The 143275-nt window shown below is 36.9% G+C and overlaps 10 protein-coding genes, 1 long non-coding RNA gene and 1 pseudogene across 14 annotated transcripts; 7 read left to right on the top strand and 5 right to left on the bottom strand.

Annotated features, from left to right (window-relative positions):
• The first annotated feature begins 19129 nt into the window (after nucleotides 1-19129).
• Nucleotides 19130-20558, top strand: LOC146169885 (uncharacterized). The gene is made up of 3 exons (XR_014494801.1): nucleotides 19130-19305; nucleotides 19875-19921; nucleotides 20503-20558. It is a non-coding gene; the product is annotated as an uncharacterized LOC146169885 (long non-coding RNA).
• Nucleotides 20559-25770: 5212 nt separating this feature from the next.
• Nucleotides 25771-31551, top strand: LOC146169884 (uncharacterized). The gene is made up of 6 exons (XM_083387778.1): nucleotides 25771-26200; nucleotides 26617-26907; nucleotides 28663-28826; nucleotides 29275-29443; nucleotides 30423-30525; nucleotides 31359-31551. Exons 1-6 carry the CDS (start codon nucleotides 25771-25773, stop codon nucleotides 31549-31551), a joined length of 1350 nt encoding a protein of 449 aa, XP_083243904.1.
• Nucleotides 31552-34371: 2820 nt separating this feature from the next.
• On the bottom strand, nucleotides 34372-35154 carry LOC146169883 (putative hydroxypyruvate isomerase). Its single transcript, XM_083387767.1, has one exon. It carries the CDS (start codon nucleotides 35152-35154, stop codon nucleotides 34372-34374), a length of 783 nt encoding a protein of 260 aa, XP_083243893.1.
• A 1638-nt stretch (nucleotides 35155-36792) lies between these two features.
• LOC146169882 (putative hydroxypyruvate isomerase pseudogene) lies at nucleotides 36793-38086 on the top strand (annotated as a pseudogene).
• A 148-nt stretch (nucleotides 38087-38234) lies between these two features.
• LOC146169881 (uncharacterized) lies at nucleotides 38235-39423 on the top strand. 2 transcript variants are annotated; one of them, XM_083390808.1, is made up of 4 exons: nucleotides 38235-38330; nucleotides 38519-38612; nucleotides 38701-38828; nucleotides 39194-39423. In XM_083390808.1, exons 1-4 carry the CDS (start codon nucleotides 38280-38282, stop codon nucleotides 39290-39292), a joined length of 372 nt encoding a protein of 123 aa, XP_083246934.1. In that variant the 5' UTR covers nucleotides 38235-38279; the 3' UTR covers nucleotides 39293-39423. The 2 variants fall into 2 exon arrangements, with proteins under 2 accessions (XP_083246934.1, XP_083246932.1); XM_083390806.1 differs by having other exon boundaries at nucleotides 38519-38636.
• A 2704-nt stretch (nucleotides 39424-42127) lies between these two features.
• Nucleotides 42128-47303, top strand: LOC146169880 (RAB6A-GEF complex partner protein 2-like). Its single transcript, XM_083389335.1, has 8 exons — nucleotides 42128-42306; nucleotides 42979-43094; nucleotides 43749-43871; nucleotides 44338-44487; nucleotides 44923-45054; nucleotides 45564-45691; nucleotides 46463-46640; nucleotides 46984-47303. The coding sequence occupies exons 1-8, from the start codon at nucleotides 42197-42199 to the stop codon at nucleotides 47205-47207; spliced, it is 1161 nt and encodes a 386-aa protein (XP_083245461.1). The 5' UTR covers nucleotides 42128-42196; the 3' UTR covers nucleotides 47208-47303.
• A 2644-nt stretch (nucleotides 47304-49947) lies between these two features.
• On the bottom strand, nucleotides 49948-52650 carry LOC146169879 (prostate-associated microseminoprotein-like). Its single transcript, XM_083390438.1, has 3 exons — nucleotides 52462-52650; nucleotides 51257-51368; nucleotides 49948-50752 (listed from the first exon to the last, which is right to left on the bottom strand). The coding sequence occupies exons 1-3, from the start codon at nucleotides 52604-52606 to the stop codon at nucleotides 50560-50562; spliced, it is 450 nt and encodes a 149-aa protein (XP_083246564.1). The 5' UTR covers nucleotides 52607-52650; the 3' UTR covers nucleotides 49948-50559.
• A 13397-nt stretch (nucleotides 52651-66047) lies between these two features.
• LOC146169878 (uncharacterized) lies at nucleotides 66048-69700 on the bottom strand. Of its 2 annotated transcripts, none has more exons than XM_083389051.1 (5): nucleotides 69307-69700; nucleotides 68354-68563; nucleotides 67622-67771; nucleotides 66983-67153; nucleotides 66048-66351 (listed from the first exon to the last, which is right to left on the bottom strand). In XM_083389051.1, the coding sequence occupies exons 1-5, from the start codon at nucleotides 69404-69406 to the stop codon at nucleotides 66062-66064; spliced, it is 921 nt and encodes a 306-aa protein (XP_083245177.1). In that variant the 5' UTR covers nucleotides 69407-69700; the 3' UTR covers nucleotides 66048-66061. The 2 variants fall into 2 exon arrangements, with proteins under 2 accessions (XP_083245177.1, XP_083245178.1); XM_083389052.1 differs by having other exon boundaries at nucleotides 68354-68542.
• A 1784-nt stretch (nucleotides 69701-71484) lies between these two features.
• On the bottom strand, nucleotides 71485-79129 carry LOC146169877 (aladin-like). Of its 2 annotated transcripts, none has more exons than XM_083388890.1 (12): nucleotides 78867-79129; nucleotides 78621-78748; nucleotides 78199-78260; nucleotides 78003-78097; nucleotides 77594-77640; nucleotides 77434-77532; nucleotides 76202-76469; nucleotides 75405-75593; nucleotides 74499-74683; nucleotides 73102-73236; nucleotides 72349-72433; nucleotides 71485-71763 (listed from the first exon to the last, which is right to left on the bottom strand). In XM_083388890.1, exons 1-12 carry the CDS (start codon nucleotides 78957-78959, stop codon nucleotides 71584-71586), a joined length of 1566 nt encoding a protein of 521 aa, XP_083245016.1. In that variant the 5' UTR covers nucleotides 78960-79129; the 3' UTR covers nucleotides 71485-71583. The 2 variants fall into 2 exon arrangements, with proteins under 2 accessions (XP_083245016.1, XP_083245017.1); XM_083388891.1 differs by having other exon boundaries at nucleotides 78621-78724.
• Nucleotides 79130-79263: 134 nt separating this feature from the next.
• Nucleotides 79264-88850, top strand: LOC146169876 (T-complex protein 1 subunit gamma-like). Its single transcript, XM_083391154.1, has 14 exons — nucleotides 79264-79418; nucleotides 79532-79593; nucleotides 79653-79703; nucleotides 80255-80414; nucleotides 81583-81700; nucleotides 83362-83554; nucleotides 83958-84107; nucleotides 84527-84659; nucleotides 85307-85524; nucleotides 86122-86271; nucleotides 86629-86769; nucleotides 87667-87798; nucleotides 88086-88209; nucleotides 88722-88850. Exons 1-13 carry the CDS (start codon nucleotides 79394-79396, stop codon nucleotides 88185-88187), a joined length of 1635 nt encoding a protein of 544 aa, XP_083247280.1. The 5' UTR covers nucleotides 79264-79393; the 3' UTR covers nucleotides 88188-88209; nucleotides 88722-88850.
• A 997-nt stretch (nucleotides 88851-89847) lies between these two features.
• Nucleotides 89848-111819, bottom strand: LOC146169874 (retinal dehydrogenase 2-like). The gene is made up of 11 exons (XM_083391614.1): nucleotides 111579-111819; nucleotides 102337-102441; nucleotides 101027-101167; nucleotides 99962-100150; nucleotides 98828-99067; nucleotides 98417-98519; nucleotides 97171-97355; nucleotides 92446-92610; nucleotides 91628-91785; nucleotides 91049-91123; nucleotides 89848-90463 (listed from the first exon to the last, which is right to left on the bottom strand). The coding sequence occupies exons 1-11, from the start codon at nucleotides 111705-111707 to the stop codon at nucleotides 90346-90348; spliced, it is 1608 nt and encodes a 535-aa protein (XP_083247740.1). The 5' UTR covers nucleotides 111708-111819; the 3' UTR covers nucleotides 89848-90345.
• LOC146169875 (glutathione peroxidase 7-like) lies at nucleotides 93125-97007 on the top strand. Its single transcript, XM_083391625.1, has 3 exons — nucleotides 93125-93310; nucleotides 93936-94206; nucleotides 96243-97007. Exons 1-3 carry the CDS (start codon nucleotides 93155-93157, stop codon nucleotides 96401-96403), a joined length of 588 nt encoding a protein of 195 aa, XP_083247751.1. The 5' UTR covers nucleotides 93125-93154; the 3' UTR covers nucleotides 96404-97007.
• Nucleotides 111820-143275: the final 31456 nt, after the last annotated feature.

Here is a 143275-nt window from a genome sequence, read left to right as displayed (position 1 = left end):
CCCTCATTAACTTCGTCGCAATGTTTTATCCCCGCAGCGACCTTTGTAGTTAATCATGAAGCTCACTGTAGCATTTGCACTCTTCTTTTGTCTCCTCCTCCTCATCAATCCTGAGGAGGGAGAAGCCAAGAGAAGAAAAGGCCGCCGCCGGAGGAGAAAAAAGGCCAAGAGCAGCGGGGGAGGGGAGCCACATGAGGAGCCCGCGGAACCATCCGAACATGACGAAGGGTAAATGTTTCTGGACCTAAGGCCACTCAGTGTTGTTTACGTTTTGATTGAGTCATTTACTAAAGTTATGGTGGACCCGATCAATTTTGAAGGCAATGAATAAGCCTATATTTAGTTCATTATTCGTAGTAAGAACAACAAAGCCCATATAGAAGCATTTTGAACGTTTCGAATATATCTCTATTCATTTTCAACAGAGATGTTACAAAGAGACACACACATATGTGTTTCAATAACAACTGTGATCTAGCCCCTCGGAAGCTGTTTTTTTACCAACAATTACGATGTTCGAAACGTTCAAAATGCTACCTATATTTCTATATGGGCTTTGATATTTCTTACTATACGTTTAAATCCTATGGAGGTTGGCATGTACTCTCGAAACACACAATTTCTAATGTAACCTGTAGCGAACTATCAGAGCCACTAAATAAAAATAATATAATTTTTTTAGAAACGATGTCTTTAGAGTGCTCGAGCAGGAAGACTTCGGTGAGATATTGATTATGTTTTTCTCTTTACTACCTCCTATTAAGCAATAACAATGTATTATTGGTTATTATTCATCTTACGTTTTAAACAAAACTAAGATATAATTAAAATAACAACAGTTAAAAACATATTTTACAGATATGATGGATTAACTGAATGTATGGTGAAAACAGCATCAGATCCGGCCCCTTGAGCCGCTGTCAAACAGAATAAAATACACTGGCTTATTTGAAGTTGTGTTCTTATTATTGACTAACAGGCAGAAGCAGAAATAAAACTATTTTTTAAATATCACAAAAATATTAACAAAAGACACAATATGGATTTACAAAACAATTGCTCGTTTTCGCTATGAGCTGAACCTGTCAATAAATGGAAATAATGAAAACGCAATTACTTAGTTGGGGTTAATATTTCTTTCCTTGGTTTATTTTGCCCCCGTTTTAATTTTTCCTACCTTCTTAAAATCAAGTTGTTTCATACACTGGCATTCAGGAAAGCAAACCATTTCCGTTGATCACATCTCACTCAAGGATTTTAAGAGGAAAGACAATTTACGATCTTTTGCAGTTTCTTAAAGATTTATAAACATCATAAGATTTTGAAAGGTTAAATTGTAGCTTAAAATTGAAGAAAATTATCTGTTAATCAAAATTTTGAAAAATAAGGTCTGTCGTAGTATGTTTTTCAACTTGCTCGAAACATTACGACTGTATGTTAAAAAAGTAGTGGTATTTACAAAACTGTGACCAAATACCTTTCGCTTTGGTCGAAAACAAGTGCCAGAAAAAAATCCGTGCTACACATTTTGAAAAGTTTAAAAAGTAAACAATTGTCAAAAAACAATCGTCAAAAATGCCGTTTTAGTGTGAGAAATTTTTTTTAGCTTTTTATATTTTTAATTTTTTTCGAAGCAATATAAACATCTAAAAGTTATGCGATACCAAAAAAAGTATTTCAGCAAAACAATTTGTGGACAGATCATCAATGACCCTCCGTCCAGCAATCGGTATATAATATAGAAATCAAATATGAACCATATCAAAGTTATAACAATGTTCACAAGAAAACGTTATAAAATAAAACCCATTTTTCATTAAATTCATATATAAGTCATACAATAATATAAAATTTAAATTTAAATTCGCTAATTTTTAGAAATAACAAAAAAAACCTTGCCCCACTCGATTATTTTAGCTTTAGCGAAATCGACTGCCCACCAATGTATAATTATCCAACCAAACCTAATATGATGTATGTGGCTAGGGATAATAATTATTTTGGAGTATTCGATTATTTCCATCTAACCGAAATATAAAAACTTCAGCTGAGAATAAAAGGTTGACAACCAAAGAAAACTTAACTTATTTATGCTTAATTAATTTGGGCTATTAACTTTGAATCGGGATATTTTCTGTTGAAACTAGGCCGGTCCTGAAACGCGTCAAACTTGGGACTTCCTTAGTCGACGCAGTTTTGTTAGACATCTGGAAGACAATAAGTTAGTAGTTGGATTTTCTGGGAGATTACTTCGCCAGAATCTCCATGTTTCTTTTGTAAATGTAGTTACTTCTACAAGTTCTTATGTAAGGTTGAAAGCAGTTGGTAAGTTTACTTGCTCAAGGCTGCGCAGTCGAACTCGGAATCGGGACTCGGGTAAGACCACGTTTGACTGCCCAAGTCCTGCGTCCGACGTACGCACGAATTAGCAAGGTCGAAAATTAAAAATTGTAAAGGTAAAATAACATATGGATAAATATATTCCAAACGTGTTTTGTGAGTAGCCTATAGATGATTTATATCGCACACCTTTGAGCGATTGCTGTACAGTGTACATCCACACTGTTGTTTCAGCTATGTAAATGGGTGAAATACATGCTGTAAATTTGGAGCCGGACTCGGGACTCGATGCAATTGTAAAATTGGACAGAGTCGGACTCCGGACTCATGAGTCAGACTGGAGCTGTTTGGTCGATTTAAACTGCTAGCAAAATGTGTTTTTAGTTTTTTGGGGGAAATGTTGCACCACTGTTTTAATCAATCTTCGCCTTACCACGGATCCGCTAAGGTTAATCACGAAGTAATATTTGAATCAGCAAGGAGGCCGTGGGGCTTGCTAGAAATAATTTATGTTCGGTACAGCAGATAAGATAAAGGTTTTAGCGGCGGCCCAAAGATAAAAAATAAATTATTTAGCTATTAAAAGTCACGTCGTCTTCTTAACTTTGGTTTATTTATTGAAAAGGTTGACGTCGGACACTCTTAATTTTTGAGCATCACACGAGTTCCTTGAGCATACCTTTGTATATTATAGTTATGTCGATTGCCGATTAATTTAGTCACCTGAATCAGAATTAAAAAAATGCGGGTCAATTTAGTTGCCATGGGCGAAACTCCCTAAACCTACAATGCATAGTTCAGCTGTGCTACTGGTGCACCGAAAGAAAGGTCTAAACATCAGAAGTCATTGATGGTGTCCTGGGAATCGAACTGCTGTGGAAGGCACTTTAGGGTCGCCAATTCGAAAGTTGTTCAATACAAGTTAAAGAAAGGTTAATAATACAAGGATTTTTTAATTTACTAATTAGAAAGCACAAAAAGCTTTAGAAAGTTAAATATTAGGACACTTTTCATTTTTTTCAATTGAAGAGCGCAATGAGTATGAGAAAGTTAATCAGTTAAGAGTTGCCTATTTGGAATTTATTGAATCCAAGTAACCTCTGCGAACTTTACGAATCAATACGCTTTAAGACCATATAGATATTGAGAGGCAAAACTCTCTTGTTAATCTAAGGAGCGCTTTCCAGTAGGGGTTATTTTGGTTTCAAAGGGGTTTAACCGGACCCTTCACCCCCGCGACACCCGCCGTGACGTATCGGTCACCCACAATGGTTGGCATCTCCTATTGTTTTGTCACAGCGTGCCCTCGGCAGAGAACATCCTGTAGAAATGCGAGAACAAAAGTTAAGTTTTTAACCCGTGCGTATAAATTGAGTTGCCGTCGAACAGGGAATTATGTTTTCGGTCTGACTCGAAAACTTAAGAAGAGGAGGTTTTTGATTAGTGTTTGTCGATTCTCGATTTATTTTGGGGGATCTTGCTTATTCTGTTGTGTTTTTGAATACCTACCGCGCTTATAGAAGTGAAATAGATATTCATACTTTAACATCTAAATTAACTAATTTTTTGGTTAGTTCAAATCTTAAGTAACCAATTGTATGACTGGCCTTTACGCGGAAATCGTTGAAAAAGTTACCAGGTCTTTTAAAAGAAGTTTACGCCATATTATATTTTTTTTTTCATAGCATCGTAAGCAATGCGCTGGTGAAACGCCTTTAAACCACAAGTAGATTGTTCATGTGTTTCTGTAATAAAGGTTTTCAATATTTAACAAAAGGACATGTTTTTAATAAATGTTTTTTCTGCCCAATAGAAGTTTTTTTTTAATTTTATTCTTTAGAAATCGTAAGGCGTCGAAACAGGTTGTGTCTATTTTTTTCAGTTCAGTAATAAACCATCAAGATGAGACAAGCGATTGCCCTCGCCCTGTTCTGCTGCCTTTTCCTGGCCACCTTGCATCAAACAGATGCCTCATCCCATCCCATTGCACATCTTTTTGCAAAGGCTTTTACAAGTGGTTTTAAACGTGGTTTGGCCACTAAGGGTGCTCATCCCGTTGCTAAGGGTGCCGCCGGACCTAAAGCCACGTAAGTTGTTCCGATTTTTCGGGAATAAAATTAGAGTGTCGCATACGATACAAGAGATCGGGCAGGGGTTAGAACAAGGGTGGGCAAATTACGGCCCGCCGACCAAAGCCGGACGGCCAGTATATGTCATCCGCCACTTCCTTTACGAAATTGGAATAAGGTTATTTCTCATATTTGTTTTGGCTATTTCAACTGAGTACACCGTCAGAACGGTGTTTAAATTCAAACACCAAAATGGTCTAAGCACGTTTAAAATGATTTTTCAAGAACAATGAACGATTGTTTACAAATTAAACCCTTAAATAATTTGTTAATTATGTTCAATTCGATGCATTGGTGCCAAGTTAAAGCTGAAGCCCTTTAGGTTGCTGTGATGAGGTGTTGTTAAGAGGGGTTTGGAAGCACTGACTGGTTATTTTATGAACGATTTCGTCAATCAATTTTGTCTAATATGGCTGTTCGCGAGGTTCGTAAATGCAGCAGTTGATAAAATAAAAAGAGCACTTGCTCTTCTAATATAGAAGAAGCCAGTAGGCTAACTTTGATGAGGGATGCAAACGACATCGGGAAAATGCAATTTTATTGTTGTTACTTATCTATATTCCGTTGGAGGTATTTACTACCTGGACGCAATGAAGTAACGTTTTGTCGTATGTGGCGAAGTAGCTAAATACTGTAGAAAACATATGCCCAGTATATCCATTGACTTGGACTGCTGTACACTTATGCCAAATTATAAATAAACTGATATTTTTAGTGGGGATGAGATTGACATGGACCTCGCCAGAGCTGGTAAGAACTAAACTTCTCTCGTGTATTTTATTTAAATTTTTAACCAAAAACAAAGCATGTTAAATTGCGCGAATTACTGTATGTACTTATATTTTACAAAAGAATAAAAATATAAGGCCAGTTAGTTGTCACCATGTTTAAGTATCACCATGTTTGCTATATTTTTATTATTTTTAGACCTCAACGATGTTGATTTGAGAGACATCATGGATATGCTAAGGAACCAAGCCTAGGTGCAATTAGATGTTGTGAACGGGGTGATCAAAACAGCTATCGAAACCGTTTACAACGATCATGAATAAACATAAAACCTTAAAATATTCTGCTGTTTTGTCTTGTGTTTTTTAGTAGGGGAGTAAAGCTTTTTGATGTAGAGAGGGTAGACAGAATATTCCGCCTATAGGACATCAAATGGACTTTAAAAACAAAAGTAGGGATGTCTATTTTATCCCAATACCGATACCACCAAGGCAAGTATTTTGACGTTATGAATAATCCAGGTGTAATTTTATGAATTTTCCATGACACTTAAAACTTTATTAGAACCTAAGTTACCTTCTCCGGAAATCAAATTTCAAAAAAAATTTTTACTGACTTAACCCCCAGAATTATAAGCACACAATATTTGTTTCCAAACTTACACCAAAGTGAAAAGGTAGATCAACCATACGCTCGAAACCCATAAAATGCCATTGTAAAAACTTTATTGGCTTTTTGTTATTGTATTATTAGTCTTGGCAGCTGTTTCGAAACAATGTTAAGCAAAAAGTACAAAGCGCCAATGCAGGTTTCATTTTTCGAATATGCTATCCAAAGCCCCGTGTTCTATGATTAGCTATTGTAAAGGCGTACAATTTTTGACCGGTCGCAGGAATTTTAGGAGGTCTCAAAATGTTGCGGATGGTTTAGGGCAGGGATGTCCAACCTTTTCGCAGAATGGGCCGCATTGCCACTTTGAAAACTCCAAAAGGTAACAAAACCTCTCAAATTAAAGGGGTGGCGTCATACGTTACGTCATATCGTGACGTCATAAAACAACTTAACTTATAAACACCCGCTCTTCGAGAGTGAACTCGTGTGCAAATATGCAAGCAATCTCGATCTTAGCCTAGTTATTTTTTTATTATGGCGAAGCGCGAAAATTTGTTTTTAGAACGGTCCGCAAAAACGCACATTTAGAAAAACACACATCTAAAATAGCAATGATGGGTGCACAAAGTGTTCGATGGATGTCGAAATGCGACATTAGACTCGAATATAGTCTCAGAAAAACATAAGATTAGGCCTACATCAAATACTGCGCGTTCTTCACGTTTTGATGGGGGTCGAAAAATTGTTTTTAATAAAGGTACTGAAAGTGAGAATAAGTGTGGGCCGCAAGTAAATAACAGGCGAGCCGCAGATTGGACATCCCTGGTCTAGGGAAATCCCCGTCAACTACGCCGCTAACTCATTAGTTTTGTTTCATATTTTCCTCTTTGTAAACACAAATTTAGCCCAAGATCCTATTACACAAATATGAATTGACATGCATCTGTTAACTCAACGCCAGAAAATATTTCTTATAAAACGCCACAAAAAATCATATGGCTTTTTAATGAAACGCAAAGAAGAAATATACAACAAAAAAGCTTATCTATAGAAAAAGATAACAAAAAATATTAGCCTACTCAATAGGCCCAATCATAGTATACCTTAGGGGCATATATCCTTAATCTGCGCGTATCGCATCGATAGACTTGATGCGTCGAAATTTTTTTATTGTTTTAGTAACTTTTTATGTCATATATTGTTTTTATGAAGGCGATGTAAATTTATTCGTTCTTTTTTGGCTTTAAGATTTGTCAAGGTATCAGATCAGTACATAGTGCACCGAAGCACCTTGTTTTTTTACCTTCCGTATGTAAAAAGCGTTCAAAAATCCTAAAGCTAAATTGTAACGGTCGTGGCTGCACGTAAGCGACCTATGTGGCCTGGCCTACATCAACCGTTGCATGGGTGTGTTTCGTTGGAACGCGTCCCCGTCCTCTTGTGTCAGCAGTCAGCACTGCCTATAATTGTCACACAGTGTACAAGTCTTTGAACGGTGACGCTTCTCTGTTAAACAGTACAAAAAATCAACATACCGAATCGCAATTATTACGTCATAGACGGCTATGGCGAACGAGCATTAAGAATCTTACATGAACGTAAAAGCAGATATTCATAATTTGGCACAATCGCAAAAATTTTAAACTTTTAAAATTACTGAAATATTTATCGTCGATAGCCAATCTGTCACTAATTTAGATTATACAATAGTTTTTTTTATAATAATCCAAAAAAACATCTAAATCTAGATTAAAATAATCTAGAATGGCAACAATGGGAAAAACAGTAACATTGTTACGTCATCAACATAGAAATTAAATAACGTTTCTCGCTGTGACAATAAATCGATATGTTTTAGGTTAAAAAGTTCAACTCCTTAGCCACCCTCTGCCCCATTGCTTAACTTCGAGCTAACAATAGTTCCAACACATTAATATCAGTTCTACTTAGGATTCCACAATGTCGTTCGAGTCAATGGAAGGGTAATAGCTTTGTGAAGGGTCAGGTTGCTTTTTGTGGTTAGTTGGGGATTGAAAGACTGCGTGGGGTTACTCAAAGCTTGCTTCCGCTTTGTAAGTCGGTTGGCCTTATGGCAACTTATTTGAGTCATTTACTAAAGTTTCATTCGAAGTATGGATATCAAAGCCCATATTCAACCATTTTAAACGTTTCCAATCAATCTATTCATTTTCAACAGAGATGTTCGAATCGTTTAAAATGCTACCTATACTTCTGTATGGGTTTTGATTTTCTTACTACGTTAAACACAACCTGTGAACATTATGCTCTAAAGTTGCTAATATTTTACAAAAACAGGGTATCTTGTTTGTTTTGTTTTTTATATTTAGACAATAACTTAACCGAACATGCCATCGTATGTAGGTTGCCATATACTCTCGAAACACACCATCTCTAAAATCTATAGCGAACTATTAGAGCCACGAAATAAAAATGATGTAATATTTTTTAGAAACGATGTCTTCGGAACACTCGGGCAGGAAGACTTCGGTGAGATATTGTTCTTTTTTTGCTCTTTACTAGCTCATATAGCTATACCGATATATTATTACATTATAATTGTCTTACGCTTTAAACAAAATTAAGATATAGTTAACACAACAATGGTTAAAAATATATTTTACAGATATGATGGATTATCTGGATCCATGGTGAAAACAGCATCAGGACTGTACCCTTGAGCCATTTTCAAACACAATAAAATACACTGGCTTATTTAAAGTTGTGTTCTTATTATTGACTAACAGACAGGCTTATATCATTTTGATACAAGGCGTCGTCCGAATTTTACGAGTTTCACTTAATAGACAGATATGATTAGATTTTCCAGTGTAGCCAGGATGTTTAAAGAGCCCTGGTAATAAATCTTTTACAAAGCAACAATTCACAAATATAGGCATGAAATTAAGTATTAGAATGGGAAGTAGCATTTTAAATTTCTAAATAAGTTAAAAATGGATCTATTAGTATTAAAACAAAATCATTTCTGACTTGTCGGTAAAATATATTATATTGCTTGAGCAGAAATAACACGATTTGTGGACACAATATCGATTAACAAAACAATTCCTCTTTTTTGCTATGAGCTGAACCTGGCAATAAATGGAATTAATGAAAACGCAATTACTTCGTCGGGTTTAATATTTCTTTCCTTGGTTTACTTTTTCCCCCGAATTAATTTTTTTTTTGACCTTATTGAAATTAAGTTGCTCCATATTCTGAGATTCAGGATACCAAAGCATTTTCGTTGATCACATCTCACTCAAGGTTTATAAGAGTAAAGATAACTTTTGATCTTTTCCAGTTCCTTAAAGATTTATAAAAATCATAAGATTTTGAGATATTGAATTGTCCTAAGTATAACATTATTAGAAAATGATCTGTTAATTAAATATTGGAAAAATAAGGTCTGTCGTAGTATGATTTTCAACTTGCGCGAAACATTACGATTTTATGTGAAAAAGGTAGTGGTCTTTACAAAACTGTGACCAAATACCTTTCGCATTTTGGTAAAAAACAAGTGCCAGAAAAAAATCCGTGCTCAACATTTTGAAAAGTTTAAAAAGTCATAAACAATCGTCAAAAATGCCGTTTCAGTGTGAGAAATTTTTTTAAGCTTTTTGTATTTTTAATTTTTTTTTAAGCAATATAAATATCTAAACGTTATGCGATACCAAAAAAAGTATTTCAGCAAAAAATTTGTGCACAGATCATCCATGACACCCTCCGTCCATTAGTCGGTATATAATATAGAAATCAAATATGAACCATATCAAAGTTATAACAATGTTCACAAGAAAACGTTATAAAATAAAACCCATTTTTCGTTAAATTGATATATATAAGTCATACAATAATATAAAATTTAAATTTAAATTTGCTATTTTTTTAGAAATAACAAAAAAACCTTGCCCCACTCGTGGCTAGGGATAATAATTATATTGAAGTATCCGATTATTTCCATCTTACCGAAATATAAAAACTTCAGCCGAGAATAAAATGTTGACCACTGAAGAAAACTTAACTTATTTATGCTTAATCAATTTTGGGCTTAACTTTGAATCGGGATATTTTCTGTTGAAAATAGGCGGATCCTGAAACGCGAAGTCAAACTTTGGACTTCCTTAGTCGACGCAGTTTTGTTTGGCATCTGGAAGACAATAAGTTAGTAGCACGAAAAAACTTAGACTAAAAATTTAGTCAATTCAGACTTATAGGGGGCGTGACAAATGGGGAGCACAGATAAAAAATATACATTGTTTGATATATTGGCGTTTTTATGTTGGTCGCGTTGACCCAAAATTTAAGCTTTAAGTTTTCGTTGTGTTACAGCACTGTTTCTTAATCGGATGATTGGTTCATCCCAGGGTGAAAAAAAATTTGCATGGGTGAACCAACCAAAAGGGTGAACCGTCAGAAATAGATGATAGCTTGCGAGCAGGGCGGGTATTCTGGGTGGGATGTTATATATAGACGAGATAGTGTTATCATATCATGAGACCAGGGTGAATAAAATCTGGAGATAGATTCTATAGGGGTGAACAAAACTAAAAAAGTTTAAGAAGCACTGTGTTTCAGTATGTCGCAGACTAGGTCGGGACACAATCCCAAAGTAGCTGCTAAAGATAGGAATGACTTTACTTTCTCGAGCAAGACGTTTATTGGACAGAACGATAATCAGTACGGCAAATGACCATGCACACCAAGTGCTCGCATTAGGCTACAGCTTGTCTCTAACCAACGAGATTGCAAACTGCGCTCAAAATGCATCCGATTCTCTCGGTATCCACCCGACGAATCATACCAAAACGACACAACGCAATAGCAAACGAAATCGACACAAAGATATCACGCAGCGCTGAGAAAAGGAAGGCTACGAAACTCACACAAAGTTTTATCCCTGAGGGGAAACCGTGGCTTTGGTGTATAGGAGGTCTGATAAATTTGAGAGATTACTTTGACTGAGCATTGCGTTCAAGGAAAAAAACAGCAGTAGTTACACAGGTTAGCATATATTATTACAAAATTTGCTATATGACTGCTATGCGTATTGCGTAACCTATACCGCCCCGAACGGCGATTCCCGCGGCCTAACACATTAGTTATGCTTCAAAGGGTTACAATAATTAAATTTGTGACGCAGTACAATGACCATATTGCAAAGACAATGTAAATAGAAAGAAACCCAACGTGAATCGGTATATGTCAGAGTTTCCAACGGTCGGTAATTCGTTCATATTTTAAAGACTGAATACATTAAGACCGAAGCGCAAAACATATATAAATATTCCGCTACGCTTGTTAAACTTTTATTGGAGAGCGTGCCACAGTACATATGAGGACACTATTTGTCTGTAAAGACGCCAAAAATTCGCATGGAACATACTACAATGACAGAAGAGAGATTCACGTGAAGCGTGCGCGAAAACAATTTTAGTGTCCGAAAAACAGTCTAACAATCGAACTTGGTGGGGTCATAACTAGATACGTCCCTAGAAAAAGTGTTTACGATACAACTTAACATGTAGAAACTCGCCCTTTTTTCGCTTAGCCTATGTATTGTAAGAAATATAAGCCGCGGCCGGGATTAAAGTGCTTGGCGCTGGCCGTCTGTTGCCAAGGTCTGCTTTAACCACTACTTAAAACTCTGCAAAAATATACAGAATAAAAAACATATGAAATATAAATCTTGTATATTTATGGGCTCGGGACATTGATAGAAAACCTGCATTATACTTTTAAAATAAGGAAGCATTTTAAGGTTGCCTTAAATAAGCCTTGTTAAATTATACGAACTCTAACTCTAACTCTAACTCAAAAATGTGCGCACATTGTGAAAAAAGTGCGCACATTTTTGAAGGCAGTTTAAATGTGCGCACATTTTTTGCACATTGTGCAAAATAACGCCACGTCCCCTGTTACTTGGAGGCGTGCTACTTTTTATTAAATCAGTTAAAATAACGCGTCAAATGCATATCTCATCAAAGCAAGTATTTTTGTGATATACCATAATCCAGGTGTAATTTTATGAACTTTCCATAATACTTTGAAGTTTTTCAAAATCTATGTTACCCGCAAATCAATTTTCTAAACTAATTTTTTAACTATAACTAAACTACCAAGATTATAAGCACACTGCAATTGTTTCTAAACTTACACAAAAGTGGAAAGGTAGATTAACCATACGCTTGAAACCCATAAAATATCATTGTAAATACAATATTGTTTTTTTTTAGTGATAGTATTAGTCTTGGCAGCTGTTTCGAAAATATATTAGGCAAATAGTACAAAGCACCAATTTCAGGTTTCATTTATCAAATCTACTATTAAAAGCCTTCTGTTCTATAATGAGGTATTTCAAAGGGGTACAATTTTGACGACTTTGACCGGTTCGAGGAATTTAGGACGTCTTAAAAGGTTGCGGAGCACTGGTGTAGGGGAATCCCCCTAAACTACCCCGCTAGCTCATCAGTGTTGTTTAATATTTTTATCGTTGTTAACACTAATTTGGCCTGAAAGTCGTGTTATGCAAATAAGAATTGACATGCATCTGTTACCCCAAAGTGAGATTATTTCGTATAAAACGCCACATAAAAATACACTGTACGGCTTTTTAATACCACGCAAAAAAAGAATTATACAAGAAATAAGCTTATCTATAGCAGAATATAAGAGACTACTCAAATAGGCCCAATCACAGTATACCTTGAGAACATTTATCCTTAATCTGCGCGCATCGTATGGATAGACTTGCGTCGAAAACGTTTTTGTTGTTTTAGTAAGTTTCAATATCTTGCTTTTTTTGTCATATTTTTATAATTTGCTTTTTATGCCATATATGTCTTTATAAAAACCATGTGAATTTACTCGACCTTTTTGGCGTTGAGATTCATTTTTAAGGTATCATTTCTGTGCATAGTGCACCTAAGTACCTTGTTTATTTGCCTTTAGTATGGAAAAAGCGTTCAAAAAGCTTAAAACTAAATAGATATATTTTAGGTTAAAAAGTTCTCAGCCGATTGCTGTCCAATTGCTTAACTTTGAGCTAACAATAGTTCCAACATATTCTTTCCGTGCCACTTAGGATTCCACAACGTCGTTAAAGTCATTAGAAGGGGAATAGCTATATGTAAAGGGCCAGATTATTTGTGTGGTTAGTTGTGGATTGTGAGACTGCGTGGTTACTCGAAGTGTGCTTCCGCTTAAGTCGGTTGACCTTACGGCAGCCTTTTTTCTTTGGCTAAAACTAAAATGTCTGAAAAAGTTAACCCTTGAGAAACAATTACACTCATTGTCACAATAAATCAATAGCGGTCTTTCCGCCATTTCACAAGCATAATAAAGAAAATAAAGCGTTTGTTTAAGATTGCTATAAAAACTCGTTCGATTAGTATCAAATCGTGTCATACAGTCTACTAGATTCATGAAGGCATATAGGTTGCTATTGATTGGAATATAGTTTAAATAGTTGTAGTTAATTAATTATGTTACAAGCGATTATAGATATATTACCGCTAGTAATAGTAGTCAGAGTTTTTTTCTATTAGGTCAACCATAAATAAACAAAATATCGTTAAATAATATTTCGTTGGAAACCAGTGCAGAAATACAGAAGCATCACTTTGCTATAAAATGGTTGGTCGTAAAAAGCCGTTTGGAGAAATCAGGAGCATACTAGATGTAGCTTTACAATAAAACCTGTGGTCGGTTAACCACTTAAAAGCAACACATTACGGTATATTTGCAAAAATAAGTTAGAAGTGTAGCTTAATAAGTCTGCTACAGCAAAAACAAGCTTTTTAATGCGTTCGGTTGGCTTTATCTTAATGCTTTCCGTCCTGTGCAGCAAATCAAGATGGAGCCTGTTAGCCATTGCCTTAATTAAACACTTTAAAGTTCTTTTACAGGGCAATAACGGTCTGATATTTACAATAAGGGCTGCGGAGTCGGACTTGGAACTCGGGACTCGAATAACACGAGTTCGGTATGCGACGTGCGCATGCGCAGTACTAACTTTTAAAAGTCATAAGGGTCATACTAAGGTGGCATAACATGGGGTGAAATATATTTTTACGCATGTGTTGTGTGCTGATAATAATATGACACCCTTATGAGTGGATTGCTGAATATCCGCCTTAATTCAAATTGCGTGAATTAGTGAAACACGGGCTGTAGAGTCTGAGATTTGAGACTCGACAAAATCGCACATTTAGCCGGAGTCTAACTAGGGTTCCTATTTTTGACTGGAGTCAGACCCGAGTTATTTATAACCGACTATACAATGCACCTCAATAACTTCGTCGCAATGCTTTTTCCCCGCAGCGACCTTTGTAGTTAATCATGAAGCTCACTGTAGCATTTGCACTCTTCTTCTGTGTCCTACTCCTCATCAATCCTGAGGAGGGAGAAGCGAAGAGCAGAAGACGCCGACGCCGAAGGAGAAGAAGGGCCAAGAGCAGTGGGGGAGGGGAGGAACATGCGGAACCGGCAGAACCAGCGGAACCATCGGAACCTGGCGAAGGGTAGGTGTTCCTGGGCCTGAGTTTGCTAACGTTATGGCGGCCCCGGTCGATTATTAAGACAAAGAAAATATTAAGTTCTTTATTCGTAGTAAGTGAATCAAAGCCCATATATGAGCATTTTGAACGTTTAGAATATATCTATATTTATTTTTTAGCCCATCGGAAGCTGCTTTTTGACCGACGACTACGTTGTTCGAAACGTTTGAAATGATACTTATACTTTTTTATGGGCTTTGATATTCTTACTACGTTTAACCACAACCTCCAAACGTTGTGCTACACAGTTGTTAACACTTTGCAATAAGGGGTATCTAGTTTTTAGTTTTTTTTTTATTTGGACATTATCTTAATCGACTGCCATCGTATGACGTCAGCGTGTATTCTTGAAACACACAATTCTTTGCAAACTAGCAAATTATTACAGCAACAGAATAAAAATAATAAGTTTTTTTTAGAAACGATGTCTTCAGAGTGCTCGAGCAGGAAGATTTTGGTGAGATATTGTTTATTTTTTTTCTCTTTACTAGCTCATATAGCTATACCGATGTATGATTGAAATATGCTTATCTTACGTTTGAAATAAAATTAAAAATAGTTAAAACCATATTTTACAGATATGATGGATTAGCTGGACCCATGGTGAAAGCAACATCGGAACTGGCCCCTTGGCCGTTTTCAAACAGAATAAAATACATTGGCTTATTTAAAGTTGTGTTCTTATTATTTACTAACATGCAGATTTATGTTGTTCTGTTTTAAGGCGTTGTCCGACTTTTACGAGTTTAGCATGATACACAGATATAATGACATCCTCCAGTAGCCAGTATTTTGAAGAGCCCTGATAATCCTTTTACAAAGAAACAATTCACAAATATAGGTATGAAATAAAATTTTACAATGAGAAGCAGCAGCTTAAGTGTATAAATAGATTAAAAATGTATTTACTATTAAAACAAAATCATTTCTGACTTGTCGGTAAAATGTGTTATAATATTGCCTAAGCAGAAATAAAACGATTTTTTGACACAATCGAATAAAACGATTTTTTGACACAATCGATTAACAAAAAAATGATTCTTTTTGCTATGAGCTGAACCCACCAATAAATAGAATCAACAAAAACGCAATTACTTTGTCGGGTTTAATATTTCTTTCCTTGGTTTAGTTTTGCCCCCGAATTTTTTTTACGACCTTCTTTATAAAATCAAGTTGTTACATATCCCGGCATTCAGAAAAACAAACCATTTCCGTTGATCAAATCTCACTCAAGATTTTTAGGAGTAAAGATAATATTTGATCTTTTGCGATCCCTTAAAGATTTATAAACATCATAAGATTTTGAGAAACTAAATTGTAGCAAAGTATAACATAGTTTTTATTAGAAAATTATCTGTTACTCAAAAATTTGAAAAATAAGCTCCGTTGAAGTAGTTTAACCAACTTGCGCTAAACAATACAATTTTATGTAAAAAATGCAGTGGTCTTTACAAAACTGTGAATCAATACCTTTCGCTCTCTGGTAGAAAAGAATTGCCAGAAAACACTTCGTTCTCCACATTTTGAAAAGTCATAAAAATTCGTCAAAAAACGGTTTTATGAGAACAAACGTTTTAGCTTTTCATATAAGACTCCCTTGTTTTAATTTTATGCGATACCAAAATATAAAGGTATTTCAGCAAAACAACTTGCACAAATCATTCATGACCCTCCGTCCAGAAAGCGGTATATAATATAGAAATCAAATATCAACCAATTCAAAGTTATAACAATGTTCACAAGAAAACGTTATAAAATAAAACCCATTTTTCATTAAATTGATATATAAGTCATACAATAATATAAAATTGACATTGAAATTTTTTTAGAAATAACAAAAAAACCTTGCCCAGCACGATTATTTTACCCTTAGCAAAATCGACTGCCCGCCCATGTATAATTATCCAACCAAACCTAATATGATGTTCGTGGCTAGGGATAATAATTATATTGAAGTATCCGATTATTCCATCTTACCGAAATATAAAAACTTCATCCGCGAATAAAAGGTTGACAACCAAAGAAAACTTAACCTATTTATGCTTAATCAATTTTGGGCTATTAACTTTGAATCGTGATATTTTCTGTTGAAAATAGACGGGTCTTGAATAGCGAAGTCAAGCTTTGTACTTTCTTAGTCGACTCAGTTATGTCAGATATCTAAGGGGCAATAAGTGACTGGTTTGTTTTGGGGGAGATTACCTCAATTATCCATGTTTTTTTTGTAAATGCAGTTACTTTAACAAGTTCTTTTGTGAGGTGAAAAGTGGTTGATAAGTTTACTCACTCAGGGCTGCGGAGTCGAAATCCGAAATGGAGACTCGGGTAAGACCACGTTTGACTGCCCGAGTCCCTAGTCCGACCTGCGCATGAATTAGCAAGTTTGAAACCTATAAGGCCGCATTTTGTAAATTTTAAAGTCACCTTAGCATATGGATAAATATTTTCCAACCGTGTATTGTGAGTAGATGAACTATATATCACCCCTTTGAGTGATTGCCGTACAGTCTCATTTACACGGTTTGAGTTAAGCAAATAAGTGAAATACATGCTGTAGAGTCGGAGCCGGACTCGGGACTTGATGGCTTTGGAAAACTGGACAGAGCTGGACTCCTGAGTCGGACTGGAGTTTTTTTTAGACTCGGATTGTTTTAAACCGGCTCCGCAGCCCTGATATAAGTTGCTACAAAATGTTTTTTTTTTGGGGGGGGGGCATTTTGACACTTATACTGTGCTTGGTTAATCTTTGCCAAACCACGCTTTCACTTTAGTTAATAACAAAGTGATATTTGAATCGACAAGGAGCTGTTAGGCCGTGGAGCTTTCTAGAAATAACTTCTGTTCCGTACAGCAGATTATAGATAAAGGTTATAGCGGCCGTCCGAAGATAAAAAAATAAATTATTTACCTACATTCACCAAGTTACGTAGTCATCCTAATTTTAGTATATTTATTGAAAAGGTTTACATTGGCTATTTTATTCTGTGAGCATCACACGAGTTTCTTAGACATACCTTCGCGGTTTATAGTTCTGTCGATTGTAGATTAATCCAGTCACCCTAATCAGAACTGGTAAAATACAGGTCAATTTAGGTGCGTTGATAGGGCAAACCTCCCTTCACAAACATTGCATAGTTCAGCTGTGCTACTGATGCGCTGAACGTACGGTTTAGGCATCAGAAGCCATTGTTTGTTTCCTGGGAATCGAACTGCTGTTTTGTCCGGAAATTAACCTATGGAGGGCACAATTGGGTCACCAATTGGAAAGTTATTCAATACGAGCTTAACAAAGGTCAATATATGGATTTTTATAATTTACTAATTGGAAATATCAATAGTTTTAAAAATGAAAATTTTAGGGCATTTTTCTTTTTTTTTTATTTGAAGCACAATGAGTATGAGAAAGTTTATCAATTAAGAGTTGCCTATTTGGAATTTATTGAAGAATCCAAGCAACCTCTGCGAACTTTACGAATCAATACGCTTTTAGACCATATAGATATTGAGAGGCAAAACTCTCTTGTTAATCTAAGGAGCGCTTTCCTGTAGGGGTTATTTTGGTTCCAAAGGGGTTCGACCGGACCCTTCAACCCCGCGACACTCGGCGTGACGTATCGGTCACCCCTAATGGGTTGAATTGCCTATTGTTTCGTCACAGAGCGCTATCGGCAGAGCACATCCGGTAAAAATGCGACAACAAAAGGAAAGTTTTCAACCCGCGCGTATAAAGTGAGCTGCAGTCGAACAGGGAATTATGTTTTCGATCTCCTTCGAAAACTGCAGATAAGGAGGTTTTTGAGCAGTGGTTGTTGATTCTCGATTTTTATTGTTTTTTTTTGCTTATTCCGCTGTGTTTTATATATTGATATTTTTGGCATCTAAATAAACGGCGCTCTTTTACTTATGTACGTAAAAATTAATAAAAAAACTTTCTTCAAATGCCGCATATTGTTTGGGTTAGGGTGCGGGTTAGCGTTTGGTTAAGGGGGAGTCAATTATTATTAATAATAAACATAATATTACTTGACCCACCCTCACCCAAACGCTAACCCGCACCCTAACCCAAACAATATGCGTTGTGGTATGCGGTATTATTTTGTTTTGTTTTTTGCATAACTTTTCACGTACATAAGTAAAAGAGCGCCAAATAAACTAACTTCTTTCTTAGTCCAAACTTAAATTAGATTTTAGGAAGCAAAATTTATAGGTAATCAATTGTATTACTGGCCTTTACGCCGAAATCGTTGAAAAAATTTACTAAGTATCTAAAAAAACAAATTTAGGTTGTTTTTGTAAAATTAGCATCGTATAATCAATACGCTACTAAAAAAACGCCTTTAAGCCAAAAGCAGATTCTTAATGTGTGTAATTTGTAAATATCTTCGATAATTTTAACCCTTTATGTTAAAAAACACCTGTATGTGTGTGAGTGCGTTGAGCGGTGCTGCAAATTATTTTTTTACATATAGGTTGATAAGGTTACGCTCTATACCTTATCACTTCAAGGTTTGCAAATCTGTGGTGAGTTGGTCAGACGATTCAGACCTCAATAGTGGCCTTGTTGAAATAAATGTTTGCCTATTTTTCATTCTCAAGCATAATCTTAAACCTCTCTATATTTTGTATAGGGTTTTCAATATTTAGCAATACCACGTAAAAGTTTTTTTTAGTTCTGAGTATTAATTTTATTCTTTAAAAACACAAGGAGTCAAAAACAGTTGTGTCTATTTGTTTTCAGTTCAGTAATAAACTATCAAGATGCGACCAGCGATTGCCCTCGCCCTGTTCTGCTGCCTTTTCCTGGCCACCTTTCATCAAACAGATGCCTTATTCCATCCCGTTGCACGTGGTGTGGCACGTGGTGTGGCACGTGGTGTGGCACGTGGTGTGGCTCGTCACGTTGCTCGACGTCCCTTCTAGTAAGTTGTTCTGCTTTTAAGGATAAAATTAGAGCGTCGCGTACGATAGAAGAAATCAGGTAGGGGTTAAAGCAGGGGTAGGCAACTTACGGCCCGCCGGCCAAAGCCGGAAAGCCAGAATATGTCATCCGCCATTTCCTTTAGGAAATTGGTAAGAGGTCATTTCTCATATCTGTTTGACTGTTTTAACTCAATATACTTTCGTGGGAGAGGGCGTTTCGCAAGGTTCGTAAATTCAGCACTTGATAAGATAAAAAGAACTTTCTCTTCTATCTTTAAAACTTTTTTGTTCGGCCTGTAGGCTAACTTTGATGAGGGATATAAACGACATCCAGAAAACACAATTATGGTGTTGTTACTTTTCTAAATTTCATTGGGGGGACTAACGTTTTTGGATGGATGTCTATGTAAAAAACTGTCAGAAAACCAACATTGTGCATATACTGCCGGGCATTAGTAATGTCAAAAGAGTATATATTTGTATACTATATACGCCCTGTATAACTATTAACTTGGACTGCTGTAGGCTACTCTTTTGTCTATATATAAATAAACCTATTTTTTTTTAGTGGGGATGAGATTGCTTCAATGACCGCGATGGACCTCGCCAGAGCTGGTAAGAACTGAACTTTGTGTACTTCATTTAAATGTTTAGCTAAAAATCAAAACATATTAAATTGCGCGAATTATTCTACTTATATCTTACAACAAAGTAATAAGAAATAAGGTCAGCGTTCTCGCCCTGTTAAATGAAAACAGATATTTCCCAAACGTTTAAAATGTTAAATACTTCTATATATAGGCTTTCTTATTCTTACAACGCCTAAATAAATAAAACCTTCCAACATTATTTCCCAGAGAAACAAGGTTATATTTATTCTTTAGGTCTGTAGGCTTTTCTTAAACCAAAACCAAATAAATCCAGTCATAAAAAACAATAATCTAAAAATAGGTCCTTTATAAAGAAATATAATACAAAATAGCTTAAAAAATAGTTTAACATCTTGCCTCTATACAATTATAAAGGTAGAAACGTTAAAAAACTAAACAATTAACAGAAGACCTAAACTTTAATAATATTATGCCTGATAGTAACCATGTTTAAAATATTTACAATTCTGAATCAGAAACCTATTTAAACACAAACAGGATCACCTGTTAAAAACCTAAAGTTTACTATATTTTTATTATTTTTAGACCTCAACGATGTTGATTTGAGAGACATCATGGATATGCTAAGGAACCAAGCCTAGGTGCAATTAGAAGTTGTGGACGGGATGATCAAAACAGCTGTCGAAACCGTTTACAACGATCATGAATAAACATAAAACCTTAAAATATTCTGCTGTTTTTTGTTTTTGTTTTTCGTAAGAAAGTAAGGTTTGGGGATGTAGAGATCAAAAATGGACTTTTTTCTGAAGATCACAAATGGACTTTTAAAATCAAAATGGAGTTTAAAAACAAAATTAGGGATGTCCAGTTTTTTGCAATACCGATACCCTATATTTTGGAAAAAATAGATCGAGATCCGATCCGTTGAAAATATGTCATATTATAGTCAGTGGAGCAACATTGTTAATATTTATGGTTCCAAGGTATTTTTTTCGGGTAACTAGGCGTAAATTTACTTTAGGGTGCTTTTAGCTTACGTCACTTGAATTACGTCAAAGTTTGTAATACGTGGAAGGAACAAGTGGTTAGTGGGTTGTGTAAGTGTATAATGAGGCGCACCTATATGTGTGTAAACATGTTAGCGTGCATATATAACATCCAGTAACACATCTACATATGATTGACATCGCAGTTAGTTTAGTGAAGCGTACTCCAGTTGTTATTTTCCTATATTTACTTTTCAGTGCAGAATAGCTGCACTTAATCGCAAATCGTGGCTGAAATTTCGAATCGCCACCGATACTGCCATAGTTTTGGACGACTTCCGATATTACCACTTGACATCAAGTATCGGCTACGATACGATAGGTGATCCCTAATTTAAAGGTAGTTCAAATGTAAGAGAGAGAGAGAAATGTCTAATTCATGTCATAAAAAAACAAAAAAGGTAAATTCAACAATATTTTAACTTTATATTAACATATTTCCATTAATTTGCCAGAAAATCTGGTTAAAACCTTTTTTTTTTTAAACTTATTACTTATGATAAAACATAAAATGCCTAAATGAATATCATGCAAGATTTTTAGATTTTGTGTCAAATTACGCATTTTGTCAATATTTGAAGTAAAAGTGAAACAATTCTCCAGTTTTGCGATGATGAAAACAAACCATTTTTTCATTGCACTTGTCCGCAGAAACGATGCCATTGTTTATATTTGTGAGCAAAGTGGTGTGGCTAGTGGCACGATTGAGTCAGACATTACACAACAAGGCAAACCAGAACTTCCTTTTTGGCTCAAATCGTCAAATCACGATCCAGGCGCTTCAAAGCATTTCTACGTTAAATTGTAAACTTCCACTTTTCGCCAAGTCATTTGATAGTGATCGCCGTAGAGTTATGACTGGTCGGAGTTAGGTTTATTCAGCAGTGTAACGAAAGCTGAGGTTTAATAATGAAATGTAATACTGCCTTAAGTATTACTCGAGTTAATCTTGATGGATAGCAGTCTTTGTCTTGTTTAAAAACTGTGTGGCACTTTTGACAAATTGTATTTAATGTTGACATGCTTTGGCACAACCATGCTTAATCAGTTCAGAGAAAGAATTAAAACAAACTTGCTTGTTTTCGCTGTTTTTGTTCCTACTCTGGCCTAATGAAGCACGGTTGTGTTTGTCAAAATGGCATTATAGAAAAAACTAGGCATGATATGCAGCTTCTTCAGACGCTTAACTTAACAAAGGTTTAGCGATTTATTAGTCAGTATATCGTTTTAAGAAAACAAAGTTTTATACGTTCTAGAAATGGCCCCGATGGAGTATTGTTGATTGCGGATACTTTCTGAGTTTTTCCAGGTTTAACTAAACCTGTGAAAAACAAGATGACAGCCAATACCAATGATTTTAGGTTTTATAAATTTTTAAGCCATATTCAGAGTATAGTAGAAGTTTTAGGTCATTCAAATTGCGGATATTATAAGATAGAAACGATAAAGTTGCAATTATTAATGTCTACATGGATTATCTTACAATACTTAAAAAGTTGCCATTTTTTTTTTAATTTATAAACGGTCAGTCTAAATCAGTGATTCTCAACCGCGGCTCTCAGAGCGGCATGCGGCTCTCAACTGTACATTTTGCGGCTCTCACTAACGGAGTGAAAAAATAGTTAGCAGTAGCAGAATTGCAACAAAGGAAGTAAGAGAAACCAAAAGTGAATGAATTTGATCAGCAAGGATCCCGAGTACGAAGTACTAATGTTCCTGGGCTACTTCCGTCCGGCTCTTTAAAATAATTTTGTGGTTTGTGACGTCATAATATATTTAGTCTTGATCGACAAGCTATGGCAATAAGAAATACTTGCTTCAACAGTGCTAATTAGTTAGCCTAGGCTAGCGTAATGTATTTTTGTTGTTTTCATGATGCTTTCTTAATGTTTTTTAATTATATGCCTACTGTTGTTTTTTATGCGGCTCCTTGCAAACTTTATAGGTTTGAAATGCGGCTCTGGCTCTAAAAAAGGTTGAGAATCACTGGTCTAAATGAAGACCTGATTTTAAAAAGTACTTAAGTCACAAAACATTACTTTTTAGATAATCAACTTTAAATATTTGTAAAGCTGGTAATAATCTTGTTTTTAACAAGATTGATTCGATATATCATTCGATTGGTGATTCATACTTACAAAAGAAAACTTACTAATGCTGACCTAGAAATAATTTTGTCAATGGGCTTAAGTATTTACTGATATTGCTTTTTCACTCAAGTTAAGGCATTAGGTGGCATACAGTGGTAATATAGATTATTACAGTAAATTTTCAGACAATTTTTGCACGGAGGCGTACACTAACAACAATACAACTCCTTTCTCACGACATTTCAATTTTTTTTACAAAATGTGAGTAAATTAGCTTTTCATGTCTTCAAAATCTAAACGTTAGTGGTTAAATATTTCTAACACTGTAAAAAGTCATAAACTTATAATAGTTTCAGGTCGTTCTGTTTCCGTAATTAAATTAAATTCGTCAACAATTATAGATCGTATATCTTTCGCATATACGCTTATAATACCTTTTGCGGTAAATGCCAGCAATACAGTAACGAATAAGTGAGGTTATTTAAAGTGCGGCGTAAGGCAACGGTGTTGACTTGAGTCATAAACAACCCACGAGAAAATTAAGGAATAACATCAAGTCATCAGGGTTCGACAACGAAAGAAACGGGTTCAATCTTTAGATCTCTATAGTTACAAAATAAGATATGCGCGTGTGGTTATTTACTAGCGGTTTAATTATAACGCACACAGCTCTTGGTAAAGGGTAAACGCGTCCCTAAACTGGCTTCCGGGGCATAAGCAGCTGCTGAACGCTTGGTATTAATAAAGAAACGCCTGGTATTAATAAAAATATTTATGTCTCGACCCCTTTACGATGCGTTGGGTCGATGTGGGGACAATACCGAGATAAGATTGTGAAGTCCGTGATTCAAGAAAGGCAATTTCGTTCCTATTTGCTTATGACCGCCGATGTATTGTTGTAAAGCTTTCTTTAGCGAATTTTCCCCACTCTCTTATTGAATTTCCTAATATAATAAGCTCATTTAAAGTGGTTATGTAACTGGTGAAAATCAGTCATTCCTGCAATCCGTTCAATTGTAAAACCATAGTTTTGTTATATCCCTTGGTCTATTCTAAGACCCCCCCAAAAAAACCTTTACCGTAATAGCTAATGGATTTAAAACAATAAAACTGAACCAACTTTGCCGAAACTTTTTTACCCTTAAACCAAAGTTTTAATTTTGGTTTCTCTTTGGCCAAGTTAAAATTGTGGTGGAAAGCTAAAAACAATTTCAAAACGTGTTTTTGTGTAAGTAATGAGTTTGGGATTTTTTAAATACGTCGACACACTCTTTAAAAAAATCCATGAACTATTAAAGTGGCCACTGGTTTTCACTGTCTTCACAATGTGACCAGCAAGTTAAACAAATGTGGTAGAATGTGCGAACCAATTTTACGGTGGGCAGTCGAAAATTTACTGTGCGCAGTCGAATAAACTGGCCAAAAATTTGCCGATTTTTTAAACATTTTTTTTGCAAAGCTGTATGGTTTGTCATTTTTTTATATGCCGCGAAAAATGCAGGGTAAAAAAGATCAGTTAAATTTTCAGTCGGCTTCACTATATTTGACTAAAAAAAATTGTCTCATATCCGTATCAACAACCTAGCCATTACAATGCTATCTCGGTGCAATCATTCCTTTGTGATTGCCCTCACGTCATCCAGAGTCGATCTGAAAGGACTGATTTGAGAGTGCATTGACTCATTCCCTGTTTGTTTACGCTTGTTTCCTGGCAATTTCTATGCCGTCCCAGACTTGGTGCGTTTGACTAAAATATCTGCCGTCCCTGTGTTATATGTGCTTAGTTGCCCGCTCGGTATTATTGGCGCAGATTATTTGTTCACGCTGGACATTGTCAACGCTGGCAATAATAAAGACAAGCGCTTATTTTCTATGAGTGGGAATAAAGATATCGTTAAAAAACTATTAGTAAAGAGTAAAAGGAATAAATGGATTATTTTAATATATTTATTTTATTAAAATAACCACTAAATGTCTGACTTTTGATTAAGACACCATAAGTCTAAAAGAATATTGGATTATTTAGCAGTAGTTTATCATGTATTTGGTCAGTGTTGTTGTCTAAAATGTAGTGTAAAGAGGAAGCCTATAGTAACGTAACACCAAATGCAGTCATTCTTCGGGAAGTTTAGCATCAATAAAAATTTTAAGCTAATTGTAATTGTTGGCAATAGTCTTAATAAGTTCTCATTTTCAACCTCTTTAAAGTTTTTAACTTCTTTAAAATTGGAAAGAGGCAATTTTTTTTCAATATTTTTCCTAAAATATGCAATATCTAATTTTTTTATTGTTCTATATAATGTAGCGTAAGCAAGTAATATTACAAATAAAGATGCAATTAGCTTTATTATTGGTGAAGTTGCAGCAAATGATAATAACAAGCTTTTTTAAATGTTTGCAATGGTCTCCATAAGCTTGACGCATATTTTACGTTTTTTAATTTGTGCAATTGGGAATAGAGACAGGGCGTTGATAATAATGCCAGAAAATCACGAAAAACTTAATCACACTGTAAATGGACGATAAAGTACAACGTTAAATACTTTTTAGTTCAGATACAATGTTGCAACATATAGATTTAATTGTTTTCCATTAATGGTTGCGCAGTGCTTATTATCATGGTTTTCTTGACGCAAAATCGCATGAACCTGTTTTGCATCCTTCAGATTGAAGCAATTTTAAAATCGAGCACGTTGTTTTTCTAAACTAAAACTGACATGATACTGAATCACACCGTCGCCAACCATTCGACGCCAGTAGTAGCAAAACTTCCGAGTGAATCGTGGATAGTAGTCCTTCCGCCGTTCCGCCTTCAATCGATTCTTACAAACGCAAGCAGCACTTTGGAGAACGGATCAGCATCCATGGGAGCTTCTTCAACCACTGAGACAAACTACAGCGTCGAGCTCAACGGTTTCCAAGCTTTTTGTGCTGTAGATGCTGCTTACAAGTGCAGCTCCAGCCCTGTAAAGGACTGTGATGCTTGTAACCCGGCCTTGATCTACTTGTTCTTGTCGCTGGTCGCGCTTTTTGGCGCCGCTATCGTTTTCGGGAACCTGATCATTGCTTGGTCCGTGTTTAGGAAGAAGTCGATTTCGAAGTTTGACATCGTCAAAGTGTCGCTCGCTTTTGCAGATTTGCTCACAGGTTTGTAAAATCATAAAAATGTTGCCGAATATTGAGGAAAGCTTGGCTTAATGTTAACGTAAAGCAGTCATACGAATATGCCCTTTAGTTTGCTTTGTTGTGTGGGCACTTTTAACTTAAAATATACACTTGATTCCTAACACTTTAACACTGCTTTAAATTTGGCGTTTTTGAGGCTTGTGTTTTAATGGCACTTAGGTGCGGGACTAAATGTGGATTTTTACGTCGTTTGAGGATTTGTTGGAAAGCATCATATAAAATTAAAAGTTAACTCCTCTTTCACATTGTAAACACATTTCCCTAAAAGTGCCGGTATATAACTAACTGAAGAAAAGCCAATTTACTCTCAATCCTGTATCCTGCTTTAAATCTTTATCCCTGTTATCCTCATCCTAATCAAATCTTTCTCTTCTCAGGAGTAACAATGTTCGCTGTCGTTATCCCGAACATCTCTTGGACGCTGGGAGCGAATCCGGACGAGATTCTCCAGCGGATGATCCTATCCGTCGGATCCAGGGAGGCGCAGTCGGCCGGCATCTTCTTCGTTCTCGGAATGTCCTCTTCACTTTTTCATCTTCTTCTCCTGAGTGCACAGAGACTCTACGCAGTTCGCTTCCCGATGCGCTACAAACTCCAGAGCAAGCTCACAATAGTGATGGGAGTGGCCGTTGCCTGGGCTCTCGGAGTGTTCGCGGCCGCCGTGCCAGGTTTGGACCTTTTCTTTTTTAATTTGGTTTTTAGTTTTTTACTTTTGGATTTTAAATTTTTAAATTTAAATTTTTTTTTTAATTTTTCCTTTAATTTATAATTTTTATTTTATGTTTTTTTAATCTTTTGTTTTGTCAGTTTACCACATGCATAATAAACTTTGAGGGTTTTTAAGGGGGTTTTATGTTCCTGTTCGAATATTTTAAATAATAGACGTTTTTTTTATTAAATTGCGTACTTGACTAGCGACGCTATCATAATGTTTTTTGTAAACATTTTGGTAACGCCGGTGCTCTAAAAATTGTTTTAATTAGCGTGGACAAGGGTCAGCAAGATTCTTAATATGATGTCACAGAACAAAAATAACACTGAAAGTTCCATTCTATTCAAATAAAAGCAGTGTCAAATATTAGCACTACTGAACTCGCGAATCGGTCTAAATCTAAGAGCGGTGCAGCATTAATAATCAGAAGTATATATAAAATTCCCAGTGTTTTTTCCGGCCTGTGGTGTAAAAGAATTACTCAAAAAATTAGGATAATTCGTTTAGGTCGTTCTTTATATCATTTCCCATTAGATTTTAGCAGCACAAAGCGTTGTTACATAACCACGGCTTGTTCTCCAAGTAATGTCACGACCAACGTCCAATCGACTTGTTGAAAGACCACAAACGTCAGTTTCGTATAATAGCATCAATCCGTCTGCCTTTTTTCTGTAGTCATCACTTGATTGCTAAATCACATCCGTCCTCTTCTATAAATAGAAATAAAAGGAGTATTTTTAAAATCAATTGAAAACGAGTTAAGTCAGTCGAGAAGCAACCCAAGCCAAAGTCAGTTCTGTTTTTTTATTTGTTACTATTTTTAAAGAGTATATTTTTTTTTTTAAAGTTGAGTTCCTGTCCAGGTCATTTCCATAACATGTAACCTCAAGTTACCTTATTGATATTCAAAACAAATATAAAGCTGCTAATATTGACAAACACATTCCATACTGGTGTTTTGCACCACAAAACAAAACCAAATAAATAACTTTTATATTCAATAATTGACGTAAGTAACCCGATTTTACTGAAATGTATTTAAATGCCTAAATCAGTGCTCTTCAACGGTGTGCACGGTGCACCCTAGGGTGCACCAAAATATGCTTGGGTGCACCATTACTAAAAGGTATACAAGGGTGCATCACAAACGTTTAATGAATCATTAATATTTGACGTTGAAGCTGTTGTATGACATGCAAAAGTACTCGCAAGCAGCATGCAGCCATAATCCAACTCTTCCCGACAGTGTGTAAAACTTCGGCAGCTCCGCTCGGTTTAATTGACATGATGGTATTGATATGCATAATGAATTTTCATATCGCTTCTTACCTCAGTTTACCTTTTAAGTATGGGGTGCACGAGTTTGTCATAACAACTTTAAGGGTTCACCAAACCAAAAACGGTTGAAGAGCACTGGCCTAAATTACAACCGTGTCATTTAACCAACTAGCTTAAGTTAAAGGCAAGGAATTTATCCGATTGATTTAAGTACAGAGTGATGGCAAACAAATCGTATGTCAAGTCGAATCAATCATCCAGAATGGAATAATTTTGATCTCAAATGGAATAATTTTGACTGAAATATTTCGAGTGGAGTCAAGTTATGAAAACCACAGTTCGTTAAGTGCAAAGTAAAGTAATTTAAAAATTAACTGCACCTAATGTATGTAAAAGCACTATCTATAAATAACCTCGTTTATTTTGTTCACAGCTATGTTTCCCGACGTTTTCGTGTACACTTACAACCACGTGCTTTACCTCTACTATCCGACCCTCACTTTTCTCAACACGCCTCTACAGACCGACCAGAACACCTCCTACGTTCCGGTGATTGTGCTCATGGTGTTTTCCTACGCTCTGCCCTACGTCATGATGGTAGGAATTTTTTGTGAAGAAAATTGAGTGTTTTTTTCACAATGAACCTTTTTATGTTTTAATGATTAAATCACTGCTGTAAATCTTGTACTGGAGAAGTAGTGTTAAAATTTCTGGAGAGCAGGAAACGATTCAGTAAACAAAATAAAAAAAAATGTTCTGTTGCAACTTGTCAATAGAATAAAATGCAAATACAACAATTTTGAGTCTTTATGGCAGTAAACAAAATGTTTGTCCAACAAAGTAGCATCCAGTTAAAAATGTGTGGTTTCAAAACAATTTTACTACATAGTTCATGTATTTTCTAAATCAAATTATAAAATAAATGCAGTCAATAGGTAAATTACAATTAACAGCAATACAAGCATTCATTAAATATCGCTGGTAATAATAATTACAGCACAAGCGCGAAACTTCTTCTAACACGACTCCATTTTGTGTCTCCCAGATGTCGATGGTGTTTGCCACGCTGGTGTACATCCGCGTGTTCGTGATGCGATCACGTGAGCTTATGTCACTCGACTCACATCACAAGAGCAAGATGCAAGCTCTCAGGAGGGAAGCTTCTGTCTTCACAACCGTGTCCATCATGATCGTCGGTTTCACGATCACTCTGCGTAAGATTGTAGTTCTACTGTTTGAGTATAGTTTCAGTTATCGTGCGGTAGCATACAGTTGCGTGATTTGTGTACATAGCGCAGTATATACGTAATAATAATGTAATGATGAACAACCAGTAAAAATATTTCTAACATGCAAAAAGGTTAAAAGCATTTATGATTAAGGTCTATACGTTCTCTTACGTACTACCGATATCGTGGAACATATTTTCAATTAGTTAAGCCCACCGCAAAAGCATATATTTCCCTGTCTGTAGCCTTTCCATACGACAATGACAGTTCCCAAACGGGAATGAGGTAAAAAAGGCTATTGACTGAAACAAGTCGAAATTAGGCTGTATTAGCATTCAGGTTCTCAAGGTTCCCCAGATACAGTATAGTGTGCGTCATATTACCTTCATATATGTGCGTATGTGCGTTCTAACTATATTTTGTCGCATAACATCACAAACGTCTAATTACATAAAACATTATATTAAATATAATAAAAAAAATATATATACGGAATAATGAACCACAGTATTGATTGAGTGTGTGGGCGTCTTGACATCACAACGCACAAATTTCCCTTAGTCGCTGGTAAATGCGTGCGATTCGTTGTCTTTGATTGGACATATTTTTGGAAAATGACCTGTTGGGTGAGTAAGGGGGCTGTTGCTTTCTAAGCAAGTTAAATAAAACGCGTTTTGATATTCGCGTGGAAATTACGTCTGAGAAAAATTACGTGTTATACTTGGTTTGTTCGCATTAAGTTCGCAAATTTCTTTTTCCGCAACTTTCGCTTACGTAATTTAGAAAACTAGATAACAAAGGCACACTGCTTAAATTATCTTCAATATTTAACAATCATTATCCTTGAAAACAATACTTTTTATGGTTTGATGTAGGCCTACGATAGCAATTCTAATAATCATTCAACTGGTATTGTTCCCAGACGTTGAATACAGTTTGAATAATTTTATCTACTTTTTTGCAGTTCCTCTGCTGATAGTGACCATCCTTTACTACAGCGGTTCAATCAACAAATCCAACTACTCCATTCCTTACCTAGTGGCTTTTTACCTCAGCATGTCTTCGGGGTACGCTTTTGGCTTATTATCGTTTTTAGAAAAAATAATTTATAACGTTTGTGTTTATTTAGAAAATAGAAAGAACAAAAAAAAAAACGTATTACCATTGAAAAATTTGACTTTTATCTAACTTGTCAAAGAAAACGACACTGATGTTAAACAGGCTATTATTTATCGATGTGATGGTTCTATACAAGTAACATAAATGGCGCTGATTTTCATTTAGTTTTGTGATCATTATAATAAAAAAAGAAAAACATTTTTAGTTGAAACAAGCAACTGTTTTTAACAGTAAACGTTAAAGCTACCTTTTTCAAAGTATAAAAATACAGCAAATCAATACCGTTACAATTTGAAATCTCTATTAGTAATTAAACATTGGCGTACTATACTTTTTTTTCTAATAAGCGGTCAAACATAGCATCCCATATCGTTGTCAACATTACATTAAAAAACTTTAAAGTTATTTTTTCTGAATAACTATATTAAATTAGTAATTAGCAGTTCCAGGTTGTTTATACAACACAAAAATACCTCATATCATTAAGTGATCTGTGACTGTTTTTATTGAATGAGTGCGTTTTGCAAAAAAATACAAACACCGCAGAAAAGTGTCTTTTGCAAAAAGAGGATGTTTCCTATTTTAGTTTCTTTTAGATTTAATCGTTTCAATACTTGCAGCGAAAAAGTCAACGTTTATAGTGATGCGAAACTGAAAACTGTTTTTCTAAAATGGAAAATCTATCCGTAGTGTCGAAGCAGCCTAACTGGCACACTGTGCAACGAAATGTTCAACGATATTATCGGACGCAAAGTTTAACGGTGAGCTCTTCTTTTCACAGCCTTGTGAACGTGCTGGTGTACAGCGTGCGAGACGACGCGTACAAAAGCGCCCTGCGTCGTCTCTTTTGTTGTGAAGATGAGGACATTTACAGGAGCAGGAGCACCACCAGAAGAATGACCAACTTCAGCAGCCTCAGCTCCATCAACATCAGTCCTCGGAGCAACAAGAGGCTCCCAGTCGGACACACCTAACCTTGCATAACTGAAGGGTGTAATCTTTTAACATGTTTATTACCTTTTATTTTGGCGATTTGTTGATAGTAGGGATGTAGTTATCTAGCCTTGCAAGCCAAGGGACTCTCCCATTTTTTAACCTTTATTTTTTGCAAATAATTTGTTATTGTTTTTGGGATGTCCGTTAATATCCGCTCGAAGCTGATGCACGATGCCAAAGGGTGATATCGGTACTCGTTCGATTCCGACCTAATACCAAATTGACATTGGTGTTCCGACCATGATTTTTCGACCCGTTACAATGATTTGTACTTTAAAACGTAAATCAATTGCGCACTAGTAGCTTGCTAAAATTGGAGGTTGGCCTAATAACCTAATTAAAATTAAACATTTGTGTTTTAACACATTACTGACTGATTTTTGTTAGAAGCGGTGCGCTTTTTGCACTTATTAACCTTCAGAACTGATATCGTCGGCGTAATGTTTTCCGTTCTAGGTCTGTATTGTCTTGTTGAAAAAGATACCAAGTTTTAATTTATCCTGCTTTTTTAATTGTTTTTTATACATTTCGTAATGTATAAAACGGATTTACAGTCCGTTTTATACTTTTGCTATAGGCTACTTTTGTGTTGCTTTTTTATATTTTTTATACTATTTTTATATTTTATTTAACAGTTTGCTATAAAAACGTATTTTCTCAGTGTAAATAAATGCCAACAAAAATCCAGCATTTGTCGTATGTAGATAACCTACTGCACCCAAATAAAACTTTTTTTTTTTCTTTCATAATAAACCTTGAAATTTAAACATTATGTAAGTGTGACAGTGGCAAACTTGTATTTAGTCTGTCTCACGTGCTTGCAAGTTTATTAAAATAGAGCACCGCGCCTTATATGGAAATATGAGGCGCTAACTGAGATTGTGACTTTGCGCGGTTTGGGTTTTTAATTACCACATCGCCGCAACGTTCTATAAATAGCCACACGGATGGACAACTTTGCACGAACCCATGACTGTGCAGTTGCTTTACGTTAAAATGACTACAAGAAAGGAAAGTCACCATTTTACGGGGCTAACCACATGTGTGTGCTGCTGGGTGTCTTTTTTTGCACGAACGAATTTTTGACGCACACTTCAGCCTGTACGTCATACAAGCAATGATCTGACTTTCTATTAAGAATTTTTAAAACTTGTTTAAAACTATAGCGAACGACAAGGCATAGCAATTTGGGAAAGTACGCCTTTTAAAACCTACTTACTTTTTAAATTCAATAATAATGCGACAATTCTTAATAAAGTCACGTTTTTTACGTTTTTTGTTTATAATTTTAGCTCGCAACCAACTGGCGCAAACAGTTTTTTGTTAACAGCCATGTTTGTGTGTGTTAATTTTTTGCATGAAAGTACTTTTAGAAATCCGATTTGACTGTGCTACAAAACCAAAACAAGACTTAATTCAATCCGCTAATTTAAATGGTTTTAGTCACGCATGGCGGATGTTTAGGCCAAAAACAAAACACCAATATGCAAAATAGGCGGTAGAGCTATGTTATGACTGAAAAACAAAAATAGGAATTATGCCTATTTGCTTTCGGTCAGCATTTGTCATCCGGTATAGTGGATTTCAATTATAGGCTTGCAATATGCATAATTAATAAATGTCGCAATGAAATTGTAATTTTTACATGTGATTATTTTACAAGCTACTTCAGTAAAGCTGATGTAATTTCTAATTTTTCTCTGTCTAAGACGGAAAGTCTAAAGTATATTTGCATATTCTCTACTATAGGTTATTTATCTTTTAAGTTCGTTAAATTGTATTGATTCAATGTTAATTTTTAGCTGAAATAATTCTAGTTTTGCGAGCAAATGTCTTATGTAAACAATTTCTGAATCAAACCATTCCAATGAAACATTCACACATATGTGTGTTAATAACTGAGATCTAGCCCCTCGAAGCTGCTTTTTGACCAACGACTACGGCTTACGTATAATTAGAACACCGAAAGCCATCGCAGAATCACTGAATCTGTTGATAAACGATGCAAGCAGAGCAGACTAGAAAAACAACTAGCCTGCAATGGAAGTCGTTGGTCAAAGAGCAGCTTCGAAGGGCTAGATCTCAGTTATTAACACACATATGTGTGAATGTTTCATTGAATAAATGTTATGGTACTGTGGATCCCCTTCTATGAGGTTGCTTGTAGTAACAGATTGAGCAAGCATTGGCGCATGGTTGTTTCTCGACTCGTTCCCTTCCGAGCCTGCACAGCTCAGTTGGTAGAGCGACGGTCCCGGCTTGACCGGAGGTCGTGAGTTCAAACCTCACTGCAGGCTAGTTGTTTTTCTAGTCTGCTCTGCTTGCATCGTAGATCAACAGATTCAGTGAGTCTGCGATGGCTTTCGGTGTTCTTCTCAAACCATTCCAATCACAAATTTGATCCCAAATTCGTATTATTAAAATAAACAACTCCACATCATCAAGGTTAAATTTCCTGATTAGAATTGCATTAAACTATTTTATTTAAGTTACACCGTCGACAGAGAATTTGTTTGTAAGATGTATTACAAAAGCATAAACGATGGTGAATTTGAATACTTGCTCGATAACATGAACTCACATTTGCATTTGTGTGGAATTAAATCTGAGGGGCCATTTTTACAAAGAGCACTGTATGTTAATGCAGCTTTGTTTAAGAGCTGCCAGAAACGTTACTGTGCATTGCACAATGTAATCGGTAAACCACATTAAACCTTTAGCGATTGTTTAGAATTTTTACTGACAAACGATGAAACTTAACAATTGTTGCACCAGTTTTAAAAGTAGCTATCAAAATGTTACTTTGCCATGTAATCGGTAAACCACTTCAAGCCTTCACTGGTTGTAGTTGCAGGATTGTACTCACAGCCAAGCCAGCCTTCATATCCTAGTTTTTCGAGCAAGTTAAAAATGTAGGAATACTCGATTTCGCCGCTGGTAAACGGTTCGTTACGATTCGGCACCTGACTGATCTGAATGTGGCCGATTTTCGTGAAGCAACTTTTGACGATTGCAGTTAGATTACCTTCCATCATCTGTAAATGGAAAAAGTCAAGCTCATAGAGTATGTTTGGGCGATTAACAAGTTCTAACACTTCCATTGCTTGTTCGCTGGTGTTGAGAAAATAGCTCTGACGTTTAGTTTTGTTTTGTATCGGCTCAATCAATCCTATCATGCCGTTCTGCTGTAAAACGCCGGCCGCGTATCGTAGGTTTTCAACGTAAGCAATCATAGACTTTTCTCTCGACCTACTTGGGTCAGACAATCCAGCAGCAACATGTAATCGCTTACATCCTAGTGCTGTTGCGTATTTAACTCCCAGCTCAAATTCGTCGCGAAAACCCTTCTGATCCTGGTAATTCGCTGCACTTCCTTTGGTTGTCTGGTTACCGGTGTTAATCAGAACCATCTCCACGCCCGAGTTGTTTTTTGCCTTTACTAGTTCGTCCAATGCTTGGTCGTACGGAAAACCAACCTCGACGCCTTTGAATCCGGCATCGGCCGCTAGTTTGCATCGATCTAGGAAATCGACTTCTTTAAACATCCAAGAGATGTTTGCGCAAAACTTTAACTTGCCCATATTTGTTAGAATTTCTGTTTTACTTTTAACCTGCGAATACTTGGGAAATCAATTTCTTTACAATACGGTAATCATGCGTTGATGCGTATCCAGTGCAGTGTGTAAACATCTGAAGATATATATTTTTTCAAATCGTACCGGTATTAATTTAATACATTGCCCAACAAAACAATCTTTTCTTAATTAGTAAATTGTTTTCAGCAAAATGAACAAGATCAGAAAGTAAAAATAATGAAATATTATTTCTGAACCTTCCTGTTTTTCCGCAGCTCTATAAAATTGCAGGTGTAGAATTACTACACTAAGGTACCGACTTTACAGCTGATGATTCTTTAAGCTGGACTTGCTGTTACACTGCCATGTATAACTCAAGGCAAACACGTCTAGCACCGTGCAATGTGCAAGTTTGAACACAGAGACTTCCTGTTTGCGTTAACTGACAAACTGGCGACAATTACAAAACCATGAACGAACGGCGTCAATAAAGCAACTCACGCAATTTGTATGAGAGGAGAAGGTGCTCTTATGTTTTGACCCCGTTTGTGGTCAATACAAAAAACATGTAGCTCATGTGCGTAAATTGTTGAAACTGGATACGTTTTTATAAGATATAGAATAAACGGGATTAAAGTTAATTTTGGCTAAAACAATTAAGACTATTTTAACCGAGCAGTGCTGTCGCGACAACAATAGAGAAACCGACTTAAAATGTACCGTTTGATCTTCCTGAAGTACAGCGCTAAAAAGGCCATACACATTTTTTTCACAATACGACCGAAAACGATTTTCTCTTTAAGAGCTTGGCATAAAAAACGTAAAAACGTCAAATTCAATACAAGCAATTGTCCAGGCGGCGCGTTTTCGTTACGTACGTGCACGCCGTAGGGTTAACAACAGATAAATAAATAATAATACCCATAAAAGGGTCGTTTCCTAAAACTTGAGTTAAAACCAGAGGCGTAGCTAGGGGGGTGCGGTGGGGTACATATGTCCCCGGGCGCCAAGGTACAGGGGCGCCAAAATGAGGCTTTCAAAAGCCAAAATAAGGCTGATTTTCTTTAAATACTATGTTGTATTAAAATTTGAATCGTTTATTCGTTTAAAGTAAGGTATATTATTTTATTGTAATAGAAAATGTGATTAAACATGAAGGAGGGGCGCCAATTTTATAGTTTGCCCCCGGGCGCAAAATACCCTGGCTACGCCTCTGGTTAAAACTTCTAATTTTTAGATGAAAATCGCTATCATAAACATTTGTTTGATGCCTGTCAATCTATCCCACCGTTTTGATTAGTCAATAAAACTCGATCCCGCTAGAAAGAAAATTTTGCAATATTGCATTTTGCAGAATTTTACTGCCGTTTTAAAAAAATCGTTATAATATTTGCTAGATGTTATAATATAGGATTTGTGGCATTTTTTTCTGTTTTACTGATATACACTAATCACAGATATTTTTTATTGTTTTTAGATCACTTGCAATATAAACAAACTTTATACCCAACAAAAATATTTAACTATATTACACACATGACTAGCTCCAGTTACGCATGGTTTACTCCATTGCAACAAATTGCAACTTGACCGTGAATAATTTTGCATTTGCACCTGCAAGACTGACCAGTAAAGACGTTCGTTAAAAAATGGGTAAGTTAAAATTCTGCGCCAACCTCTCTTGGATGTTCAAAGAAGCAGATTTCCTAGATAGATACAAACTCGCAGCCGATGCTGGATTCAAAGGCGTCGAGGTTGCTTTTCCGTACGATCAAGCAGTGGACGATATAGTGAAGGCAAAAAACGATTCGGGCGTAGAGCAGATTTTACTCAATACCGGTAACCAGACCACGATGGGTAGTGCCTCAAATTTCGAGGACCAAAAGGGATTTCGCGACGAATTTGAGCTTGGAGTTAAATACGCAACAGCACTGGGTTGCAAGCGATTGCACGTAACGGCTGGATTTTCTGACACCAGTAGGTCTAGAGAAAAGTCTATGGTCGCTTACGTTGAAAACCTACGATACGCGTCGGGAGTTTTACAGGAGAACGGCATGATAGGAGTAATTGAGCCGATACAAAACAAAACGTGGCCTAAAAGCTATTTCCTTAACACCAGCGTACAAGCAATGGAAGTCCTAGACTTGGTCAACCGTCCAAACATATTCTACCAGCTTGACTTTTTCCATTTGCAGCTGATGGAGGGAAACCTTACCGCCAATATTAAAAATTGTTTCCCGAAAATTGGCCACATTCAGATCAGTCAGGTGCCGCACCGTAATGAGCCGTTTACCAGCGGCGAAATCGAGTATTCCTACATCTTTAACTTGCTCGAAGAACTGGGATATGAAGGATGGCTTGGATGTGAGTACAATCCTGCAACTACAACCAGTGAAGGCTTGAAGTGGTTCACCGATTACATGGCAAAGTAACAGATCTGGCATTGTTTTATAACTAATGTAGCTAATTTTTTAATATCAACTGTTTTTGGTGCAATTTTCATAAATCTTCTGTGAATAGTTTTTGAATTTGCTTCACTCATTATAATGAAATAAAACGTTTAAAATAATGCAGAATCCAGTATTATTATTGTAATTTTATTTGTGCAAATTCTTCAATTAATCTAAACTTGTATTACAAGCCAAGGTGACATTTCAAGCAGCTGTTAAACTAATGCAGCATGTTTTGCATATAATTTCCGGTGTTTTGATTTGTATGTGAAGGGTCAATTGGTTTAATGTTTTTATTTAAAGTGATTTCTATTATAATGTTTTAACTTATGCAGCAACATTTGTTAAATTTTCTCAACATTTATTGCCTTTTTCTACTTCTACTGCATCTTTTAACATTTCAATGTGTGTTGTGTATTTTTTTTAATTGGTCAAGTGGTTTTCTGATTACATAAAAAATGCGGTTGTTGTAATGTGTTTTCAACTTATGCAGGAACTTTTTAATTTTCTTATTATTCTTTGTGCAATTGTTTCATTGTTCTGTGAATAATTTTTGGGTGGTTCATGAAACCAACATTCCATTGTTTAATATTTTAATTTATTATAAACATCATTTTACTGTAACTCCATTGCAGTTATAGGAATACATGTGTTTAAATATATGGAATGATGTTTGTGTAAATGAACCATCAAAGACTTGCTTTGTTAAGGTTGATGTCATCAAAACACCCGGTATGATTATAGCGTTAAATATTTAACTAATATTTTTTTAAACTAAAATTGTTTTAATTCTGTATCATCAAAATAACATGACTAAAACTATGTTTAAGCAAGGGTGGTCATTTCAAACAAAATTGTTTACTTTTTTTAATATAACACTTAAAAATGGCTATTATGAATCTAAAATGTTTATAATACAGAAGGAAATACTTCCAGATTACAAGTTGTTGTTTGACAAGTTAATAAAAGAACAGAAAGACTCCACACATCTTATTCCAGTTAATGCCAAGCCAGGTGCGAACAAAAACAAGATAGTAGGTAAGTTTTACATTAATCTGTTCTAATTTGTGCAACAACAGCTTTCATTGTGCTTATTTTATAGATATTTCAGAAGAGGGTTTGGTTATATCAATTGCAGCTCAGCCACAAAAAGGAGCAGCCAACACTGAATTGTGTCGATTCATTGCTTCTGTGTTGAAAACCCCCAAGCAGAACATTTCACTTGAGGCTGTGAGTTTGTTTAAACAATTTTTAAAATTTCAGTCTTTTTTTAGTTAAATGTTATTTTATTATTCAAAATGGTATGCGTATGGTAACTTTAAGATAAGTAGGTTATTGTAACTCGTTGAAAGAAGGGGAAATTCCATGCTAAAACAGTGCAAAAAATATCTGTATTTTGTAAAATAAAAATCCTATTTAGTTATAACAAACCTAATATTTTTACTAGGCAAAACTAAAATATGACTAAATTCTACTGGTAACGAACATAAAACCCAATACAGAGTAGATAACATATTATGATTGTTTCGAATAATTCTTTATTAGTTTTTTTCAACATGGTCTAATTAAATTCTTGGTATTAACTGGATTTTCAGGGAGGCAAATCTAAAAGAAAAGTCGTCAAAGTGTCAGCTGGTGCTAACCTGTCTTGCAGTGAGCTGGCTGAACGCTTTCTGGCTCAACTGGCGCAGTAGTCAAGATGAACAGTTACAGGAGATTTGTGACCATTTGCACAATGTGGCCAAAATTTGAGGTGCGATCCAAATACATGCCTACCTTGACGAGCCATATACAAGCAATTGGGAAGGAAAAGTTTAAATATGAAGACTCTAGTCAAATCGAGGACCCGGCAAAATGCGACAAGATTCTGTCGAGCCTTGAAAGGTTGTGCTCCGATCACTACAAAAACAAGTATCCAAGAACAGTGGAAGCCACCTATACTGGCCTGCCTCTCGACTTTTTGACTAAGGCAATTGACATAGTTGCTAAAGAAAACGCTCCTAATGATTGAAAGACGTTTAACTTCCATTTTGACACATTCTAAATATTTATTTATGGAAAAAAGTTGTCCTGTGTTTTTCTTCAAAATTATGTTGGGTTTTCTTTAAACAAATGTTAATAATACAACTTTAATAAGGATTTCAAAAAAACATAAAAAGTTCAGTCGTGTTTTAATATTATTTGTAAGTAGGGGATATCTTTAAAGGCACGGGCATATTAAATGATTGTTGTACAGTTTAAATTAAATTTTCAATTCTATATGACATTTGAGACACTTCTTTGAAATTTTCAGTTATAGAGGGTCACAAATTTTTAGAAGTTCACCACTCGTGAAAAGGCTGGAAGCCAGTAAACGCAGCTTTGTTTGATTTCGAACAGTATACCTGTCATGATTTAGATATAGAATACTGTAGATTCCGCATAATGTCGACACCGAGGTGAAAATGGAAAAGTTTCGTAACGCAACGACAAACTTTCTTACAAAAAGTGACGTCGCAAAGTTACACAAATGTACAACAGAAATCTGAGTGAAAATACTTTTAAGGAGATGGTGTAGGGGTCGTATTAGTATTTGTTGTCATTTAATGACCTGGCCCAATCGCAGACCTGCCACCACAAACATTACTCGTAAAGTAACACGAATATGTTATTTGCATTCTGTAACACGCCTCTGCTAAACGGTGGCCAGGCGTGTGTACAAAAGCCTAACGAGACGGGATTTTAACTTAGTCAGTTGAATCGTAACTGGAACTGAACTGGACAACCCACCCAACTAAAATAATGTAATGGACAGACTTTATTATGTTTGAGTGGACCTTAAGCTATTCCTGTAAGTTGATTGCCGTTCTGATGTTATTCAATAAACACAGATACGTTTAATACCTTGCGGTGGCTAAGTTGTTAAAACACGCAACCTTCAATTCAACTCAACAAATATTGCCGGTTTCAATCTTGACGGAAACCAGCAATGGCCTGTTGAAAATGGTCATGGTTATTTTTTTACCGGTACGGCGAACGTGCAGAAATCGTCGTTCCGGCAGCAATTATTTTACCGGAACGCCGATCAAGACCGTTTCGACCGACTTTCACGACTGCAGGAATCTAGCTCGCCTACAATACTGAGACCAGTGAGACCCCAAACATTTCAGTCTACGACCGAACTATATAACTTTCCCCAAACCTTTCGTACAATTACCATACATGTAATAAGACGTGTTTAAAATAGATTTAGTCTACTCGCGACCCCTGAAAAATCGAATTCCGTGACCCCCAGGCCCCAGTTTAAAAATGGATCTCTGTCCAACGAGATATAAAAAGTTTCTATTCCGTTGCTCTGTCAGACCATAGAATACTAATTACTATTAGTATTCTATGGTCAGACGTCACTTATAACTACTCATGTGTGACTGATGCAAGTGACAATTTAGGTTCGTTTGCTGCAATTTGATTAGTTACTTGATATGCTATTCAAGTTTGACATAAATTGGATACGTTGTCACTAAAATTAACAAAACGAGCAATATCAATAAAGTAAAGTGACAATTTGTGTATAATTGAAGCAATTAACAACGTATCACGAACACCCCGACCTTTGAATCCCTGATTGCATTCCACTACCTACCGTGACATTAGTTTGCGTTATATGTCGCCGGAATTATCGTTTTTTGCGTATATATTAGCCTATTTTGGTATAGGATTTCAAGCGATAAAAAGATTGGTGTAAAATTTGCCAAAATTGTGGAATGCAGTCAGGTTTGAATCCAGTTCTTCTGCAATTCATTTCATAGCACTTTTGACCAAAATTTCATGTTCATCGCCGCATTGGGCGCTGGTCTAGAATCTTACCACATTTATTTTAACATCAACAAAACGAGTTGTCAAATTTTATATTGCAAGGAAGGCAAGCATTATGTAAGAATAAATATAATAATTATACTTGACATGACTCACCCATACGCTAACTCTCACCCTTACCCAAATAATGCTAGCAATAAAAACCTCCGGGCGAAATGTGGTAGGATTCTAGAGTCAGCACCCGAAATTGTCAGGTGCTGCAATCAATGTTTTACCTACACCCAAGTTTGGAAATTGCACCATTTTTTTAATTTTTTATAGTGATACTAATGAGCCATGTTGTAATGATTTAGTTATTGACTTAGCACTGTTTTTTGACTTATGTGATGGGGGCAAAATACCTTGTTTTTTTACTAGTTATTACGATCAAACTTTAAGATTTATTTGTATGAAAACGTCATCCTAGTTTGACACTAACATAAACCTAAAAGCGTAATTTAAATTATTATCATATTTCAGGTATATAAAAATCAGTATCTGGTATTTGCGAGCGAAAACATAAGGAAACGATTATATCGGTATTGTTCCAATTAGTGATATCATCTGTTTCTTGTAAAATTCCAAAAAGGATGTATTCAATTTGTGGTCATAGAACTTGCAAAGTAACTTCAGATAAATTTATTTAGAAACTATTTTTAATTCAAATTGCTTTTTGTATTCACTTTTCAGAATAGTCATTTAAAAGAAAATATTATTTCTGTTAGTAAATTTTTTCAAGTTGTTTGGATTTCTGCCAATAAAAGATGGTTATTGAAGTCACTGCAAAACTCGGACGAGGAACGGTTTACTTCGCCGGGGAAACAATCAAATGCAAAATACGTTTCTCCAATATTTCAGAGCAAAATGGAGAGAAGTAAATCAATTTTTTTAACTTGAACATGAAATTAAAACATTTATTTGGTTTCATTGCTCGTTTTAAACATTGTATTACTGCAATCTTTGTCACAATTTTACACCAAAATTTTTGCCAACGGAGGAATTTTATAGCTAGGAATGGAAGAATTTATCTTAAAATATACCTCACAAATCTCAAGGCTAAAAAAATAACTTGTAACCAGCGTTGGAAAGCCGGAGCTCTGGAGCAAAGCATTTTGCTAGAGCACGAAACATTTTTTTACATTTGGGGAGCCGAAACTGTAGCCATTTTTTTGTTCTATTTTTTTTATTTTTGTGCAGAATTTGAGCCAATTGTAATATTTTTCTGGAGCCGGAGTTCAAGCTGGATCCGGAGTCATTTTTAAATTTGGTGATTTTATTGGCTCTAGTTTGAAAAGATTTTTAATTTGCTTAAATGACAACCACTAAACAGTTTAATGGCTCCGGGGCCAAAGCAGAAGCATTTAGTGGCTCTACAGGTAGAACCAGGGCCAATGCTGTTTTACTGTGGCTTTCAATTTTGTAACTTAGCTTTACATTTGAAGTTCATAATATGCCTTTCCTGGACTATTTTTCATATTACTGCATAGGACAACAGCTTGAACAACATGACATGAATAAAAGTTATATGATATTTGTTTTGTTGTAGTTCAGTGGAAACAATAGCGTGGGCTGGAGCACAGATTCACTGCTTTTGTAGCGTCAACGATTCCAGAGTCATTCTTCCTGTAGCCTTGTTAAAAAGCAAAGGAAACAAGTCTGGATGTAGGTGTTTCATAAACTCCCTAAATTCTAAACAGATGTTGAAAGTGGTAAAATTCATGGATTTTTTTTTTATAATCATATTTGCAATTTTTAGGTTTCACATTAACCCCAAGAAATGTTGGGTTTGGGTGGTATGAGTAAACCTATGTTAATTTCAGTTTCCCTAAGTTTGTATTTTTTTTAATCTTTGAGTCTGAATGTAAGTGCCACATTGTTTATTTAATAACCCCTCAATACTAAACATAAATTGGATATAAAGCTGCATAAGTATAGTCTTCAAAAGGTCTGTCTGTGCTTTAACTACTTGACTTGATCTTAAAGTGAAAAAACTGTACAAAAGGTTTGCAAAATTTGTGTTTTCAAAGTGGGCAGATTTGTGGAACCAGGGGTTTTATGTTAGATTTCCTGCTGTTCAAATATACACCCACAGCGTTTTACCATACCTAATGTTGTGTGGTTATGTCTGTATTAAACTTCACTGGTGTCCACTCATGTGCGACCAACATCAGCGAGGGTTAAAAGTTGACGGGCAATTGTTAACGTTCCCTTAGGTTTATATTTTTTAAAGAGTTAAGTTAACCCCTGTCCGTTGCCTATTAAAGATTTGAACCTGCTTGTTTCGCACAGTATGCAATCTTTTGTTGTCTTGTTCAGCTGGTTCTGGTCATGTCACCTCTTTCACCCCACACAAAGACGAACAGGGTCACTGTGTGCTTCAAACCTCCGTCAAGATCATGTTCTGCGATTTAAAACTCGAGCCTGGCCAAAGTTGCAGCTGTAGGTTTTAACTTATGAAATCTGACTCACTTTTTGTTTTTAAAAACCAAAAAATATATGCTTATTATAGAGTTTAAAAAAAACTTTTAAGGTTTTTAGGTGTTACGCGGTTTGTTTTTTATCTGAAAATATACTGTTAAAAATATTCTTTAAATGAATGAAGTTTTTTCTGAATTATTCAAATATATATTTTTTTTTGTTCTAAGTCTTAACTAAAAAACTGCACTTACCCGATGCCAAACCATAAAATATTTTTCATTGAAAACAATAATGATTTGAGCTGCAGTCCAAAATATGACTCTTAAGATAGACTTATATATCAATCTATTGCACATTTCTAAGTGGTTTAGTAAATCTATTTAAAATAATTTATATATTCCTTTGAAAGGTGTGATTTTTATATATATGAGCATTGCTTGTTAAAAGAATAAGGCAAATTTCCAAAGACTTTATATAAATTTTTCAGATAGTTTCAGTGAAGTGATACCAAGCGATACCCCACCAACTTACAGAGGCTCATCTTGTAAATATTCCTACAAACTCACTATAGGAACGCAGCGCGTTGGAGCACCCATCAAACTACTAAGGATCCCATTTAGAGTTCTAGTTGTCTATGGTAAGTCAATAAAAACAAAAATGTAGTATGTTAGATAGGTTGGGTTGTCATATTTTCTATAACTCTTTTGAATTACACTAATCTGTTGTCCTTATGCTTCTTTGTGCCTATGCTAAGGTGTTTTAACTTTATAAACTGCATATTATTTCGTTCAGGCCTAAAAAATTAAATAAATAAAACAGGTTTAGTGAAGTTTTACCAGTTGTATATCTTATACTTGGGCTGCAAACACCACCTTTTTGTACCAGTGGTTTCGTTTTGTGCACCAGTCCAAAAGGTATTATGGGCTGTATTAATTTGGCAATGGCCTCAGTTTTCCTTCACTGCTTTAAAACAGAATAAATCAAATACTTTGTATCTGTAGGAACAACCCTAATTCCTCTACAAATTGTTGGCGTCAGTTTGTAGATAAAAGTTTATAAAGTTTTTTTTAAGGATTGACGGAGTACCAAATAAATGAGGAACAAATTCCGAGCAACCCCTTCTTGGAGAATACAACACCCAAAGCAAATCTTCTCGATATTGCGTCAGAAGTTCTTAGCACCATCACATCAAGACGATCAAGCAGTAGGTTTAGTTTTAAATATGAAGTGTTTTTGTAATAATACAAGGTTGTTAGGCAATTTGACGTACTACCGACCTCTGATTTAAGACCCACCTATACATTATAACTTGGCTTTTTAAGTTGTTTAGTAAGACTTTTATCGGGGTCACCTCACACAACATGACCTTCGACTTTTTAAGGGTTTTTATTTATGTTACCAACTTGTGTAATGTAACTTGCTTTTGTCGACACTTTTTTAGCAATATACCTATATTTTGATTCATAAAAAATAGCCTGAAAAATTTTGGTGTCACTAAGAGAAAACAAAAGGTTTAAAGTTTGTCTCTCGAATATATGAGTTAAAACCTGACAAAACAAACAAAAAAACGATAATATACCACTGATTTGATTTTAAGTGTTGATGTTATATTTTTATTTAATTTTTTTTAGAATTTTACCACCTAAATATGCACAAGTTATTTTTTATGTTAGTAGTGGAAGTTTCATTTGGTTGTTTTTCGCTATTTTATAGAAAACTACAAGATTGCAAACAGTCGCGGTTTAATGGGAATATTTTGCCTGATGAAGAGCTCGGCCAAGATTGGAGAGGACATCGTCGGGATTTTTAATTTCACCGAAGGAACTGTCCCCTGTCTTCAGGTATGGATGCCGTACTTTCAGGCAATGGAAATATGTCAAACCTGGCCAAATCAACTTTGTAGCATGAGTTCATGATGCGGGGAGATGGGAATTAATTGTAAATAACATAACATCCGATTTGGTTTTAATAAACCAGTAAACACATTGTGCCTTTTCTTGAGTAGCCATCACATAAAACTTAAATCCAAACACAAAATTTTAGTTTAAAGTAAGACACAAATTAAAATAAAACAAACCTGGTTAAGTCATCTTATGAACTGACCCAATTAATAACCCATACATCTTAGAACCATTTAGCCTCTACAGTTAAAATATTGACGGCTGCTTTTAAACTAAATTTTAAAGGAACTTCAAACTGTACGACAGCTTATTTGGGCTCACTAGAGTTTTGTTATTATATTTCCGCTGTTTCATGATATAATAAGAAAATAATAAAATCCTTACAATTATCCGACCTTCTGTAAAAAGAAGTTTGGTGACTCATTGTTAAAATGGTCATTATATCTAAAAATCGAGTTAGCTCCACCAGGCAACAAATCAACAGTTAGAAAACGCTCTTCTGGTGTTAACGAAGTACTAACCGACATTTCGGCAGAAAATACCAGCTGACTTCATCAGGGTAAATAATTTAATATGAGCTAGCCAACGTATTCTTATTTTAATTATTATCCCTGATAAAGTCAGCTGGTATCTGATGCCGAAACGCCGCCTTATACTTCGTTCACACGAGAAAAGCGATTTCTATCTATTGGTCCTTATATATTATTCCAGTACTCGGTTTGCCTTCAAAGCGAAGAAACGCTTGCCGAGGAATGCCAGCGTAACCCGGGTCAGGGCAACTCTGTGCTTTCTTACGGCAAGCACATAGAGTTCTGTCTCTTCGCCGATCGTACCCACGTAATCCTGCCTATTCCACTGCACGTCGCACCTGGTTTCCTAACCGATCTTGGTAAGGCTTCTAATAACTCCTCTTTTTTTATAGTTTTTCTCGATTTTACTACTCCACTGTTTATCTCTATTTAATAATCAATTTTTCTGCATTTTTAATTTTTTGTGATATTTTTTTTAAATGTATTTATCCCTTTTATGCGCAGTGTGCCTTAAGTGGCGTCTCCACTTCTATCAATAACATAATTTTTTATGCAATTTGACCCAATTAACATTAACATTACCCTTGGACAGCTTAAATGAATTTCTCAACTACAAACGTTGTGCACCTTTTCCAAATTGCCTAATTACCAACGGTTTAGGCTAAAGTTAACATTGATTTATTAACCCCTCTTTTTGCGCAGTGTGCCTCAAATGGCGGCTACACTTCGAGTTCGTGACGGCAACCGGGCCACTTCGAGGCCTGGACCTTGAGACTGGCCAGTCGGGCGACCGCATGTGGCAAGGACCGGGTCAGGTTCGCACCGAGTCCATGACCTGGGATGTCCCGATCCAAATCCTTCCCAACATGCCAACACAAGCGGAGAACATAGCGTCGTCGCATAACCTATCAGTGCTGCATTTCTGACGATGCATTTCTGATGTGTAGCCATTTTCAAAGTGGAAATGTTCTATCATGAAGTTTACCTGCGGCTTCCAAGGGTAATAGACAAACAACATGCCCCACACCTGCCGAGAACATCACATCGTCTCATAACCTATCAGTGCTGCATTTCTGACGATGGATTTGTGATGTGCAGTCGGTTTCAAGGTGGAAATGATCAGTTATGAAGTTTGCCTGGCCCAACGGTAGTAGGCAAACACAAGCGGAAATGTGCATGTCCGTGCTGCATTTCTGAGGATGCTTTTCCGATGTGTGCTGTGTGGTCATTTTCAAGGTGGAAATGTTCAACTATGAAGTTTGCCTGGCTCCAAGGGTATTCGACAAACAACACTCCCCACGCAAGCTGAGAACATCGCATCGTCGCATAATCTGTCAGTGCTGCATTTCTGACGATGAATTTGTGATGTGTAGTGATTTTCAGGGTGGAAATGTTCTATTGAAGTTTACCTGGCTCCAAGGGTTTTAGAGAAGCATAATAGAAAAATATCATTTTCGCGCTGAATTCCTGAAGGATGCATTTTTTTAGGCTGCTGTAGGAATGGGTTATTAACATGACAATGGAGTGTTGGTTGGTTCTCGACTTGATCCTCTCTTAACCTTGTGTAGCTAAGTTGGTAGAGCGACGGTCCCGGTAATGAGTTCACTTACCTCAGACTAGTTTAACGAACAAGGTGCAGCACACAATGGTGCTATGATCGTTTATCGACTTACTTCACCACCACGGCTACGAAGTCTGGGTTGGACTCGGGAGCAGGACTCGACAATGTCGGTTTGTTTTGCTGGAATCGGCCTCAGCACTCGATTCAGACTACGTAAAACTACCAGAGTCCGACGTGCGCATGCGCGGTAGCAAGTTGCTAAACTAAAAAGGCCGCAAACTGTAAAATCGTAAAGGTGGAATAGCATGTGGTAGAATATATGCCAACAACGTGTTGTGGAAGGTTAAATTGTATGATAACCCTATGGCCATATTATGTTTACTGTGTATACAATACACACCTTGTTTTAGTCACGTAAATTAGTTAAGTATAGGCTGTAGAGTTGGTGTCGGACTCCGGGCTCGGCACATTTGTCCAGAGTCGGACTCTGGTTTGTTTTTTGCCCTAAGTGTGACTCGGGAGCCTGTGGAGCACAGTTGGTAGAGCGAAGGTCCCGGTTTAATTAATCTATTTAACCTAGCCTGGACTTGCTGCATGAAAATCCTTAAAAAAATCGCGGATGTTAGTGTAAATTTTATATTTAAATACATTACGCGCGATTTTTGAATTATTACGTATATAACCAGAATTTTGCTCTGGGTATGATGTATTATCGCATTGTGGTCATGTTACAAAAGTGCAATATATATTTACCGAAAAATAAATGACAAAATATATTTCAAGCGAGATCGACTAGAGTATATTGGAAAGGCACCTCTACTAAATACAGGATCGCTAGCATTAAATCAAGGATTGGTGCAATAGGTAGTTGTGGCTGAACCAGTAGTAAAAGTTCGACGGAGTGGTACGCAGCGTCGTTCAAATATAATCATTTTGTCACGTACGCTGTATCAGCAAAAAGGATCTTTTTTGTTATCAGGCGATTTCGCCATATCCTTAAATTAGGCCTACCGTATGTCCTTTCTTCTCAAGAAAATGGTCCTTCTAGGACGCTCAAAAATGCCCAAATGTCCTCTTTTTTTCGCATTTCGAGTTAGTTACTTAGGCTTTCAACAAGACTTTTAGGCGAGACGTTATATTTATTTCCAAAAACTTACTGTAGCCAGGAAACATGCTGAATTACTGATTTTAAAAAGGTTTTTACAAATTGCCCTCCTAGCCCTACCTTCTTATGTGTTAATGCAAACATTGCGCCAGAAAAATTGCAACACAACCTCACATGTAAAAAGGCCCATTAATAAAGCAAAGGTGTCAGTTTTGTAGGCCTATACTACTATCAGTGTCACTGTATGTCCAGCAATATTTCCAGCATTTCATAACCGAAAAAACGTTTAACGAACTGTTAAAGATCGCATAATTTTACTTTAGCATTATGGTCAATAATGCAAATACTGAATGCATTTTTTCTTTGATGCAGCCACAATGTTGAAAAGAAAGAACCTATTAGTTGGATCAGTTTTCGAGCATCTATCATTTCAATGATATTTCGTTTAAACAATTTCACGATCTCGTAAAAATGATAATTCCTTATTGGAACGCAAAGTATTCATGAGCTGAATCTGTAATATAACATTTGATTTGTTGTTTTTGTGTCTAACTTTTGCATGCCACTAAATGCAAAACATCATCAAACTCAAACGTAACAATCCTGCTTTCCTTTAACTTTCCTGCAAAACATGTCCTCTTTTTGGGTGCTGTAAATATGGTAGCCCTAATACATTCAAACTAGGTTTTGAGTTGCATATTATTGCACTATACATATAGAGCGATAACCTAACCTACGGTTTACTGAAGGTTATCTGTTTTAGATTTCTCGGTATGACGTAATTTTGTGACTTCAACTTTTTGCTTTTATTCCTGGATTGAAACCGTTATATGATGGAATGAGTTATTGCTGAAACGTCTGTAAATTGCGAAATGTCGCTTTTATCAAATATTATGGCTTTTATATTTTTATTGAAACCGTTATATTTTAGAATTTAGATGAACTGTTTGGGAAAGTCTATTTTATTTGGTTAAGCTGTCATATAGTTTGTCAATTTGCACAAATACAGTTTTATTAAGATGAAGCGACGATGGCAAAAACGCTTTGCAAAAATCTGCAGCTCATTAGACTTTAAAAACGATTGAGATTTCAGGTAAGCATAATATAAAAGCATACTGACTGGCAAACTACACGGTCACATAAAAAAATGTTGATTCTATTGAACAACCATCGTAAAATTCACACAGATAAAGCACGCGTCATATAGTAATAAATTGATGCCTTTAAAAATGTCCGATAATTTTGTTGCTAATACCCGATACATGGTGATAGTATCTTTAATCGTCCGATATATGGGTGAAACAATACATCATTGGTTAGTTTTTAACTTAAAAACGCTTTTGATGGACATAGTATTTTACCAAACGTTTGGCGAAAATTTTGGCGAAATTTAACGAATAAAAATGCATTTGCACTTTCAATTTTATCACAAGCTCGTTTGTCCGTAAGAATGACCTCAATTCTTATCTAATTTTAGAATCGGACATCTCGAGTTGTCTTTGTTTCGCATAATACAGCAACCTCGCGCGAACAGGTGGGGGAGTTCCCCTCACTTTCGCAGTCGCGTTTTATTCACAATAAATACACACACTTAGTGTTTCTCAAGTCGACACTACATCGGTATAATCATCACTCTGCGGCGATGCGAGTTCAGCGCCTTCAAGTGGTGATTTCTGTGCTTGTGTGATGTCCGCCGGTGGGTGCAAGAGAGCCTAGGGTTGGACTTAAGTCGGAGTTCGACCTTGCAGTGTCTCAGGTCGACCATGGGAAAACAGTGGTCCGGCCAGTCAGTTGGCTTTGTGAGCCTGGAATCACAAGGACACTTTGTTACTCTTGGCAGGATTACTTTAAAGTTTAAATTAAAAACTAAAAACTTCATTGGTATACGCTGAGATTCAGCCAGCCAGTCTATCGATGTAGCACATGAAAATATAACATTAACTTGTGATTTAAACCAACTGTTAATTTGATGGATCTAAAGGTGAATTGTGCTAAATATTACACAAAACCAAAAGATGCGAAAAGTTGGAGCACTTTACGTTTCGAATATTTATTTTTCTTTATTCATTTTAAACAAAACGAGTAGCTTATTTTGGAATTTTGATTTATTTGTATCGGACCTATCAAGGTTTCACTAAAAAATACATTTACTCTAATTGTTCGCAGGTCACTTCAAACATTACAATACACAAAGTCCTTCTGATAGGAATAAAGTTTAGCTTCTGTAAAGTCACCTAGGTATTTCCAATGTTACATAGGCAAGTAACTTTACGTATATAGCGTTGATATATTACCTAACAACGACTTACATGCTGCAGCAAAGAACGCCAAGATCATCAAAGCACGTGCAAAGTTTGCAATCTTGCGTCATCCAGGGCTCAATCAGGAGAGACAGGTCTTTCTTCTTGGGGTCACATTTGGCTGAAAGCAAAATAACCCAATTAATAAACCACGACTAATTTTCGTAAATGAACTATGGATTCCAAACTGTATATATTTTGGTTTCTGACTTTTGTTTATAAAATCCGTTTATGAATAGGCTTACGATAAAGATATTAAAATATTTTTCCCTAACTTTTTTTAGGATTTTCAGCTTTTATCTAAAGGTTTTCGACCTTCATGAAAAAAAAATAACTCCTAAAAAGGTAATTAATTAAAATTGCGAGGGGCAAGCCAAAGTTACGTCATTTCGTAAAAAATTCTATTAGAAGAAGTCTATATAAAAAATAAGCGTAAATAAATGATAAAATCTCATTATTCCGCAACCTTTCGATATGACTAATAATAAATAGGAGTATGGAACTTTTTTCATCAAGTCAGTGGTTTTCGACTTCCAGCCAAGAACTTCTCCCAACGCCCACTCAACTTTCCATTAAGGAATTTAATTATCTTAAGTGGGCCATTGCGACGTGAAGCTGCCATTAAAAATAAGAACCATCTTATTGCGTTGTATCTTATGTGGTATCTCATCGGTTAAATTCCAACGGATCAATCTGAATTCCTTTTTAGACAATCTGAATTCCTTTTGAGTCATTCTATTCTTTGACTTTTACGCCCACTAAAATAACTCCCGTTTTATCAAAGCGAATTGCTGACAACCAATGAACAGACTTCCTGGATAAAAGCGTGACTCATTTAAAGCTTATTCAGACTCCAAAATGTAAAACTTACAAAGTCTAATAGGAAGAAAAATATGAGAAAAGCTTTTCCTTATTGTCTACCTACGCGGTCTTTCTAATGTAATTTGAAGACAGTTATGCTCATTTTCGGTTTAAAATGAAAATACATAACAAACAATTAAGTTCCGGTCAGGCCCTTGTTATAAAAACGAAACGTCTAAAAATACTCAAGTCAAGTGAAGTATTTTTTCCAAAACGACTTTTTTATTTTAGAGTAACGTTACGAAGTCGATTTCAATCTTTTTTCTTCTTTTATCGCTGCTTAGTCTGATCTGAACAGTTGGCCTGCTTGCGTATGCCGCCTATAGAACGTAAATAAAAACACTTTAAGTTACCTTTCATATCCAGAGAGCATCCTTCGTACTGTGGAGTGGCGATCAATTGTTCCAACTTTTCCCCTTCGTCTCCGCTCTGCGCTCTGGCGACCTCCGACGACCAAAGCACCAACAAAATGGCGACCGCGCAAAATTGGTAAAGCATTGTTTGTTTTTTCGTGTTAAAGAAAATTTATTAAAAGTTCTGTAATTTCTGCAAACGAAAAAAAATGTAATGTTGTTTTATTTATATTTTAGACACGTTTTGTGCGACAACACTTTTGATTTGTTTTATGTTCTTTAAATTTTAAAACAAGCATAAAGACAATACTAAAAAATGTAAACGCGTTTTCACTTTTTGGTCACATTTGTCAAAAATAAAATGGATTTTTATATATTTTTTAAACTAATACTTTATGCAGCTGGTGATCTGCTACGCGGTTTCAATTAAAGTCCAAAAATGCAACAAGGACATCCCAATGTGTTTAAAGTGCGGTATTAAAGCGCCATCAAATTGTCGCCTTAAAAGTTCAAACCGAAATAATACCACACCTGCCCACTTCGGGACTTGTCATTTCGACTTGGTTCACCAAAATTAATTGACCAACTGGCCTAAATCTTTTATCAGGTCAATTAGGCTTATTAAAATATTTCGCTTCGATTTGGCAAATGTAGTAGATTGATTTACGCTGTTGGACAACAGTTTTATTCGAAACGCTCACCCAATAGTTCTGTTTGGGTTTTGATGTTTCTTTTTGCGATGAAAACAATGAAAACCTAAATTACGTTGGCCTATTTGGTTAAAAATGTTATACTTTAAATAACGCGCTACAAGACACTCGGTTCTATTGCCGCTTTTAACATTCTCAAAAGATATCGAGTAACTGTTTTTGACACGTTCATAAAAAGCCTCCTGGATTGCACAAAATTATATAGTATTTGCTTGCAAAGCCAACACATTTTCAACCTCGTATTTCCTAAACTATAAGTTCCTTAGACACTAAAATTGAACCATTTTGTAGCCACAGACTGCTTTTCTTTTTTTTCGTTTTTTGCTCACTATATACGAATTTGTACAAAGCAATTTAAATTACTTCACATGTTTCATATTTTGATCTCGCGAAAACACAGTATTTACCGTTTGCGCCGAATTTTTCAAAGCAAGGGCTCTCCTATACCCCAACAAAAAGCCACATAATACCACAATATCATTAAAATTTCAAAACTTTCGAAAGTTTCGTGAAGGGGTAAAAGTTATTGCGCTCCATATAAACGTAGGGAACATTTTAAACGTTTAGAATATTTCTTTATTTATAGTCAACTGACTTTATTTGAAATGCGCATAACCTGAGGTTTGACATCACTACTTGAATGTCGTGGAACAGTTGATTGGAAACCACTGGACTAACACCATGAGTTATCTGGTTCTATAAGTACAACTATTTAATTTTTCAATTTTGAGCTTGATGACGCCCGTATCGGATTAAAAAACAGTATTAGAAACTACGTTTGCTTTCCATCGGGGGTAGCCAACACGTCGATCGCGTCGAATATGTGTTACGTCATTACAGTATAGCTGTCGCACACAAGCGGAATATTATAATGACCAGTTGTTGTCTGGACAAGCCTAATAATAAAACGTTTTTTAAAGTGACAAATTAACCTCCATCACTGGTTTGAAAGGCTTAAAATGTTTAATAGGTGTTCTTATGACTTTTATCGAAACAGCAATCGAGAGTCTCTAAAATATTTCAGTCGATCGCAACCGTTGGCTATACGTGCTGTGCATGATCCCCACTAAACTGTACAACGCCATTTCCACCAACTCTCTTACACTAAACGGCCGACTAAAATCTTGTCAATGCAGAAGTTCTGACCCGGCCCTATATACTCGCCAGCTCTTATATAAACCCTACCGCAGTGAGTCGGCGATAATCCCGTGTTCCAGCTCCGCGAAAAAATGGCGACCATCACGGGCCCTTCGGGGGTGACTGGGGTGGGGGTTAGGGGGCCGAGCGGAAGCCGCGGCATTCTGGGTCTGGGGTCGGCGGGGCACGGAATGCGCGGAATGCGAAACTCGCGCGCCACAACAAATCGACGCTGTTCGTCGCGCAACAGGCAAAGCGGTTATATTGCGACTGTATAGGAACTACTCTGTTTCCAGTTTTCTTCGGCGCGCCTGCATTTCACAATCGAAGCTTTTGTGGCCGAGCTATCGTAAAATTGAAAATATCGGCGTCGTTCTTTGCGCAACAGGCGAGCCATTATATTTTATGAACATGGAACCTGTTCAACCCGTTTTGACTCCCATCTAAACCCCACCCCCAAGAGCGCTTGAAATTCCACCCCGAGTGACACAATTGACGCTATTGTTGAGAACTGAGGGCATTTTTCGTAATAGGGTAATCAGGTGGCACCGTATAAAGACAAATTGTATTGGATTCTCGACAAGCTTTCGTACAACAATTCTTTTATATAGTACAACCTGATTACCCAATTTAGAATTAGGCAAATACGGCCATTTACAAAGATTATTTTTCTTACCAAGACTTTTGCTCACACCAACAGTTTATAGGCCTTTTAAGGTTCAAAAGTTATGGTTGAATAGTTTGAAATTTAACAGATTAGAAAGTGTCCTGTTTCGTTCGCAATTATTACAAAAACCGTGTCCCTTTCCATACCTCCTTTTTGCTCTCATGCGTCACGCGTTTTCTAAATTCTGGGTTGTGTCGTAACAATTGTCGTCTTTGTGGCCATTGCAGAAGTTGTTTACAGCTAAAGTTACATATTTTGGAGGTTGAAAAGCACGTTTTTCAGGAAAAATGGAAAAATAATGACACCCCCACGCCCACCCCCAAAAAATCTTCTTTTCAAAACATTCAAGTGTCAAACTCTTCCGAACCTTTTAAACCACTGGAAATAGACGCTGTTGGTCGGCAACAAGCAAGCGATTATATTGGCGACAAGACACAGTCCCCGGCGTTTTACTCCCTTCTATAACTCTCCTTTTCCTTCATTCGTGTCTCGCGTGCTTGAAATTCCTGGCTGTGCCGTACGACTGCCGTATTGTGGCAGAGCTAACATTTTCGTTTTAAACAACAAAACGCAATTGTTCACGAAATAAAGCAAATGATTTTTGTTCGTTTCTCGCCTAAAATGCATTTTTGTTGAATGTTGAAAGTGCCATACCATCGTCCGATTTTAAGACTAAAATTACGGTTTGATCAAGGTCAGACAATGTGTAAAACTGGTATTTTTAGTGGCCTTGGTATATTTAAAAATGTGACAAAATCTGTTTGACTCTTTCAAAATCAAACATGCTCTTTTCATGGAACATCTGTTCCAAAACTCTCACTAGCTCTGATTATCCATACCAAATTAAACCCGCGACGCAGCACCTCGAAAAAACCCATCAAATTATTTATGCTGACTGTTAGACTTCGTTTTTCCAGATAAATGCATTCGCCTGTTCGTACTTTTTTCCGCGCATCACATATGGCGGAACTGGAATTGTTGTGCCTCTGGTTTTTGCCACGCCTTGACTTAAATCCGGTTCACTTGAGGCAAAACTCGTCAAAATGCGCCGATGATTTTATACGGACGGCAGTTGTGTTTTTATCCCTTCCGAGAAATGTATAAAGAACTTTTCGCTTTCGCAATTTCCAAACCGCAGAGTCAATTGCAGACGCGCAACAATTTCGAAGTTATATTCACTTAGTGGCAAAATAGAGGCGCCCTTATCTCGTATAAATGCCAGCATATTTCGACATACGGGCGCGCTCATACGGGCAAGCCGACTGTCAAAAGGAAACCGTTGTTATTTGGACGACTAGGCATGCCTGACATTTAAATTGCCGCCCTGGCAAGTGGCAAAAATAACCAACGGTGACGTAGTGGTTTGCGAAATAGCTTTCTCTGTAATAACATTTTTGCCAATTTTTTTCCTGAATTTTTCGAACTGCGACAATATTGCAATTCTGCGCACGTGACCCTCTGCACTTGCGCCATACACACTCCCACGCTTCTTCTGTTATACGAAGCAATAAATCAATCAAGCGAGTTCATGTGTTTGAAACTAAAATGAAGGACACAAATAACTAAAACACATTCAAGTATACATTTCAGCAAAAACAATTGCAATCTTCATGGCGACAAAATTTTTATATTGCACAAACAAAAAAATTGTTTCTTTTTTTATAAAGACGCCAATAATTGACACAGCGGTTACATCCTAAAACAACACATATTACAAAGGGGGGTTGGTTGAAACTGTAATAAAAATATGATTCATAAAAAGCAAATATTGGTAAAAAATTGTATTTTACGATACATTGGCCTCGCCTCAACTTTGGGTTAAATATACCTTAATTATGCGATTAGGGACACCGCTTTCATTTCGAAATATATATATAACATATATATATACACGTTTTAAGATCTTTTTATAGTTTCTGAACCCAAATTGCTATAGCTTTGAGTATTCTGCCCATCGCACCCGGTTGTTGTTATTTCTGGATGCGCCAAACCCAATCCGAACCCGCAAGGCCCCTGGATAAACCCCCACGATGCGTATAAGGGGGTTTGACATATAAGCTACCCCAGTTTGGCGCTGACACGCGCGCAATAAGACACAAAACAAGGGCGTGGTTCTAGCTCTTCCGTACCAAGATCGCGTGTTCGAAGCTTCGCCCGTCGCTAATGAGAAGTCCTTACGTAGCTTCCGAAAGGCAAGAAGCTTCCGAGTGCTTAAGCCTATTTATAGAGGTTTGGAATTCGCTTGCTCGGGCCGCGGTTTCGAATGACATCGAGTGCCCCCTACACCCTTTGGGGCCACTTCCTGCTATCAAATGGGTGCGTCAGGTGAGGGGCAAGCCCCGGGCCGCCAAAAGGACGCCCTTAAAAATGCGCTTTTTTATTTTTTTTTATTTTTTTTTAATTTTTTTAGCTACTTCACTTTTGCCCTTTTATTAACCTATAGCATAAGCATATTTAGAACATGTCTTTTGTTGGCCAGTTCCGCTTCCTAAACCACCAATGTCTCTAATTCATCTATTTCATGCAACTTTTTAAATACCTTGTAAAAAAAAAAATTTTTGAGTTAGTAAGCGATGTTTTTATGCATTATTACAATACTTAGCCAGTTCTCCCATAATTCACGAGGTTTGTTGTGCGATATGCAAATTTTCATCTGAGGCATTGGGTACAGGTTTCGTAACCCCGGCCCACCCCTTACCCCAACCAATGGCATGCAGGAATCCCAGCGCTGTCGTGCAAGCCAACAAAATCGCTCAATCATTTCCAACGGGGGCCTTACGGCGAAGGGACCGCGCCCAACCCTGTGACCTTAACGAGACTAATTCATCTTCGCCTTATGTCCTGTCGTTTACGACCTGTTTTGAAAACACTTAAAGCGTGCCTTGCAAATTTAGTTATTGATTTACGGGTTAGGTATAATGATGCATCGCGTTATGGAATTGTTGTGCACCTGACTCTATGCTGCCTTTTATAGAAGTGCTGTACTATTAGAGGGGTTCAACTCGGTGAAACCTTGAAACTTTACAGCTGATGTGACACATTTTACGGCTAGAATTCTCATTTTTCACGGTGCTAAGCAAACAAATCGTAATACTCCACCCAATTGACCTTACAAAATTGACGAAAACGTTTGCATTTTGCCTAAAATTTACATATTTTAAAGGTTAATGAAGGTTAGGAAGGCGTTTTGAAAACGCTTTACATTTAGACTTCTGCATTGAAAAAAGTTTTAGTTGCGCGCTGCGCACCTGTATAACATCAAAAACCGCACCTCGTCATAAAAACACCAACCTTTCCGTATCTGATGATAATCGTCTCGTGGGTGTGAAATGAGTTTATCTTTACATAGACAGTGGACACACACACACACATACATTTTTTACAGTTTAAATTTACTTTTTTTCTACCTAAATTGAAACTTCACTTGGTGTGTAACCTGGATCGTTTGTTTTTTACCTTTCGCATTCTGGCAGATCATTTTACATGGAAAACTTCGATTTCGCAATATTCGCAGACAAAAATTTTGCTGACAAAAACTGCTGAACTTGCCTAAATTTCTCGGCGACGCAGCAATTTCCGAACGACCAACGTAAGAAAAGCAAGCGAAAAATTTCGCGGGCCCGTTAACACTCGAAGCCCGTCGGTCCACCTTCGCCTGTCGACTCCCAAAACACCGCCGTATCTTCGGGACGCCTTTAATAGCGGCGAGCGCGCGATTGGCGTAAACAATGGGCCGCGAAGAACACGCCACACGTCACCACTTCAAGACGTTACGTCATTTCGCCGCAGATCGGTGTCGGCCGAACGGCGTCGCGCGCATTCGACTGGTAAAGCCGCCGCCGACGTTTTTTGCCTCGTAATATTGCGTGTGTGTCAAAGTACAGCGGCGGAAATCTTGCTGATGCAGTTTTACGCCATTCACCAAACACTAGGCCACATTGCTCTAGGTATGTATTGCTCTTTAAACACATCTACACTGTGTATTGCTGCTTTAAACACACCTATACCTGTTTTCCGTGTCTATTTTGTCATATAATACTCACTTTTTCCTTCCAAGTGTTAAAATTACCATTCTTGCATTCTTGGATATGTGCCAGTCTCCCTCTGTTTTAATTTTTAATTTCTACGGCCAAGTTTTATGGATATTCAAGAATGTGTTAAGCTCCGCTTTTCTGTCACGTTATTTTATCGATTTTCTATCTCTTGACCGCTGTTACGTGCAATTAAAAAAAAAACATTTCTTTGCAATGCTAATGATCCTTCTATTTAGTTCGTTTGTATTGCAGCTTTAAAAGCAGTCTGTCCCTTATTTTCGCCACCAACAGTGCTGGTAACCCCTTATTCTTTACGGTATTTCATAAAACGGTGGGTTACACAAGTGATATGAAATAAAATTGGAAAGTCATTTTCGGAAAGGGTTTCAGAAAAGAAAAACGACTTAAATTGACTTTGGCCTTTTGGACAAATAACTTGACTTCAACTTAGTCATTGTGTCAAATAACTTGGGTTTTAATTAAGCGCTTTTAATAAATATTTTCACAAAAATTAGGTTATTTATCTCAATGGGACTTGGCTTTGACAACTGTGATGACTCGGACAATGAGACTTGGTATTTTACGAAAGACTTGACTTGAGTAATTTCAAAATGACTTGTTTACAGTACTGATAAAATACATGTTCTTGTATTTATAACTGGCACCAGTGTAAAAGCGTAAACCTCCAAATTATTCAATAATTAGTTAGGGCAACAACAAAACACAGCAACGTGCGAATGTTGTTGTTGATGCATTGGCGCGGGTCGCGCTTCAAGCGATATTTTACCTGGGTTGCCAGCAAACTGTACCTCGTGCACGTGCACTGCGACAGGCACTTAGACTGATGACGTGTTGCCAGCTTTTCGCGAGCGAAACTTGAATCGAAACCCGAGAAAAATTGTCGCACCCTCCGTCGCCTTGCTCAACAAAAACTTTACGAGCTTTTAGGGAAAGCAAGCGGTGGTTTATGCAGTGTTTCTCAACCCATGGGACGCGACCTAAATTGGCATACCGTTTGATTTGGCTGGGTGGCAGACTTCATTTGTTTTATTTGTGGTCGGATTTATTAGGGTTCTAAGCCAGATTTCTCCAAAAATTGAACAAATTCGCGGGAGAAATACGTAGACATGTTTCATATCATTTAAATTCGAACATATATCAATGCTCATCTCTTTGGTTTTGTTCACTCACAAAAAAGTTTGGTGATGAGAATTGAGTTGGCAAAGCTTCGCTGTTCTACGTAAGTTAAGTATTTGGTTAGCCGCGGTTGTGAATTTGTTTGTGTAGAAATCGAACAGTAACCCCAGGTTTCCTAAAGTTATTTGTTTTAAACCTCCCGTTATGACTTAGCTCTGTGGTGTCATCTCTGAAGATTTCTATGCGTTCCGCTAAAAAAAATTATCTTTTGGGTAAGAATGTTCTACTTAAACCCTTGGCAATAGCCGGCTAGCTACATTTAACAACTAAATGTACATCAGACCTATCCTAACGAAACAGTTAGTTGCGCCCAATGCCATCAATTCTATCTTGGTAAACTTCCTAAATTAACTATACGCGCAATAGCTTATTTTGTAATTTTTGCACCGTTTTGGCTTTCTGCGATTAGGAGAAAACCCACGTCATCAAAATTAAGCGCTCTTTATTTTATTTTTGCTCAAACCCGTGATTAAGCGTGTTATCTGCAGCTTATCCCGCGCCCGCCTTATAGTTATGCCATCGACAGGAATAGCCGTGATGGTATAACACGAAGGAGGCATCACAAACTTACGTTTCCGCGACGCTTACAAACAATAATACCCTTTTATCAGGACGGTTTAGGTTCAGGGTGGTTTTTAAGGCATGCACTTACAGGTACGGCATATCCTGCTTGGGGTCATTAAAACCTGACATTTGTATTAATCAAAGGAAATGATGATTCAATCGATTTTATTTGGACAAAGCCTTTTCTCGGCGAAATCTGTGCAACGCAATTCAACCGTTTAATCTTTTGGATTACTCAAATTAACTTGTGTGACCTTGCGGTGATATAAGTTGCTTTACTAAAATAAAATGTGGCATTTAACAATTAAAGCGACAAAACTTAGAATTTTTTAAATTACACAGAGCTATAGTCGACAAAAATCTTATAATGTTGTATAGGCTCAGACAAGGGTGTTCAAACGTTGTATTTACAGGGTCAGCAAGTTTCAGGGATATAGGCCTATTCATGTTGTTTAAAATATTTTGGAAATACTATATTATACTTTAAAGCGGCATTCATCGATAAAATTTATACAACGCAATTGTCCTATGTCGTTAGTATCGTATACTGATTCGGGCCGTGTTAAGTTACTTTCCCTTAAACGGTGTCCACAAACCCCTAAAACTCCAGCCTATACGGCCCTAAAGTTCCACAGCGTTACCTTCACAACATATACATGTAACTTCTCCGAAAATCGGTCGCGTTGTTTGCTACAAAAAAGAAGCCGTAAAAAATCAGAGACATTCCGTGCAGGAACAGAGACGACAACGCGCCAATTGATCACCGCAGTCGGGCGTCTGTCCCCGCATTCGAGCCGCGCCAGGAATCTTTCACGCTCGTTGGCCGGGAATTCTCGGCACGCATGGACCCAAGGACGCTGTACTTCATTGACGGGCGCTCGGAAGGAATTTGTCCGCAGAAAAAAGCGCTTGTTTAAAATTTGCCTCGACGGGGACACAGGATTCCTTTGAAACAAAAGTAAAGAACAAGAAAATCGTTTATTCTACATAACTAGTCGGTTTAAAAAAAATCTATATCATAATCTTAAAATTTCTCAAAATATTTTTTTAGAAATCTTAAACAACAAATACTAAATTTTAGTCACGCAAAAATTCTACCCAGCAATTAACGGCCTTGTATCAAACTCAAGTAAACGAAAAACAACTATTCTACAAAATGCGTTTTTTTATCGTTCTGGTATAAATGTAATAAAGTTAAACTCCGCGGAATGCTGTTCCCGAGAAAAGGAACGAACAATCAACGTCTGTTCAAATTTTTAGCAAATCTGCGACACACAAATTCTCGAAACGGCAAATCTGTAGGAATCCGACCGCAAAAACGACTGCCATATCGTACAAGAGCCCACCTTGTTAAAAACGATGAAGGAGCCTTTTGATTCAGCACACCCAGCACCCCTAATGTGACGTATGTCACAAAGCCGGCCTTGTCCTTTTCCTGTCGTCGGCCTTTTTTCTCCTCAATCGCCACAAATTCTCGGAAGCAAGTCGCTTGATTAGATTTCGAGGCTGTGTAGGTGCGCCTTTAGAACGCCCGAATGGCTGAGAGTTTTACTACGAAATCGCGTAGTCAGCTTACCGTTGTCCGCCACCGCTTACTTTACTGGGAACTGCCGAATCGTATCAAAGGGTTCAGGTTTAGGAAAATGCAAATCGTCAAGGTATGGTTACCACTTGTATTACAAAACATATTTCGTGAAAAAATAGACCGTTTTATCAATGTTGTAATGCACTTAAGTTATTTTACTTTTTTTTTTTACAAAGTTCGCAGTACGGAAGTTGCCATTTAAAGTTAAAAGTTACCTACATTGCTTTTTGTTACTATTTTTATGTAAACTTTTTATAAAATTTTGCCATAAGTACTTTCATGTAACGCCCCCTTATGTGCGTTCAGCGCCCCCCAAATCATGAAAAGACCCAAATAGCCACTTGACTGGGACTAAAGTCATTTCTAAATGACTTTTGTACAACACTGCGGTTTATATATAGTAAGACGTAGAGGTTATTGGAAGACGTATGCTAGAATTATTAAAGCCCATAAAGCAGCAAATCAAATTTTAAATGTTTCGAATATCACTTTATTTATTTTTCAACATAGTCAGAAGTGAAAAGACCATGTTGAAAATGAATAAAGAGATATTTAAAATGTTCAAAATGCTACATACTTCTGTACGGGCTTCTGTGCGGGATATAATTGAAATAATCTTTAGCAGGGCGGATATCTAATGTATATGTAGGCCTATATTGCATTATACGATATCTATACCTGCTGGATGCAGTTCCAAAATACTCGCCGTCATCATAAGGTTTTGTTCAATACAAACGAAATGCCCTAATGCAAGATTTATGTTCCAAAATGTTTGTAGAATGAACATGAAGGTTTCGGTGTTGGCCACTATGGTCCCGCTTTGTGACGCGTACATTTCAGCATTTGGTGTGTCTCGGTACCTCACAGAGGCCACGAAGAAGTTTTTAAGCATCTTTTTGGTGAGCTAAAATGTTTTTTTTTTAATATGACTTTAGAATGAGACTTATCTTGTAACTTTGTGTAAAGCATTTTTCCATTCGTGAGCAAAGGGGTCACAAAGTGTCGAAAGGCATGTGTTGCGCATTTAAGGGTCCACGAATTTGTGAAAGATTAAGAACCTTTGATTTAAAGCATTGCGTGTCGAAAAATGTGACCCCGGAAAGTAGCTAAACCAGGAAACATTTAGACCTATACGCTGATTTTCCGTTTCAAATTTGCGGAATTGCTGTGAGATTTCTGCCCGTAGACTTATTTAGCTTGGTCAATTGGACGCGAAAACGCAAAAGCATTGGAAGGCACATCATTACAAGCGGCGATGGTCCTCGTTAAGAACAACGAGCGTGATTATACTTGCCTCAACAAATAGCCGTGCAGTTGCCATTTTATGGATTTCCAGCAAGCAACAAGGGGCCCTTTATTATTTTACAAATACCAACAGTGTACGTGAAGGCGATAAAGCGATTCTAAAGACTGTTGTGTTATTAACACATTGTGGGTATTAGTTAGATATAATTTATGCTTAAATTATAACAAAATAATAATACTAAGTGGACTACGGATAAAATATTTCGAGGCAATCTATTGAAACAGGTTGGATATTTTATTAGTGATATTGAACGATGTTATATACATGTGCTATTTTCTAAGTTCTGTAGTGTTCCTTGCCGCTGTGGCTCTAAACATATAAGGCTACAAACCGTAAAGTGTTAAGGCGAAATAACAAATGGTGGAACAGTTCCCAAACAAAAATGGTCAGTGGTAAATTATATGACACTCCTATGATAAGCTGCAAACCGATTTGGGATAAGTAAATGTGTGAAATTTAAGGTGTGTAGTCGGCGCCGAACTCGTGACTTGACGAAGTCGGCAAATTTACCCAAGTCGCACTCATGACCAGGGCTGCGGAGTTGGTTAAAAACAACCCGAGTCCGACTCCCGAGTCCGACTCCCGAGTCCGACTCCGACCAAATTTTGTCGAGTCCCGAGTCCAGCTGTGACTCTACAGCCTGTATTTTACCCATTTACGCAACTAAATTAAGGTGGATTTTTTGCAATCCACTCATATTGGTGTCATAATTGATCCACCCGCATTACATGGTTTAAATATATTTCACCATTTGCTATTACACTTTTACAATTTACATTTTGCCGCCTTACCAGTTTTAAAATTTGATACTGAGCATGCGCACGTCGGACTCGGGACTCGGGTAGTTTTACGCGGTCTTACGCGAGTCCCGAGTCCGACTCCGGCAAAACAAACCGACTCCGTCGAGTCCCGAGTCCGACTACGCAGCCCTGCTCGGGACTCGAATTTAGATTAGTTCCGCCGGAATAGTGTTGTTTTAACCGACATCGCATCCCTGGTTAAGTATTAAGCTAAATACAGTTTTATTATACAATGACCTAATCCAAAAATAACAAATCTAAAAATACTTTAAATTAGTTTTATTAATACTTTGACATGTATATGTATTTTACTTTACTAATAAGAACTAACGATGCCAGTATAGATGAAACATATATTCCTTAAAAATGCATGACCCTGTGTTTCACTCGGGATTTTAGACTTAGAGTTTTATTGTTTGCAAAAGTACCAACGGTTGGCTTCAGAAAACTGCTCAAATGTCAGCCACCCGATTTTCTAGACACGACGCATAGTAGTGTACGCAACTGCCGCCGGTTTAATTCGACGCATTACTGAGAGATAAGGACGCTTTGTACCTCAGAAATAACAAGCGTCTCGTGTGAAAACCGTGTTTTTTTCTCCCAACCAGAATGCCACGAGATAATGCACACGGCATTTCTTGTAAAACTGCTTTAGAAAGCCTAATTTAGCTGGGCTGTCGATATGAATACTTTGTATGTAACAAGAATGGTGGACTAGCTTCAATGGGGACATTTTATACACTCGAAATTAAAAAATGCTTATAGATTTTATTTTAAATTACTTTTAAATAAAATGCCGAAAATGGGATAATTATTTTACTATACAAAAAAAAATATTTTGCAATCAAAATATCAATCAATCAAGTTTATTTTTGTTTTTTCAACAAAATTTCGCATAAATATGTTCAATAAACGGTTTTGGGAGTTAAAAGAAGTTGAAATAAAGAATCGGCCGTGAAGTGTATTTCAAAACATAATTAAATCCCAATATAAACACCATTTCGATTTTTGCAGGTAAATTACAAGCAACTAAAGGCGAAAATAAGCATGAATACTGATAGGTATCAATTCCATTAGTAAACTTCAATATTAATTAAGGCAAAAAGCATTTGCAAAATGCATCGTATGTGTGGCATATACTATTCATCGTACACAACGAATATACAAAGTATGAATAAACTGCAGGTGAACCAGTATGATACGCTAAAAGCAAATTCCATGGTCAGCACATTTTTTCAGGTTTGCGTTTTAAAGTAACAAAGTATAACTCACTTTATCAGAATAATTAATGACGAAATAATGGGACGGCCATACAGACTTAGACAGCAAAATTAGATGTAAACAAAAAAATTAAATTTTTCTAAAAATTAGACTGATTTATTTTAGCTTTTTAAAATTAGTTGTCGTTTGAAAATTAGATGTCGTACGTAGCATGTTTTGTAAAACTTGAGTAAGATTAGATCTAGATTTACAGCACACAAGCTATTTACCAATTAAACTAGAATTATCTAGTTGTCCAAGTCTGTGTCTATGTGGGCCACTAAGATTGATCGTGGCCGTATGTTGCAAGTCTTTGTTAAGTTACTTAAGTAAAACCACTCTAAAAGCAAAAAGCACTGTCTTCGTCTTTACTCTCATCCGTTTTCCCGGAGCAAGTGCATAATGACTCTCCGTGACATGCGCTCTGCTGCCCACTGGCAGAATAGCAGCGTACGAAACAGGAATTGCGACACACTGGTCTCCATTCCACGCATTCGCAGTCCACCGTTTGCTGTATTAGGCTAAGGTCTGTAGGTGACGTGGTGTTCTGTTGCTTGACCAGCATGTGAGATAGGCAAGAGCTCTGTTCGCTGCTGGCATTTTGGTTGCAGTTTGAAGAGCAGGTCAAGTCTTTGGAAGATAATGTTAAATGAAAAATGTTACCCTCGGATTTTTTTTAACGCAAAAAATGAGGATTAATAGGTAGCGTGTTGCATATTTAAAGCACTGTCATATTGTTTTAGGCACTTTTTACGCGAAGATAAATTTAAATTGATATGGTGACAACTGTTTGGGCTGTTAAAAACGTGTATGAAATACACTATACTTTTTTTTTTTACAAAACTAAACTCCATATTTCTTAAATTCGTCCTTTTGTCAAAGCCTATTCACGTCTGCAATCACAATAAACCTTGTTTCATTTTAAAATTCGTATTACCGTAATATTAGACTTGACGCATTGTATTAGTGTTATCCACTGTATCTGGTGCGATTTCGTTTCTTACCCTTTTATTGACTGTATATATCTATATTTTAAAAGGAGAGATTACAAGACGAAATTATTAGGCATCAGACCTTTTTAAAACAGACTTGGCTTAGACACCCTTTTTACGTGTGCTCTAATATGTTTCCTATTTTTTTCCGTTTTTCAAAACGAAGATATAAAAAGTGGGTGAAAATATTTCGTCTACGCCATCTTTATACCTTCACGCTAGTTACTCATTAACCTTTAAGTTAACTGACTCTACCCTTGAATTCTCACCAGAGTTTGGTTTTAAATGCTCAGAATCGGTTGGGTTCTCTCCGCCCTCTAGCACCATCTTGCGGTATGCGATCGCCACGTACACGTTCAGCGTGGTGTCGTTGTAGGTCAAATAACGAACAGCACATCCTAGCGAATCGATGCTGGGGTCGAGTAAGTTGGTGTAGGTGTCTACAAAGAAGTTGAAATAGCGGATCAAACTAAAATAGGCGACTGCATGTATAGTCATATAAGCTTACTATGTCTGAAATTACCATACTATTATTTTTGACGTGGTTATGGGGTCCGTTAAAAAATATTTCAGATGGCACTGAAAATTGACAGATATTTTACAATGTAAGGCAACACTCTTAACTATAACATTTTTATGTTTTGGGCATCTAAATTAATAGGTGAAGCCTACAATTTTCGATTTAGTTTATCCATAAAAATTTAGGGGTCTAAAATTGTTGGAAACAACAGATATTTCGGAACAAAATTGGCTTCTCTGAAGAGTAATTAGTTAAACCACCATTCTGCCCCCTCAGAAATAACACAAAGTTTACACTTGAAAATCACTCGAGCGGCATACCGTTTTAGAATGACCATATATATATAGATATATATCGTTATAATATCCTCCAATACAATTCAGCTTACCAGATGCATTGTCAGGGTTAAACACTCCAACCAGGTACCAGTCGTTCACGATGTCGTCCATCAGCTGGGAGAATGTATGGCTGAGATTGCGTGCAGTTCGTCTTTTGCTCACTGTAACATTGCGGTTTGCTGTCGAAAACACGAGCTCTCCTGCAAAAAAACACAGCAGCAATATATGCGACGAAAGCTGCGTTTTAATGATACTCCATTTACCAATGAGCTCATTTGATATACGTTATGGTTTCAGGCGTATATCCCCATCTTTTACTCAGGGATCCTGGTATAACTGAAAACATACTATACTGTAGCAATAGTTTTTACTGTGGCGTCTGGATTAGAATTGAAAAATTGGTTTGCATTAAAAATAATATTTCCTGAGCAATGACCAACAACAGTCAGCATCATCAATACAATAGATCTATTTTTCAGCATTCTGCAATATCTTTTTATGTTGGCGGAGGTACTGCCACGAGATGTAGTTAATGTAGGCAGAGTAAAATTTTATTACTTTTTTCTTCCATTTTTTCCAAATTATTTATAGTAACAGTTAGCATAAAATACATCCATTTTTTCAGCAATGTAATATCTTATTACGTTGTTGGAGGTACTACCGCAAGAAGCAGTATGTAGACAAAATAAAATATTATTACTATTATTCCCCATCTTTTCCATATAAGTTACAGTTACAGTCAGCATAGAATAGATTTTTTTAGCAATATGATAGCTTATTACCTGGATGAAGGTACTGTCGCGAAATATTGTGGTAGATGTAAGGCAGGTCGCTGAACATGAGTTCGATGGCTCGGCTGTCGGCCAGCTCCATGAAGAAGTCAAGCCAGGTGAGGGCTGGTAGTCCGTGAGCAGCCCTGGTGAGGTTGTGAGCCCGCCAACAAGCTTCCTCGTCCGCCATTAGTTTCCGCTCTGAGAAAAGCCCGATGATATCTGCGCGTTTTACACCGGGTGCTTTTACGTGTTCCTCCCATAAGACCCATGTTGCGGCGCCTTGTTTACTCTATTGTCCGCAGTCGTGTGTATATCGTTATGTCACAGATGTTTGTTTGAAGCGGTGCGCGTTAAACAACGATTCAGGTAGTAAAGCATTGATGACGTCATAATAGTAAAAATTTGAATGTAAATAGAACGATTTTTTTAAAACAATTATTATCAGTTTTCTGTTGTGGTATTGCTGTTAAACAGTGTTGTAATGATTTAGGTAACACAGGCAATGACTTTATTGAAGTGCAGTTTAATATGTCACTCTTTTCAAAGGACATGACTTAAATTATGTCTTTTGTGTTAAACGACTTGACCTGAAGTAAACTAGACAAGTTACTTGACTTGGACGTGAGTATTGTTTACAAATGATTTCATATATATTTTATAGGTACTTTAAATGAATAAAACATTTTACTAAAAAAATTTCAACTCATACACCGAATTACCACTGAAAATGGCGATGTCCCCTTCAATCAGTAAAACCTCCATTTTAAAAAGTAAGGCAAAATTGACTAAAATAAGGTTGGAACAGATACCCAAATTTAGAGTTGTTAGTTAAATTGTTTTTATTTTTTGTTCTTACGCGGCAATCAATTGTAAAATCGGTATTATAACATTCAACATTTCCGCCTTATTAAAAATGTGATAACACCTATTTGTTCAAAGTCGCCTAATTGCAAGATGCTCACCGTCAAGGGTTGCCGTAATGTGTTCAACCTCTTCAGCAATCCCGAATCTCCAGCAGGTGCTGAATGTAGCAAAGGCGGTGAGTAGCGAGGGCAGCTTCATCACTATAGATGGGATCACTCAAAAGACGTAGGCCTGTTTATTTAGAACAACCTTAGACGGGCTTGGCTTTTAAACAACACGCAAAATAATTGATTTCTTTAACCTGGCCTGGCTAAATAACAGCGACGATTCTCTCACGCGTTTCAGATAAAAAACGCGCTGTGTAAAGCGATTTTACAGACACCCAGCTTGTGGTAAAGGCACGGCTTGTATTTCGCGATGTGAGTCACATTCGAATCCACCTCTCGCCGTTTTGGGAGTCGGTTAAAGCTGCTGATCTCATGATACAGTTTAACGTCGGATGTACAACGACTTGGGCACACCCTAACACAAGCCAGCTATAATCTGACGGGAATTGCGATCTGCTAGCTCAAAGATTAAGATCGGAAAAAGGCTTGGCCTTGAGATGATACACCAGCTGCTTAGGCTACTAGATATTTTCAAGGTGAAGTTGTTTTTAAAGTTATATTCAAATGTTGTACGTTATTAATAGGAATTCCGCCTATTCGTGGAATGGTTCGTTTAACTGGTGAAATTAATCTTATAAATCACCACTTGGAACGCAGAGTTTTCAATGTTGGTAATTGGACAAGATTTTTAAACCCTTTTGAAACACTAAAGATGTTCGTTGTGATTTAAAAGGTAGCCAAGATAGTCAAATCAAATGACAGTTTTATAAAATGTTTTGATGTTTAGATTTTAATTTTGTACAAACCTGTAGGAGTGTAGGTGAACTTCGCCCTGCAAGCGTTTTTCATTTTAAAACAATGCTTTTTTATTTTATGAGCGAAGTGATAATCTTACACTCCAGGTGTACAATTAAATTACACCGCACCTGTTTTATCGAGCGAAAAAATATTACTCACAGAAATAACTAAACTGTATCGCTCTATAGATGCTATTAGATTTATACGTTTAATTCACCCTTAAATATACCCTCCCCGTCACTGTTAAACTGATTGAAATTTTTTGTTGAACTGCGAGATTCGCATTCGTTAAAAAAGTGCCCTGTCAGTGTGAAGCCGTAAAGCAAGATCAATTTTAATTTTTTTAATTTCTAACAGAAGACCAATAAGAAAAGTAATGTCAGCGTTAATTTGACAAAAAAAAAATGTTTTGGATTTACATTTTAGCTTAAGGTTATTATCTGAACTGTGTTTCGCATTGACATTTCCCTAGCAGTTATATGATAGGAGCCAAAGGCGAAACCTAATGTTTGTTTGTCGGTGATAAGGGCCCATCCCATATTTTTTCCGCGAACGACCTCTTTTGCCTTGCAAACTGCTGGTAGCAATATGTTGTCAAACTTGTTCTTGTATGTAAAACCGAATAAGTGCAGAGGTTTATGAAGGCTAGAGATTTTGCGCGCAGCTCTTCAAACGTCTAATTTAATATAAAGTTAATACAGCGATTTTTCTATCAACAACTGATAATGGCCGACTAAAATAAAAATAAAAGACTTTGGAGCATAATGGTTAGAGGTTGTAGCAAGAATATCAAAGCACGTAAAGAAGTAGGTATAGTATTTTGAACGTTTCAAATATTTCTTTATTCTACCTAAACTTCTGTATTAGCCTTTGGCTTTGTTTGAGATTACACTTTTTAAAGCATATAACTGTAGGGTATAAACCAAAGCAAACTGTTCACTGGTATAGCCCTGTCCTATAGTGTTTGCCTTTTTTACTGTCACTGCGCATCAGCGAGCTTTGGGTCACTTTTTTTTAGTAATGAACAAAATAAAAATCACATAAATAAATCAATGAGGCTAGACACGGCTAGTAAAGTCCAAAGTTTAGGTCAATTGCACTTAGTTGGTTCTAAATAATAAGAGGTATTTTTTACCGCCGCTTTGCACAAAATGATTTCACGAGATATCGTTTGGATTCATTTTACGGTTTTTACCAGTAACAAATAATAATTGAAGAACGAAGACCCTCGCTTAGCAAGCGTCAGAACCAGCTAGTAGATTCCCAATTTTAAATCGCATTGCATTTTTCCCTGTGCTAAACATTCGTTAAATAATAACGCCACATTTTTTTTTCTGCAACTAGTCCCACGCAAAAGAAAACAGCTCCGCAATGAGTGATTGATCTGTATTAAGTAAATAAGCAAAAAGGCAACAATATCGAGCGGCAGCATAGATTTACAACAAAAACAACAACAACAAAATGACGTCATCAACCACGCTGCGGTGACGTCAGGGCGCTTGCGTCGAGCGTGGAGCTCCATAGAGTCTGGTTGGCGCCGCTGGTGGTCAGTTGATGCGTGGGACGAAAAAAGGGCGATTGAATGGTATTTTGCTGCTTGCCGTGATTGAAATAGAGGGGAACGTACGATACGCGGCCGGTCGAATAACACTGCGTAGCCAAAAATAGTGATTTTTAACTAAATTTAAAAACAGAAAACTGTGATGAACGCATTAGTTTAAAAAAATATAAAATATATAATATATAATAACTTTTTTTAACTAAATACAAGTTCAATGGCTCAATTACTTCATTTTCGCCCTAGTCTTTGAACTTGAAAATTGTTTTTAGTCTAGCCTACTTTGAAATTTTTTTTTAGTAAATGAAGGTTCTCCTATTACCAATATAGGCATTCAAATACAAGCAAGTTTTTGATCTGTCCAAGAAAAATTGCTGTATGTCTATTTTACAAGTCACAAAACAAATGAATAAATCAAATTCCATGAGTTTAGTTTTTGACTACTTAAAAATAAGGTTTACAAAAAGAAACACAAAGGTATAAAAAAACGAGACTTAATTTAAAGCAAAAGGCTGCAGTAAACGCGCGCACCCGTTTCATAAAAAAATGCGAATCCAAAAAATTTAACAAAAAACAGATAATTGTTTTTTTAAATGTAATGTACTTAAAAAACTCTTTAGTAAATGAAGACTCGTATTCATCAATTTACGCAAAAAAATGTCTCCTATATGACTTACAATGGTCAGACATGCTCCCTTGTCGTAGTTCGGTTTGAAAGAGATGAATGTTGGAATGCTGTCGGTTTCGCCTTTGATGTAACCTCTGGAAAAACAGGATGTTATTAAAATAAGTTGTTATTGACGCTGTTTGACTTTTTTAATGCGAGAAGGTAGTGACCTTGCTATTTGTCAAATTTTTCAACTTGTTTTTGAAATTTCATAAAAACGGCCGAAGTTACTTAAATTGCAACTTGATAAAATGAAGAAATCCTTGCGCAAGAGTTTAATTAATTCTTAAAATAATATGAAAAAAAAACACAAAAATAGATTTGTTTCGGCTTAGCGACCGCGAAGTTATTTTAAAAGAGCCATTTCAATTACAACAGGATCGGAGCAGATAACCAATACCAAGTATCAGTACGCTTTCGACACTAAGTCACCAATCTGGCACCAAATTTATTTGTGCCTTTCAGTCATGATTTTCGATTTAACGCAGTGAGTTAACTTGTAAGGTAAGTTTTAACTAAACCTCTTAACGTTAAGCAAATTGTGACCTAATAACCTAAAAAAATTGAATGTGGATGTTTTTGTTGATATATTTCGCTTGTTTCAGCAGTGATGACGTCATTTGGTATCAGATCGGCAGCACTTTTCATCCAAAATATCGGGTATCAGAATGAAATTAAATACCTAATATCGTACATCCCTAGTCACCACGGTTAAAACCCAAAGACGATAAACCAAAAGAAAAAATATATATATGATGTCAACCTGAAAGTGGCGGAAAAAACTGGCAGTGGTGATATGGCGTACAGCGCCACCATGTGGTTTCTCTTGTCGTCCTTGTGGAAAGTGACGGCAAGTCGTTCGCCCGTCTCATCCCAACACATTGACTGGATGTAATTCCTGGCGGAAGCAAATAAAACAACATGTGGATGTTTTGTACACTATGTGTATAGGGTATTCAACAAATCTGAAAAATCTACAACAGGGTGTCAAAACCAAAACATCAACATTTCCAGCGTACAAAACCGACTCCATTTTTGGTCTTTAAAAAAATAGAAAAGTTAAACGTGGAAGAATAAACAGGATTTGCAGAGTTGACAAAACAAGCAGATGCTGCTTACTCAGCCAACATACGAGCTGACATTGCAAATAGGCGCTGAGGAAATGAGATGTTACTTTCGTCAATAAAAAAGCTTTTTTGAGCGCTAATTGCATTCCAAGTAAGCGAGGTTAATTTGTTACGTCAAAGAATTCTTTATAAGTCCAGACAACAATTCTTGTGTGCGACAGCTACTGTTATGAGTGACGTAACACATATTCGACGCGATCGACCAGGTGAAATGTGGCGATCGACGTTTTGGCTACCCCTTTTATAGGCTATGAAAGTTAAATCAAACAAAACTTTTAGTATTGTAATTTGTCTATCAGGTTTTGCTAACCTTAAACAAGAGAGCTACAGTCACAAAAAAAGTTGTCTTAAAAATGTGAAAGTCCTTTTTTCAGCCCTGAACGCACTATGCAAACTAAAGGGTGCGCGGACCCTTGAGATACGTAGACTAGTTTTAGGGGGTCCATGAAGGCCTAATTGAAATCATACTTTATTATTTAAAAAATAGAATGCTAATTTAAAACCAAGAGTATATTTGGATCAATAATTTTGGCGCGTTCTCCTTAAATTTGATTTTGCCTTAACATTTTTGGACCGAAAACAGCAGATGATTTAGGTAAAAATGAAATGCCGACCCTGGTCCTTGTTAACTAAAAAAATATTAGGGTCCGAGTTAAAACAAAAAGTTTAAGCACCCAAGTAGAATGCAGTATTTTAGAGGCAAACAAATTGAACAAAAAATAAAGAAAGCTGACCAAAAAAAATAAAGAAAACTGACCAAAAAAAAATAAAGGAAGCTGACCAAAAGCAAAGATGAACTTGCTATTGCCTAAAGTTAAATTAAAGGTTGCTTTTAAAACAAAACCTATTTTCTGAAATTTAAATAAAAGCCCTGTTTGAAATTTTGCATTTCTAAGAACTAACAACAAAAATTAGACGAGGAAAACAAAAAATATGTGACCAAAAAGACCGTAAAACGTCAACACACTCGCCTTTCGACAACCAATGCTGTTGTTGTGTCGCTTTTTTTCGGTTAGATAAAATTCAAACTCACCTCTTTTTCTCGCTGTCTTCTTCTTCACCTTCCTGCCTCACGTCGAACAGCGACACCGCGTGGTAAGCGCCCTCCACTTTGAGCGAATCAATTCGGCTGCAGTCGCCGCACATCAGGGAATACACCCGGGGATCCCCCTCCATGCTGAACAGCAGCATCGTGCCGCTGGGATTCCAGCTAGCACACTGGACAAAAATATTTTAGAGATTTAAAATAATAAATAAATAAATAAATAAAGGCATTTTAAAATTTTTTATAGCGCGAAGGAAATAGTTTATTTTAGATTTTTTTCCTTTGGACTTAAAATTGGCAGGAGTGGGATTTTAAACTGCTCGACACGAAATATGGATATTTTAGACATTTTTCATTAAATTTGCACTCGCCCGCTCGCAATGCGAGTGCAATTCGCTTCGGGAGAGTACTGATTGACAATCACTTGCCCGACTGGCAATAGTCTCTAAGCCAGTGGTTTTCAAAAGACCGCTGCTTTTTTAAGAGTAAAAATAAATTTTAATTCCTGTCCGTAAATATTTAATGAAACATATGTAGCTCAGTTGGTAGAGGGACGGTTCCGGCTTGACCGGAGGTCGTGAGTTCGAACCTCACTGCAGGCTAGTTGTTTTTCTAGCCTGCTCTGCTCGCATCATTGATCGACAGATTCGGTGAGTCTGCAATGGCTTTCAGTGTACTGTACGTAAATAAATAAGAAAATCAAAAAGTAAGACGGATATAAATTCGCCGGAAATCTTTGTTTTAAATCCGTTTTTAAATGTTTGAATAAGTTAAAACCTCCAAAAAAATTACACCGCTACGTGCTTTATCCCCACATACGTTTTAAAATAACAGCTGATGCTAAATTTTCAAAAAAAATTTTCAAAAAAAAAAAGAAAAATATAAGAACCCAACCTGAACTCGGGCGCTCAAATTTGACCAGCGCTCGTTGGACCAAGTTGCAGTTTCGAAAATCCGAAACGAAGTGGACGGGGTAGTCGCTAGCACTTTGCTGCCATCTGGTGAAAAGAGCAACCTGGAAACTCCACCGCAGCCAGTTATGTGATGAACTACCCGGTGTTCTTTCTGACTAACGTTCCAAATCTGTGTTAATAGGTTGAAGTGAACGTATAACTATATTTTTTAATTTAAAAAGGCAACTTGCTCTCTGGGGGTGCCTTATTCAGTAGAATCCTGCCTTTTTTTCCCTAGGGAAACCTGGGTTTTTTAGGGGGCAGCATAACTAAAATCTAAAATAACTAAACATTTAACTAATCCTTACATATATTTACCTACTACCTATTACTTACCCACCACCACACACAAAAGGTCAAAACGTTCATCTTCTGCCTTATGCAGGTTTTAACTCGGGCCCTACCTCTGTGATGGCACCTGCTCCCTAGTGGAGACAGGATGTCAGGGAACCGGTCTAAGACCATTGCTGACTTGCTCGGAAATTCCCGGCCCCTTTGCTTGGCCAATAATTTAAGTAAAAAGTGTGAGGAAATATCATGCAATTATATTTTATTATCTGTGGCAACCTGTAAAACAAGTTTACAAAAAATAGGATCACTACAAAAATCGAAATACAGTAAAATGTATCTGTTTAACGGTATAATTATTTATTACAAATTGATATCTTACAACCAATTAAGTAAAGCAATGAATCAAAACAAAATAGGCGAAAAACTATATGCCTTGTTAAAACTCACCACAATCGCAGAGCTCAAGGCTGAGCAAGTGAAAAGCTGATCGAAGCCGTACGGACTCCAGGATAGAGAAGTGACCGGACAGTGACCGCTATAGGAAAGAACCTGGACGGCACCGGTTGAAGGTCGGGTGGACAACGAAAGGGGGTCAATGGTCCATATCAGGACCGCGGTTTGTGTGCCAACTGCTAGGACTGAGGAGGATAACGGTTTCCATTGTAGAACAGTGATGTTACGCTGGAGCTTGTGTTTCAGCATTGGTACAGTTTCACTGGGTTGAAATTAAAAAACAGCTTTTTTCATTTTATGTATAAACTGTCGTGGACAGCCACTACAGTCTGACTAAAATCTTACACGACAGTGGAGTAGGTGGGTATTGGTATTTTTCTGATGAGTTACATATAGGAAGTTGCTAATTGCCCTTATCACCCTTTTATGCTTGTACCCATACATGATTTGGGTTTGGTGGTAGTATTAAATTTAAATTTCCTGAGTTTGTTTGCATAATTTTGATGCGTTATTCCGAAGTAGATTTAAATTACTATGTTAACCATGTAAATAGCTTTACATAGTGCCAGAAGGCCATTTGCCTGAATTGCTCTTTTACGCTTGCACCCATTAGTGACTATATGTTGATTTAAAGACGCCCTCATGCCCAAATATATACCTTTTTTGTTTAATTTGACTAACTTATTGAATTCACTCTTATATCATCTGTTCTTTGATTAAATATTAATAATTAAAATTCATAAAATATGTAACTGAAATGTTAATATATACACAATATGTATTCTGTGATCATGGCTGTCTCGCGTCGTAAAGCAAACGATAACAGCACACATATCGATAAAGACATCCAGAATAAAATCTGATGTTTTATTTGATGTTACACATTAAGGTCTTTTCAATATGGCAATAAACATTTTATTGAATTAAATGCAATGATTCCTAGTTTGTCTATTTTCGTGAAACAGTGTAAATATGTTTACAATTTCAAGCAAGAATTTTCTGTATTGGAATCTCAGTTCTATGACCGGAGTTCATAAATTCGAACCTCACGGCAGGTTAGTTGTCTTTCTAGCCTGACCATTATAATCCTGATCAGGCTCACTGATTTCTGTAAGCTTTCCAAAGGCATCACATGTACTAAGTAATGTGTGCCGGACAGTATGACTCCAGAAGCGCTTTATCACAGAAGACACATTGTGTTTGTGAGTATGTAAGTCTCAATTTACCTGTCTGGGTAGTAAACCCTGACTGTGTCATCTCGAAGAGCTAAAGCAAACTTGTTGGCTTTGGAATGCCAAGCAAGATAGCGGATGGGACTTTCAAGCCTGAAAACAAAACGTTTTAATCAACATTCCATTATTACTACACCAATATTGTGTTACTTACCAATTTGCATTCTCAGAAAACGTTTCAATCAATTGATCATTCGAAAGCTAAAAACACAAACAAATCTTTAAATAATGTAGCTGTAAAATTTTGAATCAGTACTGATAAAATCATATACCTTTGAAATTAAAGTCAAAGCCCTAATAAGTCATATATTAACAACATCATCTGTTCAAAAAGATGTTTTAAAATGCACTTGTACAATCATCAGTCACTGTGACTCAAATCTATTCAAGCCCCACTTTTAAAAGGTGGACTGCAATTCTGATTAATTGGAGTTTCTAATTGTTTGGAGCTCGTTTATTTGCACCTTGTTAAACAGGTGTCAATTTATGTGGCCTGTTTGGTTTTTGACATTCATTTTCAAGCTACATGTCAGATACAGTATAGTGTACCTAACTATATTTACCTTTAGATGTGGGAAAAATGTAAACTGCATTCCATACAGCCATCTATAGGATACCAGCATAAACCTGCAGGTCTTTTTCACCAAACTTGGCACTACTAAAACAAAAAATGTAATTGCAGTACTTTTTTACATGCAATATTCCTAAAAACAGTGTCTATGTTAGAGAAAGTTAAGTGACTTAAATTAAGTTACAAACCTGTATCAGAATGATCGTCACTGCAGACTTCACTCAAAGCTCCAATTATCCCATGGCCGAGCCTGATAAATTAAGAAAAAATCATTTTTTGGCCCTGGTCTAGAATCCAACCACATTTTCGTCCCGGGTTTTAAATTGCTTACATTATTTGGGTTAGGTTGCAAGTTTGGGTGAGTCAAGTATTATTATTATAATTATTATCCCATATTTATTTTTTCCTTGCTCTTTTATTTGTGACAACTCGTTTCAATATTGTTTGGTATGTGTGTGCTCGTAAGCTAATAAGAAGTTCAGTTTTATGTTTAGTGATAAACAAAGATTTGTTCAAGTATTATTATTACAATCAATCTTAGCCTAAAAATGTGCCAAGTGAATAGGTTAAATTAAGAGCAAATATTTTACTAAAAACGGCATAAGCTTACCAGGCAGACTGAACTCTTTGCCAGAATGTTTCATCGTGTTCAAGAAATGCAGATTGAGCCGACTCAGTCTTCAATGCTGAACGACGAAGGCTCTCACATGTAACCTGGACAGTTGGAAAGCTGGCGACCTAGAAATTACATTTGAGACTAAAAATAATAGATTCAGCATGTTTTGACTTAAGTTTCCTTTAGAAAAATAAGTAAAACTGATGTGTTCAACTATGTGCATTGCATAAACTTGATTACCTGTCCTTCTAGATAACTTTCGCCTTGGAAAGACGTTTCATTTAGCAGCTCTCCATTGACTTCACATATTGTTTCGTTTGATGGCGAAGTCATGACAATGTGTTGGTTAAATATGTTAAGGCAAAAATAAAATGTAATATAAATTATATCAAGCAGAAACTTTAAATCGGTTTGACCAATGGTGTTTTCCCGCTTTTATGACAATTTGAAAACATAAATATTTATTTTGTTGTTAATAAAAATCAAATTTCATTACCTTTGTCGCCTTTACTGATAGATGTTAACCTAAAAAAATTATTACGTTATAAATTTTGTTTTACTATTTTTATATAATAAAAAAAAAATTTTCGGAAAACTTCGCTTAAACTCGCCGGCCGTTGGTCACGTGACTCATGTGAGGCAATTTCAACGTGGGTTGAGGAAGAATCTAGAAAACTAAAAGTCGATTCGCGTTAGCAACCTGGATACCGACCTCAACAGAGTCTATTAGTTCATTTTATTGCACAGTTTAGATACACAGCTTCAAAATGTCGGCACCAGTCCTTGTATTAAGTAAGTATGTGAACTTTCTGTCGTTATGTGTAACCTGAAAAGCGTTTAATAGATGCGTTCTATGAGAAATGCAAATATCCATTGATAATGCTAATTGTTTGGTAATTTTTTAGATCAAAACTCTAAACGAGAGTCTGGAAAAAAGGTCCAATTGGGAAATGTCAATGCAGCAAAGGTAAGGAGTTTGTGTTTTTATACTCTTAAACCAAACTTAATCATTTTTTTTTCTTTTAGACGATTGCTGATGTTATAAGAACATGCCTTGGACCACGGTCAATGTTGAAGGTAAGCGGTTTTATAATACTAGATTGTTTTTTACTATAAATCTTGAAAAAAAAAACAGATTGAAAACATCCATTTGGAGTGCAGAACATGTTTAATTGCACAAACTATACAAATTTAAGCTATAATCTTTAATAATTCACCGCTATAGTATTTTCTTGGGCCAAAGTTGGCAAAATGTGCGTTGTTTAAAAAGATGTGCTTAATCAGAAGACATCGGACAAACCTGTGTTAAAAATCTCGGCGCTCGTCTAGAATCCTACCACAACGAACATTATTTTGGTTAGGGTGCCGGTTAGCGTTTGGGTGAGTCCAGTAATAGTGTTAAACAATATTACTTGACCTACCCACACCCAAACACTAACCGACACCCTAACCCACATATTATGCATTGCTTAATAATCATTTCAACGTTGTGGTAGGATTCTAGACCAGCGCCAAAATCTCTTTTGGAATATAAAATTAAATCGCTGTTGCATTTTTGTCTAAATTTATAAGTATTATAAACATGTCTTCCATGCGATGCTAAGATATTTTCTAACACTTTATTTTAGATGCTGATGGACCCTATGGGTGGAATTGTGATGACAAATGACGGCAACGCAATTCTCCGTGAGATCACAGTTCAGCACCCGGCAGCAAAAACTTTGATCGAGATCAGCCGAACACAAGATGAAGAAGTGGGAGATGGAACAACTTCAGTCATCATTCTTGGTAAGTTTTATGACAGGTTACAACTAAGGTGTAAAATTGTACACATTTTTACAGGATTTATATTGCTAACATTATTTGGTTAGGGTGCGAGTTAGCATTTGGGCTGGTCAAGTAATATAATTATATTTATTTCTTTTTTTGCAATTTTATTTGTGATAACTCGTTTCGTTACTGTTAAAACAAGTGGTAGGATTCTAGACCAGCGCCCAATTTTATACAATATACACATAGTAAATTAACAGGTTTTAAATAGTTATTTTTTTGGACATTATTTAATTGACCATAAGATAATTTGGAAGTATTTTCAAATATGACTATTAGCAATGTTTAATTTTAGATGTAAAACTTTTGTTCAAATATTTGTTTTTAATATTATGGTAAAACATTTCGTTTGTCTGCTGGTAAGCTGATAGGAGGTTCTGTTTAGCAGACTGAACTCTTTGCCAAAATTTATTAAATACCTGATGTCAAGTGTTATTATCAGTACTCATTTTATACTACAGTTGGCCTGATTGTATTTCAGATCCTTTTTGCCAAATCGACTGGCCAATGCCATTTCTTTAACATCATCTGGCGTAAAATATTACTGTGTGACAATGAATATTAGAGCTCTCTGTGATATATATGCTATAACATTTTTGCAAATATTTTTTTATCAACCACAAATTATTGAATTCTATCTGGTACAGTGGTATTGGTGCTGATTCGATACAAAAATTATTTTTTCATTTTAGTTTTGTCAACTATCCATGAAAAACCTAGTGCCTGAGTAGAACTCTTCTGGCCTAGTTTGTTTACTTTGACAAGGCCGTAATCACCAAGCTATCCAGAGATTGCATATTTTTGACTGAATTGTCCTATTTTAATGTTTGACATCTTTAATCTCGATTTTAGTGTATTGACTGTTTGATAATAATTATTTCAGTATTTTCAAGATACACATCATAGGTATTCAGCAGTTATAAAAAAAAACGCTACTTGAAAATTATGAAAACATTGGCATCACATATGTTCTTCTATAACGGTGCGCAAAACTGAGAGTTTAGGACTTTCCTTTATTTAATTTCTATAGTTTATTTTAATGACGTTAAGTAAAGCTTTAGTTACTTTCTTTTGTATATACACCAAACATTTTGGCTCAGCTAAACAGCAATGCATTTTTTTCTAGCTGGTGAAATGATGCAGGCTGCTGAACAGTTTCTCAACCAGAAAATGCACCCAACTGTGATTATCGCTGCTTACCGCAAAGCACTGGATGATATGCAAGAGTTCCTAGAGGAGCTAAGGTTAGATTAGAAAATATTTTTTAAGGAATTATGAAAATATATTTATCTAACCCAGGGATTCTTAAACTGGGGTCCATGGACCGCTTGGGGGTCCGTGAACTAGTTTTAGGGGGTCCACAAAGGCCTAATTGAAATATTAGTATATATTTAGGAAGTAATTACTTTTTCAAAGAAAAGAGTTTATTAAAAAAATAAAACGGTTTAACACGGATTGTATTTAGACTCCATTTCACTTTCAAAGTTTTTGCACCCAAAATCAACAGATTTATAAAGACTATTTGTATGGTGATGTCAATTTATAACAACCGTTTTTAAAATTTTCTTGACTAACCACCGTCTATGCGAAGCAGAAAAAAATTTTAGGGGTCCGCGGTGAAAAAAGTTTAAGAACCCCTGATTTAACCAATAAAACCAAAAATGTAAAAATTAACAAATTTATTTTTGCACTTAGTATAAAAAAAATTCTGAGGCAGTCTTTTTGGATAAATAATATTATTTTACCTAAATAAATCCTTGTGTGCCTTCTGAAAGGCAATTAACAAATGTACAAGCCTTATTAGGATTGTAGTGCAAGAAAAGATTACAATGCAGTGGGGCTCTAACTCACAACCATAGGCGCCGAACGTGGGTGTGCAGAGCATTTTTAGACGCCCTGGATTTCTTGTATGGCGTCAAAACGCCCTGGTATTCGACCAAGTTTTTAATAAATGTGCAAAATAATTCCTGTAGCACACTTGTTTTTTAAGTGACTAAAACCTTCCTGAATTACCATATAGGTGGGCCATAGAATCCCGAAACTTTGTTCTGTTGCAAAATATTGTTACGTTTTGCTCATTTCAATGGAAACTTTTTTAGCCTAAAGGTGCGAAAAAGGTAAATGGTTGGCTCAGTGATAACAGGTAACAGCTGTTATCTAAGGGCCCACATTTTTATCTGATTGATAAGCAATGTTGGACTACTGTATAGAAAAAAACGCCCTGAAAATTTGAAAGTTCGGCGCCCATGCTCACAACCATGGCCAAAAACTCACAGCCGGGCTTGGCCAAACTGTGTGAAAAAATACTTTTAGAACTGATAATTCACTTTTTATTTATTCAATATCCAGTCAAGGTATACATTTGCCATAAGTTTGTCTACAGCAACCTTCCAGTGACTTAAAGCGGTTGGTGCTTTATTGCGTAGCTGCGACATGGTTAAGTTAAGGTAAAGAGGTAGCAAAAGCACAAACACGCGTTTATAAATGTACAATTGCGAAATAGGAAAAAAAGGCGATCTGCATGCTTCGATGAACGTGGATGCACATCGGTAGGTTCGCTACAGAACCCCCCTCCAGAAGCGGGCATATGTGAAGTTGCATAGGTTGCAGGGAAGTTTGTTCTCAAAACTAAACCATTGTTCTCAAAAGTGACTAACGAAGCAACCCGACGAATTTATTTATAATTACTGCAGCGTTTAATAATGAAAACATATGCAATGCAAATTTGCTAAAAGTTAAACCAAAGTTTGGCAGCAGTTCAAATACCCATGTTTTTGCTAGACCGCAATACTTTTAGGTATTTATTTAGGACCAGGGGTCAGCAACCTTTTGCTGGTAGCGGGTCAAACAAAACATAGCAAGGTATACATTTGCAGTAATTTTGTCTATCAATTTTTACCACCAGCCACGAAGTGGATGTCAAGAAAAACGAAGAAATGAAGAAGATTGTTAAGAGTGCAATCGGCACCAAGTTCATCAACAAGTGGGCTGAACTGGCTTGCGACATGGCAATCAAGTCGGTCGGAACAGTTTCCATGGAAGACGCAGTCACCGGAGCACGAGAAATTGACATCAAGCGCTACGCTAAAGTTGAAAAGGTAACAGTTTGTAAATTTAGCTCTTTTTGTACATCATAAATAAAATATATACTCTCTTATCCCCGAATTTTGAATCAATATTAGTAAAATGCATGTTTCTATTCAAATTTAAGAATACGTAGCTTGCACAAAAGATCAAAAATTAATGGAATAAAACCCAACACAAAAATAAGTATTTCTGGAATAGATATTTTGCTTGTTGCCAAAAAACTATTTGAGAAATTGTGTTGTAAAGCACAGTTTAAAAACAATTAAAAATTCCTAATAGCTTTAAAACTATATTTGGAGAGTCTTTTTAGTTCCAATCTTTGATAATAGTTTTTTAAGTTTTTTATCACTGTTTTGTCTGGTTTTCTTGTTAAACCCCAAACAACTTTTTCAAAAAAACAATTTTAAACTTTAGGTTCCAGGAGGGACCCTTGAAGACTCAGAAGTCCTCGACGGAGTGATGTTGAACAAGGATGTCACTCATCCTGGTATGAAGAGGAAGATTGAGAAACCCCGCATCCTCCTCTTGGATTGCTCCTTGGAATATCAAAAGGGAGAGAGCCAGGTGAGAATCAGTAATTTATATCGCTAAAACTTTAAATTTGAAAAAAACTTAAAAATTTAAATTAGAAAACCTCTCCCATCAGTTTAATACAGAGCATTACTAGATGGAATTAAACTCACAAAATTCACGATCTTTGCAGTTCGTTTTAATATACATTTTAACGTTTGGTGGGAGACCTTTTTCAGTTGACAAATGTGACCTTGTCCAGAATTATGGTTGTGTGCGTGTGTAAATGTGTTTCATTTATCATATTTCTAGTTTTGCGGTTGCACCAAGGTTAAATACAATCATAGCAATTAGCAAGTGATTTTTTTACTTCAAATAAATAGTTACATTTGACAACAAAAGCATGAAGTATTGACATAACTTTTATGTAAGGTTTTGAATTGTTTCCATATGGTATTAAATTAAAAATACAGACTGATATGGAATTGAGTCGCGATGTCGACTTCGAGAAAGTTCTTCAAATGGAGGAAGAATATATTCGCAGAATCACTTCAGAAATTATTCAGTTCAAGCCAGACCTTATTTTCACTGAAAAAGGAATCTCTGGTAAGATATTTAAATAAACTTCATAACAATATACACTTAATCATGCTTATGAATTATAAATTACAAATTACAACATTTTTTTAATTTTAATTAGTCCTACCTGTTGTTATTTCCACGCTTAAGCTGAGCAACTGCGTTAGGTGACATATTTTTTCACATAAAAAAGTAAATAAACATAATGCGAAAAAACTTTTATGTATAGCAATTTTTATTTCCTTAATCATTTTTTTCCTATATTTTTTAACTAAAACGTGTGAAAGTCCAAAAATATAAACCAGTGGTTCTTAAACTTTTTCTATCGTGAACCCATATATTTTTTTGCCTCACGTGGACCACGGTAGGCAAAAAAATTTTAAAATGACGCCGAAAATTTATGTCACAATACAAATGGATATTATGAGTCTGCTGGTTGCGGTCCGAAAATGTGAAAGTGAAATGGAGTCTTAATGCATTCAGCGCAAAACCGTTTTATTTTCAATTGAACTGTTTTCTTTGATAAATTGATTACTTCTTAAATATACACTAATATTTCAATTAGGTCTTCATGGACCCCATAAAACTAGTTCACGGACTCCCCAAGGGGTCCATGTCCCCAGTTTCAGAACCCCTGATATAAACCAAATACATAAATTGTTTTGTTTTTTTAGACCTTGCACAGTACTTCCTGTCCAAAGCGAACATCACCGCGATTCGTCGAGTGCGTAAGTCGGACAACAACAGAATTGCCCGAGCGTGCGGTGGAACCGTTTGTTCCAGGACCGACGAGATCCGAAATGAAGATATTGGAACCGGTGCCGGCCTGTTCGAAGTCAAAAAGATCGGCGACGAATATTTCACTTTCATCACGCAATGCCAAGATCCAAAGGTAAGTGTGGAAGTTAAATGCTTGTTTGTTTTTATTATAAAAAAATGTTTTTTCACACTCAGCGATTTATATTACAGTTCAACTTTGAAATATCTTGGATTGCTGAAAACTTAATTGAGGCCTATTAGTCAGCAACCTTCCACTGTCGTATATTTATAATTACTGCAGCCTCCAACAATTAGAAAAATATGCAATTAACATTTGCTAAAATTTAAACCAAAGTTTGGCAACTGGTAAAATAGCTATGTTTTTTTCCTGGGCCACAATAAGTATTTCTTTAAGACGTTTGTTGAGGCTTGTACAGCTCTAAAGAGGGTCAGCTGACTTAGCAAATATTTAAACACAAAACACATTAACTAAAAATTATACTAACTATACCAATAGTTATCACCCTATTAACAGTATTTTGCGTTTGCAACATATTATGTATTTGCGTTAAACTCCTATTATATTATTGCAATAATCTCTTGAGGGAAACCACCAAACTTTTTAATAAAATTATCATACGCCAGAAATCCAGTTAAATCCGGCAGTAGTTAAACATCATCAGCCTATAAAAGTAATGCATATTTAATTAACTTCCAAACTTCTTTAAAGGCTTGCACGATTCTTCTTCGAGGAGCAAGCAAGGACATCCTGATGGAAGTGGAGCGCAACCTCCAGGATGCCATGCAAGTTGCTCGTAACGTCATGATCAACCCTCGCCTCGTGCCAGGTGGTGGCGCTATTGAGATGGCAGTCTCACAGGTATCGTAAAATTTGTAAAATAGAAAGTCATGCCAACTCAAAAGTAGTATTAGTCATACAGTGATAAATCATATTTATTTTTATAATTGCCAGAGATACCGAGTTACATTTATAACCATTTGTGTATTACTGATAATGTGAAATCTTATAAATTATCTTCAGTTAAATTTGTTCATAGTTTGTTAAAAAGCAGAATTATTTTCTTTAAATCGGAAACAATAAATAAATCAGAATTTCTTTTCAAGTAAATTGGTTCTTAAAATATTAATGAAAACTGACCAAACACCTTTGCCAAGTCGCCTGTCAAGTGTCCAGTGAATTTCCTTTCCCCAAGCATTAAACAACTTTAACTTGCAGAGAATGAAGGAGAAGTCAAAGTCAATGACCGGCGTTGAACAGTGGCCTTACAGGGCAGTTGCAGACGCACTTGAAGTTATTCCGCGAACCTTGATTCAAAACTGTGGAGCCAGCACCATCAGGACCCTTACAGCACTAAGGGTAAATTTCCTTTTTATACCAGCAGTGAATATTTACCGTTACGCAGTGGCCACCTAACTGCAGCTTGTGGCAATTTATTTTAATAAAGACAAAATAGGATATTAGTTAGACGTAGTAAGAATGTCAAAGCCCATATAGAAGTGGCTAGCATTTTGAACGTTTCGACTATCTCTTTTTTTTTTCTTTTTTAGCTTAATGCTGTATGGCCGTATGTGCTATGATGTTTCTACTACGTCTTACTACAGCCTCAAACCATTATGCTCTAAATGATTTTAATTTGGGGGAATTTTCGACTATATAGACGACAATTATAAAAAAAATTGTTAATATGTTTATATACATCGGAAGCCTTTAACAGACTAACCGTACCTGTTGAGTGTTGACCAATGGTGTAAGCAAGGAAGGCTAAAAAACAACCTGCCTGCTGTGAGGTTTAAACTCACGACCTCTGGTCAATAAAATATTCATTTTTTAAGTTAATAAAATTGACAAAAAATTTTACATTCGGCCCGCCCTTTGGTAAAAGTTTTAATAACCAAAATAAGAAAAAATAGTGGTTTTATTTAATACGCCATTATGCTCCGCAAATCACTTAAATATTTTAGTTAGTGGTGTTAGCTATTGCAAATGCCCCAGCGACGTCTTACAGTTGCCACCCCAGATTTATTTTTTAGTGTCCGTATATCTTTAAACAGTATCTTTTAATCTTTGTCTGCCAAAAGCCTCGCCGTTATAAGCCTTAAAATTCCTGATACCGTCTTTAAAAAAAACAAAAAATTCATAAAAAATCGGATAGCTCGCTAATGTCTTTCGAACACCACACGTATATAAAGAGAGACAGGCTCAGATCCAGTATTTTTCGGGTGGAGACCATAAATGAGGTAATTTTCTTTTTAGGCCAAGCATGCAACTGGAGGCAACGCAACTTGGGGAATAAACGGTGAAGCTGGCGTGATCGTCGATATGAACGTGCTCGATATCTGGGAACCGCTCTCGGTCAAACAGCAGACCTACAAGACAGCTATGGAGGTATTAGCGAGTATTTAGTTGCCCATAGATCAGGGATTTTTATACTTTTTGTGACGTGTACTCCTCTAAGAAAAATTTTGGTTTATGTAAACAAGATTGGACATGTAGTTTGTCAGAGATAATGTCATAATACAAGTTTACTTATAAAAATGTGCTTTTTCCGGTCGTACTTATGTGTGAATGTTAACTTAGAATTAAATCGATCGGACTTGTTTCGATACTCCTATTTGGCGACTTCGATCCAACAGTATCATTCACCACCGCAATAAATATTTTGCGTTTTGCAGACCGCCATGTTACTGCTCAGAATCGACGACATTGTTTCCGGAAGCAAAAAAGCTGGAGGAAAAGAAGGAACCGGGGCCATGGCGCCCACTGCTGGAATGTAACCAGGAAAAAAGCAATCGCCAGGTGGCGTCAAGTTATTATATTGTTTAATCTAGGAAACTTTGACGCATTTTACAATAATTTTTATTATTTATAAAACGTTTGTTGCTTGATACGTGAAAAGTTAATGCCGTCTACGAAGAGACACAAAGTAATTTATTCCTACATGCACTCCGGTTTCTGTTATAGCAGCATCACCAATATGATTTTAAAATGCAGCAAAAGCTAATGCTTTTCAAAGACATCACGAAAACTGCTTTGAAGCACAATTAAGCTTACGGACCCCTAAAATATATATTTTCTACTGACCATTACCGACAATTCTACAAAACTACGTTTACGTTTATAAGTTTTACGTGAATTTAACTGCAATATAGTAATTAAATTAAAAGACTCATTAAAAACATTCTTACGGGCCCTTTATTTTTGCCCTCACTGTCGCCGTGTTTTGTCTAATAGTAATAATATAAATCGCAATTTGTTGTTACTCTGAAAAGCGTTTTAACTCTCGTACTAACTCGACCTTTGACTTTCAGGTTAGATATTTTTTGGCTGCTCGACGACCGGCGAAAGACCGACCTACACACACTCGGACCCGAGAGTTCCAATTTGTGTTGTCCCCTTCTTTGCATGTATCGTTGTGACAATAAACCCGTTTGTTTGTACCTTGTTTGAGGCAGAGTTGATTTGCTTGGGTATAACGTACATTTGCAAAGAGCATAACAGTACACAGTACCTATATATACAGTGTTGCAAACAGTCATTTTGAAAGGACGAAGTTCTAGTAAACTCATTAAGTCTAATTCATGCCTTTTCAAAAATTAGCGGAACCTAATTTAGGTCCTCAGTTGCCCAAGTCCCAATCCAGTCATTTTAAGTCCTAATCCAATCATTATTAAAGTCCAGCCAATGATGCAAAATTAAAATGTTAAACTACTAAATTTAGTAAACTTGTCCGAATTATGAGCAATCAACTAAACGCTTAACATATAGCAAGCAAAGTATTTTACTTGCAAATACTGAGATAGATAAACAGATTAAAAAAGTCAAGTAAAATAGTTTTGTTCAAAAGAAGTCAAGTTAATAGTCTACGTAGATTTAAATGGAAATCGTCTGCATATAAATAGACTTAAGTGATTTTGACGTCCATCTATTTATTTTTAACATTAGCTTCGAAACATAATATTTTATTGTTAAAACTTTCTTCACAAAATTGCTTCAAATAATTGTACTTGTCTAACGTTTACAACTATTAAAGGCTGCGAATTTGAGAAAATAGTCCGAATTCGACCAAATGTGCGATTTCGTCGAGTCCCAAGTCCGGCTGTCTTCCAACATATTGTATTTTACGTAAAAAAATGGGGTGGTTCTGATTAAGGAAATAAAATAGGGTGGATATTAAGAAATCCACTTGTAGGAATGTCATTAACTCATCCATACGTGGTTGGAAAACTTTACACACCATATGTTATTGCACCTTTACAACTTACAGTGTGCGGCCTTATAAGTTTCGAAAAGTTGGTCCCGAGTCTGACTCAAGCAAAATTAACCGACTCCGATATCGCATTAGTCCTGATTCTATGGTATGCGTAATATGTCTCCATTTTCAATCTCAAATTACGTTTTACTGTACTTAACACAATTAAAAGACCCCGATTTTTGTGGATGTTGTATTATATGCTCGATATATTAGTTCGATTGCGTCTAAAATGAAAAGTGAAAGACGATTTGATTTTAGCTCGACGCTACAGAAAGGGCCTTAGCGGCGAGAAATAATTATAGAAAAAAGAAAAGAAACGTAACATCGTCGCTGATCAAAAAATCAAAACAAAAGCGCGGAAAATAAATAGTTACAAACGACAGCGAGATTGTTCGTTGCAGCTGAAAGAAATGAACCGCCCGAGATGTAGAAAAATTCGGCAACGCAAAGAAAAAAGCTAGACTGTACAAAAAAGCAGATTCAAAACTTTTAAGCGTTTTCACAAAAAAAGGAAAAATACGCGGCCGAATCAGCACCAATAAAAACTGTACACAAACGATCGAAATCGATTCAGCGTTTTTTTACATGGTGCTTGCTTCGAAGGACAATTTTGCGAGTTGCGTCACCGGCTGCGGTTTCTCAATCTCAAGGTCAAACTTTAAGGCCACGTGGCGTGAAGGTCACGTGGAACCTGCGTATTGGTGCACTGCACCGGAGTCAAAGGTCAAGTTCTGCAGTTTGGGAAGCTTCAAAGTGACGGACTTGATGTCAGAGAATTCGCGCAAGCTTTCTTCGCCCCTGAAGAACAAAATTATTGAGTTTAAAGGAAAAACGGCTTGAGGGCAGGGCTGGATTAAGTAATTTTAAGCAAAATAAGCACGTGTTTAGGGCACCAAGGGAAGGAGACATCGCAGAAATTTTTACAAATTTTCAATGGTGCCTCAGTGTTTAATGAAATCATTTAAGTTGATCAAACGACTCAGGCCGGTTGCCTATCTTTCTTTCTCAAGTATCATTTTTAACCTCTATACAGTTTCGATGGATAATATATTGTGTGGTTTTTGATGTTTCTGTTTTGAATGACACATATAGAGTACCTTACAGGGTTTGATGTATGTACAGGGGCATACTTTTTTACTTTTTCATTATAAATTGTTTCGAAAAGCCAGACAAATATTCACCGTCTTTTTACAAGATGATCCATACCATTATACCTCCAAAATTGAGTTTATATTTGAATCCGACAAAATTTCTGTTAATCAACATTTGTAAACCATATTTTACAAAGTATAAGTGCCGGAGAAAATTAATCCCGATGGCCTTAGTTTTCTGGCCATAGCTCTGTTGCAAAAACAGATACTAAACATTATTAGGTTGGCTTACATTTCTTTTCCCTTTCCTGACATCTTCAACCCGCCAAAAGGAGCTTGTACGGCAAAAGCGTTGTAGCAGTTTATCCTGTAACCAAGTAAAACAATCTTTAAATACACAAGCCAATAAAATCCTAAGCAACCTTTTAGGAGTATTGATAGTTACTTTGCACGCCTTTTAATATAGCGATGTCAAATATTAAAATTGGATAGACCTAAATTGGATTTAAATATCCTTATTTAAAAGCCTAAGACTAATCAATTTAGCAGATAATAGTCCATTTTGCTTATGCAAGAAAAGTAAGATAATGTTCAATTTTTAATTGCGTTTGTTTAACCAAGATTCGCAAAAAGGAAGTATAAAGACTCCCTTGGTTGGTCATTGAAGACTTCTCTTGACATTTAAGTCTAAAACATTTATTAGTATACATGTCGCGTTTATAAAACTTCCTTAACTACAGGATAAACACAACACATTACTTTCTTCGTTGGCATAGGAAAAAAATTATATCATTGTACGGCTGTAATGGTTGCATTAACCTATTTAGTTTATCAACCTTAATAGGTCCGAATATACTTTCATCGTTCCTACCAAATTGTTCCTGACTCCAAGGCCTTGGCCATTTCGAGGGCAGTTGACACATCGTTTGTGAATATCCCGGCGGCCAGTCCGTATTCTGTGCAGTTTGACCTTCGGATGACCTCTTCAACGGTTTTGAACTTGAAAATGCACTGGACCGGTCCAAAGACCTAAGAATAAAGAAAATAACCGTAAAAGTTTCTCCGAAGTATTCTGCCCCAATAATAAGGGGTTTGGGGTTTTCTCAACCGTTTGAAACACAGCGCCCTTCTGGAAGTTGTTTAAGTTGTACCACGACAAGCAATGTAAAGGTTTTAAAACTCTAACTTAAGGGATGACATTTTTTCCAGGTTTAGAAGTGCGACTTCATGGATTGTATAAAGATAAATTCTCCGAGTATTTAAATAATTTTCAACTCGGGATGTGCGAATTAAGGCCGTTAATATCTGATCGGAGCGGATACCCGATGCTAAGTGGTGTATAGCATCACTATTCTTGCACATAATAAAGGTATCGGTGCCGATCCGATAACAAACTAATCTATGCAATTCAATCTTGGTTTGCGATCCAAGTGACAAAGTGAGTATTCCACTTTAAAGTGCTTGTTTTTGTAAAAAAATACTAAAAGCCAACTACGTTTACTAGCGCAACAGCTGTTTTGGGCTAAAAAAACGATTTTATTAAGATTGATTTTTACCCATAGTGATGATGTCACTCGGTATCGCATCGAACTGTCTCACTTTTGGCCAAAAATCGGGTATTAGAGAAAAATTCAAAGTATCGGACCTCTCTATTTCCAATTCGTTTTCCAACTAACAACTCGTATTTACCTCTTCCTTTGCGATGCGCATGTCGTCCGTTACTCCTGAGAAGACAGTAGGCTGGACAAAGAACCCCTTTGTTCCGTGCTGGCTTCCACCACATTCAAGCTTAGCACCTTCCTCCTTGCCAATCTTAATGTACTCCATAATCCTGTCGAACTGCTTGCGACTTATCTGAAAATAAAATAAATGTTTTATTTTTAAAGAAAAGTTCTTAGAGCAGTGCTTCTTAGTTTTTTCCACCTGGCAAAATCAGTTTAACTTCTTCGAAGTTGTAGGACTGTCCGTTTTTTTAGTTAAGAACAATTTTATATACCAGGTTACAGTAACTATTATTAACTTTTTGTAAAGTCTAATAAGCAAGTTGGTAAAACTCTTATGTATTAAATTAAAGGAGATTTAAAGATCAACCACTTAATGGTCTAGATTGCACAATTACTAAAACTGTCTTTAAGCTATTTAGTAGAAAAATATGCCCTGTTTAAACACAGCCTTTTAAACTAAGTTAAAAAGCAAGCCATGGAGATTTTAAGGTGATTCCTAATACATCCAACAGTTTTATTAACGGCAAATATATCAGGCTGGTTTAAAGAAACGACGAAGAAGTTTGTCAAGCGAGAGAAAGAAAGAAAAAGGCAAGCTTCAGACATATGTCTGTTACGCAACAAGGCGTTTAGCTAGGCGTGCGCAATTTGCTGGAAGTGAAAGAGTGCAAACTATGGAAGGTTGTAAAGCTGTAGCTGTCTGCTGCTGTTTATTTGCTGTCTTTCTGGCGTCGGTTGAAGCCTTAGCGCCGGGTAAAGGCGGATTTTACTCGTTCAGGGTAAAGAATATTAAAGGGAAGTTGGTTTCGTTGGAAAAATATCGAGGAAAGGTAAGTTTTGTTGCAAGCATTAAGTCGCTTGCTCAGCCAATCCATGCTGATTACGGAAGTTATGAGTTCGGTGCGCAATAAACGGGTTTTATGGCGCGTATTTGCGGAAACCGTGGATAAGAGGCTTTTCAATTCAGACAGGAAATCTAGCGCTTAGCAATTGGGCGAAATCGACTTTCGCAATAAATAGATACGAGTTTATGACGCCTACTTGCTATTTCCTATAATAATGAAAGTTATACAAACAAGGCCTAGATTTGATGTTTGCCTTGTGTAAATATTAAATCCGAAGTAGGACTAACTATAAGTAGGTTTATCGTCACTCTTAAAGGATTGTAACTTTTTTTTACAAATTTATAGACTAAACATTCTACTTGCGTTTGCAGGAAAAAATCTAATTTTTATCAAACTAGAAAAGAAAAGTTATTTTAATTTTTAAAATAAACAAAACCTAATTTAGTGTCTCTGACAAATTTAAGTTTTTAAAATACGTTTTAAAGCCGTTTGCAAAAAAATAGTATCTCAGTATTCAGAAACGCAAGAAACTACATTTTTTGCTATTAGCGCTTAATTGATACACGACCAAGATATCTAGCCTCTATTTTTTTATTTTATTAACCGTCAGGTGTCGCTGGTGGTCAACCTGGCCAGCGAGTGCGGTTACACGGACGAGCATTACCGGGAGCTGGCCCAGCTTCAAAGGGACCTGGCCGACGAGGGAAGGGGGCCCTTCACGGTCCTGGGATTCCCCTGCAACCAATTCGGGCTACAGGAACCAGGAGAGGCCGGGGAAATCGAAAAGTTCGCCCGGCAAAAGTACAAGGCTGCCTTCCCGCTGTTCGCCAAGATTGAAGTGGCTGATCTTGGAGCACACGACGCATTTAAGTACCTGGCCAGTAAGTGGAACAGCCGACTGGCCGCATATTACGTTTGTGTGGTATCCGGTCAATAGATGGGCAGCTAACATTGCCGCTTAATGTGTTCGTTTTCTTGTTAATTTCGACTGGTATTTGGCCAATCATTGTGGTTGATGGTTTATTTTGATACTAATACAGTGGTGCTAAATTATTTCACCCAATTTTAAGTTGACACGGCCTTTTTGTTGTAGAAATAAAATTTATTGAACAAGGCAAAAAGAAAGAAAAAATTCCAAAAAAGAGCTGTGCGAACTAGGTTTATTTGTATGGCATAGTTTTTTGCCGTTTTGACAAATTCTTAATAGGACTCAAATTATGTAAACTGCATTGTCGGCTGATTTTGATGTTAATTAATTCATTTATCCAACACGTATTGAACTGTAAAAACGTGCGTTTTGTGGGTCTTGAAACCCATAGCTTTATCCATTAAACGTCAAGACATGAAAAAAAACAGAAAAAATGTCCGTCCACACCAACAGAAAAAGGCGACCCGTTGCATGCGTCGTTGTATTTGCAACAGCGCTAAAGCAGCGTGAAGGTCAAGGTTGTCCACCACGCCTCGTATTTGTTGTGCATCGGCATAGATTCTCCCAACTCACTACCCTGGCCGCCATTTTTAAGTGGCCGCACGCAGCTAAAGGTTCTGTTCGCATGCAGACCACAACACGGCCCTATAAGTGTGTTTGTTGTGCATCGCATCAATTCTCCAAACTTTTTCCGGTCCGTTTTTAGCCCGGATTGTCCCTTTTGCTGCAAGTTGTCTGTTTTTGTTGCAATGTTGTAACACAGCCTGGCGTTTACACCGCGCCAAAGAACCTTCTCCAAACTGTATCGGTTTATTTTGTCCGCTTATTTCTTGTGGCAACACGTTGCAGGCAACGCGACCTGGCATTTAGGCAAATTCTCCAAACTTTCGCCCCTATTTAACGTTTGTAAAAGTAGCGAATCTCGTTGTTCGATCGTTCCTTGTATAGCAAATTGTTCGCTTTATTACAACGCGGCCTGGCATCAACAAAGCGCGAAGAATGAAAACTTCTTCAAACTTTCTGGTCGATTTTAACTAGCTATTTATTTGCTGCAACTAGTTTGCTGCTTGCACGCAACTTGACATTTAGGTAACCTCTCCACACCTTTGCCCCCTAGTTAAACGTTTGCAAATAATGCAAAATATCGCGTGTTGTTGGCATTATCCTACTTAAAACATTCGCCTCGCTTATTTGCTTGCCCTAGCCGCGAAACGCGTGTTCCTTGTGTTTCGTCCTTTTGCGAGAAAGCAGCTTATCGCTTTCGGCGGTTAAGTAGCGTGACGACCCCAATGCTGTACCGTTAAATTCCAACTTAAACAGTGTACGGTTTACGTGATTAGCTGTTGTAAGAATGTCAGATACTTGGCGTTATATTTCGCTTAAGAAATCTGATCGTCCGGATCGGAGCGGTCACTCGTTGTCAAGTGGTAGTATCGTTACTCGTCCGATACTAGGGTGGTATCGGTGCCGATCCAATACCGAAATTAAAATACGAATTTTAGCCATGATTTACGATTAAACGCTTCTACATTTATAGCTAATGTTTTAATATTATAATTATCTAACAATTGTAGGTTAACAACTGGAAGTAACTGAACAGTTTTAGCTAAACTTGGGCCTTATTAAACGAAAAAAAACAACAAAAAATTGCCTTTGAGCGTTTTAACTTTATCTATTTTGCTTGTTTGGTCATAGTAATGACGTCATTTGGTAACGAAACCCGATAATTTTTGCCCAAAATATCGGGTATCGGTATCGAAATAATATGTCGATTATCGGCACCCCTAATTCGATGCTGGAATTTTCAACAACGTGCTTTTTGAAAGTGAAGTATTTTGCTAAACTGAACCTGATGAAGTAGACAAGATTGAAAAAAAAATGGTTTGGTAACCATGGTTTTGGACTAAAACGGAAAATCTATAGGTTGTCCGTGTTTGTAAATTTTCCCTTTTCTTTTAAAATTTTCTTAATCCCTATTTTTTTGCCCAGGGGAGTCGGGCAAAGAGCCCAAGTGGAACTTCTGGAAGTATCTTCTGGACGGACAGGGACAGGTAATCGACGCCTGGGGACCCAAGGTATCGGTCGAAAGCATCAGGGAAGATGTGATGCAAGCGATAGAAGAGCTAAAGAGGACTCACCGAGAGCTCTGAACGCCCGTAGTGCTATTTTGGTTGTCGAGCAGTTTACGCAGATATAATGCGAAGGTTTTTTGGCGTTCAAAACAGACCAGAAAGTTTTTGAGATTTTTCTGTCATTTACAAAGTCGTTTTCCTATGTGTCTTGCATTATTCTCCATGCAGTATAATATAAAATATTGAAAAAGTGGTATATCGTGTTCTGTTTTCGTTCGTTTGTCACCGAGGCGCATAAAGATTAGTAAAAAGATATGAAAGTATTTCCATCGTTTTTTGGTATCGGGTGTCTTCCCTTAGATAAAAACGAGTACTCAAAATGTTGTTTACCAAGATAAATGTTGTTTACACAGATATACCATGTGTATACTACTGATTAAGTCGCAAACTAGATTTGGGATATATATATATTTTTGGATATACAATGTTACGGATACATTTATTAGGCGATAGCTTAGTTGCCATTTTCTTAGCTTTTAAAACCTGGCATTGTGTTTTTTACAGTTAATTGACTCTTTAACTGGTCAGACAGAACGATTAAAATGGATTATGAACTGCCGTTGTTGAAATTTGGCGTATTTTTTACCTTGATTTGACTGAAATATTACATTAACCCTGTCTTTCTAAATATCGGCGTGTTTTTTGTCATTTATTTGGTTAAAATCATTTAATTAAAGTCATTAACCCAGGCTCGTAAGGTAAGCTTGACAATGTTTAGAAAAGCATATCGACTAAAAAAAAGGTTTAAAGTCACTACAACAAATGGGGGTAAAAAGGGTAATCACCTGGGGTCCCTGTTCCGAGAAGAGTTGGAAGGGGTCGGCCACCATCCTCCTGGTTGCCCTGGCAACGCTCTTCTCGACGAATGCGTCGTAGATGTCCTCGTGGACGAATGTTCGCGCACCGGCCGTGCACATCTGACCCTGATTCATGAAGGCAGCCTGGTGCGACTGTTCCACTGCGTTGTCCACTGTGAAAGGTGACAGGTGGAAAGGGTTATGTACAATCAGTGGCTTTAACGTGTTTTAAAGCAGTGCTTCCCAACCAGTGGGTCGCCAAGCTATTTCAGGCGAGTCACGAAGCAATTCAAAATGTTACAGTTTTTTATTAGATCGGAAAACTATTGCATTATTATCATTACGTAAGATTTAGGCAACAATGCAACAAATATGTAACAATTAGATGTGTTGTGTCGCATAACTATTTCAGAACGTACGCCAGTAGTAAAGATGCAGATTTTATGTACCTGTTAATAATATTTCCTCATTAATTTGTTTTTTATTCGTTTGGCCATATCTCATTGTGGGTCGCACAATAAAACATAAAAAGTGGTACGCGAACTGAAAAAGGTTGGGAAGCACTTAAACGATTTTTCACATTTGTCCAACGGTCTCTTAAAATATAGTTAACTTGCGTAACAACAGCAGAATATCAGCAGTTACAGTCGTTTTAAGTGGGTCATTGCGATATTTTAAATTTCATAGGGGTCAGTTTATGGGGTCAAATGAGGGCCTAATTTTAAGACGTCACGTCTTTGATAAATTCTTGCCGAACTGGTCGTTAAACACAAAACACCTGCTTCAATAAGACTTAAGGAGATATCTCGGTTCTAACTGATATTTCCTTGCAGACGCTATATACGTCGGGCTGTCCATGACAGTTAATTTATGATCTCTCTAACTTAAGCCTATGTTTTGGACAATTGGCGAGAACATGACCTAATGTACTGTGGTACGTCTGCGGAATAACGTTTAAACAAGTCACAACCGATGTTCTGTTCGTAACAACTATTTTTTTATGGCCTATAAATAGAAACCAGACGGAAATTGATTTTCTGTGGTTTCGCTTTTACGGCAAGAAAAATGAAAAAAACAATTTGTCAATATATTTGAACTTGAAATACGACTTGCTCCTGTTTTGCGGTTGTTAACGTAAAATATGTGAGGAAACAACCTTAATCCCGCGATCAAAAAATGATTTGGCCAATTTAAACCTTTAACTTCTAACAATTGCCAACCCTGAAAAACTTACGTCCTGCATCGGCAAAAATAATATTAGGGCAGTTTCCAGAAAGTTCCAAGGTCAATCTCTTCATATTGGTTTGCGACGAGGCAGCCTCGATTTTTCTTCCAACCTAATTTTAAACAAAAAAAATTAAAAAACGCGACATATCTTTCGCTTTTTGCAACTGTCATTTATCACATTTCTCAGTGAATTTATATAGCGTTTAGTTATTCGATTCGGCCCTAAACATTTTTTTAACAGTATATAACGGAACGGCATATTTGGTTTGGCGACCGATGACTAAAAAACGGTAAGAATCTAAAAAAAGGCCGTCGAAAGAAAGCCCAAGGGCTGGCCAACAATTAGTTTACAAAAACAGCTATCATTTTCGAGAAGAAACGCAACTAAAAACACCTAAAAAAACATGGTCAAACGCACCTCAATTGACCCAGTGAAGGAGATCTTGCTGACTCCGTGGTGTTCCACGATGGCGGCTCCAGTTTCAGGGCCACCTGGAACCACGTTGAAGACGCCGGCTGGAAAACCTGCCTCTTTGACCAGGGAAGCCATAAAGAGGGCGGTGAGGGGCGTATTCTCGTCTGGTTTTAGGACCACTGTGTTCCCGCAGCAAAGTGCTGGACCCAGCTTCATCGCGAGAGATACCAGAGGCATATTCCACTGGAGAAAAAAATTGATAAAATCATCGTATTATATTGGGGTTTGTGAAAAGATTAAAGCCCAGAAAGAAGTATGTAGCATTTTGAATGTTTCGAATATCTCCTTATTCATTTTCAAAATTAATATTCAAAATGCTGCCTACTTCAGTATGGGCTTTGATATTCTTACTATGTCTTATTACAACCATCAACCTTTATATTCCAAAATTTTTGGCTTTAACTTTCAGGTTTTCATACTCGGGCCTACCATATTGTCCTTATCTCTGAGATTTGTCGGGGTTTTTAAGGCTAACTTCTTAAAAAAAATTATTTTTTATTTCGTAGAAATGTGACAAATGTCCTTATTTTGTCGGACTTTTAAAATGCACTAATTGTAAATGCATAGACTACGAACTTTAATGGATTGATTAACTTATTTGGGCGTCAGATCGATGTTACTGCTGCTCATCATACAATTTTGTTTTGCATAACGGACTATGTGACCGAATAGTTATAATTTATGAGGCTTTGGTCCGGTACCCGGTTATTTAAATTTCAGGTTTTACTGGTTCCTTTTTTCATTAGCTTATGTTGTTTTCAAATGTGCCATTCAATATTTTCTTAACTGTAACGGTTAGGCTGGTAATGCGAAATGAGTCACACTTTTTAAGACCTATAAATAAGATAGAGACGGAAATTGATATTCTGTGGTTTTACTTTTAACAAAAAAGTGGCAAACGGACTGGATATTCCTCCTTTCGTTCTATATTGCGTCCTACAAGTTTATTAAATGACTAACCAGCAGTAACTTTTTAAAAAAAATGATTCAATAAAAAGCGTATGAGTATAGGAATATCTTATAGATGAACTTGACTCACCTGTCAAATCATCCTGAACTAGTTAACACTTAACTTACCGGCAAAATAAGTCCACAGACTCCCATCGGCTGCACGATTGTGTAGCTCAGGTAATCTCCATCAATGGGTAGCGTTTTTCCGTGCATTTTGTCAGTCCACCCGGCGTAGTAGCGGAACATCTTCGAAATTCCGGTGTCCATAAAGAAAGCGTGAGTGTATGGCTTGCCGCTGTCCAGGGTTTCAAGACACTGTGTGACGAAACAAGCAATTTTATTGTCGGTAACAATCAATTGCGAATGTTTGATAATTGGCCTATTTATTGGGCTTGATAAAAGACAAACTGCATTTTACAGTTAAACAGGCTAGCTAACTGGTTGTAGGAATACTGGAGCTCATTTTATTGACAAGATCTCGCTATGAAGTTACTATCAAAGTCGTTAAGGTAAGTTCAATTGTTGGCGCTCGTCTAGAATCCTACCACAACGAACATTATTTGGGTTAGGGTGCCGGTTAGCGTTTGGGTTTGGGTGAGTCCAGTAATAGTGTTAAACAATATTACTTGACCTACCCACACCCAAACACTAACCGACACCCTAACCCACATATTATGCATTGCTTAATATTTATTTCAACGTTGTGGTAGGATTCTAGACCAGCGCCCAATTGTTTTAGTACGTTTTAGGGCGCTGGTCTAGAATCCTACCATTTTTTTACAGTAACGAAACAAGTTGTCAAAATTAAAATTCAAAGAAAAAATACATATGCATGGGAGAATAAACATAATAATAGTACACCGACCCAAACCAACTTGCACCCTAACTCAAATAATTATCAATATAAACCCCGGACGAAAATGTGGTAGGATTGTAGAACAGCGCCGTAAGTTTTAGTAAAAAACACCAAAAGTTGTCCAGAAAAATTGCAGACTGTAGTTCCCAGTTCTAATTGCCAGTTTTCCCGCTCTATTTACAATCCAATTTTTGCGATAAAAACAGTGTGAAAAAGGTAATAATTGGTGTCAAAGAACAAGAAAGTTCGGCTAAAAGCCCAGAGCTATTTATCAGTGTTTACATAAGCCACCCCAACTAGGCAGTTTTCCCACTCTAAGAAATCCATCGGCCTACCGCCAAGTAATGCTTGTTCTCGTCGATAAGATCGGCCAGCTTGTTTATGATTGCGCCGCGATCGGAAGGGTCCATTTTTCTCCACGGCGAGCTCGGCTGAAAGGCGGCAGTCGCTGCATTGACGGCCCTGTCAACGTCCGCCTGTAAAATCGCACAGGTGTCAATCAAATCTGAAGCAGTTACGTAAGAATTGCAACTAATAAGCTGTAAAACCCAGAAGTCTGGGCCCTGAACTAAACTCTCCGATAAAGCATTTTATGCCTATTTAGGTATAACTTATTTTGTTAAGTTCAATTGCTTGCCAGTGTACATAAACTTTTTACAGGTTAATTCTGAATGTAAAAGTAAGCTCCTTTAACCCTCCTATTTGCTGACATATTAATTGGCATTAGTTTAGGTGGTCAATTGGTATAAAAAGGTTCATTGGTATAAAGGGTGACCCTATGTTGTAATAGTTGAACAAGCTCGGTAGCTTTCACGACAAGTGTATTAACTGATAAAACAGAATCTGAATAGGATTTAGCGTTGGAAAAATAAAGTTATTTAAGAAAAATAAGGTTGTTCAATATTAAAAAATAACTTCCCGCCGTTTCGGACCTCCCTGCTAGTTAACTGACGTCACGTATTTGCAAAATGTAATTCGACCATCCCCCATGAGAGAGGGGAGTTTTTCCAGGCGGCCAATCTGGCGACCTTGTTAAAATTTTGGTGCGCCGCAATCGCAACCCTTATCGCTCGCATGGCACTTGTTTGTCAACATAGGTCAACTCCCTGGGCGAAACAAGACTTAGGCGTCAGTCGAACTTTGGAGGGGTTTGGGTTTGATTTTGATAAATGGCAGACTTTAACGAATTGCTAAACTGAGTTTTGTAAAGGCCATTCCTTGACCCAAATTCATTTGGACGGATGACTTTTTTTTATAAAACGCGCAAAATGATATGATTTCATGTGAAGTCATTTGGAAAAAAACAACTTCTCTTAAAATTGAATGTTTTTGTTAAACAAATTCAGCGAAAAGAATAGTTTGGTATTTTAAATCAAGAGAATAACAGACGCTTTTGTATATGTTATCTAACCTGCTGCAAAAATTATTCTGTGAAATAAAACAAATTATCAAACTTAAATTATTTGTCACTTAACTTTTCATCGGCAATGGATTGAGCTAACCTGAATTGGAGAGGAGATGCCTTTAATTTGGACTTTACTTGTTCTTTGTACAGTACAGTGCTAAGCTAAGGTTTATTTGACAAGTGGCTTGACTTGGACTTAAATTTTTCAAAATGATTTGCCCAAAAAAAGTTCTGACTTACCTTTGAGGCCTGGGCGACTTGAGCGATAACCTTTTCGTTGGAAGGGTTGATGTCGACGAAAGTCTTGCCGTCGATAGCGTCGTGCCATTCGTTATTGATGAAAATCTAAACAAAACAGAACAAAATTATAGCCTTTTACCTGCTCTGCATCAAATCCTTGCTGTAGACTATAGCGATGCCTTATTGCGATTAGTTTCAAACATACGGTGTGAAATTGGATGTTGCAAAAAAAAAATATTCGATATGTTCACCAAAAAGGCTTTTATATTATTGGCTTTTATATTTCATCTAGGACGTTCATCCTACTGTCATTATTCCCCAAGGTGTAACTTGTTATTTGAGCGAACCTTATAAAATTCGCACGAGCGTAGAGGTTCAATTATAAAATCCTTTTTTTATCACATTAGCACGCTCTTCGGAAATTTCTATGGAATTTTTGGTGCAGCGGTATATTAAAACAATAAGCAAGGCCAACGCTATTCAATAGGCCAACAAAAAAGTTATTAACGAAATTGCCTTTTTGTCCTCTTCATATGTATACACTAAATAGTATCAACAAATGCAGTTTAGCATCTCGACAAAACAAAGGCTACTGCGGCCGACATAATTTACCAGTCAATGCGTTTAAAAGATTTGGACCATTATGGTCGGAGGTTGTAGTAAGACGAAGTAAGAATATAAATGCCCATGCAGAAGTAGGTATCACTTTGAACGTTTCGAATATCGCTTTATTCCTTTTTCACCATCAACGAATAAAGAGATATTCCAAACGTTCAAAATGATACTTACTTCTTTATGGGCCTTGATATTCTTAGTATATATTTAAACTATGTTCCTTGGACCCCTGAAACTTTCCCATGGGCCCCAATTTGAGAGCCGCGGAGTCTGTTAAGCCCAGCCTTGTTGAATCGTGCGCGATAAAATCTTAACACGCTATTTCTAGTCCCGCCTCGCGGCACTTAATGTCAAGTCGTCTGTACGCGAGCCTCTGCGTAAATTGTCGACTGCCCCGTAAGCCGCCTTGAAAGTGGTGCCAGTGCGGATTTGCCAAATCACCTTGCGTGAAATTGCCCCTGCTAACGCGTGGCCAGTCGCATGTTTTGCGATTCCCGACAGATTGGACGTTCATCGTCCAAAAAAAATTATGAGTGAAATGCAATGGTAAGAGGTTTTGGTGAAAGGAAGAATATATCAAAGCCCATAAGAAAAACTTAAAATATCAATAATGCAGAGAAACAGGCTTTTTTTATAAGGTTCCAAAGCATTTTTTTGGTTTTGTTCTGTTGGCAAAATGCCACCAGATCGTCGTAGTTCGAAGGTCGTCTAACTAACGTCATTGGACACCGTAATTGACGTTGATCCTGTTTGATGGCGCATTATAATACGGGCCAACGTGAACCTTAATTCGAAAATGATACACGCCTTCGTTGCCCGGCTTTTTGTACTAACAGACTAGGTTTCAGGAATGTTATAAAAAATGCCGCACAGTTTTTTCAGATGGAAAGTGTAAGTAAAAAATGCGCCTGGACTTCTTGGGGGTTTTTGTATCGTGTTTTTTACGTGTGTTAAGTGTTCGCAAATATCCACGAGTTTTCCTATCACAAAAACAGTTGGGACATTCTTACTTTCTTAGCAAATACCGTTTTATTTTATCAAGTACAGCAAATATATACCGAAGGTTTGTCAAGTATTTGCAGTTATTTTGACCTTTCGAAAGGATTTAAAAATGCCGTTGGATTTTATTAAGTGTTTAAAAATGTGTTTGACTTATTCAATCCTTTTCCAATATCGTCGGATGTGGTTGAAAATATCAGTTTCACAACGTTTTCGTGAGTAATTTGTTTCGCAAAACCTTGCGGTACAGTAGGAAGTTTGTCAATATTTGCATTTATATTTGACCTTTTTAAAAGATACAAAAATACCGTTGGGTTTTATTAGGTGTTTGAAATTATGTTTGACTTAATCAATCATTTTCCGATATCGTTGGATGTGTTCATGTTGTTGCAAATATGTATGAGACTCACAAGGTTTTCGCGAATAATTTGTTTAGCAAAAGCATGCGGTACATTAGGAAGGAGAACTGCAGAACGTGTTTGTCCGGATATTGGACCAAGTGTTGACCCGCAGTCGTTCTTCCGTGCAAAGATGCAATTTCCTCTAAAACACGACTTCGTGAGGGAATCGAGATTTTATGTCGAGATACCGCAATTTATCTTGTACTCCAGTGCGCATTGTGCAAGGTATAGAAGGTGATATCCGTGTATCAATACGAATTTGACACGTACAGCTCTCAAGCTTGGCGTTGTGTTTAATTTGCCATGTCAAAGCAAAGCGGCCGGCTATAAACGATTTACTTCAAGTGAGTGACGATTTACCTTGACAAAAAGTTGTTAAAATTGATATGATCGTTTTGGTGTATGTGTAGCTGATCGAGCCGGGAAAACGGAAAATATAGACGTCACTTAAATAGGAGCATAAATCATAGAAATACAAATAAATCAAAACTCGGAACATTAAATTTAATAACACCACCATCCGAACCCAAACGCTAACCCCACCCCTAACCCGACTCGTGTATATTCACTAAGTGTAATTAAACTTGCGAGGCATTTTAATGCCGATCTATACTAAAAATGTAGTAAATTTATTGCCTGAGTGACAGGTAAACGTAATCCTTTCGTTACGATGTTGACGCAAATATTGCGATTTGAGCAATAGCGCATTAACGCGTCAACGCCATCATATGGGCGTAAACCAAATCCGGGATTTACTTTCGACTGACACATTTTCATTTCCGACGTTTAATTTTGAAGCAGCCGCTCGTACAATTACGACCACCAGTACTGCAGTGACTTATAAGTCAATGACTATTTTTTAGTATTTTGAAAATTTTTAGTATTTTGAATAAAATTACTTGACTTGGAGTTGTTTACGCAAATGAATTGACAATTCTATTAAGGTGCTGAATTGTAAACATTATTATTTTTTAAATCGGTTATTTAAGATAATTTATTTCATAGAATAAATGTTAATCTGCCACTTATTTCGTTTTTCGTGTTAACTATGTGAAATATATTGCTCAGGGTGGAATGAAATTACTGATTTTATAAATTTAATATTTATTTTTGATTCCGATTCTGTGTCTTGGATTTGGCTTGCTTTGAAAATGACTTGGACTTATATTTGGTTGAAAATGGCTTGTACTCGAGATAGTTTGCAAATAACTTGACTTGGACTCAAGTCATTTTGCAAAAGACTTGACCAGAACTTCAGTCATTTCAAAATGACTTCTTTACACCACTGCTTCGCATTTCGGTCGCGGAGCAATTCCCTCTTTCCTCGTATAGAACGTTTGAGCGATTGCGGCGACGAGCGAAAACGTCAAAACACGCAAAGCGCCAAGCTCGGCGCTCTAAATACAACGTGATATGTCGACGTTTGTTTGACACGTCCTGCAACTCGACTGTGACCGCCCGCCTACAAGTTCACCTGCCCTGAGTCGCTCGAATTGACAGTTTCTGTCCCCAAATAAAGCAATCCGTCAATATTTTCAGACGCCAGTAGAGTTCTCCCCGGAAAAGACGCAAAAATTGGCGACCGAAAAAAATGCGGTCTGGCGTTATTTAAATTTTCAGGCATTCTTTTGCTAAAAATCAATAAACTATACGGTAAGGCCCAACGATATGCTTTTGGAGGTTCACTGACCCGCTGTAAGGTAAAATCATGGTCATTCCCAAAACAGTAATCCATCAATATTTCTAGGCGCCTACGTTTTACCGGTAAAGACGAAACACAAGTGCCCGGAAAGCATAGCCTGGCACTTTTAAATTTTGAAAAGTAAGGGTGTCATATATATATATGGATCTGGGGCTTTTTTATCTTATAACTATAGAACCATAGCCCTTTGTTGTCAAAGTTAACATCTTATCACAGTTAATAAATCAATTAAATTTAAAAAAAAATTCAAAATTTGGGCTCAACATATACAACTTTCCATAAAAAAGGGTTATTAAACCTCGAAAATAATATGCTAGGTTTTATTTTTGCCAAGAATTGGAAAGTTTAAAAAACACAGTGTTCGTGCGCAATATTAAAAAAAAGGTTTAAGGGCAAATCGGTGTCAAAATATTGTTGCACCCGTCAACACGCGTACATATATACGCACACAGCCTCTTTTGCACAGCCTTCGCGCGCAGATACGGGCTCTCTCTAATTTTAGACGGATTCAATTCCATGTAACGTTGCTTTCACAACGGATTTAGATTCGGTTGTAAGATATCAGAGTCGGGAAGCGCCGCACGCGAGAAATGTATCGCCGTCTTTGGCCGCAGTTTTGGCTTTTTTGAGTTTCGTATTTTCGTTTGTTTGCTTCACAAGCTTATACCGGCTTACTGCGGCTAAACGAGTGTTCATGTAAACTTGAACATCTGGCGATCCTGTCGAATTCAAGTGTCGACCAATTAAAATTAAATTAATTTAGGGATACAAAAATTATTACATTTCTTTAAATTTCATACTTTTTCTGATGTTGACCGCGTTCATCAGATAATAAAACATTTGTACATGAGTTAGGTTTCGGGCTATAGCCCTTTTGCAGTTGGTTAAGAATAGTTGGTGTCAGGTAAAGCATTGATAAAAAAACATAATGTTCCGTTGGTTGCCGAACTGTATAATGTGTAGGTTGTTTTACATTTCGTGGAATTAAGGACATTTCATCAGGTTTCAATATTGTTTTGATCAGACTTAACAAAATCCCTAAGTTAAGTTTGCTTACAGGACGCATTAAACGGCTGAATTCAAATTAGAATTGGGCCAAGTTAAAGCTCAAATTATAACTTTTTATGTGTAAAACAAATAACTGCAATTTATTAGACTCGTATCATCCATAGGGCGTAGAGAGCCACACAGTTACCCCTAAAGTAAATGAAAACCTTTAAATCGCATTCGTAATCTCCTGTACTTCATGCCATTCAATTCGTCAGAACTCCCAGTGCGTCCAAACGGCAGTCTTTAGTCGACACAGGATTAGGATAAAGCCATCCAAATCCCGACTCCGTCATGGTAAATATTTAGCAGCGAAACCGGATTACGGCGTTTTTGCGGATTTGCAATCTCTTCGTTTAGGCATTTCGTCAAACACCTTGCACGCCACGCCCGGCCTTCTTATACCGGGCATTTTTCAAAGCAGTCTGCTACATTTTTTTTTATTTTTTTACTGTGGTTAAGCACATTGAGACTATGGGCTGTTGAACATTTGAAGGTGCGCCTTACTATTTTCTGGGTTAATTCTGGCACATTTTTGGCCAGACTATACTTTTTATGTGGCCGCGCAGTATTACCGTGATTATTAAGGTATTTTTTGTGCTGGTTAAATACCCCTAATGCAGCAGTTGGGAAATGTTCGTCGCGTCTACACTTAATTACACTAATAAAATGAATTCATTTGTGGTAAAAATAATAAAAAATTAGCGTAATTCCTAACGCTTGATAAACGTGTCGAAAGGCACCGCAAAACAATTTTTTGAACACTTGCCATAACATATATAGAAATACCATTCTGCTTCGTTTGTAAATGTTAGACAAGACAGGAGTGTTTAATATACATTTCACCATCGCGAAAATTTTCTTTCCAATTTTATTAGGGATAAACCCACGGTTATATTTGCTCACATTTTGCGCGAAAAGAAACCCTGTGCCTGTATTTATGTTAAACCTTAGTTTTTGTCACTTTTGTTTCAGTGAAACAACTACTGTATTTTAGTAGTAAGAAAAATCTATAAAAGAAAATCACACAATATAAGGAAACGGTCAGGCACAATTAAAATAGTAAGCTACTGCAATACTTATCCATCTGAATTGTTGATGGCGTAACCCAGTAGTGAATGCCTTAAGTTAATGACTTGACTTGGACTTCAGTTATTTTACGAATGACTTGAATCGGACTTCAGTTATTTTACAAATGACTTGACTGGGACTTAAGTCATTTTGAACTGACATGTAAACCCCACTCTTATATAACCCCACGCTTATATTTGCTCACAATTTGTACGAAGCAGAACGCAATTCACGTTATGTTTGCCTTTCCTTGAACGTGAAAAGTGTTTTTGCTAACCATGAGAGCATTTGAATGCAAATGCGAGACACGTGCGAATATTATTGCTCCCTTTGTGTAGTGCTCGGGGGCTGGGTAAATATTTTTCCGGGCTAGATCGCGGCCGTGTATGTGCGAAGGGAAGGCTACAGTCGAACAACGACCGCCGCCCGTTCTGTTAAACCCGAAAGAGGCCCGACCACATTAACGACTGTGTTGACTTTGTCTGGAGTTTTCCGCACGCAACAAAAGACCAAGATCATCGGAATATTTGAGAGTTTAGTTCGATAAGTTTACCGAAGGTTTTTTTTCTATTTTAAGGACTGTGATAACAACACTAAGTTGATTTTTTTTTTCAGGAAGTAATGTGACTTTCTCGGGAAAACCCAAAGGTTTTCCAAAATGTTTAGAAATATGGAATTTTCCTGTTTTGCAAAATCGGTTCTGGTTTTACCCAAAACGCTACGTTTGTCGAACTGAAATTTGTGACAAAGCATCCTAATCCTTACAATTTAATTATAATTATAGTTAGCCTTATGAGAATTAACTTCGATTTGACATAAAAAAATATAGGTTGTGATTGGAAAAGCTAAATTCTATTCGTCAGAATCTACCCATAACGTAACTCAAGAAAATTGGATATTTCTAAATTGCATCACCCAATCAAGTAATATATCTGTTTAGAAATGAAACTTACCCGAACAAAGTAGTCCGCTGATTTTGCGTGCGAAGGTATTAGGACGCCTTATATAGACACGGAGCAACACGTTACAAGTTTTAACAACTCCAGCAAGGTCTACAGCTGCAAGGCTTATAGCTGCGGTTACGATACGCGTGTACAGAGTTTTACGGGCTGAGGCCCTTTATGCGTTGTCCAAGTAATTTTTCAAGGTTTCGTTGTAAAGAGTCAATACCTCAAGCGATCATGGTTCAGATATTAACTTATAGTTTACTTGTTTGTGTTTTCTTGTAGCATCAAGTTTGGTAGAAATAATGGGTCATTTTAATACATTTACGCTATAGATTTTTGGAGACTATAGTGGTTTGGTTGAGGTAACTATAGTCTAACTATAGCACAACGATAAAAAAGATAATAAATCACACAAATACACACACTTCGGTAGAGGGTTTTATGACGCTATTCTGGTAATTATTGTAAAAATGAACTATTGGTTAGACAAAAAATCAAATTTTATAGATTCCAACTAATTTTCTTTAGAGATATTTGAAGCCTATATTGATTTGATAGTGGTACCTACCTTGCAACAACTCTATTAAATCATTAAATTATTGAATCAAAATGTAATAAACCTCACATACCTACTTCGTTTGGGCTCTAATATAATTACCAATACGGCGATCATTATAAAATTTAAAATTTTTATCATATTTGCACGCGCTACATTACATCGGAACGTCATATTGCTAAACGAACCCTTGTTATAATATTTGCACTCGTTACATCGTGTATTACATCACAAGCAATCGTATATGCCCAGCTGTAAGATCTCGCCAGACGCTACTCGACTGTGATTCACCAATTTATCTCGTTGTGGAAAAGCTGGGGCCTGTTAGTTGTGACGCGAAGCTTGTGCAAACGATAAAAGACTGTTGAGAAACGCAGAATAACCAGTGACGTGTCGGAAGAAAAGTTTAAGTCTGGAGGCGTTTAGGGGTCGGCGACCGCAAAGTGTTTTGTTTTATGAATGCGCTGTGAAAATGGTCCTTTCTTGTTATGAGGTGTTGGGTATTCCGAATATGGGCGTGTCAGATCGTATTCTGTCGGATACCGAAATCTGATTGTATTATGGGCAAAACGTTCGGTCGTCCGATACTATTCCGAATGACGTCATTACTATGATCAAACAAGCAATTTTGATAAAATTTTTACTTTTAAATTTAATGTTTTCTTAGTTGTTAAGCAAAAAATTGCTTTATCGCCTGAAAAGTTGGGTAGTGCAAATTTAATATTTACCTTTCAACTAAGGAAACGTTATGTTTGATTTCAAACCATGACTGAAATCAACAATCTAATTTGGTATCGGATCGGCACCGGTATACTACAAGTAGTATCGGACGAGTGCCGATACTAATATTACCACTTTGTGTCGCGTATCTGCTGCGACTCAAAAATATCATACACTCCTACTTGCTATGGCGCTAAGTTTGTGCCAAGCAATAACATACAAGAACCAAAAAATTGTAAAAGCTAAAGCTTTGAGGCTTAGGGGATCCCAGCTCCTTTTGTTGTTGGGCGAACGTTTCGTTCGTGGGCCCTTTAAAATGCCAAGTTCAAAAGCAGAAGAGCGCCGCTCTAAAAAGACAAATCATTCGCCAGTGTGGCCGTTCTGCCGGCATTGCGTGAGCAGGGCGAGCCTAGCGAGATAAACCGCCGAGAAACAAATCACTTTAGGTCCTTTGGTGTGATGAGCGTCGCGCGCGCTCAAACGAAAGTAAATTTGTCGTTATATTTCGGTATAAAATTTTTGCTATGAATGTCGGATGAAAGATCGAATTGTGACGCGCTACGTAAAACTTCAGGCTGTTAAATCGAATAGGGAATTTTTTCAATAAATGCTAAGCAACCATTGAAAATTCGGCTGATAAAATTTCTATGGTGCCCGAAGTATGTGTTTATTTTGCTTAATGGATAATCCAGCCCTGTCCTGGGGCTATTCATTCTTTAAATTCAATAATTTTCTTCTTCGAGGTTAAGAAAGTTTGCGCGAACTGAGCCACCCTTGGTTCCCCAATCCCGTGCTTATTTTGCATAATAGTTAATCCTCTTACACAGTGGTTTTCAACCGGGTGCCATTTCTAATGCTCAAGGGTGCCGAGAGATATTTAGACAATTGAGAATGTTTAAAAATCTGATTTTTGCTAAACTCTTGCAACTTTTTTGTAAAGATTAGAGTGGAATAAATCCAATTATAATTTCCTACGTTGTGTAGAGTTGATGTGTGTTGTTTCAGTTCCGTTTACTGTGACATTATAGTGATTTACCTACGGAAAAATCTAGTAGGGGTGCCGCAATATATTTGTTATTTCTATGGCGTGCCGCTAGCCATGAAAGGTTGAGAAACACTGCTATACCCTCTGACCAACGACAATAACTCACGCTTCACGGCGATATGCCTTCATGCGAACTTACCTTGGTGTACTTAATTTCGAGGGCTGGGTTTGGTGGCGGAATCGGCCATGGAATGCAGTTGGTCGCCTCTTTACCCAAACTCTCGGTGTTGGTGTCGACTGAGGGCGCTTGCTCTGTGACTGTTGCCATCTTCTTGTTTTTGGTAGGTTGGTCTGAACTGGATTTTTCAGGTAAAATTTAAGCTTTTTTCTATGTAGAACTGCAACGGGGAGATTGCAATTTCTGGACGAAATAAAATAACACGCATGTTAACAGTTGTTAATATAAACTGAGTGCATCTATTTGTGTATACACTCCTTGTTTCGAAATGTGTATTTTTAGACTTAAGTCGTTGAAATAACACTCAAACCTAAAATTTAGGTGTGCTTTCGAAGTTTTCCAAACGCGGTTGGACGATTGCTACATCTACAACGCTTCTAATTTCTATACACCTGAGCTGATAATCTCTAATTTCTTGCTAAATCAATTGGGCTCTGTTATACTGAAGCGAATAACCTCAACCCCTGAATATGGAGTAATCCATTAATTTTTAAATAAAGTATCTTTAGTAACTTTTAAACGAGTTGTCTGAATTTGATAAATCTTTAGTTTTCGCGTTGTAAAAGCAATTGGTAGGCTACTTGCATTTTTAAATCAAGTATTTCTGTCAATTGTAAAAATTCTTTCGGCAATATTTTATAAGCATATATTGACGGAAGAACAACTTTACAATTGAGACAATGCCTGGCAGCAACAGTATATATAAACTATTTATTCTGTACAAGAAATTACACAGCATTTGCACTACACCAAAGTGAGTAGTTTTTCTGCCCAAACCCTAATTAAATGAGCGCGCGAGTATCTAAGACCCAACCAACCAGTACTCATTAATGCCTAAACTCTTTTCAGGAGTCGGCTTATATTCGCCAACTCGCGCCGCAGCTTTTTTTTTTTCGCTGACTCGCCGTGGGTGAGACGGCCAGCCAGACTGCTGCTTCTGCTTTGTCATTTCGCGACATTGTATTCGCGTGCGCGTTGCGGAACAATCCGGCAACCAGAACCAACACGGGCTTAATCATTTACCAGCGCAAGGCCTGACGCCTCCTACCCCCTTTTTAGCTGGTAATTTGGGTAGGTTTGGAGAACTGTAGGTGTCTAGCTGCCCAATTCGACGAATTACATCGACATGCCGCTTATTCTATAAGCCTTTGTTTTTAAATTTTTCACCCTCTTGACTTTATTTTAACCCTGTTATGAGAAACGAAATGCAATATAAATTGATTAGACGTGTTTTCAATATAGATTAAGCAAACGAGTTTTTAGTAATACAGCCTGAAGCATGCCCACCTTGGCGAATAAATCTTTGCAATTGGCATTCGTATAAAAAACAAATTACAGATTTATCCAAATTGATTATTTTTAGTAATAATTATTTAAGTATGATTTTGGTTATAGCCTTTGTGAAGCCCAGGTTTATGTAATCTTAGTTTGGATTTCAGTTCAAGTTATGGCAAGTCGGCAATTGTAACTTATTTTACGAAAACTGAAAAGCTCTTTAAAAACAACTCAATTTAAAAACGCTGAAACGGTTCCAGTCATCCAAATCAGTTTGTTTAGGAACTCCTAAACCCACCTTTTAAACCCTATATAACCCTATATAAACCCCTATATATAATTTTAAACCCCTATATATTCCAGTTTTAACGTCTCGTAAATGTGCGTCGAATCATCCATAAAACGTTTTCGCGCTTGGAAAACAAAGCACCCCCAGCCCCTTAAAAATCGCGACCCTTTTTTGCGACAAGTGTGCAAACTTATCCGTCTGATGCGCCGCTTCTCTTTACGATTACACAGCGTTTGCGTCGCGCAATGCGTATATTCGCCCGACACATGTTTGCTGAATCGCGGTGCTGGCTTGGGGCTGCTGCGTCAGAGCCAAAACCAACGGCGCGACCTTACGCAGTTTCGCCCGTTTGGCGTGGCCTAGATACGGCCGAGATATACGAGAAATTGCCCGTGGCTTTTTGAAAAGAGGAACCCATGCCCACCGACATTCCCTTGTATTTGTGTATATACGCTTTGAAATTTACCCATGTTCGAAACGTTTCTATCGTTTTCAGTTCCCCTCGCATAAATTAGCATATTAATATTTGACTACCATTCTGTAATAAAAGTCTGATGGCTGGCACGTTAGATTGCTTTGGTAATGTGTAAAAATCTCTGATTGGTATCTTGTTTACTTCCGAAAAAAAGTTTACACGGTTATTCGAACTGCGTGATTCCCTTCAACGATAAGGCAAATTCGTGCAGTGAAGCGATTACCATGAGTTTGGTTGTGTATAACACCTTCGCGCTTCCAATTCGGAAATTGTGCACAGCCAAAGTAGTGTCCGAATTTTGCGAGCGTTGTCCAATAATGTTAGATCGTTACCCGATACCATTCAAGACTAAAGAAAACACGGCATTTTTTGTACAACGGTATTTTCTCGATAAAGTAACATCGTTGGTGCGCCCCGCTTATGGTCTGCCATACAAGCAGCATTATAAGGCAGCAAAATAAGCAAAGCGAGCAACGCAAGGCTATTCCCTTCCGCGTACAGAGTTGAAAGTTGCGTTCGCTCGTAAACTTTTCCTTATCGCGGAAGGAGAGCGCGCGCCGGTCTGGAAACGGCCGATTGCTAACTGTGCTATACCGTTATGTCATTAAATTGCTCAAAAAGTTAAATAGATGGAACTAAGCATTATTTGTTTTTCAGATTAATAGAACGAAATTTGCTTTAACGTTTAAACGTTTAGTTCTACGTAGTAAGAATATCAAAGCCCATGCAGAAGTAAACGTTCAAAGTGCTATACCAACTTCTGTATGGGCTTTGATATTCTTACTCCGTCTTACTACAACCTCTAACCATTATGTTTCAAAGTTTAGTTCTACTAGTTAATAACCTATACTATTAAAAAAATACCTTTTAAGGTAAAATCGCTTCTTTCAATCATAAATCATTGCAGAAATTTCTATACTAATTTGGTATCGGATCGGCACCGATACCATCTTGTATCGGACGAGTACCGATACTACCACTTGGCGTCGGGTACAGGCTTCGAATCCCCTATTATCGGACATCCCTAATGGAACTAAATTAAAGTAAGTTAGCCATTTTTCATTTTCATACTATTGTTATAGTTGCGCTAAACTACCAAAAGAGTAATAACAAAACAGTTCAAAGAGTCAGAAACTAATTGTTTCACTAAACTACTGAAAACCTAATAACAAAACAAGCCAAAATTCAGAAACTAATTGGGATGTTTCAAGTTCCGTTTGCTCGTAAAGTTTTCCTTTATCGCGCTATAGGAGGCCGCGACGCCCGTCTGGAAACGACGATAGCGAACTGTGTCAATCAAACACGGGCCGAAGCAACAAATCGCAGTTTTCCGCCGTCGCCCCGCTCTCCCTCTCTCTACATGCAGCAGGTGTGTGCTATTGCCGGCTTTCAATTTTGCTCGGAAACGCTGCGAATTTGAGATATACGGGGAGGACGAATGTGGGCATGAACCGCTAGGCTCAATGTGAATGAAATCTCACTTAAAATGCATTCAACCCTATAAAAAATGCCCGTCTGTCTGTACAACATACTTGAAATGTTAACGCATGTTTTAAACCGCATATCGTTTTAAGAAATCGCCTTTTTTGTAAGATCCGACTAATTGAAAAACAATTTTTAACAATTTTTTTATTCGAAACCTGAGTCGCAAACTCAACTAATATTAATAGTTACGCGGGTACTATTTTCGTTTGATTTTAATACCACTGTAGCCTGTATGTTTAGTCTCTGCTTCGAAAGGTCTTTTATCCTTCAATTAGGTCAAGCAAAAAAGCGAGCAATATTTTTCGCCGAAATTCTGCAAACCTCTTAACCTGTTATTAATTCTCAAAAAAAAAAAGATAAAGCCCACTTTTTTTAAGATTTGAACATAGTGACCGCTAAGAAATGTTAACTACCGCCACTATGGAATCTTAGTAAGTAGCAATAACCGAGTTTGCTAAGTTACAGAATTAGTCTATAATATAAAACACCGTTTCAGGGCATCGAAAAAACTGTGGCTTACACAAACGCTCGAATGATAGCAAAATGCTATACCTCATAGCCACACATATTTGAGGTTCTTTAAACCGAATTCCGTATATAACTGTCGCTATTAAAATAAAGCCTATAATTCGTTTAGCATTCGTGCTAGGTTTACGAATATGCTGTTGCTGCCGCGCATTGCATCGAATGCGAAATTGCTCTTCCGGGCAACGATTTTTATTAAATGCGCCGACGTTTCGAAAACCTATCCAATTTTCGTCAGGGCAATAATCTTGCAACTAGCCGAAAAATATATATCGTAGGTAAACAATAAAGGAAAAACACACTCCAGTAAAGCTTGTCAAACCGTCGTCGGATTTAATAAAAATTATTTGCCGCAGAGCAATTTTACATTCGATGCTAGTTTTACATTCTTGAAAACAAAACTGCAAAGCTAAATAATTAAAAACCTGACTCTGTTTAACGCTATTCAACTGGTCGCCTGAGCGGTCGAGGTGCCAAGGCGATTGGTCACTGGTTCTTCGACAGGCAGCGTGCTGATCTATATACGCTCGGCCGTCGCCTTTCACCTTTTTCTTTCGGAGCGTTTAAGCCGCGCTAACGCCTCACAACACCGAGCCACGCTTCCCGCTGGGCTGCAAACAAACAGCGGGCGGCTTCTTACGCGCTCGCGCCTGGCTAGCAATGAAACCCGGCATTTGCTCGGGTTTTTGAGGGACTGGAGTACCAGCGGATGTGATTTTTAGCAATGCAGTTTGCTAGTTTTTGACCTTCGGGCAAAATATCTGTGTAGAATGCAAAACTATGCATGTTATCCCAATGTTTCTAAGTGGAGTAAGGGAAATCGTTTTTTTGTCTTTATACCATTGTTCTTGCACTAAAATAAATATTTCCGGTTAATGATTCTTTAAGGAAATTTATTTAATTTGACAAAAGCTTTACCTTACACCCGAAAAAAAACGATAAAATTTCTGGCTTAGCATTACTGAAACTTAAATTGATTTAATTCTGGAATTTGAACTTGCCCATAGAATATAGAATCCGGTAATTTAAAAATTAAAAAATCTATTAAAAATGAGAAAGTTTACAAACTATTATTGACTATAACTTTATCTTATTTCTCAAAAGATTTCAACTGCTAACTTTTTGGACATTAACTAATTGAATTGATTTAACTCTGATGGAAATTAGGTTTACCAATAGAAAAAAAAATCATCAGAGATAAGTTCAGTTGTGTGTTATTACATTCCGGGAAACCTATAGGTTGAGTGACCTTTCCAAATTACGACTTTGACGAGAGAGAACTATAGGCGCCTGTTTTTGAGTTGAATTTCCCCTTGCGGTCTTTTTAGGGTCACGGAGTCGCATTTGGGCATTTCTGGCTTTCCCCAGATACGGGTTGTGTGCCCATGAAGAAAATATATCTTTACCATGCTGTAAAACCGCAAAATATTGATCGTGGTGCTTTATAAAGGAACCCCTAGCCGCGACGTGTGTATTTATAAACGTAAAAGAGCCGGCGGAATTCCTATTGTGACTGACTAAAACTCTTCCCCCTGGTTGAACTTGTGGACTAAACGTCAATCAAGATATGACAAACTAGTTCCTGCGTTGCTGCGATCAAGGTGTTCCCCTTTCGAAACAAAAATCAGGAAGTTTTGAGCTATTTGTGACTTTGTCATGCCGGAAACAAGCCTATTTAAAAATCCTCGGTGCCACTCAAGGCAGTTCCGCGGCGTTTTGAGACCATTTTTCCCGCGAAGCTTTCGCGAATGTCAAATATAGTTTCGCCTGTAAGTTCATCGGGCGAGTTGAACGAAATCGATTGCGGTCGCAACGCCTATCAACCGTAGGGCGCCTTGCAAAACAGGAAAGCTAAACGGAAAGAACCGCCCCAAGTCTTTTGGGTCTGTCGGCTATTGACTCATCGCGTGTGCGTTCAAATGGCAGCTCAAATCGCTTTAGGATCACCAGTTCCCTTGGGACCTTGCGCGTTATATAATAGTAACATCGATATCTATACTATGTAAAAACGGTGTATATTGCAGACGTGCTCGTACAGGAACGCTGCACTTTTTTGCACTTTAAAGTCATGCACTTGCCAGAGATAAGATGTCATTAGCACATTGGGGATTTGGGGATTGGAAATAAAATCAATTAGCATTTTTAAAGGTGCAAATATTAAACAAATTTAAAGGCTAATAATAAATGACAATGTTATTTGAAACCAGTATACAGAAGGTTATTAGTGACCGATTATAAGAAACCCTTTAGTAGTTGTTTTTTAGCCTTTTTTGTGCCTATTTTGCAGCAAAGGCAAACAACGCGATTCTGCAAAATTTTTTCAAGGGTTAAGGGGAAAAATGCCTTTTTGGGATAAATGTGCAAAAAACGAGTATAGGATGTGAAAACAAAAGGTGAGCCAAACTCTTTGGAAACGTCAATACATTTACTTAATACTGAAGCACACAATTTTATAGAAGTAACCTGGATTAGCCACTGCGGAAGTTACAATGCCTTACGATAGCGTCTCCGTAACATCGGAACAATAAAATTAACTCTAACCGCAAATCTGAGTCGGGCGTTGTCCTAAAATGGATCGCAAACCACTAAAGGAATCCGTAACGTTCGACAAAGCTAGCGGCGCCAAAAGTATATTAAACAATGCGTTTAGAATTTATACAAAATAGTTAAGTTAAGACGTCATCTGTCCAAAAAAACGTTGGTCCAAATCAAGTAACTCGAAAAAAAAAATTAACTGGAGGTTGTCAGACGCTGAAAGATATCAATGCCAATACAGATATATGTCGCATTTAAAACCAATAAACATTGGTTTGAAAACATCACAAAGTGATCCTTACTCCTGGATCATTCCAAGGCAAGATTGTTAGTTTTAAACGAAGTACGAATGTCGAGATATTACAATACTGACACGCGTAAAATCCGTACAATCCGTGGTCGTATGGTCCCTGGCTCCGGTCTCTCGATTTTATCCGGCGCCGCGTGGCACCGGTTTCGGTTCCATGGAACCAATGGTGACTAGCTCCGAGCGGCCTGCGGCCCAGCGATGGATCCGGCCCCGTGGCTCGTCCGTCCTCCTTACGATGATCTCTTTAGCGAGCTTGCGGTTGCTTGTTTATTTGCTCACCAAAGGCGTTCGTCCGTCGCCTGGCAAATTTGCTGTTGCCGTATGACGCGATTTGTTTTTTTTGAAGGGGAAGGGATTTAAATTGCAAAACGTATCATTTTAAAATTGTGATTTTTTAGGATTAAAATTGCGATTTTTTTTTTTGGAGGCAAGGGCTTTAAATTATAACAATTGCCAATTTAAAATCGTGATTTGTTATTTTTGGGGTTAATTGAATTGTAATATGTAACTCTTTAAAAGTGCAATATATTTGGCTTTCATATAGTGATACTTTGTTGGACTGAAAATGTTATATCGGAGGTTTTAAACTTATGATTTTAAGCAGGTTAAAATGGTGATTTAGCAATTGTGGTTGGAGCTGGTACAAAATAAAGGCTTAGAGTTTGTTTAAAAGTTATGAAGGAAACGGTTATAAATTTGTATCGAGGAGTTTTTCGCGAGTGAATTATATTTTCGTGTATACTAATAATTACAGTTTCAGAATTATTTTAAATTCCTACGGAGCCTATTTGAGCCAGCAAATTCCGAGCAGGGAAATTGTTTTAAAGATAATTTCCGCGGGAATGAGATCACCACCATGCGTTTTCCATTTGTTTCGCAGTTAGTCTGTAAGACATCTTCTCTATTTTCAACATTAAAAAAGCTATGATTACCATAACGCCAAAGGTGCCAAAAATGTTGCTCAACGGCACGGACAAAACGGCGAGCAAATTGTCTCGCGGCTGTCCATTCCAAATCCAAGCGGAAACGCCTCGTCAACACCTACTTCGTCCAACCAACAGGCGACTAGAGCGATCTTGGGACGCCTTACTATAAACCACACATAGGCGAGCAGGCTTAGCGGTTAAAATGGCGGCGTTGATAGGAGCTTCCTTCGCGGCTGATTAGCGCTTGATTGCCTTCCTAACGTCGTATGGAAGCGATTAACGGCCTACGAGCTGCAAAGTTTTGACACCCCCCCTACCCCCACCCCCTGTGGCTTGGGCGCAGCTGGTGGTTACAATAGCAGCTCCAGGACGGTTAGCACTCGTGCTGTGAGCGCGCGCCCGAGTGCGTGCTGTGTTTTAATCCGACGCCGACACCCGTTGTTGTTTTTGTTTTTTTAATTGATACTGCTGATCATATCGTATTGCGAATGTCAAGTAAACAAGTTTGTTGCAAATTGCCTTTGTTGTACGCAGTCAAATGGTTTGTAAAAAAAAAGTCCAAGTCATCTGTTGCCCAAGTCAAAGTCAAGTCACAACTTTGGCAAGTCAATTTCAAGTTAAGTCCCATAAGAAGTAAACGGTAAGCTATTAAAGTGGGTAAACTTGTCCGATTTATGAGCAGTAACCCAACTACAAAATAACACAAAACGTAACATGTATCAAGCAAATTGTTTTATGCCTAAAATTGAAGAATTAACCTAATTTTATAAGAAAAAAATGCTTAATGAAATCACTTCATTTCAACCAAAATTATTTGTCCAAAAGACTTAAGCCAAGTCATTTGAAAACAGTGACTTAAGCACACTTAAGTTAAGTCATTGACTTAAGTCATTACACCTCTGCTATTGCAGCATACACAGATTCTCTGTTTTTTGATAATCACACTAAAACCTTTGTTTGTGTACAGTCTAGCGTCCACCGTAAACAAATTGCTACAGCCCCCAGGTTATAAAACTTATATACGGTATATACTATTTTACGTATATTCGCCTATTTAGTATAATACGTAAGTTGTTCGATTTTACAGGGGATATTCCCATAAATACCATAGATTCGGTGACACCATAATTCAAGTGGACGCAGTTATTTGCTTATGCAATGATTTGTCCAAACACCCGTTATTTTTGCTTTCAATTGACACACGCTGACAAAATCGTATTGGTAATGCCGAGTATAGAAATTGGCTTGAACCAGGGATATAAAGACTTATTGTTTCCACTTTTTAAGGCCGAGTCAATCCCAAATATGAGGAATGCAAAGAGAGTAGATCATTATCTATGCAAAAAATTCCAGATTTGAAAACTGTGTGCGTTCCATCACGTTCCAAAGCCGAGGTGCACACTTATTAAATCACTCTATGGTTTGCAGTGAACTCTTTTGACAGCGAAATTACTGTAGATGTTTGCTGAGATGTGACGATAATGTCGGATTTAAAAGGCTATAATCCGATACGGGCCATAGGTAAATTGGGTACATTTAGGTCGTGGCAGGCAATTCGACAGGGAAAGTTTCTTCGGTCTAAAATATTTATTCCCCGCAACCATGTAACCGGCGAGGTATGAAATCCCATACAAGTAGATAGCGTCACATACAAAGACAAGTATAGGTAGCGATATTGGCTTTTAATCTTTCAAACTTTCAAACGTTTAAATAATTTAATCTCTTGCCTTCATGTTTGCACGTCAACTGTATCTTGTCATGATAAATATCTAGCACTGTTCATGGTAACATTATATGAAGTATTATCGGTACTAAGGTACTAAAGAAGGGATTACCAAGCTTTTTGCATTTGATGTTTTACGTCCTTTCAATGGAGTCATGCGATGGGAAATAAATTTAATAACTCATCTAAAAGCACAAAATCACTTTAAACGATTCCATTAAGTCAGGATACTCCAAACAGGGAAATTTGATTTGAGGGGTGGGGCAGGTTTTATGTCTGAATAGTAAAGTTACCACAAAAAAAATCCTCATTTTTATTGACAACAATTTTTCTATTTGCACTTTTTGGTTTTGAATACCGCGCACGTATTCTGACGTTCTACCGCATTATTGAACAAACCCTGCCTAAGTGCAATGTTGCATATTTCCCGTAATTTATCGCAGAACACTCATAGGTCAGCTCTGTCTGTGGTTAAAGTTTCCTTTAATATTCCGCTTTTTTTTTGTTGGAGTGTTTCACCCAGAGTGGATTTGGACAAGTGGATTATTATAGTTTTTTTATTCAATGAATCAGAGCAAAATACGGCTAATTCTAATGTAATTTGTGAATGGCTCGTGTGTTCTAATTCTAGTTCGAATTCAAATGTTACCAAAAATGCTGCTTTGTACAACGAATATTTAGTTGCCTATCCCGTTCAGAACTGAATATATGATTTATTACTTTTTGTTCTGAGCCACTCGTAGTTAAATTACACACACTGAAAAGCATATATATGCTTAAACGTACCAATATTAGCACATGACTATCAACCATTCACATACCTATGAAAATAAATCGCCATTTAAACTAAGTTTATATAGTGAATTAAGTAAATGTGATTCTACGGTTAAATTCTATTTCATTTTCTGTTTTATTCAGAATTCGGTATTTCTAATTCAAATCTAACTTGAAAAAAACTTTCAAGAAGTCAATGTATTAATTTCCAGAGCATGTTTAAGGTGTAAGTAATTGAAATCAGTTTTCTTTATCACCAGAAAAGTCCCAAGATCCGCTATTTAAGTGGCAACACTTCAGAAGGCAGCATACGACCCTGTGTGGTATACCGCATCACGTCGCATAAACGAACATACCTGGCCTAGATTTTACTGTGGTGTTAAATTCCCTAAACCTATTGCTGTACACTCATAGGTCAACTATGAATTTTGTAAAGTGCAGGATCACTTTAATATTCCAGGCCTGCTTTTGACATATGCCTACGTTTAAACCCCTAACCTATTCCACCCACATATAAGAGTCAAGACAATAAGGCATAAACAGCAGAGGTGTAGCGTAAAAATCGATACACTGACTGTATAGGCTTGTTGGCTCCTGCGAGGTACCAGTAGAGGAGTCATTCGGTCTGACCAGAGCAAGTGACATTTTGTCAATCTCTCGTATTACTCGCATATCTGCGGCTGCATCAAAACCCAGGTTATCCTGGGCATCGCTTGCTAGGCGAGCTGATTAAGATCTCTCGCGCAGCAACGCGATTTCATCACACACTGAAGGTAAAGCGCGTATTTTGTGCTGCGTTGTTGCAGGATACCGCCCCCTTCCCCTTTTCTGTATACGTTTCTCAACTGTTGGTTCAGTTCAGTGGTTTTTAAATCATTTAAGCTTGCGGCACGCTAAAACTTGAAAAACATTCGCGGCACCCTTCCTACCAAATAATAGTATCACAGTTTATGAATCGTCAATGATATGCAGCTATATGCGATAGGTAATAACCGTAAAATTATCTGTTTAACAGTGGATAATGTGCATTTAAGACTCGCATGCTTGCCTGTATGTCTATTTGTAATACAAAGAAGTTATTATCCAAAATTACCCAAATCTTCCATTTTCGTAGTGTCCTCCTGGAAAAAAACAGTTTTCCCCCTTTTGTATTAGGATATATTATTAGGCATTTCCCCTGCATTATTAAGTATTTCACTCAACACTCTCTCGAGGCAGACTTGTGTGCCGCGTACACGTTTGGGAAACACTGTTTAGAAACATATTTGGCAAGAAAGACAACTAATTTTGGTTTGTTGGTTGCAACAAAAGGTCTGTTGGTTGAGTAGAATCTGTCGAGTTTAGAAACTGCTTTGCAACTTTTTTGCAATGTTTTTTTAACACGGTTTGGTGTTTTCGGAGCGTTCTTCGCAACTATTGCAACTATATGACAACTGATTAAAGCATGAGTGAAGGTTTTGCGACATATTAGGAAGTATTAAAACTGTTTCGCAACAGATTTCGACAAAAAGCCATGACAAGTTATGTCTTACAACGCCTGGTTGGTTGCGTAACATTTTTTCAGGATTTTTGTCAACTCTTATATAACAATTTCGATGTTTTTTTAAATATTTTTGCAAGTAGTACAGGCTCAACGGTTTCGTAACACGTTGGGTTGTTTCGTAACACTTTTTTTGTGAGACGATTTTGCGGCAAACGGCCATTTTCGCCCGAGCGGTGTGCTCTGACGCATCCGATATAAATGTCAAGCGTGAGCCATTAACTCCATAACATTACGTAACTGCCTTCCTATATAAGCAAATGACTTGCAAACGATTTTCTTGCGACGCCCTCAGAAAAGTTGATTGACTTTCGGCGCACTCAGCAATAGCAATTTTACTATATTTATTATTTTTTTTTAAATCATTACATTAAAGTGAATTTATTTACTTGTTTGTTTTAGAAAATAATGATAATAATCGATTGATGCACTTTTTTGTGACAAAAAGATCGAATGCAAAGGTCAGCGGATATTATTATCTGTAATATTATTTATTCTCGCAATGGAGATATTTTGCGACATCTAATGAAATTGAAAGACGCATAAGTTACAAACCTCTGCTATATGCAAACTTTCGGATACTTTACTTTATACCATAAAACACATTTGATGCCACCACCTATATGCCTCTGATTTGGTAAATGCGTTATAAAACAGGCTTGCCTAAAAAGTAGAATATTTCATTACCTAAGGTGTTTCATTACCTAAATGCTTTTCTATTAGCAAACTGAACGTTTGTAATATATAAAAGTTTACTGTATAATGTAAAAAAACAAGTGATGCCGCGGCCTACATGCCTTTGGTTTGCTAAAGGCTACATCGACTAAAGGTTCTCTTCAAACTATGATTTTAATATCTAAAATTATATTAAACTGCAATATAACACAATTGCGATTCAAATTTTACCTGAAATGTTGACATCCGGTTATCTTTCCAGTGTAGTATTTTGGCCAAAGCAGCGCAAGCCAAATATATCATTTCCAAATGACCAATTGTGCCAGCACAGCTGCTTGTATCGCCTGGCTGGTTATTTCGTACTTATTTTTAAACGTTGTCCTTATGTTAAGGTACCTATTTCCTATAGAAACGTTTTCCCATATTTCACTAAACAGATTCGTTAACGTTATTTTATTTGGTTGATTTTTATATTGCTTCGCTAATTCGCATAATAAAATATAGGCTTTCTAAACGAGCACCAAAAATTCGAGCGAAGAACACTGGCCGAAATTTGGCAAAAGCCGAGGCCAAAAACACCGTAGCCTGGCGTTTTCAAAAACACTCGTTTGATGCGATTTGATTTGATTTGCATTTCAGCAATAGCCATAGTGACTAAGTGGGGCGTTTGCACCTTGAACTGTTAAACAGGTACAGTGGATTAACTTTCGAAGGTAGATTCGAGGTTCTGAAATTAAATCGAAATGGCCTGGTTTTTTTTAACAGTGGCCCCCGGTAGCCGTTTTACGGATTAAGGTTCTTAATCTTATTTTACTTTAGTGGTCGGTGTTACACGCAGCTTGTGTTAGTTCATGTTAGTTTGGGATGTATTCTATTTATTTATTTCACATTTTTTTTGATTGAAAAAGTTCATTGAATAGAGTTGGGTCACCAAAGCTTCGCTATTATAATTGGGTCAGAAGTGTTTCTACATAATAACTATAAATGTCGAATTCCAAACGACTATGTTTTGGTGCAACCCCTGTCCTACTGTGACTATATATACCACTCATCTTGATTACAGAAGGCGCATCATTTTTAATTTTTTAACTATTTATTTTTATAGATAAACTGATGATGCCATTTAGTTTAGGTGGCGATATGCATATTTAAATTTAAAGTTTTAGACCTCGCTGACTGATTGGTGTTCGAAGCGGTGCGCTTCTCAAGCTATTAAACGCCAAATTTTAATAGTTTAAATCGTATTCTACCAGAATCCAATCACCAAACTGGAATTGTTTTTTTTAAAGTGACTTGCCTGTCATTCGAGTCTTGTTGTGTCGCTGTAATCCGGCCGAGGGGGTTAATTGTGCGGCGTCAGCAAGTGGCTCGCAAGCTGCCGAGATCGCGACGTCTTTCCACAAGAAACGAGGCACCGTGAGTGGGTCAAGGTTGAGATATTCCTGTCGGAGTGCCTATTTTTGTCGCGCGCCTGATTGCCCTCAGTAGAACCACGATGGCACTTGGCTCGATCGTTGAGCGTTCTTGTCGGCTCGTTTATATCGCTCGAGCACTTTGCTTTCGAGTTAAATTCCGTCCAAAACAAGTTTTGCGGAAATAGGGGAAAGGGGATTTCGTGTGGTGAGCGATGGAGTCGAATATTGACCGCGAACGACCCCTGTTTTGACGACACGTAACAAATAGCGTTGAGCCTTGAGTTTTTAAGGTTTTCCAATTAATCAAACACAGCTCCTCTTGTAATTGTAATTGTTAACCAACGTTTCGGCAAACATTAAGTCGCCTTCCTCAGGGTAAATGACATCGAACGTTTTAAAGTTAATTTCTAAGTTAATCTAAGCGAATTCTTTGCGAATTTGAAATGTATAGCAGGTATACTCCTAAGTTTTAAAACATATATGTTCACACTTTCACGATGGAATAGGAAAACAACAACTAAGTATCGTCTCATTTCATCTATGCTGATATTGTCAGATCTATTTTAGGACATAAAGCTGTAGGTAATACATAACTGTATTGTATCTTATGTTTTAAAAACTGATGGTTTGTTGAACAATCCTTTGTCATCTGCGTGACAGTGTTTTTTGTTATTTGGCAAGTTTGGCGAGATTTACGAGGTGCAAAAAAAATAAATAAGAACACCCCCGCAAACCGCACTATAATGCACATACAAAAAACTGTGCTCGCTGTAGCACTGCGTTAACTGCAGTACTCTGTTGTTTCAAAGCTAAAAAAGGAAATCCTTGTTTATTTTGGTTCTTGTTGACAACTAATTAAGGACATATATTACAATTTAAAACGGCAATTTGAACGTTCTAATATTAATGGTACATATATTATAAGTAGAAACATGACAAAATGGTAATTATTGAGAACGATCCGAGTGATTTAAGCCTCTTTTGGCAGACTTACCGATGTCACTCTATAGGTTACGTGTTTTCTAACTTGTGTTTTCTGTGGGACACTAAAAGAATAAAACAAAACTCGCGGAGCCTATTTGTAAAACTATAATTTTTTTTCAAACTTTTAAAAACTTTTCGCGCACACTTAAGAATCTCTCGAAGGGCACTGGATTTTGCATATACAGTTAAAGAATTTCCGATCTATGTGGTATAAGTGTTTTATTTTTTTCTAACCTTATTCTTATACAGATTTATTTAGGATATGAGTATTCAGTAAGTAAAAAACAGCTAGCTAGTTTTCCGAAGACAAATTGCTAACAATTGAGAACATAAGTTTCACAGCAAACTAATGCGATTTTTTTAAAAATGGCGCAAAAAAAAAAAACGTTTTGCAAAGTCGTAGACTATAGTTGCAACTATATATTTGACAACGCTATTCCATTAAGATAGCAATTTTTCAATGTTTTAAACATCCTTGAAAAAGAATAATAATTAGCCCTGCTTTGGAATTAGTTTATTTATTTATTGTGATACAATTAGCAACGTGATTAACAAACCTATACCCCTATCTTGAAAATGCCGTTTCGCGAAGCTGCAAAACGGTTGTTGTCACGTTTTGTTTACTCCGCTTAGCGAAGCGTTAAAATAGAAAATGATATCACAAAGACGCAAATACAACATACGGCCTTATTTTGCCTCGAAGGAAGCGCCTGCCAAATTTAGAAATCGCAATTGTTTTGCACTTCGGTTCTGTTCCGGGGACAGGGGGACACATCGAGGGTTAGTCATTTGTATTCTGACGTCACGTCCCCCCCTTTATTGTTACGTCACGTCCCAGTGCATTGTTGTGGCCGTCCGCTTCTCCTGTTTCACTGTCGCTGTTTGGGCGTTATAGAAGCGCAACGCCTTATTGTCAGAAAGCCGCGATTCATCAAGAGTCAATATACTATACGCCAGGATGTAATGCACATCTAGCAAACCGGAAGGAGGTGGTCGATTAAAAGAAGGGCTTCATTATGTTTTCTGTGTCGCGGCGTACCACATCGGGCCATTTTACTCTCGCTTTAACTCAGGGGTTCTCAAAGTTTTTTTACCGCCGACCCCGGATTTTTTATTTGCTTTCCGTGGACCACGATAGGTAAGAATTTTTTAGAGATGACTTCCTAAATTGATATAAAATACAAATCTACTCCAGAAATCTGCTGACTTCGGCCAAAAAATTGTGCACGTGAAATGGAGTCGAAATACATTCAGTGATAAACGTTTTATTTTTAATTAAACTTTAAAAAAAAATTAAATACTTCTTAAGTATACACTAACATTTTAATTAGGCCTTTATGGACCCCCTAAAACTAGTTCACGAACCACCAAGGGGTCCACTTGAAGAACCCCTGCGTTAGCTGTAACAATTTTCAACTAATTCAAAGCAAAAATTTTTATTTTTGTTGATTATAAGAAGGACTTGTCAACTTCTTTGATCGCTTTACTTATTTATAGGTTCAAACATACTTACAAACTGAATTCATAAAAGGCACAACAGCGCTAGCCCCATGGTTGTGATTCTTCCTCGCCGATTTAATGTGGATAAGAGAAAATACAACATAAGGCATCCGCAAAAATATTAAATCAGTGGTGATTTTCCTGTAATATCTGGTTCTGGCGTACCACCATTAAAGAGAACCACTAATTTAAAACAAGGTTCCCAAAGTACGGTTAAGTAAAACCTTATAAAGGCCTGACTTAATGCGGGGAAACAATATGTGAAAAGTATGCTGGACGGTTTTACTAAGTGCGCCACAGGTGCGTCTCTCCATAGACGAGCCTAAACATTTTTCCGCAAATTGGAATTGTTTGACAGCTTAAAGCGCACCACAGTGTGTCTGTTAATAACACGGCGTATTTATACAAAGCAAACGTTGCGATCATCGTAAACTGGCCGCATATTTCGGCCTTTTTGGCCTGCTTGTCAACCAAGGCAACTTTCAACAGCCATAATAATATTTAGGGATGTCTGTTAATATCGTAAAGAGTTTGATCAATACCGATAACAACTGTATTTGGGCATTTCAGTCGCTGTTTGTGACGCAAGGTTTTTTTACTAAGGAAATGCAAAATTTCGGAAAAACGTGAATTTTCAGTCGAAAGTCACTTACTTTTTTAGAGCTAATTTACATTTTTGTTCGACCTGAAAAAGTGTTTCCAATTCTTAATTATATGAATGTGATTAATTTGTAACACAAAAAAGTCGTTCTTTATCGTATCGGACGGTCGTCATTTTGCCCAAAATATCGGATATCGTAATAAAACACCATATATCGGACATCCCTGGAAATGATGTCAATTGTTTCTGTTTTCCTGTCAAGACAACATTTACATTTCAAATACGCTCATATCTTACTTCCATGTTCCACCTTTATTGTTTCAAACAAACCCCGATCTAATGTTCCATTTTTCACCTCGTAATTTTGTACTTCTTGGTATCGATTTTTCAAAATTGCCCACGCAACCTTAATTAAACCAAAGTCGGCCTGTTTTATGTCGTGTTTATTTACTATTACATGCTTCATATGCCTTAACATCCATTAGCACACCGGAGTTATTCTGAGTAATATTTAAATAGCAAATACCATAACCGCAAGAATTTCAAGACTATGCTCGACGTGGGTGTGGTGTGTGTTTCTAAATAGCAAAACACGATGGTATGACTTAGTAATTAGGTTCTACAATTGTCATAATAATCTGCAACGAAACTAGTCTTTTTAAATAAACTACAGTTCACACAGCAGTTTAATCTTAATTAGGTGACTATTTTTTTATTTTGTTGATTAAATATGAAAAATACTGTTGCGTGTCATAGACGGAATAATGCAATTTGGAGCTAATTCAATGGCAACATGGTTTCCGACATATTTCGTATTAGGATTGCTGCTGGGTTTTCATTTCGAGATTTGTGCTTATTATATTATAGAACACAACTATATATTACGGAACACAACTATATGTTATTCTTCATATTATATGAAATTCTATTACACCCTTTGGAAATCGCCAAATACATATAATTAGAAGTTTGACAGCATTTCTATTTGAATTGACCGCACAGTGAAGGCGTACAACTTTATAGGCTGACTAATAAAGCATATACGTTTACCACGGAAAAGGGTTTAATAAACTACTAGGCAACCCCAATATAGTCTTAATAATACAAAGACTTTTATCTAGCAGTCCAGTACGTTACGTGTTTTTCCAAACGTTCCTATTGTTTCGCCCAGGCAAGTGGTCAATGTCTATAGCGGGTATTTTTACTTCCATTGTCAAATAGTCCATTTAGAAACCAGGTCATACCGAAATCGAATTGACGTAGCGAAATATCTCTATATGCGAACACTTGCATTGTTTTATCTTACCCCTTTATACAAATTGCTTAACATGACGTTATCGAAACAAAGCGAAATGCAAACAATTATTGTTTTTATTCAAATTGTTTTTCGTGGCTTTTTTCGCTTTTGGCATGATATTACGCAACGCATTGAGATGCGTATTTTTTCGTTTCACTCTTTACAAAAACATTTTGGCATGACGTCTTTCACTATTTACATGACGCTATACGAAAGATACTTAGAAACAAGCATTTCGATTGTTTGGTTTCAATCAATTAGGTGTTCGAAATCAGAAAAACTTCTTTCATGTTAAAGTATCGATTGTCAAAATTCATAAATTTATTCACTAAATGAAATGACTTTATATATATAGAAACCCGTTTTAGTCATAGAACGTCATAATAAGCAGGGCTGCTGAGTCGGAGTCGGACTCGGGGACTCTAGGAGTCGGTTTGTTTTGCTGGAGTCGGACTCGGGACTCGAGTAAGACTACGTAAAACTACCCGATTCCCGAGTCCGACATGCGCATGCGCAGCACCAAATTTGAAACTTATATGGCCGCCAACTGGAAATTGTAAAAGTGGAATAACATATGGTGGAATATATTCCAACATATATTGTGAGTGAATGAATTATACGACAACCCTATAAGTTGATTACTCAATATCTATTATTTAAGTTAAGTAAACCGGCAAAATAGCTGTAGAGTCTGGGCCGGACTCGGGACTCGGCAAAATCGCACATTTGACCGGAGTCGGACTCGGGTTGTTTTTAACCGACTCCGCAGCCCTGTCAGGGATGATCGCCAAAAAACATTTACAAACGATAATAAATTCAAATGTCATTAGGGATTGATTCAACAAGGTGACAACACCTTGATAATGATGAATGATATTTTCGAAAAATGTCCTGTGTAGAAATGACATTGCTTTTGCATCAGAAGAGTGCTGCTTTTTAAGGCTCAGTTACCCAGGGTTATGTGATGAGCGGTTTTTACGGCGCCTCTTTTGTGTTTAGACTTATAACTGTCGTTTGTCCTGTTTTAAAAGCAGATACATTACAGATAAAGAGAAATACAAACAAAGTAATATACAAAGCTGGCAGCAATGGCTTTTGATATTTTTATTCTTCCTCGTAAAGAAATATGGTTACCACTGAATTATGTTCTTAAGTTGGGGTTTATGACCCCTTGGGGTATAAGTTTGACGTAAAGTAGTGGTTTTCTTAGGTCTACTTGAATGACGTCAATTTAGGATGTCACCTCTAAAAATCCTTGCCGAATCTTGCTCACATAAATCAGCAATGTATTAGGGGTACATGTTAAAAAAAATTAAGGACCCATGCGTTCAATGCCTGTATATTGCATAAATTGAACCGAGAAAGAACATTACAGGAAGTACATCTTTTAAAAACAGGTGTTCCTTTGCGCGAGCCTATTGGTCGGCGTGATGTTGGAACAGCAAAATATTTGCGGCCTTGGTGATTCATCTGAGTGCGAGGGCCGTGATCTTTAGCATAAGACTTGGGAATGCCTTATCGGCAAAACACGATAAGTTTGTGGTGGCGAGTTGTCCAGATTAATTTCGCGGCGGCTTCTCTGAGCCAACGCATTTTGCCTGATGAGTCACGCATGCCAATGAAGGAAAATGTCAATGCTTTGGAAGCGAGTGCTGGTAAACTGAAGGCCCAGGGGTGCAAAACAAGGTGCAAAACGTAAATAGCATGGTGAAAAAGGGAGCCAGCCGCTTGCTTTGTTAAACTGAACTGCACCTAAACGTTAAAAAAAACACGCAATCTTGATTAAACAAAACGTCAGCCTGTTTTATGTCGTGTTTATTTACTGTTGCATGCTTCAGTGTCGAAATGCGTATATGCCCTGAGATGCATTAGCACACCGGAGTTATTCTGAGTAATATACAACCACAAAAAGAAACATAATTTAAGTAGAGGAATCAGGTGGCACTGTATAAAGACAAATTGTATTTGAATTTAAGTAGTGGATTAATAGCGAGTGTATAGCCTATCGTTTAAGATGTTGTATGCTATACACACACACACACACACACACACACATACACACACACACATATATATATATATATATATATACGATTCAAATGAATTCCAACACATTCCAAAATAATCGAAAATTTATTTGACGAGAAAATGCAGTTTTATGAGGAGATCAGCGCCTGATTTGGTTATTTAGTACCAGGGGCCAATCCAGAATTTTAAGGCGCATGAAGAGTTTTAGGGATGACGTCACAAAGTTACATTGCGCAAATGTGCAGCTAAATTGCATTTAATCTAAAAAGAACATTGCGTATATTCGAAAAAAATCGCGTATAACTCTTATTCGCGTTAAAAAGAGATATTCGAAACGGTCAAATTGCTAACTACTTCTGTATAGGCTTTGATATTTTTACTACTTCTTGCTACAACCTCAAACCATTTGCTCCAAAATTGACATTTACAAAGTAAAATTGAAAAACAATGTTGGGGAGGACTACGGTTTGATTTCTCCTGAAAAGTAGCCCATTAGTGCATGTTGTCTAACTTGATTTACATAATTTCAAAGTTACACCAATATCTACATATCCACGAATTTTAAAGCTCTTAAACGCATTTATTTAAACCCGCAACGTACGTATTTTGAGACATCACGTTCGTTGTTTCGGTATAAATTACGTTTTTTTTGCCGTGTAAATATGAGTCACGCTTATACAGCAGCGTAACTTGTGCCTAATCTAAGCCGACCTGCGAAATAAACAAAATCTGTCCAAATATTTTATTAAAACTTTGGATTTGAAACCCGGCGGAAAGACCCGATGGTAGCCTATGTTCATCCAAAAAGGCTTGTTCGGTGATTCATAGCTATGATAGTTACAGTCTTTTTTTCAAATTAAACTAAAAATGTTATTTAAAACTTTAAACATATTAGTTTAACGCGAAAATCCCAACAACATAAATGTTGTTAAGTTTTCGCCTTTATTGCTTTATCTCGATGTTATAATGTGCCCCGTATTTAGTCCAGCAATGCTAGTAATTTAAGTCAAATATTTTATATGCTAAAAAAATTGGCTACTGTTGTTACCTTGACATTTAAAAAAATAATAAGATGACGAAAAAAGCACAAGAAAACACACAATAGGAAAAGCTCTCAACTAACAACCATTTACTTTTGTGTATCGGCAACAATTGATTGGGCATATACCGGAAGTTCGCACAGAAGATAGCATCGCGAAAAAGCGTAACATAGCCGAGGCACTTGCGGCTTATTTACATTGTTAAATGACATACCTTGTACATTAAAGGATACAATTCGCCAATATTTTCCAGATTTCTAACATCTCGCGTTGAGTGCACCAATTTAAGTGATCTGATTTAATGTTATGTAACCCTTGTATTTACAAATATGTAATCACCTATTCGATGACGAAAACATAATAACTTACCAAAAATATAATTAATGTGCATGTAATTATGTTTGTAAACAAAACGCAATTTTTCTTTTTTTAGCACTGATAGGCTATTTTCGCTTGTTATATACAAGTATAGCGCTGAAAAGATTGATTGATAAATGACTTATTCTTCCTGTCTTGGCTATTAAAGTTACGTAATTCTACTTCGAGAAACAACGCACTTTATTATGAACAACTGAGTGTTACCAATATTGTACAGGATATTTCAATCACTGGCTATATTTTTTTTCTAATTAATGTTTATCTGATTTCTTTAGACTGCTGATCGATCGGGTTAAATATCGTTTAGTATGATTTAAACCGCCGGATATTTATGGTTACGTTAATTTGGTGCTCGGTAGTTAATGGCAGTATGCCCTTGTTTAATTATGGTTTTGCACGATTGGCTATTGGGGAGCACGGTCTATGCAACACCCAATACTTTGCCTATTTTAACTATACGTAAATGCAAAAACATTCGCAGTCAACGCGAATTAAAATTTCCTTTTAGTGTGGCTCAGTCCATTTTATTTAAGTTTTATTCCAAAGTCGTCGTTCGTCTCATCGTATCCTCGAAATTAAAAGGTTTGGCAACTTAAACAATATAAAGGCGTTTTTTTCGCTTTTCGCGAATCGATAACCTATATTTCTAAAAGCTTTTGTATTGAGAGAAACTTCTCTCCGATGACCTTAAACTTTAACAAAATAGAAATAGTCTACTGTTTGCCGTTATTAAGGTTACTTTTTTATGGCGTCACGTTTATATGTAACTTTAATTGCGACGTCACGTTATGACGTAACTTTTGGCGTCAACTCTGGAAAAATATATTGTTTTTAGTGGGCTGTTAAATATATACGAGCATTGAATGGCACCCCCATAAACCAATGAAACAAATAAAGTGTATCTCCATTTGATGTTAACTAATGTATTAAAGTTGTGACTTGTTTCGCTTTTACCGTTCTTTGTTGATCTTGACATTCATGTCACAAACGAGCTGTTAACAGACTCTAGGCAAGGAGAAGCTTTAAATAGGCCTGGGGCTGCGGAGAGTGCCAATATGCCTCGGGAAATTTTGTTATAAGTACCCTAAGCAAAACTGCTTAAAAAGGATTCGGGTTTTTTTCTTTCTAAACACCAAATTTAGTTATTAGGGCATCGCAGTAATGCCGAGGATAAACTACCTTGTAGCAAAACGGTCGTGACTGGATATTTTTCCATTGACCGATAGTTTTCGGAAATTTTTGAGTGGTTTGCCGTTTAAAGTTTCAAGTTATCCGTTTTTCCCGCGGCAACCTGAAACCCTTAAGAAGCAACCGATATATTAAAGGAAATCCCGAGATATTTAAACTGCGCATGACGAAATGAAAAATTTTTTTGTCTGATCTAATTAATTATGGATGTGGACTTTGCAATTTTTTGGTAAGGTCACTAAAAATCCCTACTCCAGTAAAAACAGATCAGGTTTTCTGACAAAACAGATAACACGGTCAGAGTAATCAAAATCGTGCAAAATATAAACATTTAGTTTCGTTCACATTCCTATTGTATAGAAGCTTATGCCAGAATAACAGTCTTATGCAAACTATGTAAACCGAGTATTTACTTCGTAATTCCTTGGGCTAGGCTGCAACAACTTTAATTGTGTTTGTAGTGTTGTTGTACAGTTCTATGTTAAGAAGAATATGTGTTACTTACAATAACTTGCCTAAAAGCACCCTATTTTTTTTTCTTTGATTTTTTAGAATCCGCACCTAATATCGTTAAAACAATGTTTCGCGTGCGAGATTTGAATTTTAACTGTCTTTTGCAGAGCTTTGATTGTAGGACTCCCAGAACTTTGGTGATAAAAAATGGGCATCATCGAGCTGATTTAAGGGATAAATGTGATGCTATAGAGCTATTACAAGTGTATAGAAGTCGAGTTTGTGGAGTAGTCGCACAAAGCTTGACTTACACTAAGGTCGCATTAACAAAAACACCCTGGATCTGTAACAAGTCGCAATCGACATCCAAGCGGCTTTCGAGTAAGACGAATGGCCATCGCGAGGAGCTCGATTTTGAAGTTCCCAAGCTTGAGCTAAGGGGACATTCAGGTTGTACCTTGCGGCTTGGTAATGTTAGGTGAGATGCGATGGCAACGGGAGAAACTTGGGAAAAACAAACAGTAGCATTGAACCGCCTACGTTTCTGTTGCCAACACAGTATGGCGGTTCAACAATAGCTTTCAAGATAGATTTCAATGCGTTGAGTATATAGGAAGTGCTGCAATGTATTTGGTTGGTTCTAAGCAACGCAAACTTGAGCGACTGGATTTTTTTTTTTTTTGTCCACCCCTGGAAGATTTAATATGCCCCACAATTTTGTAATTTTAAAATATTTGGTAATACGTTAAGCCGAAGAAATAAGTTAGGGTATAAACTGGTTTTTCGATTATTCGCTCGTCACCATCAAATAAAGCAAGATTGGATCTATAACCATTTTAATCAATCATGTTTATTTTGCATGTAAAAATAAACTACAATAAAAGTTGTTGTTCGGTGTCATTATCCTTGAAGAAGGCGACCTGTGTAGGAAGTTAAGGTTGAAGAACAAAAACAATTAACAGAGGAGCTATAATTGTGATTAATCATACCTGGTAGCAACAGGTTATAAAAACAGGCCTATATATATACCTATATATATATATAGTTCACATAAAGCCTCCGAAAACGCTTATAAACATATAGGCCTATATAAAAATGTTTGAACAAAAAGTTGAAAACCAAATAAAAAAAAGTAAAATGACGTTGAAAATCCCGAATGGTTACTTAGACAAGCGTTCAAACTTTAATCTCGAATATGTTCATGACACCATCTCCTTGCAAAGTCTCCACAACACAACTTCAGTGTTTACCTTGTCCAATCTTCACACCAGATAGGCATCTATCGAGGCAACGATCGAAATCGTGAGAAACCTACATTTGGGGTGCTGCGTTACTTACGCACGTGCAAGCCTTTGGCTGATTACCTGTCTCCGTGGCCGCAAATAAACAAAACAACCCTGATGTGCGTTGTTGTGCCGTGCAGAGTTAAGTTTGCATGCGTGTATGAAGATTGCTTGCCATCTAGCGCAGACGACAGGCGCTATCGCTAGGAAGATGGATTGCAGTCTGTCTCATTGCCTTAGAGGGCGATAGACTTTGAATCTTACCGAGTAAACGACCTGGTTTTATTTGAACTCGCCATCGTCGCATTGTTTTCTTACAGCAGGTGATACGATCTTGCAATAGTTTGACGTGGGAAGCTTCCTGCTTAGAGAATAAATATTGATTCCGGCTGGCTAGACAATACAAGTTGTGGTCCGAGATATTGTCTACGAATTTTTATATTACAATGCTATCAGATTTTTGTCACTAGAAATTATATATTTTGTATGCACAACATGATTTGTTGGGTTTAAAGCAAGTTAAAAAAATAATAAAAAAATAAATAATGTATTTTTTAATAACACAAATAAATGTTTAGATATTGACAAATATCTCAACAAGAAATACATGTCTCCTTTATGTAGTTCTAGGCCTTAGAGTAGAGCTTTATGGTCGCGTCGAATTTAAGGATACATTTTAAATTTTCTTAAACCTATAAATTCCAGGACAGTGGTATTATAACTTGGCCCGTCCAACATTTTTTTCAATTTATTGACTGATATATTTAAATTAGCCGGCGGAAATTCACCTGGCGTACAGCAAGGGTTTGTATTTTGCAAATAGCGCACTACCGAGAGTTCAGAGTAACTATATTTTACCGTTATTTTTAATCTTCTTTGTTTTAAAACTGATGATATTCTTTATCATGTTAAGGACGCAAAAGAGCCTGCCAGAAATGCTTGGAACCGCTGTTCTAATCTATGAACCTGTAAGGAAGAAGTCGTCAGCGTTGGTGCAGGCCCAGAACGATCTAGACAAATCAATCAAAGGCACAAGTGGCTGACACTCTTTCAGACGATGCGAATAAAACGTTAACCCCAAATCCATGGACGTTGCATATCAAGTGTATTTTCCCAGGAAAATACATCGGAGAGTACTCATCCAGTATATTGATTTGATTTGTTAAAGCTCTATCAAAGGCCCATCTACATTGTTTGGAGCTTTATAAAAGGCGAAATCTATCCATCAGTGTCTATAGGTCTATATTTTATCGCCTGTGGAGAAATACATATTCCGGATATGAGTAAACTTTTTTGGGGGAAAATATAAAAGCTCCCTTCAAACTTCACCACTTTACCACTGCTCGCATTATAGTAATACACGCCGCAAAATGGAGCCAGAAAGCCGAAGTTTTTTGATCGCCCCGTTGTAAGCGCGGCTCGATCATTCTACATCAGATAAAATCGGTCCGCTTTCGGGAACAAGTCGTTTCAAGTTTCCTCCGGTCTGACGCGTCGCCTCCATCCATCACAGACTTATTTATTCAGTCGACCGGCTGCTATGTGGCTCTGTATACGGCTCGAGGCCTTCGGAGTTGCCAAGACTCTATCGACACAACTCGATACTTTAAACCGCTACAACGAACATTTTCCGGCTTGATTTTGCGAACGGATTTTCTCACAGCCCTTTCTTGTTTATTTGGACTTGGCGTGTTGTTGTTTCAAAGAGCGTTTGTGCTTAGGTTCGAAACGAAAGGTTCGAAAGTTTGCAGATCCACTTTAAGTCTTGGAATGTGTTGTTTGACAATACGTTACATTTTACCCGTAGTTTTTAGATTAAATAAATACGTGTGCAGAGGGTTGTTCTTATCACGGCTGGCAAATTACAGGATTAGTCCATTTTTTCCGAGGAAGACTGTAAATTTAGAGAAGCCTTCTAGTGTTAAAAATGCTTGTGTAGGACATTTGTCCTAGTCAAAATCTAAACGTATTATTTAACAACGAACTATATTTTTCAAATCAACAGAGTTTAATACAAAGAAACTCTTTACCCTCTTCTCCTTGGATGAATTTTGACTTTATTGCCGTTTTCATATTTGAGTTTATATGCAGACCCTGGACAAGTTTGGCCGAAAAAAGCTTTTTTAGGTTCACTTGTTGTATAACGTCATCTTTTGACTTATATGCAGACTCTGGCACACGCGACCACAACATTTTTCGGGTCTGGGTTAAAAAAACCTGCCGTAGATAAACTAACACGCGCCGCGCCCTGTAAATTACACACGGCGAGAAAGGCCAACCGGCTGGCACCTGACAGTAAAGCAAATACACAAGAGAAGGAATCTAAAACGAGGAGGCGAAGACGATTCAAGAAGTCGCTTTTAATCTCATGACTTCGAGGCGAATCGATCAGTCGAGATCTGTTGACGCGACGCACGACTCTGGTGCTTGGCAAATCGAACACGTGAGCAGACAAAAGATCGCATCTCGGAGAAAGATGAAAGCGTTTTTGGAGAGGCTATAGGGTGTCGAGATAACGCCATCTCTCTTCCGTCGAGAACAAGGCACGCGCGCCGCTGCGCTCCGCAAATGGCTGCCGCGTTGACGCCTGTTGTTGGGAATGTGTTATATGCTTATGGACTTGTTTGAACTGCTGCTGAAGTGTTGGGTATTTCAAGGTTGTTTGTTTTTTCGACTTATATGGCTATATATAGACCTGAGCTTGCCGCGGATTGAGGTCTGAATGGTTTTAGCTTGTTTGTTTTCCGTTCGATGACTATTAAAATGCGCAAAAAAACACAATGAAATACGTTTATTGGAAACAAACAAAGCACGATTCTTGTGAAACTCCGGACAAATCTCTCGACTTGGACTTAAGCTGTTTTACAAATGACTTAACTGGGCTTAAAGTTATTTCGAAATGACTGGTTTACAACACTGCTTACAGTAATAACAACTTTTTCAATATCAGGTTTTTTTAATGATTTTTGGCGATTCCATTCGGAAAACCGTGACGTCAAAAATTATGTTTTAGCCACAAATAAAGCTTACAGATCAGGGTTTGACCGACAATAAGAGGTGTAATAAATGATTTGATGCCGTTCTTTAACAAGCAACGTGGTTTTTAAGTTACTTTTTTGGCCCAGATTTAATCTAACAAATTTACACCGGGTGTCTTTGCAAGTTAATTTAAAAAATCGGCACCCGTGGCAAGGAAATTATTGACCAAAAATAACAAGGTGGCTGCAGTAAAACAGAAGAAATATCGTCATAGTATGACATCACTAATAGGGAACATAAAATAATCACTATATATGCGACCTATTTATAGGCATTTTATCATTCATTTGCCGTCACACACTTATAGGGCGACACAAAAATGGGTAACATTTTCGGGACAGCGGTTTGTTACTATGGCTTGCATGGGGCGGATCTTGATTTTGTCTGATGGGCCACGAGAACATTTTCAGCGATAACGTTGCAAAACGTAACGTCACAAGTTACGCAAAACGTGACGTAGTTTTTATTGTAAAACGACGGAAAACACTCGCGTGCAACGAGCCTTTGTATAGTTTAAATGGACAAACTTTCGTTTTCGAGGATGCGATAAGACGCACAACGAATCGCCATACAAAGCACAATTTTAATCACAAGATGGCGCTCGTAAGAACTCCTTTCGCGCGTCACTGTTTGTGACGTCATAATAGTGCACTACGTTTAAAGTTTATAATTGGTAAAGTAAAACAGGGTTTGTTTGAAACTTAATTTGATGAGATTTGTAATAATAATAAGGACCGCAGGGATCGAAATAACATTGGTAGGAAAATAAATTCAAACCCTGCGTTTTGAAAACTTTTTTACATTTTTTAAACCGGCGGTTTTTAAATTTTTTAGTATCTCGGCTAAAACATTTTTATCAAAAATGGCTAAGATATATTAGAAACAGAATTTCGTGCGGAACTTTGATTTTAAACCTATAGGCTGAAACACCTACTATTTTTTCGAGTGGGGAACGTATCCCTTTTGGATCCACCCTAGTTGTCTTGTCTTGTAGTCATTTCTTCATAAAACAAGGAAAATCAATTGGCCACAACAATAAAGCCCTAAATCGTAGTTAGGGCTAATTGGTTGAACGGTGCTTAAGGCGTTTTGGAATGCAGAATAATTGGCCACAAAAGTACTGCGAAATAAAACTGAGCTGCTCCAATCATTAGGAAAAGGTGTGTCAGTTACAAGCTTGATTAGGTCTACTCTAGTGAAGGTAAGAAAACTTTGAACAACTGAAAAGAGTTTTGATATTAATTAGACTATTTCAGTTAAGCTTTACAAGTTAAATTAGTTTGCATTTTGAAGTTTGTTTGGTTACAGTCTTATCATACCTTTTATTCGTAACGTTTTTATTCTATGTCAGGTAGTTAACAACTGTTTTCATTTAGGTTTAACATTTGGCTACATTTATAAATAATTCAAGTCTACACTAAATAGCTGCTTATGTATAATAGGGTATTAATAGATTAGATAACACGGTTATTCCACATCAAACAGAAAGATTTTGCTTGTGGATGAATTGGTTAAAGTTGCATTTTCGATCGAAAGTCCGTTTTTTAGAATTAACAAACTCTATTAAAAGAGACAACACCAGTGAAAAATGCAAACGATCGATACCAACCTTGAACCACCTGCAATATTGCTCGTCTGTGTATTTTTTGTTTCAGTTATATTCATTCATTAAAATTCTCTTTTAAAAAGTCTCTTGCTTACCGTAAGTTTCGACGTATGCAAGCCTTTGTGATTTAAGGAGTTAATCTTTAAATCTAAGATTATATATAGTGCTGTGGTTATTGTATGACCTCAAAATTAAATGTTTGTCAACTCTTAGCATGACTAAACAATAACGCAATGTTGTAGCAACATTGGCTACCGTACTGTATAACGGAGTCAATAGCCAATAAACTAAATTTGAAGCAAATTAAACTATAGCCTACAGTACAGGGATGACGGATACTTGGTATTGCGATACCAATTAGCGGAAATTTGGGCGAAATGATAATTCCATGACGTCATAACTCCAACATAACGATATTGAGTAAATATAGTATTCCTCCTGTAATAGTTTCCGTTTATTCAGACAAAATTTGTTTCAGTGTTGAAATGTTAAAATGCTTGCTGCTGTTAATTCACAATTTAGTCATAAATTCTGTTTTTTAAAGTATAACGTTGCGTTGGATAGAAAATGATGGCTGAAATGCACAAATTATAGGTGGATGCAAATCCCTACTTGTATAACATAACAATTTTTATCATAAGCGTACACATTAGTGGTATATATACAAATCGTGCTTTGAGCACCAATATATTGTACATCAAAAACATTACAAGCGCTACAAAAACGAAAACTCATGCCTTACTGTTGTAATGACTCATTGAAGTCCTTCGGACAAATGACTTGGGTTGAAATAAAGTGTTTTTTTATCCCTTTATGCACGTAGAAATATTAGCTTACTATTTTTCGCGTTTTTGTTATTTTTTAGCTGAGTTATTGTTTATAATCGTGCGAGTTTGCCAATTGTAATAGTTTTATCGTTTATTTGTTCTCACAGGACTTGCTCTAATTGACTTTGTCTGGAGCTCTGAATGAAGTCATTTCAAAATGACTTGTTTACAACATTACTATACCTTCCTATTTCGAATTGTCAGGTGATTTGAGAAAGAATGTCATTCCCTCCTTTGATCTTTCAACACAACGCATCAGCTGCATCTTAAAGTTTTTTTATTAACACGTAAGTAACCGACAGCAAAGTAATAAACAGGTGAATAGATGGAACTACAACTACCGTAGAACAGTGAAAATACACGATGGTTAGCGAGCAAAGATGTATAGAAGATATATTCTACGCGTGTTGCATCGAAAAACTAATAAACATGGGTGTTTTTGCAATGAATTGTTTAAAATATAGCAACAACTATATAGGAACTGCTAACCGATGATAAAACTTGTGTAGTCTAAGAATTAAGTGTATATATTTTAACCGAATTATTTTATATTATGTTGTATGACCAAACAAAATTTCAGTATTGCTACCGATGGTGTTGTATCTTAAATTTGTTTTACCTCAGGCAAATTCATAAAGCAGTAGGTCTAGCTTGTATTTTTATGAAAATCTAGCCCGTCACTGTTTTGCGTTTTTATCACGTTGATCCTTTCAGTGGTGGGTGTGCGTTAAACGTGTTTTTGCATACGATTATATAAACGCAAAATAGGTCTAACAGTGTATTTTTACAAGCGAAAAAAACTAGAATAAGGTACAGCGGCATGTAGAGGTTACGATCTGTTTGTTAAGTTGATAAATACACGCCTACACGACACTGATAAGGTAAACAATAGGTAGATATTTCCGATACTTAATTATCAATTACATAGTGGAATAATTGTGTATTATGTCTTAGTTTCTAAATTATTTTGGCGCAAAGAAGCTTAGTTTTGGCCTCAATTGTTTATTTGCCGTTTGCGAATTTTGTTACAATCTAAAATCGGCTGCCATTCGTTATCACGAATATTATATGGCATGTCATGTATAGCGATATACAACAATATGTAGTTTGTAAAACAGCCAGAGAAGCTACTAATTGTCTCCACGAACGCTATTTAAACTTTACAAAAAAAACAACAACAAAGAATAAGCTTGTAAAAAATGGTGGTCATTATAATTTCGTGCACCGTATAATTAAAAAACTCTACTGGTTAATAAAAATATGCGCCGTCAAAACTTGTTGGTGCAATTTTTTTTTTGCTCTTTGTTAACTACGTGAATGAAAAAATTGAATCTCAATTTCGCTTCTAGTATGTCTAAGCCTGTTTTGTAAATGGTTTTTGCCCCAAAATGTTGTGCTACTCAACGCCCCATTGAAAATCATAGCTTCGGAAAAATTCAACGATATAAGGGGTTAGTTATTTTGTAAAAAATCTCCAACCTATAACA

Source organism: Ascidiella aspersa, chromosome 1, assembly GCF_963924565.1.
Source record: "Ascidiella aspersa chromosome 1, kaAscAspe10.2, whole genome shotgun sequence".
NCBI lineage: Eukaryota > Metazoa > Chordata > Ascidiacea > Phlebobranchia > Ascidiidae > Ascidiella > Ascidiella aspersa.
Note: the sequence above shows the minus strand (reverse complement) of the source record. Positions and strands in the feature narration are given on the sequence as shown.

Bases quoted from the DNA above. Each gene is read 5' to 3' on its own strand.
- LOC146169874 (XM_083391614.1), bottom strand. From the start codon at position 111,707: ATGGCAACAGTCACAGAGCAAGCGCCCTCAGTCGACACCAACACCGAG. The intron at 98,520-98,827 runs GTGCGTTTGACC...GTTTAAAATTAG, and splicing joins CCTTCACTGGGTCAATTGAG to GTTGGAAGAAAAATCGAGGC. The intron at 91,786-92,445 runs GTAAATACGAGT...CTTTATTCTTAG, and splicing joins TGCGCATCGCAAAGGAAGAG to GTCTTTGGACCGGTCCAGTG.
- LOC146169879 (XM_083390438.1), bottom strand. From the start codon at position 52,606: ATGCTTTACCAATTTTGCGCGGTCGCCATTTTGTTGGTGCTTTGGTCG. The intron at 51,369-52,461 runs GTAACTTAAAGT...TTTTGCTTTCAG, and splicing joins ATGCTCTCTGGATATGAAAG to CCAAATGTGACCCCAAGAAG. The intron at 50,753-51,256 runs GTAAGTCGTTGT...TTGTGATTCCAG, and splicing joins GGCGTTCTTTGCTGCAGCAT to GCTCACAAAGCCAACTGACT.
- LOC146169883 (XM_083387767.1), bottom strand. From the start codon at position 35,154: ATGGGCAAGTTAAAGTTTTGCGCAAACATCTCTTGGATGTTTAAAGAA.
- LOC146169878 (XM_083389051.1), bottom strand. From the start codon at position 69,406: ATGAAGCTGCCCTCGCTACTCACCGCCTTTGCTACATTCAGCACCTGC. The intron at 67,772-68,353 runs GTAATAAGCTAT...GTTTTTTTGCAG, and splicing joins GCGACAGTACCTTCATCCAG to GAGAGCTCGTGTTTTCGACA. The intron at 67,154-67,621 runs GTAAGCTGAATT...ACTTCTTTGTAG, and splicing joins TAACCCTGACAATGCATCTG to ACACCTACACCAACTTACTC.
- LOC146169876 (XM_083391154.1), top strand. From the start codon at position 79,394: ATGTCGGCACCAGTCCTTGTATTAA. The intron at 79,594-79,652 runs GTAAGGAGTTTG...TTTTTCTTTTAG, and splicing joins GAAATGTCAATGCAGCAAAG to ACGATTGCTGATGTTATAAG. The intron at 84,108-84,526 runs GTGAGAATCAGT...TTAAAAATACAG, and splicing joins ATCAAAAGGGAGAGAGCCAG to ACTGATATGGAATTGAGTCG.
- LOC146169877 (XM_083388890.1), bottom strand. From the start codon at position 78,959: ATGACTTCGCCATCAAACGAAACAATATGTGAAGTCAATGGAGAGCTG. The intron at 78,261-78,620 runs GTAAGCTTATGC...TTAATTTATCAG, and splicing joins CAAAGAGTTCAGTCTGCCTG to GCTCGGCCATGGGATAATTG. The intron at 77,641-78,002 runs GTAAATATAGTT...TTGTGTTTTTAG, and splicing joins CATTTTTCCCACATCTAAAG to CTTTCGAATGATCAATTGAT.
- LOC146169880 (XM_083389335.1), top strand. From the start codon at position 42,197: ATGGTTATTGAAGTCACTGCAAAACTCGGACGAGGAACGGTTTACTTC. The intron at 45,692-46,462 runs GTATGGATGCCG...ATATTATTCCAG, and splicing joins GAACTGTCCCCTGTCTTCAG to TACTCGGTTTGCCTTCAAAG. The intron at 46,641-46,983 runs GTAAGGCTTCTA...CTTTTTGCGCAG, and splicing joins TGGTTTCCTAACCGATCTTG to TGTGCCTCAAATGGCGGCTA.
- LOC146169881 (XM_083390806.1), top strand. From the start codon at position 38,280: ATGAACCATCAAAGACTTGCTTTGTTAAGGTTGATGTCATCAAAACAC. The intron at 38,331-38,518 runs GTATGATTATAG...TTTATAATACAG, and splicing joins TGATGTCATCAAAACACCCG to AAGGAAATACTTCCAGATTA. The intron at 38,637-38,700 runs GTAAGTTTTACA...CTTATTTTATAG, and splicing joins GAACAAAAACAAGATAGTAG to ATATTTCAGAAGAGGGTTTG.
- LOC146169875 (XM_083391625.1), top strand. From the start codon at position 93,155: ATGGAAGGTTGTAAAGCTGTAGCTGTCTGCTGCTGTTTATTTGCTGTC. The intron at 93,311-93,935 runs GTAAGTTTTGTT...ATTAACCGTCAG, and splicing joins TGGAAAAATATCGAGGAAAG to GTGTCGCTGGTGGTCAACCT. The intron at 94,207-96,242 runs GTAAGTGGAACA...TTTTTTGCCCAG, and splicing joins CGCATTTAAGTACCTGGCCA to GGGAGTCGGGCAAAGAGCCC.
- LOC146169884 (XM_083387778.1), top strand. From the start codon at position 25,771: ATGATACTGAATCACACCGTCGCCAACCATTCGACGCCAGTAGTAGCA. The intron at 28,827-29,274 runs GTAGGAATTTTT...TGTGTCTCCCAG, and splicing joins CTCTGCCCTACGTCATGATG to ATGTCGATGGTGTTTGCCAC. The intron at 29,444-30,422 runs GTAAGATTGTAG...ACTTTTTTGCAG, and splicing joins CGGTTTCACGATCACTCTGC to TTCCTCTGCTGATAGTGACC.